The sequence below is a fragment of the Bufo gargarizans genome, chromosome 2, assembly GCF_014858855.1.
Source record: "Bufo gargarizans isolate SCDJY-AF-19 chromosome 2, ASM1485885v1, whole genome shotgun sequence".
Classification (NCBI taxonomy): domain Eukaryota; kingdom Metazoa; phylum Chordata; class Amphibia; order Anura; family Bufonidae; genus Bufo; species Bufo gargarizans.
Genome location: NC_058081.1, coordinates 210413934 through 210544998, shown reverse-complemented (window position 1 = coordinate 210544998; position 131065 = coordinate 210413934). Strand labels below are relative to the sequence as shown.

At 43.5% G+C, this 131065-nt stretch overlaps 1 protein-coding gene across 1 annotated transcript; it reads left to right on the top strand.

Annotated features, from left to right (window-relative positions):
* The first annotated feature begins 42062 nt into the window (after positions 1–42062).
* On the top strand, positions 42063–103221 carry LOC122927772. Its single transcript, XM_044279952.1, has 10 exons — positions 42063–42154; positions 47502–47573; positions 49502–49580; positions 56170–56517; positions 56958–57101; positions 63115–63144; positions 83155–84694; positions 87604–87690; positions 95107–95274; positions 102764–103221. The coding sequence occupies exons 2-10, from the start codon at positions 47520–47522 to the stop codon at positions 103077–103079; spliced, it is 2766 nt and encodes a 921-aa protein (XP_044135887.1). The 5' UTR covers positions 42063–42154; positions 47502–47519; the 3' UTR covers positions 103080–103221.
* Positions 103222–131065: the final 27844 nt, after the last annotated feature.

The window sequence follows — 131065 nt, the reverse complement described above, 5'->3', positions numbered from 1 at the left end:
ACTTTCTGCGGCAATGCCAAATTTATATAGTTTTTATTATTTTGCTTTACTTTTTTTTTTTTTATAATAACAACCGCTAAAGAAATATAAATTTACCTTGCATTACCATATTCTGACACCCATAACTTTTTTATATTTTCACCTACTGAGCTGTTTGAGGGCTTGTATTAGTACAAGCTGTGATTTATGTTGGCCTCATTGAGGATACATACCACTTTTTGACCACTTTTTATTTAGTTTTTATGGGTGGCAAAGGGACCAAACTAGCTCCATTACAGCAGTCGCTGTGCAGAATAAATATTTCATATTTTAATAGTTCAAATATATTTCAACCTGGTGATAACTATTATTTATTTATTTTTATTGTAAATGTAGATTAATTTATGTAAAACTGGTGATTTGAATTTTTTATAATGTTGTTGTCTTACGTGTATTTTTTTACTGTAATTTTAGTAACCATAGAAGACTTGAACAGGCAATCCTCTGATCACTTATAACACAGACTGCAATAACATACTATTGCAATCGATGGGATTACTCTGGATTTATTACGTTTTTTAGACAAATCAAAACAACTTGTACAAATAGTACCATGTCGAGCTACTGTAAAAATACAAGAAAGAGATAGAGGCAAGATAGAAAAAAGAAAGAGGGGGAGAAATGGGTGGGGGGTTAGAAGGGAGAAGGAACACGCTCTATATTCCCATCCTCAACTTTCAGGCATACACTAAACCAGCAACAGTAAACCCCAGAGTCTAGTGCAGATCTGAAGTCTGCTAAGCTGCAGATGTCTGATCTGAAAATTAGGGAGAGAGTAAAAAGGCAAGAAGAGATCCCCATCTAGCATCAAACCTATTACCTTGATTATGCGATGTGGCAATCAATTCTTCCATTCTAACCAAGAGTATAAGTTTTTTGGTCCATTCACAGAGAGAGGGAGCAGGATCCGATTTCCAATGCCTCGGAATAGTAATCCGAGCTGCCGTTAGGAAGAATCTTTACTTGGGACACAGAGCCAGATAGCAGTGAGAGAAGTGTAAGTTCGGGCAAGTTAGTAAGCACTTTCCCAGAAAACTGTCTAAAAAACCCTAGCACTTGATCTCAAAATCTTTTAATCTTTGGGCAGCCCCACCAAATATGAAGCATAGTGCCAACATCCGATCTTCATTTGCAGCAAATATTGGAAACACAGGGAAACATTTTGTGGAGGATTGATGGGCAGTAATACCATTGAGACAATATTATGAAATTCTTTTGATGAGCTTGAGCCGAGATCGAAAGCCCTTGAGAAAACGTATACATTTTATCAACCTCTTCTAGTAAAAAAAGGTAAGTTGAAGGTCTCATTTCTCAAAACAAGGCGCCAAATCATTGTTACTAAGTTTTAACAGAATTTTGTAAAGTTGTGAGAGCACCTTGAAATGCAGGCCCGGCTTTAGGAAGAGATTGTCAAAGTCAGTCATCTCTAGGCATGGGTGGTGTAAGAAGAGACCTCTAATAAATGACTTGAGCTGGGCATATTTGAACCAACTCCACCCCTGTCTCATACCAGAAGGCATTAATGAGTCTGTAGGAGTAAGTGTAGCATTGGTTAAGGTATCACAGACTCTGGGATAAGAATGGCGAAGCCAATGTAGGAATCTCAGAGCGTGATGGCCGGGGGGTGAAAGCCGGGTTGCCCATGAGAGGGGTCATGGGGCCAGGACACTGGGATAAACCAAAACTTTTGGTCCACTTATCCCAGTTAGAAAGAGTATGACGTGCCAAGAAGGGCCAATCCTCCAGTGGTGGTCTATCCTCATGAGGAACCCAAGGGGCTATTATAAAATCCATCAAGGTGCAAGGTCCTGTTCCATCTGAACCCACAACTTTGCACTAGAGCCTCTGGACCAGTTTATGATCCGCATGAGAACAACCACCGTATGATATAATTTCAGATCTGGCATACCCATACCCCCGCTTTTTTTAGGTTTGGACAGTATACGGGCGTTCAATCTAGGCTTACCCTTACCCCAGACAAATCGAGTTATTGCTTTATTAAGGGCCCCAAAAAACTTCCCTGGAATGCATATGGAATAAATATAAGGATCTCAGAAGAATATCCATTTTAATCACGTTTATCCTACCAAACCATGATATGGATTTCAAGGAATATTTTCCCAGGTCCGTTAGTGTCCTAGCTTGGAGAGGTATATAGTTAAGCAGGTATAGGAGATGGAAGTGAGCTGGGATCTGTAGCCCCAGGTATGTAATGCTCGTTGGCTGCCATATGAAAGTGAAGTTGGACTGTGTAAGTGTTGCTTCCTCAACAGGCAGTGAAATATTCAACAATTCACTCTTGTTCAGATTGATTTTGAAGTTACTAAGAACTCCAAAATGATGAAATTCTTTCAGGATGGATAGTAGGGTCATATGAGGGTTTGAAACATACATAAGTAGATCATCAGCGTATAATGCTAGCTTGTGGTGGTGATTGTTTAAGTCTAATCCTGCAATGTTGGGATTAGTACGCAAGGCCGTGGCAAGGTGTTCCGTTAATAGGACGTAGAGAAGAGGCAAGAGCGGACACCCTTGATGTGTTCCGTTACAAAATTGAAGGCGGAGGCTAAGATGCCGTTTACCTTCACTCTGGCGGAAGGGTGGGTGTATAGGGCATGGACCTTATCGACCAGGTTTCTGCAGTAAAAATCCCATCGAGGGGGGCGTGACCGGAAGTTGAGGAGAGAGGCCGCAAGTCCGCACCGCTCTAATTGGGACTGTCAGATCCAAAGACATCCACCCCGATCTTCTGCAGTACCCCAGGATATCTTACCTTACTCCACTGCAGGGGACTCCAAAGAGCATTTTGAGACCTCCCAGGCTCAGATACACGCACCTGGACGGGAACGGCGGGTGCGGCCTACCTCGTTCGGCGCTGGTGTACAACAGCTGTCCCTGCTCTACGGAGGGCTTCGGAGTAACATAGAAACATAGTAACATAGTACATAAGGCCGAAAAAAGACATTTGTCCATCCAGTTCGGCCTGTTATCCTGCAAGTTGATCCAGAGGAAGGCAAAAAAAAAAAAAAAACATGTGAGGTAGAAGCCAATTTTCTCCACTTTAGGGGAATATTAAATTCCATCCCGACTCCAATCAGGCAATCAAAATAACTCCCTGGATCAACGACCCCTCTCTAGTAGCTATAGCCTGTAATATTATTAAGCTCCAGAAATATGTCCAGGCCCCTCTTGAATTCCTTTATTGTACTCACCATCACCACCTCCTCAAGCAGAGAGTTCCATAGTCTCACTGCTCTTACCGTAAAGAATCCTTTTCTATGTTTGTGTACAAACCTTCTTTCCTCCAGACGCAGAGGATGTCCCCTCGTCACAGTCACAGTCCTGGGGATAAATAGCTGATGGGATAGATCTCTGTACTGACCCCTGATATATTTATACATATTAATTTATACATATTAATGTATCACGGACCTCCGTATCGAGGTGGTGACTAGGTGACAGTCTCCACACCGCAGTGAGTCTCCTCCCGATATATCCCTATATACCGTGAGGCCTACAGGTCTTCAGTCCTGAGGCATCAGCAGTCGGCTTACCGTGTGTCCCAGCGGCTGTACCCGCTTGTGAAAAAAGGTCCGTCCTGAGGGCAGCCGACCTCCGGTAGCCAGGTCCCTCATTCACCTGGTGTTTTGTCACACTTCCTACCACCCACCATGAGGGTCTGATTCCTTAGGGGAAGGGGTGCCTGCTGAGGGCAAAGAATCATCCACAACCTGTATCAGCGTGGTCCACATGGTGGGCACTAGGAAGAGCACCAGAATCAGCACACCTGCTGGTGGGAAAGCAAGAGCACAAAGAGGTCTACATAGTTACTTCAAGGTGGGTGATAGACAAAGTGACACCTTACTCAACATTGATGCACAGCCATTTGTTCCAAGTGTGCATCAACCCACAGGGTCCCTGCCAGCACCGGGGGATACCGCAGTCACTGCTCTGGCAGAATTACCATGAAACATAGTTGTTACACATTCTCGTATCCCAGCTACCGCTAGTATGGGCCCCAAGCCTAATCGCCAAAATGCGTACTCCTCACCCTCGTATTACCCGGAACCTGCTACACAATCGGGTGCTGCCTCATCCTCAAGTCGTAAAGGGGCTCTAAATGGTGATCCGGACAGGGAACAACGGGATTGGAAAGAACATGTGAAACTCCTTCCCACCAGACAGGAAATGGAGAAGTTTATGGAACGTCTGGAGAATTCTTAAAAACAGGAACTGTCGGTAATTGCTGCAAACATACAAGCCATAGAGGAAAGAGTGGAGGAGGTGGCGTCCATACATGACCGCACATCTGAGAAAGTGGAGGAATTGGTTTCACAAGGGACTATGAGAGATCGTCATATTTGCCAACTATACAAATTACATGATGATTTAGAAAATAGGAATCGAAGGGATAATATTAGAATAAGAGGCCTTCCTGAATCTACTAAAACTGAGGACTTGATCCCGACCTTACAAGGCCTATTCAGTTCCATCTTAGAAGTCCCTGTTTCAGACCGTCTGGAAATAGATAGGGCTCACAGAACTCTGGCTCCAATTAACCCAGACCCATCTAAGCCAAGAGACGTGATTTGTCGCCTTCATTTTTACTCGGTGAAGGAAGGAAGAAATAATGAAGAAAGCACGCAATTTAACTTCCATTGACTTTGACGGGGCTTCCCTGCTTCTATTGCAAGATCTCTCCCGTGCTGTGCTAACTCAGAGAAGAGCCCTCAAACCGTTGTTGGACCTCTTGAGAGCTCACGATATCCCCTATTCCTGGGGGTTTCCTTTCCAACTTGTGGTGCGCAGAAATGGCCGACACATTGAACTACGTGATCCTGAGGATTTGTATCCCTTCCTTAAAGCGCTTGACCTTCCTTCTCTTCGCCTGCCGGACTGGCACTGCACTCCTCCATTGTCGTCGGGTCCTCCTTCCAGACGAAACAGGATGGATTCGCTGAAACATCAAGACGACAATTATCTTACCTGAAAGCGTAACATGACTCTTTATTATAATGTTTCTTGAGTTTCTCTCTAAAGCCCTGGTTCAGTTTCCCCTTGAGGAGGTTTTCCATTGGGGGAGTTGTTTTAGGGCTCAGACCCCCCACACTAGGGGATTAATGTAATCTTTTTTTCAGAATCGTACGATTTTCTGTTTCACATTTGTACTATGCTAGCATATTATGTTTTCATAACTCCGTTAAACTTATGGTTATTTGGAACTTCTTCGTTGCCTACAAGTTAATGTAAGGTTGTGGTACGGTCCTGCCTGGGACTTGGCACCCCACCCTGACTGGGCAGATTGTACCTGTCGTACACACGGCCTTTCCTTAATTTGTCATACTGATTCCCGGATACTTCTGGGGTATACAATAATAGTATGTTTACATTCCACTTATTTTCTGGCTCTTTCTCGACCTTTTCCCTTGCTCCTTTTGTGTCTCTCTTTCTCCATTATCCCATCCAGTAAATCAGTGCGTACATCCTACTCCTCTTAAGAAGGTACATCATGTGCCTTCACCTTTATGGTAGCACACTTTGATATAACTATTCGCTGTCTGCAGCCACCATCAAAGTTCAAGGAGGCTGCTATGATGTTTCAGCCTAGTGTCAAACTCGCCTCACTCAATGTTAGAGGCTTAAAGGGAACCTGTCACCAGGATTTTGTGTATAGAGCTGAGGACATGGGTTGCTAGATGTCCGCTAGCACATCCGCAATACCCAGTCCTCATAGCTCTGTGTGCTTTTATTGTGTCAAAAAAACGATCCGATAAATATGCAAATTAACATAAAATAGTCATATCTTACTTGTGTGACCAGAGAAGAGTCATATTTTCAAGCTCTGACTCATCTCAGATTAATTTGCATATGTATCAAATCGGTTTTTATACACAATAAAAGCACACAGAGCTATGGGGACTGGGTATTGCGGATGTGCTAGCGGACATCTAGCAACCCATGTCCTCAGCTCTATACCCAAAATCCTGGTGACAGGTTCTCTTTAAACATCCCCAAGAAACGTTCCAGGATTTTATATGACATGCATAGAGAGAGGGTGCAGATCCTTTTACTCCAGGAAACGCATTTTAGATCGGGTCAAATTCCATTCCTATCAACCAAACATTTTTGCTATTGGGCTCATAGCACTAACCCTAAATCGAAATTGAAAGGTGTTTCCATCGCAATACATAAGTCTCTTTCTTATTCCCTTTTAGATCTCCAGACAGACCCTCAAAGGAGATTCCTGTTCCTGAAGCTGAGAATCTGTGAGAAAACGTACACTAGCGGTAACCTTTATCTTCCCAACATGGGACAGTGTAGATCCTTGGGGAGGATTTTGTCAAAGTTGGACAGGTTTGCAGAAGAGATTATACTACTGGGTGGTGATTTTAACCTGGTTTTGGAGCCTTCGTTGGACTCTTCTTCGGGGGGTTCGAGGTTCCGAAATAAGCAATTACTAAGATGCATCCTTCCCTTTTCTCAAGGCAGTTGGTGGATGTGTGGCACATTCTAAATCCTAAAGTTAGGGACTATACCTATTTTTCTCTGATACACCTATCTTACAGCAGATTAGATATGTTTTTTATATCTCACCATGCCCTAATGTTCAAACCATCTTCACATATAGGCACACTGATGTGATCCAACCATTCTCCAGTGTTCCTCACTCTGGAGCTACCTGGCCTCACAGCTAAATAATGGGTTTGGCGTCTGAATGATACCTTGCTCCGGGATAGCGTCTGCCGGGCTGATATATCATCCAGCATAAAGGAATTTTTAGATGTACACGCTTCAGATGCCTTTCCTCTCCCTGTACAGTGGGAGGCATTAAAGTGTGTATTGAGAGGGGTATTGATCAAAAACAGGTCCAGGCTCAAAAAAGAAAAAGCAGCTAAAATAAAGAGTCTTTGGTCTAAAATGGCCGATCTGGAAAGATCTCACAAACAAACGCTAAACCGCCAAACTCTTAATGACCTTACTACTCTTAGAGAACAACTTCAGGGTCTACTCAAAGAAGCGTCCCGTAGGCAGCATGAAAAGTTCAGGAACTTTCTCTTTGAAAACTCTAATAAACCGGGTAAAGCCCTAGCTCGCTACATTCACCCCCGCCAGCAGTTGAGTTACATTCCCTGCATAAAAGATTCGAACGGTTCATGGATTCATCTCCCCATCGGGATAGCGGATACCTTTAAACAGTATTTTGAATCCCTATACAACATTAATGAACAGTTGGATATTAGAGCAGCAACTGACCTAGATAGTCACATACACCAGTATGTAAATGACACGACCCTCCCCACTATATCCACGGAAGCAGCTGCTAACATTGAGGAAGATTTCAGAGAATCAGAACTTAGTGATCATATCCAATTTAAAGGGGGGGAAAAGCCCGGTCCAGATGGCTTTACGGCTCCCTTCTTTAAAACATTTGCTGATCTTATTGTGCCTTTCCTTACAAAAGTATTTAATAGCATCTCCCAAACGAATACCTTTCCGAAACAGGCTCTGGAGGCGCATATAGTCTTAATTCCAAAACCAAATAAAGATGCCTCATGCTGTAGCAATTATCCCTTATCAATAGTGATATTAATATGTACTCCAAATTGTTTTCCACCTGCCTTAACTCAATGCTCCCGGCGGTCATCCACAGGGATCAGGTGGGGTTTATACCGGGTAGGGAAGCTAGGTATAATACGATTAGAACCATTAACCTTATTGCGGCAGTAAAACGTCTCAAGAAGCCTTTATGCCTTTTATCAATAGATGCCGAAAAGGCTTTTGATCGGGTACGATGGAACTTTATGTGTAGTAGTTTCCTGTGGCAGGCCTCTGAGCCTTCAAAAGACCTCAGGATGCCATAGCAACTGACTGGAACCCCATAATTTCACTGCAAGGTCTTTGATTTGAGAACAGTGGAGCCCCTCTATCTGTCTAACCACCCAGATGCTGTAGTCACTAATGACAGCAGCATCTAATGTGTTAACTGACTGGGATTGGAGTTTTCATCCATCCCGGGCATTGCAGCTGGGTGTCAGCTGTATTGCACTGCCAGCAACTGTTACGTATGAAACAGGCTCAACTCAAGAACCAACCCCAAACATTCCTTACAATAAAATGACATACCTATACATCAAGTTAGTGTGTTGTCAGATTTCATAGTGATGCCTAGCCATTGATTTAAGTAAGAATAGTAATTACAAGCTAAAAGTTTTCATGTCTTTAAAAACATGACATATAGTGAGTACAGCAGCAATAAAGGGGTATTCTGGTTTCATGAAATTGATGACCCATCTGACCATTCGGCCAGACAAAAAACATTGTGTCCAGTTAATATCGTTAGTGTAAAACCTTTGGAGGCAGTTTCTTTTATTATTGCATTGTACTAATTTTGAGGTAATTTTTTTTTTTCTTCAATTCATCTTCATTAAACATTTTAAGACCTTTTCTCTGTACAGCCTTGAGGTTCTCTAGTAGCACACTTTGTATTTTTACTGTGTTCCATCAGGGAGCAGCTGATGGCTCCTTATGTCTGATCTCTGACCTCCTAGGCAGTCATTATAGCTCAATGCTTATCTTACCGACAAGTATATGGCTTAAATACCGCATTTTTCGCCCTATAAGGCGCAATTGCCCATAAGACGCCCCTAGGTTTTTGAGGAGGAAAATAAGAAAAAAAAAATGTTTTAACCAAAAGGTGTGCTTTTGGTGGGTTTTGAACTAATGTCTGTGGATGACACTATTATAGGGGATCTGTAGATGACACACTGATATGGATCTGTGGAGGACACACTGTTATGGGGGATCTGTGGACGGCACTGTTATGGGGGGATCTGTGGACAGCACTGTTATGGGGGGATCTGTGGACGGCATTGTTATGAAGGGGATCTGTGGATGGCACTGTTAAAGGGGATCTGTGGATGGCACTGTTAAAAGGGATCTGTGGATGGCACTGTTATGGGGCATCTGTGGATGGCACTGTTATGGGGCATCTGTGGATGGCACTGTTATGGGGCATCTGTGGATGACACTGTTATGGGGGCATCTGTGGATGACACTGTTATGGGGGCATCTGTGGATGACACTGTTATGGGGGCATCTGTGGATGACACTGTTATGGGGGCATCTGTGGATGACACTGTTATGGGGGCATCTGTGGATGATACAAATATAGCATCTTATGCTATATATGTGTCATCCACAGATATCCCCCATAACAGTGTCCCTGTGTACAGTAAATAGTGACCCTAATACAATTGGGGGCCGGCAACTGGTGTTAAAATCGCTGCGGGGCCCGGTGCAGTCACTGTACTCTAATACACCGGGCCCCGCACTCACCAGTATTCAGATGTAAACTGTAGGCAATTGATATGTTAACTGTAGGCAATCCATATTTAAACTACAAGGGAGCACAATCCACGTACCTTAGTACTCACTATTGAACGCCTGTACTTGCAGGCAGGCTGGCCGGTCACACACTTCCTCACAGCGCAGGCTCCGCCTGCTTCATTAATAAAGTGGGCGGAGCATGTGCCGTGAGGAACTGAGTGACTGTCCAGCCTGCCTGCAAGTATGGACGTTAAATAGTGAGTACTAAGGTATGCGGATTGCACTACCTTGTAGTTTAAATATGGATTGCCTACAGCTAACATCAATTGCCTACAGTTTACATCTGAATACTTGTGTGTGCGGGGCTCGGGCCCCGCCGCAAGTTGCCTCCAGTCCCTCCTCCCTCCCCGCTGATACATCGCAGCTTGCGATGTAAAAATGGCAGCATTCACCCTATAAGACGCACTGCCATTTCCCTCCAACTTTTGGGGGGAAAAAGTGCGTATTATAGGGCGAAAAATACAGTGTTTGTGGCCTTTTTGTAATTTAGAGATAAGGATTATCACATGACCACACAATGTGAAAGTATGATTCACGCAACTAGACAAACAGTTATCCCTTTGTCACAGAATGGCTGAATATTTTTTTATTAAAAATTAAAAAAGGATTTTTAGCCTCAAATGAATAAAGTGTGTTCATAAAAGGTGTATATAGCCTTTCATTTGTGACAAGTGTGATCATATAAATATCTAGCATGTTAAAAGCATTTGTCACATCTGTACGGTGTGTAGGAAGGCGCAAGGGGCCGTCATTGATGGAAGGTATGTGAGAGATTCCTGGCCTTGGTGAGGTAAGAGCCAGTAGTTTTAAGTGGCAGCTAGTGCTGACTGACACTGTTGTTAGAGTGGCTGTAAAGCCGATCCGGGCCGGCTCTTACTGGGAGTAGCCAAAGTGCTCGGTGGGTGGCTTGTGCCATGCTAAAGGGCTGGGAGACACCTGCTGGGAAACAGGCCCTAAAGCCTGCTGTGGGCTGCGGTTGGAAAAACTGCTGACTAGGTGAAGGCTTTTGTTCTGTGGACTATTTATGGTGTGAACAAACACCAAGACTGCAAACCGTTACTTTTTGTTTTTCACTATGTATGAATAAAACACTGAACTGTTTAAGTTAAAGTCTTTGTGATTGCCTCTGTACTGCGTCCGCTAGCCTGTCTACCAGAGCAAATCCCCACAGGTGTCAGTTCATCTTGACAGAATTAGTGGGAAAAAAATGACAACTTATAGATATGACATTTACACTCACCTAAAGAATTATTAGGAAATCCTGTTCTATTTCTCATTAATGCGATTATCTAGTCAACCAATCACATGGCAGTTGCTTCAATGCATGTAGGGTTGTGGTCCTGGTCAATACAATCTCCTGAACTCCAAACTGAATGTCAGAAGAGGAAAGAAAGGTGATTTAACCAATTTTGAGCGTGGGGTTTACAAAGAATGGTGTGAAAAGGGAAAAACATCCAGTATGCGGCAGTCCTGTGGGCGAAAATGCCTTGTTGATGCTAAAGGTCAGAGGAGAATGGGCCGACTGATTCAAGCTGATAATAACCACTCATTACAACTGAGATATGCAGCAAAGCATTTGTGAAGCCACAACACACACAACCTTGAGGCGGATGGGCTACAACAGCAGAAGACCCCACCGGGTACCACTCATCTCAACTACAAATACGAAAAAGAGGCTACAATTTGCACGAGCTCACCAAAATTGGACTGTTGAAGACTGGAAAAATGTTGCCTGGTCTGATGAGTCTCGATTTCTGTTGAGACATTCAAATGGTAGAGACCGAATTTGGCGTAAACAGAAAGAGAACATGTATCCATCACGCCTTGTTACCACTGTGGTGGTGGTGTAATGGTGTGGGAGATGTTTTCTGGGCACACTTTAGGCCCCTTAGTGCCAATTGGCCATCATTTAAATGCCACGGGCTACCTGAGCATTGTTTCTGACCATGTCCATCCCTTCATGACCACCATGTACCTATCTGATGGCTACTTCCAGCAGGATAATGCACTATGTCACAAAGCTCAAATAATTTCAAATTGGTTTCTTGAACATGACAATGAGTTCACTGTACTAAAATGGCCCCCACAGTCACCAGATCTTAACCCAATAGAGCATCTTTGGGATGTGGTGGAACGGGAGCTTCGTGCCCTGGATGTGCATCCCTCAAATCTCCATCAACTGCAAAATGCTATCCTATCAATATGGGCCAACATTTCCAAAGAATGCTATCAGCACCTTGTTGAATCAATGCCACGTAGAATTAAGGCAGTTCTGAAGGCAAAAGCGGGTCCAACACCGTATTAGTATGGTGTTTCCTAATAATTCTTTAGGTGAGTGTATATCCAAATGAGGAAAACGTAAGGCAGCTCTCACCTGCAGTAGTAAAATCACCAGAGGTGCACGGATGCCGCTCCTGGATGCGGTATATACAGTAAGAAAAAGAAGAAAATCCAGCTCTTTCCGGTGAAAAAATGAAAAACTTTAATCCAGCAAGTTTAAAATCCATACAGGTGTACAAATAGCAGTCAACGCGTTTCAGACCTCAGATAAATATGGGTCCTTCCTCAGTCATGACAAACGTGTATCCAAATGAGACAAGTAAGGAGCACAAGGGGCTGTTACCAACGTTTCAGGAGTCCAGCCACACCCACTGTGAAGGAGCCCAGCACCGTCCGCATCCTCCGAATCTCTTCCTTGCTCCCCCGACGTCGACGTCGAGTTGAAGCGCTGTAATCTTGCACATGCGCGAGTATGCCGCATGTGAGTGCTGGCATGGTGTTCCTTCCCTGTGCTGGCATCAGCTTTAGGAAATGAACTGCGCATGCGCTAGCTGGCATGCGTGAGATTACGGCGTTTCAACTATGTGACATCAAGGGAGCAAGGAGGAGATTCAGAACTTGCAGGGTGGAGCTGGGTTCCTTAGCAGTGGGTGTGGCTGGGCTCCTGAAACGTTGGTAACAGACCCTTTGTGTTCCTTACTTGCCTCATTTGCATATACATAAAATCGTTTTTTTTTTAATTGAATAAAAGCACTCAGAGCTATGGAAAATATATATTGTTAACATGCTAGTGGCGATCTAGCAGCACATGTCCTCAGCTCTATAGGCTCAAACTAGCTGACAGAATCCCTTTAACCTTCAGGACCGCCGCACGCAGGATTACGTCCTGGCGGCGGCCCTGTTATTCCTCGTAGACGCGCCGGCGCATCATCTCGCGAGAGTTGAGATTTCCGGTGAACGCGCGCACACAGGAGCGCGCATTCACAGGATCGCAAGGTAAACCAGTGGATCTACAGCCTGCCAGTGGCAATGATTCGCTGGCAGGCTGTAGATGCAATTTTTTTAACCCTTGAAAGGTATATCAGACCCTGTTTTGTTAACAGCGTCTGATATACCTGCTACCTGGTCCTCTAATGGTCCCTTTTGCTTGGATCGACCACCAGAGGACACAGGCAGCTCTGTAATAAGTAGCACCAAGCACCACACTACACTACACTAGACCCCCCCTGTCACTTATTAACCCCTGATCACCCCCCTGTAAGGCTCGATTCAGATGTCCGTATGTGTTTTGCAGATCCGCGGATCCGCAAAACACGGACACCGCGGATCTGCAAAACACAGACACCGGCAATGTGCTTTCCGCATTTTGAAGATCCGCACGTTGCCAGAACTATATAGAAAATGCCTTTTGCGGACAAGAATAGGACATGTTCTATAGGATCTACAAAAAACGCAGTGTTCGCCTGATCAGGCCTGATCTTGTGCGCACACTTGCGTTCAGTCCGCCCCACCGCAGTGACAGAATTTTTTTTTCTGATCACTGCAAAAACACCATAAAATCGCTGCGGCGCGATAAAAAGATCACTTTTGAGGGACTTGGCGAGTTCATAGAAAAAAAATTTTTTTGGGCACAAGTAAGCGGAAATGTTTTTTTTTTCTTACAAAGTCTCATATTCCACTAACTTGTGACAAAAAATAACATCTCACATGAACTCACTATACCCGTCACAGAATCCAAATGTGTAAAAATTTTTAGACATTTATATTCCAGACTTCTTCTCACGCTTTAGGGCCCCTAAAATGCCAGGGCAGTATAAATACCCCACAAGTGACCCCATTTTGGAAAGAAGACAACCCAAGGTATTCTGTGAGGGGTATGGTGAGTTCATGTAAAATGTTATTTTTTGTCACAAGTTAGTGGAATATGAAACTTTGTAAGGGAAAAAAAAATATTTCCGCTAACTTGTGACAAAAAATAAAAACTTCCATGAACTCACTATGCCCATCAGCGAATACCTTAGGATGTCTACTTTCCGAAATGGGGTCATTTGTGGGGTGTTTCTACTGTCTGGGCATTGTAGAACCTTAGGAAACATGATAGGTGCTCAGAAAGTCAAAGTGCGTAAATTCACATTTTTGCACCATAGTTTGTAAACGCTATAAGGTAACTTTTACCCAAACCAATAAATATACACTTAGTGCATTTTTTTTTTATCAAAGACATGAGACATGTAGAACAATAAATTTAGAGAAAAATTTATATAGAAATGTAGTTTTAATTGAAAAATTTTACAACAGAAAGTGAAAAATGTCATCTTTTTTGCAAAAATTTCGGTCAATTTTGATTAATATCAAAAAAAGTAAAAAATGTCAGCAGCAATGAAATACCACCAAATGAAAGCTCTATTAGTGAGAAGAAATGGAGGCAAAATTCATTTGGGTGGTAAGTTGTATGACCGAGCAATAAACCGTGAAAATAGTGTAGTGCAGAATTGTAAAAACTGGTCTGGTCATTAAGGGGGTTTAAGCTAGGGGGGCTGAAGTGGTTAATCATGTTAATTGAGCAGTTACCCTGCGGGGCCTATATTTATGCACTAAGCATGATTGTATTTTGTCACTGCTTGAGAAGAGTCCCAGTAAGAGAACTGAAACGTCGCTGTTTGGTGATTATAGAACACTACTTTTGATTTACTTCTCTGGGAGAACCGTGGAATTTTTTTATTTACTGATTGGATGTTGGATCGTCTCCGCAGCCGCAGGCACCCCGCCATCATTATATCTCTGTGCTGCTCACAACATCTGCCTAGGAAAAAGAAGCCATTTGGTGGGAGAGTTGCTGCAGTGGATAAATCTGCAAGTGACCCTCTGGCTTTTTTCATCTTCTGCAGTTTGTTAAAGTGGTGAATGACAACTAGAATTGGAAATAGTTGTGGCAAAACTTGCACAGTTTGACATGTGGGCTAGCATTTCCATCAAGCTGGTGTTCAACGTGGCATAGACTAATCATTATTAAGCCTTTCCCTAGGGCTCAAGTAAAGGTGGGTGGGGCTTGGTAAATGTTTTGGTTATTATTAATATTTATTATTAAAGCTCTATTCATTCCATGGCGCTGTACATATGATAAGAGGTGTACATACATAATACAGATAATTACACTAAGCATGAACAAGACGAGTTACAAACTAATACAGAAGGAGAGAGGGCCCTGCCCATGAGGGCTTGCAATCTACAAGTTCCCTCTTCAGCTATGTTTTAGTGAGAGGCTGCTCAGTTTTTTTTATAGAGGTTGTCTATAAACACGAATAGCAAACTAAAGGCCATAAACCTCACACCTACATCAATGTCAGACTTTTTGAGGGTCAACACAGGCACCTATGTCCTCCTTCAAGCCGACAGCCAGAAAAGCTATCATTTCAAAGATCTAAACAGAGATCTGCCTATGATCTATATCCAGGACTGTATTTATAACAAGGGGGTACTATGCCCAGCGTCCGACTAGCTAACTGGGGTACCAAAGGATCCATTGGTGGGTCCTGGCTTTGTCATAGCAACAAACCCCAATAATCAATTTGAAGACAACTCTATTTGGAGTTGACTTGGGAGCCATCCCTATGCCAAATTCTCAACCTAACATCTTCCCTCCTCTGATGTGCATATTCTCTTTCCTCATCTTCTCCTTTCCGACCAGACTACCATGATGATTTCTTTCAGCCATCTCTCGTCTCTGCAGAGATTGACAAGCATACTTCTTAGTTTTGTGCTTTTCCATCATCCTCCCACCTTCTGAACACCCCATCCTGCCACCCCCAGTATTGTGCCCGCCGTCCTCTCCAATACTATACTGTATAAACAGATAAACCCCCTGATAATACTAGTACCACACAGATAGTGCCCCTTCAACAATTATTGGCACACAGCACCCTAAAAAATAACTGCGCCCAGCAAATAGTGTAAACATAATGTCCCCCAAAAATAATTGTGCTAAGCTGATACTGCACCAGGTTACCCCACTGTAATAGTGCTCCCCAAATATTTCTCAGCCAGTGTGCACTGTAATAGTAATAGAGCTCCTACAGTGCCCCTAACAGTACTAATGTCCCCACTGTGCCCCAAAAGCAATAATGCTCCCTTGGTGCCCATACTATAGCAATCATGTTCCCCATAGACCCCCAGTAGTAATAAAGCTAAACATAATACCATCTGTTGTAATAATGCTCCTTATGATGTGTGCCAGTAGAAAATAATGCCCCCATAATGTGTGCCAGTACAAAATATGCTCCTGTTGTGTGCCAGTACAAAAAATACCTCCTCTGTGCCCCTAGTAGTACCAATGTCCCTATAATGTGTGCCAATGCCCCTACTGTGTGTCAGGACAAAAAATACCCCCTCTTAGTGGCCCCAGTGTACCCAATGTCCCCATAGTGACCCCTTGCGTGTGCCAGTACAAAAATCTCCCCTGTTAGTGGCCCCAGTAGAGCTAATGTCCCCATAGTGCCCCTACAATACTCCTATATAGTGCCCCCTGTAGATTACCCCATAGTTCCCTCTGTCACATACTGGAACCGACCTGTCATATGACCCAGGTGCGACTGCCAAGAGTCGATCTATTTCACACACTCAATCTCTCGCGCCACTACACACAAGCCTCAGATTGAACATCGATCACACCCCTACACAGCCTCTCCTGCACCCCAACACGCTGCCGCTATCTATGACATTTAAATTAATACACCAATTAATTAGAGGTTCATAGAAAACCCCACAGTGCCCCACTCGCAAAAACAGGCTCACAGTAGTACAGGCCACACTTCGGTAACGCAGTTAAACAATAAAAAACAGCCTCAAATGTACATTGCCTTAGGTGTGTCGCAAGTCCAAATCGTGAATTGGGTACAGTCCACACATGTACAGCCAGGTCCATAAATATTGGGACATCGACACAATTCTAAAATTTTGGGCTCTACACACCACCACAATAGATTTGAAATGAAACGAACAAGATGTGCTTTAACTGCAGACTGTCAGCTTAAAATTTGAGGGTATTTACATCCAAATCAGGTGAACGGTGTAGGAATTACAACAGTTTGCATATGTACCTCCCACTTGTTAAGGAACCAAAATAATTGGGACAAAATAATCATAAATCAAACTTTCACTTTTTAATGCAAATCCTTTGCAGTCAATTACAGCTTGAAGTCTGGAACGCATAGACATCACCAGACACTGGGTTTCATCCCTGGTGATGCTCTGCCAGGCCTCTACTGCAACTGTCTTTAGTTCCTGCTTGTTCTTGGGGCATTTTCCCTTCAGTTTTGTCTTCAGCAAGTGAAATGCATGCTCAATCGGATTCAGGTCAGGTGATTGACTTGGCCATTGCATAACAGTCCACTTTTTTCCTTAAAAAACTCTTTGGTTGCTTTTGCAGTATGCTTCGGGTCATTGTCCATCTGCACTGTGAAGCGCTGTCCAATGAGTTCTGAAGCATTTGGCTGAATATCAGCAGATAATATTGCCCGAAACACTTCAGAAATCATCCTGCTGCTTTTGTCAGCAGTCACATCATCAATAAATACAAGAGAACCAGTTCCATTGGCAGCCATACATGCCCACGCCATGACACTACCACCACTATGCTTCACTGATGAGGTGGTATGCTTAGGATCATGATCAGTTCCTTTCCTTATCCATACTCTTCTCTTCCCATCACACTGGTACAAGTTGATCTTGGTCTCATTTGTCCATAGGATGTTGTTCTAAAGGCTTTTTTAGATGTCGCTTGGCAAACTCTAATCTAGCCTTCCTGTTTTTGAGGCTCACCAACGGTTTACATCTTGTGCAGAACCCTCTGTATTCACTCTGGTGAAGTTTTCTCTTGATTGTTGACTTTGACACACATACACCTACCTCCTGGATAGTGTTCTTGATCTTGCCAACTGTTGTGAAGGGTGTTTTCTTCACCAGGGAAAGAGTTCTTCGGTCATCCACCACAGTTGTTTTCCATGGTCTTCCGGGTCTTTTGTTGTTCCTGAGCTCACCGGTGTGTTCCTTCCTTTTAAGAATGTTCCAAACAGTTGTTTTTGCCACGCCTAATGTTTTTGCTATCTCTCTGATGGGTTTGTTTTGTTGTGCCTTTTCATAGGTAAATGCATTGATATCCAATTCATTCTAGTCAAGATGAATGTGCATTGCCTTTAAGAGCCATGCTCGACTATATTTACAATTTTGTATGTCTTGAGTAGGCCAAAGTAAGGTCACACAAAGGTTTCTACTCTTCAGTGTTATTCTTCTCATGAATGTACCAGTCTGAGAAGAATCCTCCTTGTCTACTTTTAAATTTATGACGGGAGATAAAGATAAGCTCTATGCAGCTGGTGATAATTACTTATACAATTAGGTATTTATTAATGAAGCAAAATATATAATATGTATGTATTCATTTAATGAGCCTTAGTCCTTAGCATAAGACAATCAGTAGGACATTATATATATATATATATATATATATATATATATATATATATATATATATATATAATATATGTTGTGAAGACATGTATCCAGTATATTATATATATTTCTCATTAGGAGAATATTCATCTCTAAAAGAGTGTCTGTGAAGATGTGTGTTTTGTAACAATTATTCAAATCTTTGGTATAACAGGAGGTACTGATATCTCTGTGAGAAAACAAGGCCATTCAAGTTATTTACGATCCATAAATCAACAGTGTGAGAAACATTCAGAAAGACGCCTAGAGGTCTGTCTCTAATTGCTACAAGTGTCAGAATTAATCCCTATAGCTTTGAATTAAAGCTTTTAAGGTCAAATGTATAGAATACGTTTTATTCAGACTTACATAAGTTAACCCTTTATACTATGAAGCAAATAGCTTACACAGCAGTGCCACCTAGGTATGAGTAGGTGACATTACAACAGTAGCAAAAGTGCATTCTGGGTAAGGTTATAATGTCACATTTTTTTATCAATGGTCACGCCCATCCGACTAGGATTGGAAAGTACCAAACTAGGAAGGTGTGTCTAACTGATAAGTTTGTGATCATAAACCATACACAGGGGAGACAAGAGGACACACAAGAAAGGGAGGAGAAGGAGACAAGTAAAGCTCTCTAGAGGGGTCTATCAAGATGAAAGCCATGGTGAGATGTGCTATGATGGACCACCCAGCTTTCCTTGGGGCAGAAGTAATATTTCTACTAGGACTTGGTAAGAGACACAGAAAATTATATTTCATTTTATTAAGACTAATTTGATAGTGTGGGTGAAATTATACCATCTAGATTGGCGAATGAATAAATAAATAAATTAATTAATTGATCATCTCCATATTGAGATGTAGTCTTAGGATATTGTGAGACTTCATTCTACCTGCAGAAGAATCAAGACTCATAATCTAGCAAAGCATTAAATGATTTGCTTATATATATATATATATATATATATATATATGTATATATATATATATATATATTGATAGAACATTCTTCGCCAAGCTAAATTATGTATTCCCACAGGAAAGACTTGTTTCAAGTCTTTCCCATTTAAGATATGGTCTAGGAAAGATCCTAGATCCCTGTTATTTGTCTTAATAGTCTTACCAAAGTTATATGTGTGAAAATAGTCCAGGATGGGGCGAAAGGATACAGTTATCTTCTAAGTTATATCCTTGATTGGATTTGCCCATGCCTGAAGTCATGTGATGTGTAGTTGGTTAGAGGGGGGTGGAATGTATTTACCATTCCATATTGATGTCTAGGATTAGACATGCCCATCCTGATATCATGAGGTTTTCTCTGAACAGAAGTAATATATATAACTTATGTTCCTACTTTGGTATCCTAACATAATAATAGCTTGGTTATAAAGTGACAAGTTATTTCCACTCACATGTATTGTTAAGCTTGTAATGCTTTATATTAACGCTATATATATTCATTTGCATGTATCATTGTGTTTATTTACTTATATATGTTTATAACCTTGTAACCAATAAATCTGCATATTTTTACAATACCTGTGTATTATTGAATAATGCAGAAATACATGTTTTATCATTAACGTCATCTCATGTCAAAAATAACTTATTTATCTGAAGAAATAGTCGGACTCAGATGTGAATTGTATCAATTAGGTTGTCTACAATTCACCAGGTCATGATTTTAAGAATTTATGACAAATTTTATAAATTAATTTTTTTATGGTTAATTATTTTTATGACCATAATTAATAATTCTTAATTTAATTATTACCCCCCAACAGTTTTTTTTTTTAGCCTAATGATGGCTGGCTTCACTGATAGTGACAGCTCTTTGGATCTCATCTTGAGAGTTGACAGCAACAGATTCCAAATGCAAATAGCACACTTGAAATGAACTCTGGACCTTTTTATCTGCTCATTGTAATTGGGATAATGAGGGAATAACACACACCTGGCCATGGAACAGCTGAGATGCCAATTGTGCCATTACTTTTGGTTCCTTAACAAGTGGGAAGTGGAAGGCACATATGCAAACTGTTGTAATTCCTACACTATTCACCTGATTTTGATGTTAATAACCTCAAATTAAAGCTGAGAGTCTGCAGTTAAAGCACATCTTGTTCGTTTCATTTCAAATCCATTGTGGTGGTGTATAGAGCCAAAAATGTTAGAGTTGTGTCGATGTCCCAATATTTATGGACCTGACTGTAGATGCGTTTCTTTTGTTGGACCGCGCTGCCTCAGGATTAACAGAAATTCCACACTCAAAACCAGTCAGATAATCATGAACATGGGAAAGCATACACGCCAAACGAAGCCTTTCCTCCTCTCCCTTCCAGGCTTCTATGGAAAACCAAGGATGCAGCCAATAGTGAAATACCGTCACATGAATTGGAGTAAAACAGGGTTTATTATACTCACAATACACAGGTAAAAACAAGCAGTGTATAAAAGGATCAATCACCCGACCCGGGTTTCGCTCAGTCGAGCTTCATCAGGGGTATTCGTCCCGCCCTTTCCAAGGCAGGTCTTTCAAGGAACTAGGTCGGTCTGCACCCACCTCTCCAAGAACATGGACGTGCATAAATTTGTATGTAAATTGAATATCGCCAAGTATTGTTTAAGTAACCAGGCCCCTTGTAGAAGCCATGAGGGGGAAGGTAGCATTGTTCATACCCAGCTGAGGGAGAGATCTCAATTTTCCCCAAAAAAATTAAGAAAACGAGTGTATAGAGGCCTTTTAAAGGGGAGTTCTTAAGGAGATTGAGGAAATAGGCACTAAACCTAGGAGACAGAATTTAACATCTGAACAGAGGACAGCTTTAAAACAGCTTGAAAATAACAAGAGGATCGTGATTAAACCGGCAGATAAGGGGGAGGGGGGATGTTGAAATTAAGGATATTGATAAGTATGAGGTGGAGATGTCCAGGTTGTTGGCAGATGTGGAAACGCATCAAATACTTAACCCCTTAGGGACCCATGACGTACTGGTATGGCATGGTTCCTGAGTCCTTAAGGACCCATGACGTACTGGTACGCCATGTATAGTTCCGATCTCTGCTGCCCGGCGGGCAGTCTTCGGAACCAGGTGCCTGCTCAAATCATTGAGCAGGCACCTTGGCTAAATGTGCAGGGAGGTCCCGTGACCCCCCCGTGTCGGCGATCGCCGCAAACCGCAGGTCAATTCAGACCTGTGGTTTGCGGCCATTACCTGGTGCGGCGGCTGTGGTGCCATTGAGTCCCCATGGGGCTGTAGGGGGGACCCAATGGCATGGAAGGCAGCGTGATGCCTTCCTGAGGCATCACGCTGCCTTCCGGTGAAGAGCCTGTGAGATCCAGCCCCCTGGATCTCACAGGCCGGAAGCTGTATGAGTAATACACACAGTATTACTTATACAGCCAATGCATTCCAACACAGAAGAAGTTGGAGAGTTAATAACTAGAAATAGATTCATTGCTGATTGCCTAGTTCTTTGGAAGGGGGAGAAGGAGGGCTTGTTAGAGTTTATTAAAGAGTTGAATGACAATCAGTGGAATTTATCTTTTACCAGTAGAGTTAGTGACATCTCGATTCATTTTTTGGACCTTACACTTTTTGTTGAAAATAATCAACTTAAAACGAATATCTTTTTTAAATAAACAGATCTCAACGGATATATAGATACCTCCAGCTGTCATCACACTCTGTAGCTGAAGAATATCCCTAAAGGTCAAATAAAAAGTGAGATCATTAACGAGCGATTCATGGAAAAGGGATATCAGGCAGAGGAATTAGCCCAATGTAGTAAAATAGGTGAGGAGGAAAAAGAAAAAGGAGGAAAGGTGAAGATCGAGAAAGACTTTTGTTTTCAACCCATTTCAATACGCAAGTAGGCTTAATTAAGTATGTGATTAGGAAGAATTTGTCCATTTTGAAAAATGATCCAGTGTTAGGTAAAGATATTCCACAGCAACCTGTTGTGATTTTTAAAAAGGCTCCCTGTCTTCGTACTAAATTAGTGCATAGCTCCAATTACCAAGAGAAAGGAAAGAAAGGGAATACGTTTAGTTGGTGTGGGTTTTGCTTGCCATGTAGAAATCGGAAAAAGGATAATAGGAAAATATATAATCAATCTGTTCACTCGAATCAAAAAACATAGATGTTAAAATAAAAGGGCAGATCACCTGTGAGAGTGTAGGAGTTGTTTACCTGTTGTAGTGCCCGTGTGGCCTCCAATACGTGGGACGTACGCTAAGGAAGCTCAAAGTGAGAATTCAGGAGCATGTGAGAAATATCAGGAAGGGGCTTGAGACAAAGTGTCTCAATGCACTTTAAAACGGTGCATCAAAAAAATCCTAGTGGCTTATTTTTTGTGGTGGTTGAACAGGTTAAACCCTATTGGCATGGAGTAAATGCAGTCAAGCAGATAAACAAGCAGGAGGTTGAGTGGATATACAGAATGGAAACTGCAGCCAAGAGGCCTGAATGCGGAATTTGATTTGAAACCGTGTCTTACCCGATTGTGGAAATCCACTCTGTTGTTGTAGGACCTTTGATAGTGAAGGGTGTAATTGGCTGAATATCATCACGTGATGTGGGGAAGTTGCCGGTTTATGAATGAAGGGGGGCAGTCCAAGGAATGTGTAACTTGTGATTGGTCAGGATGAACATTAGAGAAAGAAAGTGGGATAGGAGGAATGCGATCATGTGAGGAGTGACGTAGAAGCATTATAATGAATGAAACCGGTTTTATTGTCATGTGTGTGGTCTAGGATTGGCTGAACAGTTTTTACATTTATATGTGGGAGATATGAAGTTGGTATGAAATGTGATTTGTTTTATGTACTTGATGTTTTTAATGTACTTGACATATTATTGAGTAATATGTGTTTATGTATTTTTTGATGTTTAACACGGTAACGCAAACTGCACTCATACACTTAATAATGGAGGTTACTGGGCTCATTCAGGGCACAAGGTAAAACCATTAAAGTTGTGCTTTAATGTACTTAAAAGGTAGAGTACTTAGTTAAAAATTACCAGAAATAAGAGACATACAAAACATGCACAAAACAGTTATAAAAATAAAAGGATAAAAACCAGAAAGGTTCTAACTCAACAAATTGTGTGGTCAGAGTCCATTCTGGTTTAAGAACCAGAGGAGGAGCGTGGAACACAACCCAATGTTGATCAGACCCCCAAATTGTGTCAATGAAATGTTCCCAATCGTTTATCTTTATCCCCATTCGGCAGAGGGTGGAGCTGAGAGGAGTCTCCCCATCATCGTTGGTTCAGCCTTCTTGGATGGTGTAACTGTCACGTACACACACACACACAGGGGGAAGGATAGTGACCACTGTGCTCCACCCTCACTCCTGTTCCTGCCTACTTGCCTCACGAGTCCTGATGACAGGGGACAACTGGACGGCAGTCCCTAACTTAGGATACATGCGGGAAGGACAGACAAGACAAATAACGGATAGTGAACGGACCGGGTCAAAACCAAGAGGACAACGCAGTACAGAGGGATAAGCAAAGAATGGTCAGGAGAAGCCTGGGTCATAAATCCCAGGAGAATCGAGAAGTACCAAAGGAGTCCGCAAAGAATAGTAAGGTGGAAGCCGAGGTCAAAATACCAGGAGGGATGCGCAGTACAGGAGGAGCAGGCAAAGGATCGTCAGGGAACAGGATCAGGTAAGTATACAGGTATCGCCAGGAACCTAAATTAACAGGCAACCTGTGGCCAGCAGGCTGCCTGTATTTATAGTGGGGAGTGAGGGTCATGTGACGTCGGCAGCGTCACATGACCGACAGACCGACCAGTCGAGCACCGAGTGATCAGCTCGGCGCTCAAGGCACCCCTGTGAGGCGGGAGCCTCCCAGCTAGCAAAGCCGCCCTGGGAACGAGGTCAAACACAGATCCTCGCTCCAGAAGCTAAGCAGCAGGTCTGCGGCTGATGGGACACCGAGTGCGCCTTCGGCACCCCATTACAGATGGCCTTTATTACCTGTGCGTTCTCCACCTTTCTTATCCAGCTGGCAGACATGAAATATTAATAAAACATGGCTTCCCGTCCACACATGGGCCCCATCGCAAGAATCTGAATTGGGCCCCCTAACTCCGCCCACTACTCAGCCCTGGCCCATCCCACCACCTGCCCTGACGCCTCCATCCAATGAGTGGCCCTTCATCTATTGCAACTACAAGACAGGGCATGCAAGTGTTTTGCAAGTTAGTTTTGCACCAGCTGGAGAGCCAGAGTTTGGACATCCCTGACTTAAAGAAGTTCAAGTATACTCAAACTTTTAAAAAAGTTTTGGGGGCGGGATGTTGGGCAGCCAATAGCAGGCCGTGATGGGAACGGGCCTCCCTAGCATTTATTGGTACCATTTTTGGGTACATATGATTTTTTGATCATTCAAAATTGCACTTTATGGGGCACAGTTTTGGCAATTTTTATTTATTTATTTTTACAGTGTTCACCTGTGGGGGTAGGTCACGTGATATTTTTATAGAGCAAGTCGTTATGGATGTGGCAATAGCTAATTTGTATAATTTTTCTTATTTATTTAAGTTTTACACAATAAAATCATTTTTGATGTTGTAGTGTCTCTAAATTTTTTTTATTTTTTGGGCTGATTGTCTTAGGTAGGATCTTATTTTTTGCAGGATGAGGTGACGATTGGATTGGTACTATTTTTGGGGGCATATGCCTTTTTGATCGCTTGGTGTTGGACTTTTTGTAATGTAAGATGACAAAAAAAAATATGGTTTTTTGGCACTGTTTTTATTTTTATTTTTACGGTGTTCATCTGAGGGGTTAGGTCATGTGATATTTTTATAGAGCTGGTTGATATGGATGCAGCGATACCTAATATGTCAACTTTTTTATTTATTTCACTTTAACACAATAATAGCATTTTTGAAACAAAAAAATTATGTTTTAGTGTCTCCATATTCTGAGAGCTATAATTAAAACCAATTTTTTGGGTGATTGTCTTATGTAGGGGCTCATTTTTGCAGGATGCGGTGACGGTTTGACTGGTACCATTTAGGGGGCATATGCCTTTTTGATCACTTGGTTGTTATGTAAGGGGACAAAAATGGCTTTTTTGGCAGTTTTTTTTATTTTACGGTATTTATCTGATGGGGTATATTATGTGATATATTTATAAAGCCGGTCGTTATGGACATGGCAATAACTAATATGTGTGTTTTTTCTTTTTCTTCTATTTTTTTATTATAAAATCAGGGGAAAGGGGCATTTTTTTCCCCTTAAAACTTTATTTCTACCCTTAAAACTTTATCTATTACACTTTTTTTTTATTTTTTTTTTATTTCTGTCCCACTCTGGGACTTCAACTTTTGGGGGTCTGATCCCCTCTGCCATGTATTACAGTACACTAACAGATCACCTAGGAGATCCAGCCTGTGGCTGAATCTGCTAGGCTTCCATAGAAAGCAGGTCCTGATGCCTCAGCAACGCATCGGGCTGCCTTCTCATCCATCGGGTCCCCGTCACTGCACAGCAGGGACTCGATGGGATCCCTCAATGACTGCAAACTCCTTCTATGCCGCGGTTAGCATAGATGGTAAGCACCTCTGCTAACGAAGGGGAATCGGCAGAAAAGCTGGTGGTGGCAACGTTCTGGTTTGCGGGATGTTTTAATGGCATTCTCTGGGACCTCTCATCCATGTGGAAGGCACTCTCAACCGATTTGGGTATGAATCCATCCTTGCAGTTCACATACAGCCATACAGATAAAATTGCAGATAAGACAGTCCAGGATTACTTGGTTACATCAGTTGTATGTTTGTCTTTAACCCTCCCCATGCCTCTCATATGGTGGATGAGGGGAAAGAATGATACTGGATTCTATGATCAAGGATTCAAATTTCTCGAGGCTTACTCATGCGACTTTGACCACCTTCTTAGCTGAGGTGTCTTCCATTGTCAACTAAATCTTGTTCCTGTATCCATGAATCCGGAATTCCCTGTTATTCTCTCTCCAGCAACTCTTCTCACTAATAAACTTGGAACTGTTCCTAGTGTACCCAAAGAAAGACTCTACATATGGTAAACTATATCAGAGACGGTGGAAACATGTTCAACATCTGGCTTACTGCTTCTAGAATAGATTAAAAAAAGAGAGTACCTTATTCTTCAAACACAGAAATTGCAGTACACCAAACTGAACATACAAGTAGGAGATCTTGTTCTCATGAAGGACCAGAAAGTGAAAGGAAATGTATAGCCCATGGGGCTTATCTCAAAGATCTTTCCTAGCGGTGGCAAGGTGACTCTAAATCTTTCAAGTTTGTCTTGCTCTTATCTGGGAAGTAAATCAGTGTCAAACAACCTTCTAAGAACTTCAACTCTATATTTATTTATTTAATGTACTTACGGTATATAGCACTACTATATTCCGCAGCGCTTTTTACAGTCATTAGCATCCAACTGTCCCCAATGGGGCTCACAATCTAAGAGTTTACAAAGATGTTATCTATTTGATTATGCCAAGAACAGTTGAACATCGAACAGACATTACTCCTTAATGGTACTGTATGGTATTATACTGTGGATTGTTGACATTAAAACCTGTGCCAAAAATCTGCACGTAATATGCACAATGTGCATGTGGTCTAACACCTGAATGGGATCAAGGACATATGTCCACATTAATTATCCATTCTCTACTCTCGATCTACCCTATGACATCCATCACTACATGAGCATTGGTATGTCACAATTATAGAGGGCACATGAGGTGAGCAAGGAAGCTTCTGAACCCACGCCTGCGTTCTAGGAACTTAGTGCATGTGCAACTGGGATGACAGGACGCTGAGAACAATATATTGTACTATATTACTGGACTCCCTGATGATTCTATTACTTGTAATGGAATGTGCAGAAGGCTTTGGTAGATTGCTATATGTGATTATGTGTTACACTCTTTGATGCACTTTTATTCATATGTGATGTCGTATCCTTTATGTGTGTCCTATGTATATTTTTAAATGTTTCTTTTCAGGTTAACATAATAAAGTAGCTTGTACAAAAAAAGAGCAAGGATTTAACAAGGTAAAAAATCCCATTTTATTTAATATAAATCACATGATCATTACAGGTGAGACTCAAAAGGGACAGAACATGGAGACTGGGCCACCCGGAAGTGCTGGAATCAGGTCGCATTTTAATGACCAGGGAGCACTGAAGGAGGCTGTCTCACAACATGAACACCCCTGGTACAGATGATAATTAATCCCTCCTCTTTAGCCTTTATATGCCAAAATTTGTCTTAGTGTGTTTGTACCTCCTGACGAAGCCTACGTGGCGAAACACGTGTCGAGGTTGAAGCAGTGGGGGAACCGTGTCACCATTTTTCAGCAGCAACATGGGTAGGTAACATGGTATCTGGATTAGGGTGGGACTAGTGGCTTGCAGTTATTGCTATATGCCATCTTTATGAGTAGTATTGCACAGTCCAATTATACCCTACAGCATCCATTGTTTGGACGCTGTGAATAAGATTCAGGTAGTTGTTCAATTCTAGGGAACAGCAATTGCACCCGCAACTACTCCAATATTCACAGCTTCTGTCAATTGTCTGTTACCTGCTGTATATGGTCACAATCCCCCATTGTGATTCTCCACATTGTAGAGCCCTTTGTGGCCCAGTCTCCATGTTCTGTTCCTTTTGAGTCTAACCTGTAATGATCATGTGATTTATATTGAATAAAATGGGATTTTTTTACCTTGTTAAATCCTTGCTCTTTTTTTGTACAGGTTGCAGTAGGTTGGGGAGTGAGGTTCGGTTTTTGGGTTATTGTAGGCTCTAACATAATAAAGTAGTACATACAGTGTTATATGATAAGTAGTACTTTATAGCATTTTTTTTAAGTAACATGTCATCGATAAAAGTCCCAACATAGACAATCATAGTAATGTATTGGAGCTACTACGTCAACCCTCCGACATCAGTTGGTTTTTCCATATAGGTGGAGAAGGGGAGTAAAGGGGAAGGGGAAATTATGGGTTATTGTCATATATGTATATATATTGTGGGGGGGGGGGGGGGGTTAGCTCTTCTCCGGGGGTCATTCACACAAATATATTTGCCAGACACCAAGTTTAAGGTCCAAACTTAACTTTTATTTGGCAGCTTAGCAAAGCAAATATAATACAAAACAAATACCTGCCCGGCTGGGCTCTAACTAAACATAGTGCAGAATCCCTGACTCATCTATAGAGTGCTGTTCAGACACGGTCCTAACATGCAGCTTTCTCAGCTAGCCCAGCAGCCTCCAGGCTGTAGCAACCGCAAGTCCCTTTGGGGGATTGTGGTCGAGCAGTCCTCCCGACTCTGACCTTGTGGCCTTTGTACCACAGGCGTCACTGCTTCCCCCAAATTCCAGGCTGTCACTTAGCCTCATGGTCCCTCAGCCTAGCCCAGGCCACACAGAGAGCGCCCAGGCCACACAGAGAGCCTCCAGGCCTCTGTCTACAGGCAACACACTCCCTCTTTTCTGACACTCTGGGAGGTGCCTTATGCCAGGCTGATTACCTCCAGCTTGTCTCATCTGTGGTGGAACAGGGGTGTGGACCGCACTATCCACCCCTTCCTTGCCTCCAACCTGCGTGAGACCTGTCACCGTCTCACAATATATATATATACACAGTTGCAAGAAAAAGTATGTGAACCCTTTGGAATGATATGGATTTCTGCACAAATTGGTCATAAAATGTGATCTGATCTTCATCTAAGTCACAACAATAGACAATCACAGTCTGCTTAGACTAATAACACACAAAGAATTAAATGTTACCATGTTTTTATTGAACACACCATGTAAACATTCACAGTGCAGGTGGAAATGTTCAACCAAACGTTTCCTGTAGTTGCAGATCAGACGTGCACAACGGTCAGGAGTAATTCTTGATCATTCCTTTTTACAGAACTGTTTCAGTTCAGCAATATTCTTGGGATGTCTGGTGTGAATCACTTTCTTGAGGTCATGCCACAGCATCTCAATCAGGTTGAGGTCAGGACTCTGACTGGGCCACTCCAGAAGGCGTATTTTCTTCTGTTTAGCCCTTTCTGTTGTTGATTTACCCATCTTCTGTTGAGCTTCAGCTGGTGGAGAGATGGCTTGCAAAATGTTCTCCTGCAAAATGTCTTGATAAACTTCGGAATTCATTTTTCCTTTGATGATAGCAATCCGTCCAGGCCCTGACTCAGCAAAGCAGCCCCAAACCATGATGCCCCCACCACCATACTTCACAGTTGGGATGAGGTTTTGATTTTGGTGTGCTGTGCCTCTTTTTCTCCACACATAGTGTTGTGTGTTTCTTCCAAACAACTCAACTTTGGTTTTATTTGTCCACAGAATAGTTTGCCATTACTGCTATGGAACATCCAGGTGCTCTTGTGCAAACTGTAAACGTGCAGCAATGTTTTTTTTGGACAGCAGTGGCTTCCTCTGTGGAATCCTCCCATGAAATCCATTATTGTTTAGTGTTTTACGTATCGTAGATTCGCTAACAGGGATGTTAGCATATGCCAGAGACTTTTGTAAGTCTTTAGCTGACACTCTAGGATTCTTCTTCACCTCATTGAGCAGTCTGCGCTGTGCTCTTGCAGTCATCTTTACAGGACGGCCACTCCTAGGGAGAGTAGCAGCAGTGCTGAACTTTCTCCATTTATAGACAATTTCTCTTACCGTGGACTGATGAACAGCAAGGCTTTTAGAGGTACTTTTATAACCCTTTCCAGCTCTATGCAAGTCAACAATTCTTAATCGTAGGTCTTCTTAGAGCTCTTTTGTGCTAGGCATCATTCACATCAGGCAATGCTTCTTGTGAAAAGCAAACCCAGAACTGGTGTGTGTTTTTTTTATAGGGCAGGGCAGCTGTAACCAACACCTCCAATCTCATCTCATTGATTGGACACCAGTTGGCTGACACCTCACTCCAATTAGCTCTTGGAGATGTCATTAGTCTAGCAGACTGTGATTGTCTATTGTTGTGACTTAGATGAAGATCAGATCACATTTTATGACCAATTTGTGCAGAAATCCATATCATTCCAAAGGGTTCACAGACTTTTTCTTGCAACTGTATATATATATATATATATATATATATATATATGCAGTACAGACCAAAAGTTTGGACACACCTTCTCATTCAAAGTGTTTTCTTTACACTGAAGGCATCAAAACTATGAATTAACACATGTGGAATTATATACATAACAAAAAAGTGTGAAACAACTGAAAATATGTCATATTCTAGGTTCTTCAAAGTAGCCACCCTTTTGCTTTGATTACTGCTTTGCACACTCTTGGCATTCTCTTGATGAGCTTCAAGAGGTAGTCACCTGAAATGGTTTTCACTTCACAGTTGTGCCATGTCAGGTTTAATAAGTGGGATTTCTTGCCTTATAAATGGGGTTGGGACCATCAGTTGCATTGTGGAGAAGTCAGGTGGATACACAGCTGATAGTCCTACTGAATAGACTGTTAGAATTAGTATTATGGCAAGAAAAAAGCAGCTAAGTAAAGAAAAACGAGTGGCCATCATTACTTTAAGAAATGAAGGTCAGTCAGTCTGAAAAATTGGGAAAACTTTGAAAGTCTCCCCAAGTGCAGTCACAAAAACCATCAAGCGCTACAAAGAAACTGGCTCACATGCGGACATCCCCAGGAAAGGAAGACCAAGAGTCACCTCTGCTGCGGAGGATATGTTCATCCGAGTCACCAGCCTCATAAAAATCGCAGGTTAACAGCAGCTCATATTAGAGACCAGGTCAATGCCACACAGAGTTCTAGCAGCCCACACATCTCTAGAACAACTGTTAAAGGGGTTGTCCAGGTTCAGAGCTGAACCTGGACATCCCTCCATTTTCACCCCGGCAGCCCCCCTGACATGAGCATCGGAGCAGTTCATGCTCCGATGCTCTCCTTTGCCCTGCGCTAAATCGCGCAGGGCAAAGGCATTTTTCTGAGTTCCGGTGACGTACCGGGGCTCTCTATGGGGCTGACAGGAACCCCGGTGACGTCACCGGCACTGATGGGCGGGATTTGGCTCTGCCCTAGCCAGTAAAACGGCTAGGGCAGAGCTAAAGCCCGCCCCTCAGAGCCGGTGACGTCACTGAACACACTGCTGGGCGGAAGTTACCGCCCGGCAGTGTGTTATTGTAAACACAAGAGCCTGTGCCCTGCGCGATCTAGCGCAGGGCACTGGAGCGCATCGGAGCATGAGATGCTCCGATGCCAGGCTCAGGAGGGCTGCCGGGGTGAAAATAAGGGTATGTCCGGGTTCAGCTCTGAACCCGGACAACCCCTTTAAGAGGAGACTGTGTGAATCAGGCCTTCATGCTAGAATATCTGCTAGGAAACCACTGCTAAGGACAGGCAACAAGCAGAAGAGACTTGTTTGGGCTAAAGAACACAAGGAATGGACATTAGACCAGTGGGAATCTGTGCTTTGGTCTGATGAGTCCAAATTTGAGATCTTTGGTTCCAACCACCGTGTCTTTGTGCGACGCAGAAAAGGTGAACGGATGGACTCTACATGCCTGGTTCCCACCGTGAAGCATGGAGGAGGAGGTGTGATGGTGCGGGGATGCTTTGCTGGTGACACTGTTGGGGATTTATTCAAAATTGAAGGCATACTGAACCAGCATGGCTACCACAGTATCTTGCAGCGGCATGCTATTCCATCCGGTTTGCGTTTAGTTGGACCATCATTTATTTTTCAACAGGACAATGACCCCAACACACCTCCAGGCTGTGTAAGGGCTATTTGACCATGAAGGAGAGTGATGGGGTGCTGCGCCAGATGACCTGGCCTCCACAGTCACCGGACCTGAACCCAATCAAGATGGTTTGGGGTGAGCTGGACCGCAGAGTAAAGGCAAAAGGGCCAACAAGTGCTAAGCATCTCTGGGAACTCCTTCGAGACTGTTAGAAGACCATTTCAGGTGACTACCTTTTGAAGCTCATCAAGAGAATGCCAAGAGTGTGCAAAGCAGTAATCAAAGCGAAAGATGGCTACTTTGAAGAACCTAGAATATGACATATTTTCAGTTGTTTCACACTTTTTTGTTATGTATATAATTCCACATGTGTTAATTCATAGTTTTGATGCCTTCAGTGTGAATCTACAATTTTCATAGTCATGAAAATAAAGAAAACTCTTTGAATGAGAAGGTGTGTCCAAACTTTTGGTCTGTACTGTATATATGTATATATATATATATATATATATATATATATAAACATTATCATAATGGGATACATAGGGCCCACTTGTAACATTAATTCTGTTCATTCTGTACAGCTACATGTAAGTATTACCCACCCCATTGTAAATTGCACCAACACATGTTTTTCAGTAGTAGCCTGCTGCCTGAGGTGGCTCAGACTCTTCATTTCCTGGAGACCTAGTCAGCTTCGTGCTGATGTGCTTTGGCCTTGGACCAGGGCTCTCATAGCTATTTGAGCCAGGAAACCAGACTAAAGTAGGCAGCAGCATACCTCCCAAGTGTCCATCTTTTGGACCCAAGTCCCTCTTTGATCCTTAAATGTCCCTTTTTTTGAACTGGGGAATTAGTGCATAAATGTGCATTCATTTACTAAATTGCTCCTTACTAAAATGTCTGTATGGTTTCTACCTGTATATTAGGTCATATAACTTCATTATTTGGTCCAATTTCTATCTTATAATATCTATTGTGGTCATGGCTACAGATACTGAACTTGACATGATGGGGATGAAATAGTTGAACTATCCACATCCTGCTGACTTAACTGAATGGCTTGGATTGTGCCCATAGTCATGAACGTGGGTAGGCCTATAAGGGGCAAAAGAAGCCAAGCAGGGTAGCTTAGGATTTTATTAAATACAAGCAATTTATAAGGCTAAATTACAGAAAGCTTCAGAAATTTCATTGTGTGGGTTAGGAATGTACGTGGTAAAGCAACGATTGCCAGCGACCCATTTTACGGATGGTATGGCAGGGCACATTGTGCTTGGAAGCCACGGAGGCGGCCCCGATGCAAAATGAGTGCCCTGATACGGTTTTGGGGTCAAAACCCAACCCAGTTGCTAAAATGCGGATGTGGGATATGAACCGTGCTGTCGTAAGGGGCTTGGTTTTGAAAGGCAGTAACGGGCTATCAGGGGAGGAATTACCCAAGGTTACTAACAACTTATTTAAAACTTGGACAGGGCACCATTTGTTGAAAGTTTGAAAATATTTAACTTTATAGGGGGGCCCTGTGTGTGATGTTTTATTTGACGGCAAATATAAAATGTAATGGTTTGTGATTCCATACTAGTTGGCTCCTAGTTAAACCTATGGATTTGGGAGAGGAACCGGTGAATTCCCCTGGTTGTAGAAACCTATAGAAACCTAGATACATTGCAGCCTTAATAACCGTGCTGGGTTGGAGCCCAAAAGGATTACCGTCTAGGGAGTTGGAGAGTTTCCTAAAAAGTTCCCCTGAAACTGGTTGTCTGCTTGGAGTGGTGTTTCTGCTGCTTTTTTGAATACCTCTAAGAGTTGCCTTGATTGCAGGGGAAGTGAAGATTGGCCTACTACCTGGATCTTTCAACAATGAATAATATTGCACCCCAGCCAAGTATAATTTAATTTAATTGTAAGCAAGTTTAAGGTGTTTATGACAATAAGTCAGAAAAGCCATTAAATAAGTGGTCTTATCTGTGTCGTTCCTTGGATCGAGAAGGGAAATTTTTTTGAAGATGTTTCAGCCAGTCTTGTAGTTTCTGGCCATGTTGGCAGATAGCGACCTTTGCACAAGGGATTTGGCTGTTGATATTAAGTGTCCTAATCCATGCGCATAGTATTGAAGCCTGGAGGGGATAATCCCGTTTGTTCTGATCTGGCATGATCTGGAAAAAATTATGGAAATGAAAGCGTGATAATGCATCAGCAGCTAAGTTCTGAATGCCTTGGATATGTCTGCATGACACTTGGAAGTTATAATGTAAGGAAAACCAGACTAATTTGTGAACGAAGGGCATGACATAAGAGGACTTTGACCTGCCCTTGGTAATGATCTCCACCACTGCCTGGTTGTCCGTGATGAATGCCACTGGAGAATTGGCCCATTGCCTACCCCAGACTTGAGCAGCAGCTACAATTGGATAGATCTCTAATAACGGGGAGGATCTGAGGTACTCATTGAGTGAATAGAATTCTGGGGGCCAATGGCCTGCGAACCACTGGTTTTTATATATGGCTGCGAAACCTCTGGAGGCGGCTGTGTCTGAGAAAACCGTAGGAGATGTGGGACTCCATTGGGGAATGAATAAGGAGATCCTGTTCCAGTTGGTGAGGAAGGTATTCCACATGGCCAAGTCGGCCATTGCTTGGGAATCCAGAAATACAGGGGAGTCCTGCTCTGTGGCTGCCGGAAGTAGATCCAATAATCTGGACATGAAGACCTTACCTTGGGGCATGATTCTAGTTGCAAATTTTAGCATGCCTAGCAGGGATTATAACTCCTGTTTCATGAGAATTCTGGAACCCACAAATTTGGAGATAATCTCCTTGATTTTGATAAGCTTCTCTTCTGGCAGTATTGCTTCCATTTTTCCTGTGTCTAGGACTATACCTAGGAAGGTAACTACCGTCGAGGGCCCTTCTATTTTGGATGGGGCGACCGGAATGTTAAGACTTGCGAATACTTGGAGGAGATTATTAAGTTTACAGGGTTTAATGCCGGGTTGTTCTATCAACAGAAAATCAACTAAATAATGAATGACCATTGGGCATTCGCTGTGGTTTACCAGAATACAATGTAGGGTCTGTGCAAACTGGTCAAATAGCCAAGGACTGCTCTTAGAACCGAATGTTAAGCGGTTTGCGAAGTAGTAGAGACCTTCCCATTTTATTCCATAAAATTTCCAAAGCTGTTGGTTGATAGGCAGCAGCTTGAAAGCATCCGCAATGTCTGCTTTGGACAATCATGCTCTTTTACCTGCCAAAAGGATAAGGAATATAGCCTTGTGAAGTGAGGAGGATTTCATGGAGAATTCTTTAGAGGGGACTAAAGAGTTGAGGCTAGGAATATCTGAACCATGAGGAGCTGAGAGATCGTAGATCAAACATTTTTTATTTGAGAATATTTTAGTAACAATGCCGATAGGATTGATTCTCCAATAATCAAAAGGAACCGTGGAGTAAGGACCAATAAGGAAACCTTTTTCCACTTCTGCCTGAATTAGGGAATTAATTGACATGGCATCATTGACTGCTGACATAAGGTTGTGACCTTCCCAGGTGGACTGAGGAAGGGTAATGAGACCAGTATGAAAACCCTCCGTGAAACAATCTAGCAAGAATTGTACATGGTGAGGTTTATGGTGGTCATGAAGGAGTATTAACAGCAGGTCTATGTTAACTCTGCCCAGTCATTTATTCCTGGAGGTTCTATGAGGGCAAACCGAAAGGGGGTGAGCTCTGAAGAAGGTGGAACAGACGTGGAGCGCTCTGCATTGGTTGTAATTACATGTTGCCATATTATAGTTATTGCAGACCTGGCTGCTACCTAAGAAGACTATGGGAGGACCCAATTTATTTGTGCCAGTGTTTTGCCATTGTTGGAACCCTGAGGGGCCTGCCGATGATCTACTTTGGGCCACCGAATGACTAAAATTCGGACACCATTCTGGAGAATTAAGAATCGACTGACATGAAGCGTGCGCTGGAGCTTTTAGCCCGGCGAAATGACGGCAGAAGAGTTCCATATTCGGGGATCCCCAATTGGTGACCCGATGGAACTGGGCGAGAGCTGCCACGGCTTTTACTGAAAAATAACGGTGGTAATCATAGAAGGCGTGTTCTTCATACTTATGCCCCAAGTCAGTGACCCTATCCAGGTATAGATCCAGGTCCTCCCATCTCTCGAGTGGGCTGAACAGATAATATCCCTGAATAGACTAAATGCCAATACAAACTCTGGGATAGATAATTTTTGTTCAGTCGGGCATCTCTGCATTTGAGAACTATGGAAATGTTTTCGCAAGCAATTGTTTTATTTTCTACTGTATCGTGGGTGGCTATTAGAATGGCAGGCTAGGTTTACATCTTTCCCTTCCAAGATATCTCTTTTGATGCTATCTGTCACAAAATGGGACAGAACTACTTCAGTCATGTTAAAGACCCTACCTGGGGATGTTGACTGGGACATGGAAGCGACTGGGAATCCTATGGATTCCACCAGCAGCAGCCTGTTCTGAATATCCGAGATTGACGAAGATAAGTTATTAATTGTGGCATGCAATTGTGTCAAAGACAATTGTATTGTTGACATTGACACTTGCTCCATTGATGAGGAAGATGATTTGGATATTAAGAGTCTGTATAACTCCACCTTCCGAGCAGAAGCTAGGTAATGGATCCCTCTTTTATTCAGTTTGGCAATTAGTTTGGGAACCGTCTAGCTCCTTAGTGACGTATTGCTGGCATGCTCGGATGCCGGGGCTTCTGGAACAGACGAGGCTTCCTCGATATCTGACAGATGTGACATACTGAAACTGAAATAGGTAACTGTTAGCAGCTGTAGTTAAAACGACAATCATCCCATTGATCGTGGGGAACCTTAAGCCTGTGTTTTGTGCCTAGAGGTTATTCTGTGGCAGGGTGTTTATGCCACCTGGTGAAAGGAGATGAAGCGGATATGGTGTGGTACACTGGGAATGGTGACCCGTGAATGTGGTAGACCCTAGTGGAGAGAGGTTAAATACCTGATATCCAAAACCTGGCGAGCAATACTTGGAATAACGACCCTGGTCCTGGATTGTATCGTGAAGGCAATACCGTGACCGAAGCTTAAATGAGATAAGCATTAGAATTTAGAGGGTGGCCTGGCGGAATAGACAGTTGATGGCGGGAGTGACCGACAAGCGAGACATGTGACCTTACAGACAACTTGAAGGAAACCATTGAGATGAGGAGACGTGGCCTGAATAACTTAGACAGGCGGTAGACAAGAGATGAGGAAACATGGCCTGAACAGCGTGAACAGGCGGGAGACATAGATATGACGAACCTGAACTGAATACCGAAAACAGGCTATAGACATTGAAAGAAAACACGGCCTCAATAACGTAAACAGGCGGTAGACGAGATAAGGAAAACATGAACTGAATGATGTAGACAGGCGTGAGACATAGATATGACGAAACGTGGCCTGAGTAACGTAAACAGGCTATAGACATTAAAAGAAAACACGGCCTGAATAACGTAAACAGGCGGTAGACAAGAGATAAGGAAAACCTGAAACTGAATGACGTAGACAGGCGTGAGACATAGATATGACGAAACGTGGTCTGAGTAACGTAAACAGGCTATAGACATTGAAAGACAACATGGCCTGCATAACGTAAACAGGCGGTAAACATGGATATGACAAAACGTAGCCTGAATAACATAAACAGGCTATGGACATTGAAAGAAAACACGGCCTGAATAACATAAACAGGCGGATGACATAGATACAGTCCTGATCAAAAGTTTAAGACCACTTGAAAAATGGCAAAAAATCATACTTAGCATGGCTGGATCTTAACAAGGTTCCAAGTAGAGCTTCAACATGCAACAAGAAGAAATGGGAGTGAGATAAAACATTGTTTGAGCATTTAATTTAATGAAAACAACGAATAAACTGAAACAGGCTGTTTTTCAGATGATCAAAAGTTTAGGACCACACCTCCCCAAAAAAAACTAAACACCCCAAAACTGAAATCCAACTTCTAAACATGAACATTAGTAATGAGTAGCTCCGCTGTTATTGTTTATCACTTCAAAAATTTGTTTTGGCATGCTTGATGCAAGTGTTTCCTTGAGGTGAGTGGGAACATTTCTCCAAGTGGTGAAGACGGTCGCATGAAGGCCATCTACTGTCTGGAACTGTTGTCCATTTTTGTAAACTTCCCTTGCCATCCATCCCAAAGGTTCTCAATTGGATTTAGATCAGGGGAACACACAGGATGGGCCAAAAGAGTGATGTTATTCTCCTGGAAGAAGTCCCTTGTCCTGCGGGCATTGTGTACTGTAGCGATGTCCTATTGAAAAACTCAGTTGTTACCACACAGACGAGGGCCCTCAGTCATGAGGAATGCTCTCTGCAACATCTGGACATAGCCAGCGGCCGTTTGACGCCCCTGCACTTCCTGAAGCTCCATTGTTCCACTGAAGGAAAAAGCACCCCCCTCCACTGTGGCGCATAGAAAACATCTCAGATGGGATCTGCTTGTCATGCCAGTAACGTTGGAAACCATTAGGACCATCAAGGTTACATTTTTTCTCATCAGAGAATAAAACTTTCTTCCACCTTTAGAATGTCCCATTTTTGGTGCTCTCTTGCAAAGTCCAAACGAGCAGTTCTGTGGCGTTCAAGGAGACGAGGTCTTTGAAGACGTTTTTTGTTTTTGAAGCCCTTCAGTCTCAGATGCCATCTGATGGTTATGGGGCTGCAGTCAGCACCAGTAAGGGCCTTAATTTGGGTTGAGGATTGTCCAGTGTCTTGACGGACAGCCAATTGGATCCTCCGGCTCAGTGCTGATGAATTTTTTTTGGGTCTTCCACTTGACTTTTTTGTTCCATAACCCTCAGGATCATTTAGGAAATTCCAAATGACTGTCTTACTGCGCCCCACCTCAGCAGCGATGGCGCGCTGTGAGAGACCCTGCTTATGCAGTTAAACAACCCGACCACGTTCAAAAAGGGAGAGTTTGCCTTTGCGATCATAACGTGTGACTACCTGACAGAAAATAACAATGAATCCACATCTTTGCACAGATTTGGCCTTTTAAAGGCATGTGGTCCTACAATTTGGGTTAGCTGAAAAACAGCCTGTTTCAGTTGAATCGTTATTTTCAATTAATTAAATGCTCAAAAAATGTTTTGTCACAATCTCATTTCTTCTTGTTGCATGTTGGAGCTCTACTTGGAACCTTGTTAAGATTTAACAATGTAAAATATGATTTTTCAAGTGGTCTTAAACTTTTGATCAGGACTGTATGAAGAAACGTGGCCTGATTAACGTAAACAGGCTATAGACATTGAATGAAAACGCGGCCTAAATAACGTAAACAGGCGGTAAACATGGATATGACAAAACGTAGCCTGAATAATGAAAACAGGTTATGGACATTGAAAGAAAACACCGCCTGAATAACTAAAACAGGCAGCAGACATTGGTAATAGAAAATTTGATTAGAATAACGTGAGCAGGCAACATATATCTATGAGAGAAGCGTGGCGTGATTGAGCGACAGATAGCGTAGATCGAGACGACAAGCGATAATCCATGTGCTAGATGATGTGAATGACATCTGAATGATAGATTACAAACCTTGGATGATGAAAAGTGGTCTATTCGGCGTGAGCAGGCGTGGTATTTCTGTTAAAACTTGGCCTGGGTAGGTGTCATGCACAACCGGAAGTAAACCGTAGATAAATAACAAACAAACAATATGTCTACAATTAAAAAAAAAATTGAATACATGAGAAGGTATGGCATGCAGGATTAACTGGTACAAGAACCCATCTTATAATGATAAATGTCCCGCACAAGCAGCAATATTATCCCCTAATAACAAAATGAGATACACTGTAAAGAATTTATTTTTTTTTATTTTTTTTATCCCCATTCAGAAAGCCGTAAAACAGGGCTGAATTATTTCTAAATCCGTGATCGTGCGGTACACGTGACCCACGCCAGGCAAAGAATGAAGCTGAGAGCGGTGTCTCACCAGCCTCGGGAGTGCCGTGAGCGTTGCACCAGCCGACCCCCCTCCTCCGACGTGGTTGCAACCGGATGCGTTGTCTAGACTGCACAAGAGGAGAAAATGAATCCCTCAGCACTGATGGGATGACCGCTCGGGTAGCGGTTGTTGAAGGGAAGGGGAGAAAACCGGAGGCTCCCTGAAGGAGAAGGGTGGGCAGCTGGAGTGCCGACAGCACAAAATTACCTAGCTGAAAGCCTGATTGTGACACGACTGTGACAGGACTGTGACGGAAGACGCCCGTGTGGAAGGATGAATGAGTAGAAATTTATAGAGCCTCCGCCCCTCCCACAATTACAGGCTGAAATCAGCCTTGACAATTAATCCCATGAATTACGTGCTAATATTTAAATGGATATTGAAGCGCAAGAGAAAAAATTGCCTTAAGGTCTCCACATGCTGTAAAAATATAAAGGATCGTATACTCACCTAGCCAATTCCCAGCTGCTGCAGTTGTGACAGTCAGTAATTCTTCTTTGTAGTCAAGAGTGGTCAGCACTTTCAACCTCGTGGGACGCCCACACGGAAAGGAAGAAATCCACAAAGTAGCAAGAAAATCCCAGCGGGCGCTTGATCTTTAATTCATGTATCCTTTATTTCATCTCTGTAACAATGTAACAATGGACGCGTTTCAGGCCCGTCCAGCCTTCGCTGACGAAGGCTGGACAGGCCAAAACGCATCCATTGTTACATTGTTACGGAGATAAATAAAGGATACATGAATTAAAGATCAAGCGCCCGCTGGGATTTTCTTGCTACAGTAATTCTTCTTTGGGCGGAGTTAGAGGCGTGGCCTAGTATGAAAAAAAGGGCAGTAATGCGCGCCGCACATATTGTCCCTCTGCCATTTTCAAAAGTTGGGAGGTATGCAGCAGCAAGATGCTGCAAGATGATCGATGATGGGGGCCGCTGCAGTGACATGAAGAAGCTGGGTTCTGGTGAAGGAGGATACTGGCTGGCGTGTTTCTGTGCCTAGAAATTACCTCAGCCACCTGATGTTTCTATAATAGACTTGGTCATTTGTTAAATCATCTACCCTGTTGGACATAGGCTAACTTTCTGTTTCAATAGATTTTATTGGTTTAGTATCAATCAAAGATAATAGAGGACAAAAAAAAAAGCAGTTCCACCTGCTAAACATTGCAGATGGAAGAAACTATATGTTTGTCTTTACAGCATGAGACAAACAGCAAAGTGGATAATATTATTATAGTAAAGACGCATTATCAAGATTATTAACAGTTTCCTCAAATATACCTTATTCCAGTCTATATGATTTGTTATGAATGAGGGATGATAAAATTCCCAAGAGAAAAATACAGTATGACAGCGAAAAAAGAAAATATATATAAAGATTTAAAAAAAAAGAAAAGAACAGGGTTATAGTTCCACCTATATTGATAAAAGTTGGAGTTTTAGTTTCTATATGCTTCGCCATTGCGCCATCTAGTGACAACATCAGGAAATGACACTTTGTTTACTTCACAGCAAACTGAAAGTAAAAGTAAGAGACTCCGAAAACACCTTCATAATGGTGAGTATCATTCTGCTTAGAAAATACATTATTCTAGTGTGCATGGTGTGAGTATGTATGAGGAGATGTAGTGAGATCTAATGCTAAAAGTCAGAATAAAGGAAGAAGTAGTTAGAATGCAAGTTGTGTTGCTCTGTGCACCCTCTGACCTCAACTGTGACTCACTCTTCCCCTGCAGGAGTCAGTTACTTGTGCGTCTTAGGCTACATTCACACAAAAGTATTTTGTTTCTGTGTCCGTTCTGTTTGTTTTGTGGATAGGATGCAGACCTATTTATTTCAATAGGTCCGCAAAAAATGCGGACAGCACATCGTCTGTATGTCCGTTCCTTAGCCCTGTTTTGCGGACAAGGTTGGGCATTGTTACAATGGATCCGCAAAAAAAAAAAAACGGATGCCATACAGAACGTCATCATTTTTTTTTTTTTGCAGATCCGTAATTTGCGGACCACAAAACACATACGGTCGTGTGAATGTAGCCTTACAAAACTGACTGTGTTTTTTTTTTTTTTCTTTAGTCAGAGATTTCCAGGGTTCTCTAAATATACCCATACCTCCCAACCATCGCGGATCCGGCGGGACAGTCCTTGCAGTGGCTATCCCGATACGGGGGAGGTATGTTCCACTTTCTGGCAGCTGTCTCTGCGTCCATATAGGGTTGCCACCTTCCCCAACTAAAAATATTGGCCAAGTTAAGCCACACCCAAAGGGGGTGGGGTTGTGGGGGCGTGGCTTAACACAGGGTGTTAAGTCGCTATTATACTGTGGCTCCCAATAATATTAATACCCCGATTACTGCCGCCCAGAAAATAATAATGCCCCCAGTAATAGTAATGCTCCCATTAGTGCCCCCCAGAATTAATACTGTCCACATTAGTGCCCCCAGTAATAGTAATGCCCCCATTAGTGAACCCCAGAATTAATTCCCCCGGTTAGTGCCCCCCCAGCGAACCAATGGAGGAGGTGAGTGATTATTTGTTTTTTTAATTAACAGGGGGGGGGGGGCGATAGGTAGGGGGCAGTAAAGGCTGTACTAATGAGCGCTCCACAGTGGACGCACAAGAAAATACCGTCAATTAACACAAAAAATTACCGGCAGGGTGCCAACCCTACGTCCATAGGAAGCAGAGACAGTTGCCATAATGAAGCAGAGAGCAGTCATCGGCTCCCTGCTTCATCATTCCTTCCCCCCTGCTGGCTCTCCACACCTCTGGTCTGTGTGGGGGGAGGAACAGACTAGAGCAGCCGATGTCCTGCTAGGAAGAAGGTAAGTATGTGGTGTTCTGGGAGGGGCACAATGTGGGCATATTACTGGGGGCACAATGTGCGCATATTACTTGGTGGCACAATGTCGGCATATTACTGGGTGGCACAATGTGGGCATATTACTTGGTGGCACAATGTGTGCTCTTACTGGGGGGCACCATGTGGGCATATAACTGGGTGGCACAATGTGGGCATATTACTGGGGGCACAGCTGGGCATAATTCTGTGAAGAATGCACACTGTGGGCATAAATACTGTGCGGTGGCATGAAGGGGGAATAATTACTATGTGGGGCATTAAGGGGACTGCGTGGGATTAGGTGTATAGTTTTGTATTGGGGCGGAGTTAGAGGCATGGCCTAGTGCAGAAAAAAAATTGTGCTCCACACAATGTGTCCCTCTTTCTTTGTTTACAAAGTTGAGATATATACAGACGTGGACAAAATTGTTGGTACCCTTTGGTCAATGAAAGAAAAAGTCACAATGGTCACAGAAATAACTTTAATCTGACAAAAGTAATAATAAATTAAAATTCTATAAATGTTAACCAATGAAAGTCAGACATTGTTTTTCAACCATGCTTCAACAGAATTATGTAAAAAAATAAACTCATGAAACAGGCATGGACAAAAATGATGGTACCCCTAACTTAATATTTTGTTGCGCAACCTTTTGAGGCAATCACTGCAATCAAACGCTTCCTGTAACTGTCAATGAGACATCTGCACCTCTCAGCAGGTATTTTGGCCCACTCCTCATGAGCAAACTGCTCCAGTTGTGTCCGGTTTGAAGGGTGCCTTTTCCAGACTGCATGTTTCAGCTCCTTCCAAAGATGCTCAATAGGATTGAGGTCAGGGCTCATAGAAGGCCACTTTAGAATAGTCCAATTTTTTCCTCTTAGCCATTCTTGGGTGTTTTTAGCGGTGTGTTTTGGGTCATTGTCCTGTTGCAAGACCCATGACCTGCGACTGAGACCAAGCTTTCTGACACTGGCTAGTACATTTCTCTCTAGAATTCCTTGATAGTCTTGAGATTTCATTGTACCCTGCACAGATTCAAGACACCCTGTGCCAGACGCAGCAAAGCAGCCCCAGAACATAACAGAGCCTCCTCCATGTTTCACAGTAGGGACAGTGTTCTTTTCTTGATATGCTTCATTTTTTCGTCTGTGAACATACAGCTGATGTGCCTTGGCAAAAACTTCGATTTTTGTCTCATCTGTCCACAGGACATTCTCCCAGAAGCTTTGTGGCTTGTCAACATGTAGTTTGGCATATTCCAGTCTTGCTTTTTTATGATTCGTTTTCAACAATGGTGTCCTCCTTGGTCGTCTCCCATGTAGTCCACTTTGGCTCAAACAACGACGGATGGTGCGATCTGACACTGATGTTCCTTGAGCATGAAGTTCACCTTGAATCTCTTTAGAAGTCTTTCTAGGCTCTTTTGTTACCATTCGGATTATCCGTCTCTTAGATTTGTCATCAATTTTCCTCCTGCGGCCACGTCCAGGGAGGTTGGCTACAGTCCCATGGATCTTAAACTTATGAATAATATGTGCAACTGTACTCACAGGAACATCTAGTTGCTTGGAGATGGTCTTATAGCCTTTACCTTTAACATGCTTGTCTATAATTTTCTTTCTGATCTCTTGAGACAGCTCTTTCCTTTGCTTCCTCTGGTCCATGTCGAGTGTGGTACACACCATATCACCAAACAACACAGTGATTACCTGGAGCCATATATATAGGCCCAATGGCTGATTACAAGGTTGTAGACACCTGTGATGCTAATTAGTGGACACACCTTGAATTAACATGTCCCTTTGGTCACATTATGTTCTGTGTTTTCTAGGGGTACCATCATTTTTGTCCATGCCTGTTTCATGAGTTTATTTTTTTACATAATTCTGTTGAAGCATGGTTGAAAAACAATGTCTGACTTTCATTGGTTAACATTTATAGAATTTTAATTTATTATTACTTTTGTCAGATTAAAGTTATTTCTGTGACCATTGTGACTTTTTCTTTCATTGACCAAAGGGTACCAACAATTTTGTCCACGTCTGTATATATATATATACCCTCTTAACCTTCTAATAGTCCTTTAAAATTGGAAAAACCCTCCCAAAAATGTAACTTTTTTATTGTAGATTTTTTATGTGTGTCTGCAGTGAATCTTGTTGGTACCGCACAACTCAGGGGACACTATTGCATTTTTAACCCCTTGGTGACATCATTAATTTTAGCCTTACGAACGTCATAACGTTTTAATTTTATCTTCTAAAATGTTTTTTTATTTTTGCAGGATTAATTGTAGGTTTTTTAGGAACCATTTTGGGGTATATATAGTGTATTAAATAACTTTTATTATTTTATTTTTAGGGAAAAAATTATTTTCTGTAATTTTTTGATGGTGTTCACTGTGTGGTATAACTAACATAATTTATTGTGTGGGTTACTACACTGATGATAATGCCACATTTATATATATATATATATATATATATATATATATATATAAATTTACAATTTTTCTCTCCTCCTGCAGCTGTGTGCTGCTCCCTCATTCTTCTCCAGACAGAATGGGAGGGGGGGACGGACGGACTGCTTTATCTGCTCATATCTCTGGTTACCAGCTAGAGATATGGTACTGTTTGAAAGCTGACATTCCAAGATTTCAGACAATACCAGAATGACAGCAATATATTCAGTACAGGGGAAGATATCACTGATAGAAATCGGGATGCAGTGAATGCTGCTGAAAGTGAAAGTAAAAGCAGGTTTTACCCACGATTACGCACAACTCGTTTTCTAACAGTGATTTCTCCTCTGTTGCCTTGGTCTTTTTGGTCTTATATGAAATGTCAGCTTTCAAACAAGACCAGCATGTTTCTAGCTGCTACCATTCAGGAGATATCAGCATCTAAAGCAGCCCTCCCCCCTTCACTTTCTGCCCAAGCCCAGGTGGAGCAGAACAGTTAGCTACTTTTTCCACAGCTAAGCGGAGCTCAGGCAAAACAGTTAGGTGGTTAAAGGGAGTCTGTCAGGTCATTTTTTACTAATATAACTAACAGCACTGCCCCACAGAAGGTTGTGAATGCAGTCTAAACATACCTATGTGTACTAAGTGTCTGTATTCCATGTCCAGGAAAAGCACTTTTATTCGGCTGGAGAACAGCTCCCAAGTGCCCAACGCAAACCAGACTGAAGTGGGGAGGGCTGCTTTAGTTGCTTTCTTGGGATTGGACGCAGCTAGAAATATGAACTTGACCTTGTTTGAAAGCTGGCATTCCGACCTTTCAAACTATACCAGAACCACAGCATTATATCAGAAGAGCTGTTTTTAATTTCACTTCCAGCTGGGCACCTGGCAGCCATTTTCCAGCAGAATAAAAGTGCTTTTCCTGGACATGAAATAAAGACACACAGTACACACAGGGAAGCTTGGAAAGCGTTTGCAATATTCTATGGGGCAGTGTTGTTAGTTATATTGGTGAAAATCAGGTGACAGACTCCCTTTAAAGATCAGACTAGTTTTGATTTTTGTATTTATGTTTTTCCTCCCCACTTTCTAAGAGCCATAACTTGTTAAACTTTCTGTTCACATACCCATAGAAGGTAAAAGGGGTGAAATTGAAAAAAAAAAACATTTTCCCCTTTTTTGGATTTTTTTTATGGTGTTCAATGTGCATTAAAAAGGAAATGCCAGGTCAGTATTTTTGTATTTTAACACCCAGCTATGTGAGGGCTCGTTTTTTGTGAGATAATCTGTAGTTTTTATCGGTACCATAATGGGCTACATATGACTTTTAATTTCTTTTATTAATTTATTTTTTAGGAGCATGGTGACCCCAAAAAATGGTTAATCGTACATTTTTGTATTTTTCCATTATGGAAAATGTTGGCTTATGGAAATGTATGCATATTTATACAAAGTTATTAGATCTCCCCAGGAATATATGTAGAACTGATCTCCAGGAGAGTGGATTCTACATAAACCTGCAAGGGACTAGGTTTGTCTAACAGTGCGTGGGTAGAGTTGTGCAAACTCTTCTATGCTTGTATTATTACACTCCAGAAATACATCCAGGCCCCTCTTGAACTCTTTTAGTGAACTCACCATCACCACCTCCTCAGGCAGAGAGTTCCATAGTCTCACTGCTCTTACCGTAAAGAATCCTCTTCTATGTTTGTGTACAAACCTTCTTTCCTCCAGATGCAGAGGATGTCCCCTCGTCACAGTCACAGTCCTGGGGATAAACAGATGATGGGAGAGATCTCTGTATTGACCCGATATATTCAATCACTCGTGTCGGAATCCATTATAGTCAATGGGCTCCAGCGGTGAACGGCGGTATCTGGCTAGATAGTAGCCTTAATTTGTTATAATTCTTGCTGCTAGGAGAGGAACCATTAGACCAGCAGTAACCTGTACCTGTAATGGTATGTATGAAAGTACTAGGCAGATGGTAAAAGCCCTTTAGTAATAACAAAAACTTCCAGAAATTACAGACAATTACAGCCCCTGAATATCATAATAATCTGTATTGTTAGCAATATTGGACACTATGAAAGGAATCTGACAATTATGGTGATAAGTGATTCCTAGTTTATCCACCATAACTTGACATTTCACAATCGCTGAGTGTATGCATTATGTAAAATTATTCAAACTCTGCATATTACTCATTTTCTTAGGAATTTTGGTTCTCAATCATGGATTCATGGAATGTCAGTGAGAGATCAGTTAGACCAGAATGTGCATCAATGGTGAGTAAACGATGAGGAGACATGACTCTTCATAGCCTACTTTCACATGTCAGTGTTTGATCAGTTGTTTGCATCAGTAAGTCTCCATTCACACGTCCGTAATAATGGGTCCGCATCCGTTCCGCAAATTGCGGAATGGGTGCGGACCCATTCATTCTCTATGGGGACGGAGTGGATGCGAAGAGCACACTATGTTCTCCGCATTTCCAGAGCACGCCGCCGATCTTCCGGTCCGCGGCTCCGGAAAAAATTAGAACATGTCCTATTCTTGTCCGCGGACAAGAATAGGCAATTCTATGGGGGTGACAGCCGGGTATATTGCGGAGCCACAATGCACTACGGACGTGTGAATGGACCCCTTATTGTGAGCCAAAACCAGGTGCGGGTTAAAAACACAGAAAAGGAGGAAATCTTTCCGTTATACCTTATCTCTGTTGGGAAGGAAGCGTCCTACCAGACAAGCGTCTGCTCATCAGTGAAGGAGACCACTACATTTACCCAGGGCTTTTTTTCTCAGAGAAAAGGTGGTGGAACTCACCCTCATCCCCTGGCGACACCCCTACCCACCCCTAGGACCGCCCCCTAAAGCGGGTGCAATGACAGGGAGCTGCAATAGCGCCGCCCCCGTCATTGTACCCCTCAGATGCTACGTTCATACATAATCACGGAATCTGACTGTAAAATGAACAATAACATTTTTTTTTTAATCAAACTTACTGCCTCCATTTGCTTGCGACGGGCCAGCCGCTGCCATCTTGCTGGAAGATCTCGCCCGAAATCCTGTACGGCACGAGATTACGTCATCACGCCGACTGGCGTGGTGACGTATGACGTCATCACGCTGGCCAGTGTGATGATGTAATCTCGCGCTGCACAGGATTTCGTCCGAGATCTTCAAGCAAGATGGAGCGAGCAAATGGAGGAGGTAAGTTTTAATTATTTTTTTTTATACTATTTCAGGTTAAAATGATTCGCTGAAACAAAGCACAAGGAAATTCGGCTTCTAGGCGAATCGAATTTAGCCTGAAATTTGGATCGAATTCCATTTTGTGGGATTCTATTCGCTCATCTCTAATGGTTACTCATAATAAAACACTGCTGCCATTTTATTCTATAAAGTAGTTGTGAGTTTTATTTATTTAGTGATAAGTGTTAGGGTTAATTTGGTGTCATTTGCCTCCATGCGCTGCTGCCTTCTCAAACAGCTGATCTGTAGGGGTCCTGGGTGTCAAACCCCTTAGGGTCCATTCACATGTCTGTGGTGTGTTGTGGACTTGCAAATTGCGGATCCTCAACACTGCCCGGCCGGCACCCCCTATAGAAATGCCTATTCTTGTTCGCAGCTGCGGACAAGAATAGGACATGTTCTATCTTTTGCGGAGCTGCGGACCGGAAGTTCGGGGCCGAAACCCGGAAGTTCGGGGCCGCGCTCCGCAAATGCGGAAGCGGAGAGCACATAGTGTAATCTCCGCTTCACATCCGGGCCCATAAAGAATGAATGGGTCCGCACCCGTTCCGCAAAATTGCGGAACGGGTACGGACCCTTTTGTGGACGTGTGAATGGACCCTAAATATTATTAGTACACACCGCTTCAGCGTCTATGTACAGTATATATTTCGTTTTGTATGCTCTTTGGGATTTGTTGGCTTGTCAGGGAAGGCCGGTATTGGCTTCTTACAAAAGTGTAGTTCTTCCTTGGTGAAACTATGAAGACACATGGATTACTGTCGTACCTGTACCTTCACTGAAGCCTTAATGTTTCTTTAATTTTGGACTTCAATATGTGCTTAATCAGAAGTGCCTCTGATCTGATTCTGAGAACTTTTTTGCCTTTGCTAATCATTCATTCATTTACCTACTGTATATACCATACTTACATTCATATGTATTGTATTGATATGCGGTTTATATTTACTTTTTTTGGCAGATTATCAGAAGACACCAGAAATTATTTGATCTTAAAAGTACATATATCTGTTTTATTGGTTCTCTCACATTCTTGCCAGGTAAGTGGTTTTCAGTATCGGTATTTAGTCCAATGTCCATGTGATTCATTTTGCAGAATAAAGAAGAAAAGTACAAAAAAAAAGACCCAAACAACATGCTAATCAAATTTTACCCAGCTCAGCTCCCCTAGCTTAAACCCCCTTAATGACCAGACCACTTTTTACAATTCTGCACTACACTACTTTCACGGTTTATTGCTCGGTCATACAACTTACCACCCAAATAAATTTTACCTCCTTTTCTTATCACTTATAGAGCTTTCATATGGTGGTATTTCATTGCTGCTGACATTTTTACTTTTTTGTTATTAATCGAAATTTACCGAAATTTTTTTGCAAAAAAAATGACATTTTTCACTCAGTTGCAATTTAAAAAAAAAAAACTAAATTTCTATATAAATTTTTTTCTAAATGTATTGTTCTACATGTTTTTGATAAAAAAAATGCAATAAGTGTATATTTATTGGTTTGCGCGAAAGTTATAGCGTTTACAAACTATGGTACAAAAATGTGAATTTCCGCATTTTGAAGCAGCTCTGACTTTCTGAGCACCTGTCATGTTTCCTGAGGTTCTAAAATGGCCAGACAATTGAAAACCCCCACAAATGACCCCATTTCGGAAAGTAGACACCCTAAGGTATTCGCTGATGGGCATAGTGAGTTCCTAGAAGTTTTTATTTTTTTGTCACAAGTTAGCGGAAAATTATGATTTTTTATATATATTTTTTTCTTACAAAGTCTCATATTCCACTAACTTAAATAAAAACTTAATAAAAACTTTCATGAACTCACTATGCCCATCACGAAATACCTTGGGGTGTCTTTTTTCCAAAATGGGGTCACTTGTGGGGTAGTTATACTGCCCTGGCATTTTAGGGGCCCTAATGCGTGAGAAGTAGTTTGAAATCCAAATGTTTAAAAAATGCCCTGTGAAATCCTAAAGGTGCTCTTTAGAATTTGGGCCCCTTTGCCCACCTAGGCTGCAAAAAAGTGGCACACATGTGGTATCGCCGTACTCAGGAGAAGTAGGGCAATGGGTTTTGGGGTGTATTTCTACATATACCCATGCTGGGTGAGAGAAATATCTCTCTAAAAGACAACTTTTGCCATTTTTTGTCATTTGACAGAGATATTTATCTCACCCAGCATGGGTATATGTAAAAAGACACCCCAAAACACATAGCCCTACTTCTCCTGAGTACAGCGATACCACGTGTGACACTTTTGTGCAGCCTAGGTGGGCAAAGGGGCCCAAATTCTGAAGAGCACCTTTAGGATTTCACAGGGCATTTTTAACACATTTCGATTTTAAACTAGTTCTCACGCATTAGGGCGCCTAAAATGCCAGGGCAGTATAAATACCGCACAAGTGACCCCATTTTGGAAAGAAGACACCCCAAGGTATTCCGTGAGGGGCATGGCGAGTTCATAGAAATATTTTTTTTTTTGGCGCAAGTTAGCGGAAAATGATGATTTTTTTCTTGCAAAGTCTCATATTCCACTAACTTGTGACAAAAAATAAAAACTTCCATGAACTCACTATGCCCATCACGAAATACCTTGGGGTGTCTTCTTTCCAAAATGGGGTCACTTGTGGGGTATTTATACTGCCCTGGCATTTTAGGAGACCTAAAGCGTGAGAAGTAGTTTGGAATCCAAATGCGTAAAAAATGCCTTGTGAAATCCTAAAGGTGCTTTTTAGAATTTGGGCCCCTTTGCCCACCTAGGCTGCAAATAAGTGTCACACGTGGTATCGCCGTACTCAGAAGAAGTAGGGCAATGTGTCATTTGACAGATATTTATCTCACCCAGCATGGGTATATGTAAAAAGACACCCCAAAACACATTGCCCTACTTCTCCTGAGTACGGCGATACCACATGTGTGACACTATTTTGCAGCCTAGGTGCGCAAAGGGGCCCAAATTCCTTTTAGGAGGGCATTTTTAGACATTTGGATTCCAGACTTCTTCTCACGCTTTAGGGCACCTAAAATGCCAGGGCAGTATAAATACCCCACATGTGACCCCATTTTGGAAAGAAGACACCCCAAGGTATTCCGTGAGGGGCATGGCGAGTTCATAGAATTTATTTATTTTTGGCACAAGTTAGCGGAAATTGATTTTTTTTTGTTTTTTCTCACAAAGTCTCCCTTTCCGCTAACTTGTGACAAAAAGTTCAATCTTTCATAGACTCAATATGCCCCTTAGCGAATACCTTGGGGTGTCTACTTTCCGAAATGGGGTCACATGTGCGGTATTTATACTGCCTTGGCAATTTAGAGGCCCTAAAGCGTGAGAAGAAGTCTGTAATATAAATGTCAAAGAAATTTGATGCATTTGGATTCTGTGAGGGGTATGGTAAGTTCATGTGAGATTTTATTTTTTGTCACAAGTTAGTGGAATATGAGACTTTGTAAGAAAGAACCAAAAAAAATAAAAAAAAATAAATAAAAAGATTTCAGCTAGAGTGCCAAAAAAAAGATAAATCTTCTATGAACTCGCCATGCCCCTCAAAAGTGATCTTTTTATAGCGCCGCAGCGATTTTACGGTGTTTTTGCAGTTATCAGAAAAAAATAATTTCTGTCACTGCGGTGGGGCGGACTCTACGCAAGTGTGCGCACAAGATCAGGCCTGATCGGACGAACACTGCGTTTTTTGTAGAGCCTATAGAACATGTCCTATTCTTGTCCGTAATTGCGGACAAGAAAAGGCATTTTCTATATAGTTCTGGCAATGTGCGGATCCGCAAAATGCGGAAAGCACATTGCCGGTGTCCGTGTTTTGCGGATCCGCGGATCCGCAAAACACATACGGACGTCTGAATGGAGCCTTACAGGGGGGTGATCAATGACAGGGGGGTGATCAGGGAGTCTATATGGGGGGATCAGGGGTTAATAAGGGGTTAATAAGTGACAAGGGGGGGGTGTAGTGTAGTGGTGTGTGGTGCTACTTTACAGAGCTGCCTGTGTCCTCTGGTGGTCGATCCAAGCAAAAGGGACCACCAGAGGACCAGGTAGCAGGTATATTAGACGCTGTTATCAAAACAGCGTCTAATATACCTCTTAGGGGTTAAAAAAATCGCATCTACAGCCTGCCAGCGAGCGATCGCCATTGGCAGGCTGTAGATCCACTCGTTTACCTGCCGATCCTGTGAACGCGCGCGCCTGTGTGCGCGCGTTCACAGGAAATCTCGCGTCTCGCGAGAGGACGCGCCGGCGCATCCAGGAGGAATTACAGGGCCGCCGCCAGGACGCGATCCTGCGTACGGCGGTCCTGTAGTGGTTAAGATAAACATACCTTAAAGTGTATGTCCACCTAGGTGTATCATTTACGTACTGTGTGATACATTACAATACATTCCTTATCTTGCATTGATTTGGAGTTTAATCTTGTTGTCATGACCTCATAGATGGAGAAGAGGATCTCTCATTCCTCTTGTCCTCCTCGGCCAGTCATCAGGGACCCCCTGGAAGGCTCCCCAACATTCTAAGGATAGCCCCCAATTAAAGGAGTTAGCCATTTGTCTCATATTGATGACCTCTCCTCAAAATAGGTGATCAATATCAGATCGGTGGGGATTCAACTCCCGGCACCGCTGCTGATTAGCCACTTGATGAGACCGCAGCACTCGTGCAAGTGCTATGTTCTCTTCACTGTTTACCGGCTCGCTGTTGACACTGCAGTGGCGAGCAGTATAATTACAACTCTGCCTTCCCATTCCCTTGAAGGGGACGATGTGTAAATACAACTGCTCCGCCCCATTCAAGTGACTGGGATGGAGATGTAATTACACTGCTCTGCCACTGCAGTGTCAACAGCAAGCAGGTAAACAGTGAAGAAAATACAACCATCTGATATTGATTACCTATCCTGAGGATAGGTCATTAATATGGGAAAACCAGATTACCCCTTTAAGTGATTCAATGTGGACCCCGCCCCCTAATGATTTTCAGGCTCAAATTAATGATTCTGTGGGCAAAATTTCCATCTCCACTAATTCCATGGTGCATGAGAAAAATAACAGCAATATAGAAAAAGGGTCCTAGCACTCTCAACTTGTAAACTTTATTCAAGTGTTGTATCACATACAATTTTTTGTAAGATGTGTTTTGGCCTGCCTCAACCTTTATACCTGTATACACACATAAGGCACTAGTATCACATATATAAGTATAAACAAACACGTTTTTCCAGCTCACAATATCTTTTCCCGTGCACGGAACAGACCGGACCAGTCCTCACTTGAAACACAAAGAAAAAGAAGTTCCAGCATTCAGGATAAAACCTAGATGTTTTCTTTATTCATAATGGTCACAATTCACATACATGGACAGCTTCTCCCTCCACCGTTAGGTTGACATGTTTCAGACTTATTAGTCCTTACTCGTCCTTACTTAGTCCTTATTAATGTACATAATAGAAGTACGGTAGGACTTTGCACTTATGCATTTGAGAAAGTAACATTGCCACCCAGAGGTGGCAACAGCAAACAGAAGGTTTTACTACGTGAAGCCTTCTGGATTCTGAGACTAAACACCCGTTATCCTATAGGATTAAATTTAAAAAAGAAATTAATGTATTTATATTAATGAGTAACTTTTAGGAAGGTGAGATTATCCCGCAAAAGGTGTTTTTTTTCCGTTTACGGGCCGTTTTTTGCGTCCCGTATATGGTCCGTATACGGAACCATTCACTTCAATGGTTCCGCAAAAAAAAGGAATGTACTACGTATGCATTTTGTTTCCGTATTTCCGTTGAAAGATAGAACATGTTCTATTATTGCCCGCAAATCACGTTCCGTGGCTCCATTCAAGTCAATGGGTTCACAAAAAAAGGAACACATACAGAAATGCATCCGTATGTCTTCCGTATCCTTTCTGTTTTTGCGGAACCATCTATTCAAAATGTTATGCCCAGCCCAATTTTTTCTATGTAATTACTGTATACTGTATATACCATACGGAAAAATGGAACGGAAAAACGGAACAGAAACACAACGGAAACAAAAAACTGAACAATGGATCCTTGAAAAACGGACTGCAAAACACCGAAAAAGCCATACGGTCGTGTGAAAGAGGCCTTATTTTGCAGGTCTGTAAACAGGTCTGTACTAAGGGTACTTTCACACTAGTGTAAAAGTTTTCCGGTATTGAGTTCCATCCTAGCGGCTTAATACTGGAAATCAAATGATCAATTTTGTCCTAATGCATTCTGAATGGAAAGCAATCTGTTCGGTATGCATCAGGATGTCTTCAGTTCAGTCACTTTTACGTTTTTTTGGGGGACGGAGAAATTACAGCAGCATTCTGCTGTATTTTCTCCGGCCAAAATTCCGGAACACTTGCCTGAATGCCGGATTCGGCATTCATTTCCATTGAAATATATTAATGCCGGATCCGGTATCAAGTGTTCCGGTAAAACAGATCCGGTTTCCAGAACCTTTAAAAATGTGAAAAATAATAAATAACGTATCCGTTTTTCCGGATGACACTGGAAAAAACTCCAGTATTGCAATGCATTTGTCAGACTGATCAGGATCCTGATCTGTCTGCAAATGACATGTGTTTGCATACAGTTTACATATTCTGACCACCATACCTTTTTTATATTCACTTCTAAAGAGCTGTGTGAGGGCTTATTTTTTGCAGGGTTATTTGTGTTTTTATTGATACCATCCGGGGCATGTAAGATTTTTTGGTCACTAATACATTACAAGATGTCAGTGCCATGACCCCTTTTAACAATTTCTGTAAAAGTTAGAAGCCTTCCAACGTCCTAAAAAATAAATTGATGCTTACAAAATGATTACAACATACAGTAGACATAAATGTTAGTTCTACCAAAATTTACCACTAACATAAAGTACAATGTGTCATGAAAACACCACCGGCAGGCTGTTCCGTTCGGTGAACAGCCTGTCTGATCCATCCTGCCGCTAGTGACCTTGTGCCCCCGGACTGCGGCTCCGTCCCCATTGACTATAATGGAGGCAGTGTGGAGTTCCGGGAAGGCGAGAGGCTGCCGGAATAAATGTCGGACATGTCCATCTACGTAGTTTTATTCCGGCAACCTCTCTCCGTGCGCTGCCGTGCCTCGCCAGAACTCCGCCCCCACCCCCATTATAGTCAATGGGGACGGAGCGGCAGTCCGGAGGCATATGGTCACTAGCGGCAGGACAGATTCGACAGGCTGTTCACCCGACGAAACAGCCTGCCAGAGGTCCGTGCCGCTAGTGTGAAAGTAGCCTTAGAGCCGCACCTGGTTTTGGCTCAAAATCACTGATGGAAATCACTGACCAAACACTGACGTATGAATGAGGCTTTAGGGTACATTATTGGTGCACCAAGGTGCATTTAGGCCACACTCTATTTCCTAATTTCTAAAGAAGCCACACACCTTTGTCAGATGAGGCGTAAAATGCTTACAAAAGAGTGTAAAATCTGCCCATCTGTGTTTTATATGTCCAGCACCCACCCTGGAAGATGATGGTGCTATAACATAATATCATATTGTATAGTAATATAATAATAATAATAATAATTGTTCTCAAATAGAAGTGTTGTAAACATGTCTGTTTTCTCCTGCCAGTGTGCCACTTTTCACCTTTAGATGTTACAGGACAGCTGCATAAGGATGTTCTCCTGCCATGTACAGTCACCTACAAGGAGCAGTTTGATTACAGTCACACTGTAATTCACTGGCAGCGATCAGAAAATGATGATGTGGTCCATAGTTTCTATGATGGCTCGAGCCAGTTTGCTTATCAAGCCGATTCCTATCGAGGTAGAACAGAGATGTTTTATGACTTATTGCCTTCGGGTAATTTGTCATTGCTTTTGAAGAACCTGCTAATGTCAGATGCTGGATCGTACGCTTGTCACAGCATACTAAAGTCTTCAGGATTCACCATGCAATATGTGATCCTTAGAGTTGAAGGTAATCTTTAATTAGTTACCCTTACAAATGCTAAAAGTAGAGAAGATACTTTATTAATCTCTGCAGCAGCTCCAATACATATACAAAGCAGTAACAGACCCCATAACAAATTACTCATAATGAAATAACAAATACATATAAAGTAATACATAATAACGTAGTAGAACATAACCTCACTCACCATGCTCATTATACACCCAAAATGACCTATTATAATACAAATACGGCTCACTTATTAAAGAGAAAGTATCGCCTATATTTCTTTGCTAGTAGCCAGATGCTGAAACATATTCATTTTTTCTAATCCATTTTCAGTTTCCAATTGTAGATTGCTTTTTGTGGCTGCTGTGAATTAACAGATTCATCTTTTGCTGGCAATGCTTCTTTGAAAATACCTTACTATGAAATATTTCATGACAATGTTTTTATTTCACTTTAAGAGAGAAGTGATGACCAGATTGAAGAATATAAGTTTCTATCCAAAGCAAGAATTGCCATTTGTCTCGTCAGTGTGGCTTTCATTTGGGGCTTTGGTCTCCTGCTATTTGTTAAACTAAGACAAACAAGAAATGAAAAAGATGAAGGTGAACAGAATACTTTACATCTTATACAATGGAAAAATAAAAAGCTGATTTTCTTAGTTATTGAGTTTCATTAAAGGGAATCTGTCAGCTCTAAAATACTTCCAAACTAGAGTTAGTGGTGTAAAGTGGAGAGGAGTCAGGTTATGTCATTTTTATCTTCATACTCTGTGCTCCCACAAACCAGCAGCCTCTGAGTACTCTCTATCATGTGCGTGAGCTCAGAAGTCCTCTCCATTATGTGCCTGAGCTCAGGAGTCCTCTCCATTATGTGTGTGAGCTCAGGAGTCCTCTCCATTATGTGCCTGAGCTCAGGAGTCCTCTCCGTTATGTGTGTGAGCTCAGGAGTCCTCTCCATTATGTGTGTGAGCTCAGGAGTCCTCTCCATTATGTGCCCGAGCTCAGGAGTCCTCTCCATTATGTATGTGAGCTCAGGAGTCCTCTCCATTATGTGTGTGAGCTCAGGAGTCCTCATCATCATGTGTGTGAGCTCAGGAGTCCTCTCCCTTATGTACCTGAGCTCAGGAGTCCTCTCCCTTATGTACCTGAGTTCAGGAGTCATCTCCATTATGTGTGAGAGCTCAGGAGTCCTCTCCATTATGTGTGTGAGCTCAGGAGTCCTCTCCATTATGTGCCTGAGCTCAGAAGTCCACTCCATTATGTGCCTGCGCTCAGGAGTCCTCTCCATTATGTGCCTGAGCTCAGGAGTCCTCTCCATTATGTGCCTGAGCTCAGGAGTCCTCTCCATTATGTGTGTGAGCTCAGGAGTCCTCTCCATTATGTGTGTGAGCTCAGGAGTCCTCTCCATTATGTGTGTGAGCTCAGGAGTCCTCTTCATTATGTGTGTGAGCTCAGGAGTCCTCTTCATTATGTGTGTGAGCTCAGGAGTCCTCTCCCTTATGTACCTGAGCTCAGGAGTCCTCTCCATTATGTGCCTGAGTTCAGGACTCCTCTCCATTATGTGCCTGAGCTCAGGAGTCCTCTCCATTATGTGCCTGAGCTCAGGAGTCCTCTCCATTATGTGCGTGAGCTCAGGAGTCCTCTCCATTATGTGTGTGAGCTCAGGAGTCCTCTCCATTATGTGTGTGAGCTCAGGAGTCCTCTTCATTATGTGTGTGAGCTCAGGAGTCCTCTTCATTATGTGTGTGAGCTCAGGAGTCCTCTCCCTTATGTACCTGAGCTCAGGAGTCCTCTCCATTATGTGCCTGAGTTCAGGAGTCCTCTCAATGTATTTTACTGCTGATTTGTGGGGAGCACAGGGCCAGAATGGAAGTGAGTATGTAGATAAAAAATACATAATCAGCATCACTTACACTATACAACACTCACTAGTTTAATTTGGGCTGAAAATGCAAAACTGGCATAGTGTTATTGATAATGACAATAAATGTAATTATTCATTGTGCAATCAGGGGCACACCATTCAGTGACAATATACTGATGAGGGGAATTTTAAAAATCAGGAATTCAGATCGTCTTACAGAGTAGCTATAGGTGGCACCAGAGGGACAAGTTTCAGTAATTTTTTATTGTAGAATTGTGTATAGTCATGAAACTAGAATTCATAGGGCCCCATAGCAAAATGAAATTGTCCTCCACCACTTTGTTAGGAAACTGATATGGCAGCACAGAAAGCAATAATAAGAGGTTTGGTAATAGCTTTAGTAAGGCTTTTGATACTGTCCCACATAGAAGGCTTATCATTAATAAATTGCAGTCTTTGGGCGTGGACTCCCATATTGTTGAATGGATTAGGCAGTGGCTGAGGGACAGGCAACAGAGGGTTGTAGTCAATGGAGTATATTCAGACCATGGTCTTGTTAGCAGTGGGGTACCTCAGGGATCTGTTCTGGGACCCATATTGCTTAATATCTTTATCAGCGAAATTGCAGAAGGCCTCGATGGTAAGGTGTGTCTTTTTGCCAATGACACAAAGATTTGTAACAGGGTTGATGTTCCTGGAGGGATACACCAAATGGAAAAGGATTTAGGAAAACTAGAGGAATGGTCAAAAATCTGGCAACTAAAATTTAATGTTGATAAGTGCAAGATAATGCACCTGGAGTGTAAAAACCCAAGGGCAGAATATAAAATCAGTGATACAGTCCTAACCTCAGTATCTGAGGAAAGGGATTTACGGGTCATTATTTCAGAAGACTTAAAGGTAGGCAGACAATGTCATAGAGCAGCAGGAAATGCTAGCAGAATGCTTGGTGTATAGAAACTATTAAATATATAAAGGGAATCAACAAGGTAAAAGAGGAGAGAATATTTAAAAGAAGAAAAACTGCTACAAGAGGACATAGTTTTAAATTAGAGGGGCAAAGGTTTAAAAGTAATATCAGGAAGTATTACTTTACTGAGAGAGTAGTGGATGCATGGAATAGCCTTCCTGCAGAAGTGGTAGCTGCATATACAGTGAAGGAGTTTAAGCATGCATGGGATAGGCATAAGGCCATCCTTCATATAAGATAGGGCCAGGGGCAATTCATAGTATTCACTATATTGGGCAGAGTAGATGGGCCAAATGGTTCTTATCTGCCGACACATTCTATGTTTCTATTATATATATATATATATATATACACTCACCTAAAGAATTATTAGGAACACCTGTTCTATTTCTCATTAATGCGATTATCTAGTCAACCAATCACATGGCAGTTGCTTCAATGCAAGTAGGGTGGTCCTGGTCAAGACAATCTCCTGAACTCCAAACTGAATGTCAGAATGGGAAAGAAAGGTGATTTAAGCAATTTTGAACGTGACATGGTTGTTGGTGCCAGACGGGCCGGTCTGAGTATTTCACAATCTGCTCAGTTACTGGGATTTTCACTCACAACCATTTCTAGGGTTTACAAAGAATGGTGTGAAAAGGGAAAAACATCCAGTATGCGGCAGTCCTGTGGGCGAAAATGCCTTGTTGATGCTAGAGGTCAGAGGAGAATGGGCCGACTGATTCAAGCTGATAGAAGAGCAACGTTGACTGAAATAACCACTCGTTACAACCGAGGTATGCAGCAAAGCATTTGTGAAGCCACAACACGCACAACCTCGAGGCGGATGGGCTACAACAGCAGAAGACCCCACCGGGTACCACTCATCTCCACTACAAATAGGAAAAAGAGGCTACAATTTGCACAAGCTCACCAAAATTGGACTGTTGAAGACTGGAAAAATGGCTTCTTGAACATGACAATGAGTTCACTGTACTAAAATGGCCCCCACAGTCACCAGATCTCAACCCAATGAAGCATCTTTGGGATGTGGTGGAACGGGAGCTTCATTCCCTGGATGTGCATCCCTCAAATCTCCATCAACTGCAAGATGTTATCCTATCAATATGGGCCAACATTTCTAAAAAAAATGCTATCAGCACCTTGTTGAATCAATGCCACGTAGAATTAAGGCAGTTCTGAAGGCAAAAGGGGGTCCAACACCGTATTAGTATGGTGTTCCTAATAATTCTTTAGGTGAGTGTATATATACAGTACAGACTGAAAATATGTCATATTCTAGGTTCTTCAAAGTAGCCACCTTTTGCTTTGATTACTGCTTTGCACACTCTTGGCATTCTCTTGATGAGCTTCAAGAGGTAGTCACCTGAAATGGTCTTCCAACAGTCTTGAAGGAGTTCCCAGAGATGCTTAACAGTTGTTGGCCCTTTTGCCTTCACTCTGCGGTCCAGCTCACCCCAATGTCGCAGTGTAGTTGTGGCCTATGTGTCGTGAGACATATTGTCAAGTAACACATGTCGTCATGTAGCCCTAGCCTAAAGCTGACCTACAGCAGTAAAGAAAAATGCCTGTGTTGTTATGGAAACCTGGAGTAAAACTGTGCGTATGTGTAGACTAAGAGGCTGATAAGGGACATATGACCGTGTGTATGGCAGTTGGGATTTGAAGAGAAAGACTTGCAGGGTTGTATTGGCTAATGCAGATCATTTTTTGGGAATATCTCTGGAACTGTACGTTCTAGAGAGCTGAGACCCAGTCTAAAAGCTTCCCGGACACCTGGTGTACCTATTCGCCAAATGTGGTGAAAATGGGTTCAGTTGTTTGGTCGCACATAAAGAACAGACAGACAGAAACAAATTTTTATATATATAAGATATATATATATATGTATATAAAAGAACCCACGTAGTGGTGCCAGAAAGCCACCAACTTGTTATTCTCTACAAAAAATGTTTTTGCAACTGAGAGGGCCCTCACAATCCCTGGACCCCAAAGCTGCTGCTATGGTTCTAGTTACACCAGTATGTGTCATGTGTGTTGGAGTTCTAGTGTGTTTCTACTGGGGTTTGGACAGCCATATGCCAGCAATTTATAAGATGGAAAGAACCAAAAAAGTGCAGCAGTAATTCTTACACATTGTCCAGGTAGAGAAGCCAGGTCCCCGCGGTTTCTGTGCTTCATGCCTTTGTTGCTTTAAGGATCTGTCACCTCTCCTGAAATGTCTGTTAACTACTTGCATCCTCCATTTAATAACCATTCTGGAAAACCCATTCTTATGACTGTGTTGTGTCATTCTTTTATTATTCCTGCTAGAAATGATGAATTTTAGATGTTAGAAGTTTGCAGTGATGGTCCAGCTGGGTGTTACTAGTTGGGGGCATGTCCCTGCACAGTCTGACACTGGCAGTACTGTTTGGATAGTGTCAGACTATGCAGGGATAACCTCCCCCAACTGGTAACACCAAGCTGGACCTTCATTGCAGAATGCTAGTCATTTATTCATAACTTCTAGCAGGAATAATAAAGGAATGCCACACCATGGAGTCATGAGTAGATGTTCCAGAATTGTTATTACATAGGGAATGCAAGTAACTATAAAAACAGACTTGTCAGGAGCGGTGACAGGTCCTCTTTAATATTTAGTACAAGACTTCCAGTTGGTGCTGTTAGGCATATAGCCATGTAGTGTATAGAAAACCAAAGGAGGCAGAGCCGGAGCTGTGGAAAGATTTAGCATACTGAACAGATTTATTAAGGACTTACATCTGATAATGGGGCAATGGGAATATTTATATTTTATCTAGGTTACTTTTATATAAATTGCACCAACATATTCTGTAGCTCGGAACATATATTGTCATTTTACTCATAACACATATTAAATTCTTTATATCTCATACACACTTTTTATTTTATGCACTTATATAGCGCTGCTATATTCCGCAGCTCTTTACAGACATTATCATCACATTGTCCCCAATGGGGCTCACTATCTAAGTTCCCTATCAGTATGTCTTTGGAGTGAGGGAGGAAACTGGATGAAATCCACACAAACAAGGGGAGGACATAAAAACTCCATGCAGGTGTCCTTGGTCAGATTCAAAGCCAGGACCCCAGCGCTGCAAGGTACCAGTTCTAACCACTGAGCCACCGTGCTGCCCACACTAGGGTATATTAACCTATCATTATGCTTTTGGAGTTGTGGGAAAAAATCGACTACCCACAGTTTACTTATAAACAATACCCCCTGCTGCTTGTAAATGGTAATGATAATGGGAAGTATACTGTATGTTGGGGAATGGATTCTAAAGCCTGTATTACATTGGCAGATTTTCTGCCAGATGATCATTAACAATCGTTCATAGTAGCGCTCGTTAGTGATGATCTGGCAGTGTAATACTGCCGCCGGTTAACCGATGAATGAGCAAACACTCGTTCATCAAGCAATTCCAAATCTTTTGACAGGTTTAAAAATCACGTTTGCAGGGGGCAAATTGTGGTGTCTAATCACGATCTGCCGGCAAACAATGATTCAGTATAGGGAAGAGCGATGGCATAGCGGTCATTCCTCCCCATACTGAGGAGGAAATCACTGCATGTAATACCAGTGGTCTCCTCCACTAGCGAGCAGGCGATTGCCGGAAAGGAACGCTTCCCTCCTGACAATCTCTGGCAGAATCAGCCTGTGTAATACAGTCTTAAGACTGGTATTGCAGTGTTGTAATTGTATACAGAATAAATCAATGTCAGTAACAGTATGTATATCTCTTTTCTTGCAGAAACTATGTCCCTCATAAACAACCCATCAGGTAACATACTGTAAGCTGTAGATACTGTATTTCAGTTCAAAGGACAATAAGATTCATATAAGCTGTACTGTACATAACTCATGTGACTTTTCTGTTAAAGGGGTTGTCTGATCATGACAACCCCTTTTAGGTATTAACCTTGTCCACTAACTGAGGCAACCAGCAACCAGCTGTTATTAAAAGAGAAAGTTGTGGCCAGCGATCCATTTATCCAGGAGGGACTATTTAAGTGAATGGCCATGCAATTAATACAGGGATTGGCCTCGGCCATCAGAGCAGGAACGGCTAATAATTAGCAGCTGCACTGGCTCATAGAGGAAGGTCCGGACTGGCATATGGAAGTGGGTGGTCTTGGTGATACTCCCTCTTTAACATAGAACTTCTTTTGACTGGGAAATTCCCACCACAAATATGTTTAGTATAACCCATCAATGTCATTCATTAGTTAAGTATTCTACTTCTTTTTTGAGCTGTACCCTGAGATGTAATTCCAGGGATAAAATATGGAAATTCAGCTTTTGGTCCCAGATCTTGGGCTCCCTCATACCCTTAATGGGAATGTGTCATCAGGAAATGACCTCTTGTTTAAATCATGTTTTTATTTAAAGGATATTTTTTAACATTTTTGGCAATTTTAATTTTCTATGTCACTATATTTTAAAAATGTCCTAAAATTGTGCAGTTTTTGGCAGGGCTGTGGAGTCGGAGTCGAGGAGTCGGAGGCACTTTTGGGTACCTGGAGTCGGAGTTGGCAAAAATGAACCGACTCCGACGACTCCTAAATTTAAATTGGAATAAAAAAAAAAAGCAAGTTTAAATGTCCCAATTCACAAAAAGTTATAATTAAGTACTTCTCTACTGTAGGCCAATGCATGCAGTGTGTCACGTTACCGCAAAACGAACACTATATGCTTCACTATATGGCACGCAACGCACAGTTAAGGAGCGGCAATACTTACTTAGTCCTTACTTTTTCGATTCCTTAGTCCTTAATCCTGCAGGATAGTTTGGTCTATAGTTTGGTTCCTTTAATCCGCCAGACGCGTTTCGAGGTGTCCTCACCTCTTCCTCAGTGGCATTAAGAATTAAATTAATGATTCTTAATGCCACTGAGGAAGAGGTGAGGACACCTCGAAACGCGTCTGGCGGATTAAAGGAACCAAACTATAGACCAAACCATCCTGCAGGATTAAGGACTAAGGAATCGAAAAAGTAAGGACTATACAAGATTTCCAACAACTTCAACTTTCTTCCATTTGATACCAAGAGATACTGACAGCTGAATGAAACCAATATATCGCAGAGACAAGTGCTCTAGACTTGGGTGAGTCAGCATAACTGTGAGAGGGACGCCTACACAGCAAGCATAATCAAATTTTATAACAAGATTATCTACACTAAATTATTTATTCGAAAACCAGCCATTGATGAATTATAACTGCACTATTCTATTGCGAATATCAGATCTCTATTTGGTACAACTCAAGGAAATATATGGAGGAATCATTGATTGAAAATAGAGCAACTATAATATAATATAGTACGAACATTTATTTTCAATTGATTCAATATTTGGAACATGTTGGACTATCTATACGAATAAGACAACAAGTACTCTTAGCGAATCTTTAAATATATATTCATATAATATCTGGAAAGTACACAAGAAATATTCCAAAGACATTTCATCTGCTATCTAACATCCGAATTTTTTATCCGATTATTCAAGTGATTTTTTATTGTATTATAAATTGACTCTACCACATTTATCTATTTTATATATATTAATATATGGTTATTAACATTCTATATTGTGTGCATAATTCATATATATTGTCATCTACCCTTTTTTTCATTTTAAATTTATTGTTTTATCATTTTAAAATATTTTTTAAATACTAATAAATGTGTTATACATGTGTGAAATACAGATGGTGAAGTGCCTGCTGATTATTTTATATTTACATACCTGTTAAGAGATTGGGTGAATCACTTGCAGCAGAGCACCATTACCGTGGTGTCAAATAGAGTGAGCCACTATAATCTATAATTTGAAATTGGAAAGAAACAAAATGTTGACCTACAAAAGTAGTAACCAGGGCAGGCTGTTAGCGGTACTAGGAGGCACGAAGGATAAAAAGGTTTTAACTAACTGAAAGTTTTGAACTACTGTAACTGCAACAATTAAATATATCTACTAATTATGTTGATTTGCTCCAACTGGTCCTCATGTACTGACTAGTGATGAGCGGCAGGGGCAATATTCTAATTTGCAATATTTCGTGAATATTTGGGCGAATATTAGTCATAAATTATAAATGATATTCTTGATTGCAAAAATCGGCCATGTAATCCGCGCGCAATACAGGCGTGGGTCACTGTTGCTACATTTTTCAAGCTGCTAGAAGTTTCCTGAGACTGGAGAAAAGGGTTGGCACGGCAGAACATTACAATAGCTTTATATGCAGATATATTCAATATATTTGTGATTGTGAAAATCGGCAATTAATGATAGGCATATTTTGGCGCAATACGTGCAACTTTGCATTTTAGCAGGTCTGACTACATACAGCCAGGTCCATAAATATTGGGACATCAACACAATTCTAACATTTTTGGCTGAATACACCACCACAATGGATTTGAAATAAAACTAACAAGATGTGCTTTAACTGCAGACTGTCAACTTTAATTTGAGGGTATTTACATTCAAATCAGGTGAACGGTGTAGGAATTACAACAGTTTGCATATGTGCCTCCCACTTATTAAGGGACCAAAAGTAATGCGACAGTTGGCGTCTCAGCTGTTCCATGGCCAGGTGTGTGTTATTCCCTCATTATCCCAATTACAATGAGCAGATAAAAGGTCCAGAGTTCATTTCAAGTGTGCTATTTGCATTTCGAATCTGTTGCTGTCAACTCTCAAGATGAGATCCAAAGAGCTGTCACTATCAGTGAAGCAAGCTGAAAAAAATAAAAATAATAATCCATCAGAGAGATAGCAAAAACATTAGGCGTGGCCAAAACAACTGTTAGGACCATCCTTAAAAAGAAGGAACACACCGGTGAGCTCAGCAACACCAAAAACCCCAGAAGACCACGGAAAACAACTGTGGTGGATGACCGAAGAATTCTTTACCTGGTGAAGAAAACACCCTTCACAACAGAAATGGGAGTGAGACAAAACATTTTTTGAGCATTCAATTTAATGAAAACAACGAATAAACTGAAACAGGCTGTTTTTCAGCTGATCAAATGTTTAGGACCACACCTCCAAAAGAAAAATGAAATCCCCCCAAAACAGAAATCCAACTTAGAAACATGAACTCAGTAATGAGTAGCTCCGCCGTTATTGTTTATCACTTCAAAAATTCTTTCGGCAAGCTTGATGCAAGCGTTTCCATTAGGTGAGTGGGAACATTTCTCCAAGTAGTGAACACGGCCGCACGAAGGCCATCTACTGTCTGGAACAGTTGTCCATTTTTGTAAACTTCCCCTGCCATCCATCCCCAAAGGTTCTCAATTGGATTTAGATCAGGGGAACACGCAGGATGGGCCAAAAGAGTGATGTTATTCTCCTGGAAGAGGTCCCTTGTCCTGCAGGCATTGTGTACTGTAGCGTTGTCCTGTTGAAAAACCCAGTCGTTACCACACAGACGAAGGCCCTCAGTCATGAGGAATGCTCTCTGCAACATCTGGACATAGCCAGTGGCTGTTTGACGCCCCTGCACTTCCTGAAGCTCCATTGTTCCACTGAAGGAAAAAGCACCCCAGACCATTATGGCGCCCCCTCCCATATGGCGAGTAGAAAACATCTCAGGTGCGATCTGCTTGTCATGCCAGTAAAGTTGGAAACCATCAGGACCACCAAGGTAAAAAAAATTCTCATCAGAGAATAAAACTTTCTTCCACCTTTGAATGTCCCATGTTTGGTGCTCTCTTGCAAAGTCTGTGGCGTTCAAGGAGACAAGGTCTTTGAAGAGGTTTTTTGTTTTTGAAGCCCTTCAGTCTCAGATGCCGTCTGATGGTTATGGGGCTTCAGTCAGCACCAGTAAGGACCTTAATTTGGGTCGTGAATCGTCCAGTGTCTTGACGGATAGCCAATTGGATCCTCCGGCTCAGTGCTGATGACATTTTTTTGGGTCTTCCACCTGACTTTTTTGTTCCATAACCCTCAGGATCATTTAGGAAATTCCAAATGACTGTCTTACTGCGTCCCACCTCAGCAGCGATGGCGCGCTGTGAGAGACCCTGCTTATGCAGTTCAACAACCCGACCACGTTCAAAAAGGGAGTGTTTTTGCTTTTGCCATCACAACGTGTGACTACCTGACAGAGAATGACAATGAATCCACATCTTTGCACAGATTTGGCCTTTTAAAGGCATGTGGTCCTAAAATTTTGATCAGCTGAAAAACAGCCTGTTTCAATTTAATCGTTATTTTCAATTAATTGAATGCTCAAAAAATGTTTTGTAACATAGTAACATAGTAACATAGTACATAAGGCCGAAAAAAGACATTTGTCCATCCAGTTCGTCCTGTTATCCTGCAAGTTGATCCAGAGGAAGGCAAAAAACCCCTGTGAGGTAGAAGCCAATTTTCCTCACTTTAGGGGAATAAAAATTCCTTCCCGACTCCAATCAGGCAATCAGAATAAATCCCTGGATCACTTGTCTCACTCTTATTTCTTCTTGTTGCATGTTGAAGCTCTACTTGGAACCTTGTTAAGATCCAACAATGTAAAATATGATTTTTTGCTATTTTTCAAGTGGTCTTAAACTTTTGATCAGGACTGTATTTATACACTGCCCGTCCAAAAAAAAAAGTCGCCACAAAAATATTTTGTTGGACCGCCTTTAGCTTTGATTACGGCATGCATTCACTGTGGCATTGTTTCGATAAGCTTCTGCAATGTCACAAGATTTATTTCCATCCAGTGTTGCATACATTTTTCACCAAGATCTTGCATTGATGATGGTAGAGTCTGACTGCTGCGCAGAGTTTTCTCCAGCACATCCGAATGATTCTCAATGAGGTTAAGGTCTGGACACTGTGGTGGACAATCCATGTGTGAAAATGATGTCTCATGCTCCCTGAATCACTCATTAACAATTTGAGCCTGATGAATCCTGGCATTGTCATCTTGGAATATGCCTGTGCCATCAGGGAAGAAAAAATCCATTCATGAATAACTGTCAAGGAACCATGAACCAGACGTACAACAAGAGATACGTGGAAATAAGAAGGCTTTATTGCAAATCAAGCTGTAAGCAAAAGTCCAAACGGATGGCTAAACCGGAGCAGGGTCTTGCGAAGCCAGAGGACAGGAACCAGAAGGGTAGTCAGACGAAGCCAGGATCAGGAACCAGAAGGGTAGTCAGACGAAGCCAGGATCAGGAACCAGCGGGGTAGTCAGACGAGGCCAGGATCAGGAACCAGAAGCAGCAGCAGTCTTAGAAGCATGTGCACACAGGAGGACCAAGCAAGGAACTGAAGCCACAGACCTCCTATATATATGAGCTAGGCATCCAGCTCCTCCCAGTGGGAAGGAGAAGCCGCAGGGTGGGAGGCTACAAGAAACCCAGAAACCAAGATGGCCGCCAGCACATGTCAAACGAAGGAGAACAGCAAGAAGGTAAGACCATGACAGTACCTCCCCCTCAAGGGCCCCTCCTCCGCGGGGTAAGGAACGGTTTCTGAGGGAAGCGTGCGTGGAAGGCTCGGAGCAAGGCAGGAGCATGGACATCTGCGGAGGGAACCCAGGAACGCTCCTCTGGACCATAACCACGCCAATGGACCAAAAACTGCAACCGACCGCGGACCAGGCGTGAGTCCAGGATATTGCTCACCTCATACTCCTCACGATTGCCCACTTGGACCGGACGAGGCCGAGGAACCGAGGAAGTGAAACGATTACACACCAATGGCTTCAACAGGGAGACATGAAACACGTTGGAGATCCGCATGCCAGGAGGAAGCGCAAGGGCATAGGCTACCGGGTTTACCCTGCGAAGCACTCGGAAGGGACCAACAAAGCGAGGCGCCAGCTTGGGAGTGGGCACTCGAAGGTTGAGGTTGCGGGTGGACAACCATACACGGTCTCCGACCTGGTAGGAAGGAGCGGGCGCTCGTCTGCGATCAGCCTGGAGTCTCTGGCGCTGCGCAGAGACCTCAAGGGACCTCTGGATCTGTACCCAAGAAGCACGTAGGACTGGAAAGGTGATCCTCCACAGCCGGAATATCCTGGGGAGAGAATACCTCCGGTAACACGGCAGGTTGGAACCCATAATTGGCCATGAAGGGAGACGTCCCAGAGGAAGAGTTCACCGCCGTGTTCCTGGCAAACTCAGCCCAAGGCAGGAGGTCAACCCAATTGTCTTGGTGATCGGAGACATAGCAACGAAGGAATTGCTCCAAGGCCTGATTGGATCGTTCAGCGGCCCCATTGGACTGAGGGTGGTAGGCCGAGGAGAAAGAGAGATGAATCCCCAACTGGGAGCAAAAGGCGCGCCAGAACCTGGACACAAACTGACTCCCCCGATCCGACACAATCTCCTTGGGCAAACCGTGCAACCGGAAGACCTCTCTGGCGAAAATCGTGGCCAACTCTTGTGCAAAGGGTAACTTCTTGAGAGGAACACAGTGGTACATTTTGGAAAACCGATCCACAATCATGAGAATGACCGTATGGCCTCGGGATGCAGGGAGGTCCACAATGAAATCCATCCCCAGGTGTGACCATGGGCGCTCCCCGGTGGCTATGGGTTGCAAAAGGCCCAACGGAAGGTGCCGAGGGGACTTACTCTGGGCACAAACGGAGCATGCCGCTACATATGCGGCGATGTCGGAACGTAGAGAAGGCCACCAGAACAGACGTGAAACAGCCCAGGACAGCTGATTCTTTCCAGGATGCCCCGCGGCCTTGGAGTTATGGTAGGTTCGCAACAACCGAGTGCGCAACTCCTCAGGCACAAAACATCTGCCGTTGGGTCTCCCAGAGGGAGCACCAGATTGAGCCGCCAAAATCTGCTCACCCAGGGGAGAGGTCAGGCTGGTGCGAATGGCGGCCAGGATCTGATTCGGAGGTATGACCGAAGTCGGAATCGACTCCTCCCCGGACAGCTCGGAGTACTGCCGTGATAAGGCATCCGCTCTGATGTTCTTGGAACCGGGTAGGTAGGAGACCACGTAATTAAAACGTGACAAGAACAGAGCCCATCTGGCCTGACGTGGTGTCAATCTCTTGGCCTCAGAAAGGTAGGTCAGATTCTTGTGGTCCGTCAGGATGAGAACCGGAACCACCGAACCCTCGAGCAAGTGCCTCCATTCTTTAAGGGCCTGCACGATGGCCAATAACTCCCTGTCACCAATCTGATAGTTGCACTCCGCGGAAGACAGTTTCCGGGAGTAAAACCCACAAGGAAGCAGAGGACCCTCTGGTGTTCTACGCTGAGACAGAAGGGCGCCTACTCCCGTCTCAGACGCGTCCACCTCGAGGACAAAGGGCAACCCAGGGTTGGGATGCGACAGAATCGGAGCCGACACAAAGGCGGACTTTAGAGCCTCAAAAGCTCGGATGGCCTCGAGCGGCCAGACCTGGAAATTACTGCCCTTCCTGGTCAGATCCGTGAGAGGCTTGGCTAGCATAGAAAAGTCCCTGATGAACTTCCGATAATAATTGGCGAAGCCCAAAAAGCGCTGCAGGGCACGAAGACCACTGGGCTGGGGCCACTGTAAGACAGCCGAAACCTTCTCAGGATCCATGGAGAACCCCTCAGCGGAAATGATGTAACCTAAGAAGGTTACCTGGGATCGGTGAAATTCGCATTTCTCAAGCTTACCGAACAGCCTGTTCTCTCGTAACCGTTGCAACACTCGTCTGACATCCATAATGTGGGCCTCCATGGATTCAGAATATACCAAGATGTCATCCAAATAGACCACCACACACTGCTGCAACAGGTCACGGAAAACATCGTTGATGAATTCCTGGAAGACTGCGGGCGCATTGCACAACCCAAAGGGCATAACCAAGGATTCATAATGACCGGTCCTGGTGTTAAACGCGGTCTTCCACTCATCGCCCGCCTTGATCCTTACCAGGTTATATGCCGCCCTCAGGTCGAGTTTGGTAAAGACCGTGGCCCCTTTGAGGCGATCGAACAGCTCGGAAATCAAGGGTATCGGGTAAGCGTTCTTGATCGTGATGCGATTGAGACCCCTGTAATCGATGCAAGGCCTCAACTCACCGCCCTTCTTTTTCACAAAGAAAAATCCAGCCCCTGCCGGGGACGAGGATTTGCGGATGTGTCCGCGTGAAAGCGCCTCCCTCACGTACTCCTCCATGGCCTCATTCTCCGCTACCGACAGTGGATAGACCTTGCCACGAGGAGGAACGGCACCAGATTGTAACTCTATGGCACAATCGTATGGGCGGTGCGGAGGTAGGGCAACCGCGCGCACCTTATCGAATACATCCCGGTACTCTTCGTATTCAGGAGGCAACAGAGAGTCCGAGGAAGTACACAGCAACTTGACAGGCCCATGGATGCAACTAGCCCCACACTGCGGTGACCACGAGAGGATCTCGGCCGATCTCCAATCGAAAGTCGGATTATGCTTCTGGAGCCAGGGGTACCCCAAGACCACCGAGTAGTGTGGAGACGAAATAACCTGGAGACAGACCGACTCTCTGTGAACGGCACCAATGGCTATCCCCACTGGAAGGGTCTCATGAGTCACGTGTGGCGGCAGAAGGGGTCTGCCGTCTATCGCCTCAAGAGCCAGTGGGGAACCTCGAGGCTGCAGAGGAATGGAATTGGCGGCAGCGAACACACTATCAATGAACAAACCACCAGCACCAGAGTCCACCAACGCCTGGGTCGTCACCGAGCCCCCGACCCAGGAGAGGACAACAGTGATCAGTGGTTTGTCAACACGGGAAACCGGGGACGAGGAGACTCCACCCAAGATCTGCCCCCGACAGGATCTCAGGTGCGAGCGTTTCCCGGACGGTTCGGACATGCCAACCGAAAATGCCCACCGAGACCACAGTACATGCATCGGCCCTCGCGTCTCCGGAGTACCCTCTCCCCCTCGGACAGGCGAGCAAACCCCAGCTGCATGGGTTCACCCCCAGACAAGTCATCCCCAGGAGGCGTGGGAGGAGAGGGAGGCACGGGTGGGACAGCAAACGTAGGCGCCAATCTGTTAGAAGACCTCCGCAGGCTCTCCTTAAAGGAAGGTCTCTCCCTGAGTCTGGTGTCAATCAAAATCAGGAAAGAAATAAGAGACTCGAGCTCCACTGGTAGGTCCTTAGCTGCAACCTCATCCTTCAAGGCATCCGAGAGACCATGAGAGAAAGCAGCGACCAGAGCCTCATTATTCCAGCCCACCTCTGCTGCCAGGGTACGAAACTCAATGGCGTATTCAGCTACGGATCGTGAACCCTGTCTGATGGACATAAGGAGCTTCGCAGCAGAGGCAGCACGAGCCGGCACATCGAATACCTTCCGAAGAGAAGCAACAAAACCGGAAAACTCGGCAACCACCGGATTGTTGTTCTCCCATAAAGGGCTGGCCCAGGCCAAGGCCTTGTCCGAGAGCAGCGAGATCAAGAAGCCCACCTTTGATCTCTCAGTAGGAAAGGCATGTGGCAGCAACTCGAAATAAATGCCCACCTGGTTAAGGAAACCTCGGCACTGAGTTGGCTCTCCCCCAAAGCGCTGTGGAAGGGGGGCAGAACCGGTCATACCCCGAGACACCGCAGGCGCAGCAACAGGTGTCGGGGTAGACTCTGGCGCAACAACCGGAGCGGCAGTAGGAGCGGGCCCAGGAGCGACAACCGACCCATCGGCAACGGAAGCGAAATGAGCCGTGCGTTCAAGCAGGGTTTGCAACGCCACAGCGAACCGACCCAACAGGTGATCCTGCTGATCAAGTCTGGCAACCAGCGTAGGTAGCGAGGATGGCCCTGTACCGTCAGAATTCATGGCTTGGTCCTAATGTCAAGGAACCATGAACCAGACGTACAACAAGAGATACGTGGAAATAAGAAGGCTTTATTGCAAATCAAGCTGTAAGCAAAAGTCCAAACGGATGGCTAAACCGGAGCAGGGTCTTGCGAAGCCAGAGGTCAGGAACCAGAAGGGTAGTCAGACGAAGCCAGGATCAGGAACCAGAAGGGTAGTCAGACGAAGCCAGGATCAGGAACCAGCGGGGTAGTCAGACGAGGCCAGGATCAGGAACCAGAAGCAGCAGCAGTCTTAGAAGCATGTGCACACAGGAGGACCAAGCAAGGAACTGAAGCCACAGACCTCCTATATATATGAGCTAGGCATCCAGCTCCTCCCAGTGGGAAGGAGAAGCCGCAGGGTGGGAGGCTACAAGAAACCCAGAAACCAAGATGGCCGCCAGCACATGTCAAACGAAGGAGAACAGCAAGAAGGTAAGACCATGACAATAACCTGGTCATTCAGTATGTTCAGGTAGTCAGCTGACCTCATTCTTGGAGCACATACTGTTGCTAGACCTGACCAACTGCAGCAACCCCAGATCATAACACTGCCCCCACAGGCTTGTACAGTAGGCACTAGGCATGATGGGTGCATCACTTCATCTGCCTCTCTTCTTACCCTGATGTGCCCATCACTCTGGAACAGGGTAAATCTTGATTAATCAGACCACATGACCTTCTTCCATTGCTCCCGAGTCCAATCTTTATGCTCCCTAGCAAATTTAAGACTTTTTTTCTGGTTTGCCTAACTGATTAGTGGTTTTCTTATGGCTATAAAGCTGTTCACTTCCGGTTCCGGCGCGCCGATGTGAAGACGGAGGCAGCTGAAGCTCCGTGCCCTTAATGTAAAACCGAGGGGACTTCGCCGTCTAATCGGAGCAACAAAGCTCTAGAATTATAGCCCGTGGTCGGGAGGTCACGGATGGAGAAATATCTGTTGAGAAACGGCTCCCCAGCACTTAACACGTCGCTCCCACAGCGTGACAAGGATTCAGCACGGCTGGAGCCAAATATGGCGGACGCAAAGAGGAGACCCACTCGCTCCTCATCACAGCCTCCTGCTTTACCAGCAAATGAGGTATCTACAATCCCCCTCCCTCAGACCCTTCCTCACTCACAGACCGCGGAAATCTCCTGCAAGGCATTAGCCATAGAGGTTGCGACACTTTTGGCGCCGGATATAAAGGCCTCCCTAGAAGCCACGGTCGCATCGTGTCTGAAGCAGATCCAAAGTGAGGTGGCCCAGCATACCCTCCAAATACAAGAGGTCGAACAAAGAGTGGGATTAATAGAAGATGAGCTGGAACGTGCACAGTCTTTACTGAAAGAATCCCTTCAATCAAATCAATCCCTGAGGAACAAGTTAGATGACTTGGAGAATCGTTCCAGACGGAACAACCTCAGGATAGTGGGCCTCCCTGAGGAGATCCCCACGAGCCAACTTGCACAGATATGTGCGGTAGATCTCCCACAAGCCCTTGGTCTGCCGGGCCCCATGACGGTGGAAAGAGCCCACCGAATTGGTCCATCTAGAGGGTCAACAGGGTCGGATCCCAAGCAGAGGCCGAGAGCGACGATTGCCAGATTCTTAAATTATGCAGAGAAGGAATCTCTCATAGCTAAATACAGAAAAGTGGGACATGCTGCAAAAATCCGGGGACATAAAATCCTTCTGTTTAGTGATTATTCTGCTGACGTAGCGAAAAAAAGAAGAGCGTTCTCTGAGATTTGCTCCCATTTAGCCCAAGAGAAGATCAAATTTGCTCTGATATATCCAGCGATTTTAAGAATCTTCAGACAAGATGGAACCATCGACACCTACCTCACACCGTCGGACGCCAGGGAAGCGTTGGAAGACAGCGGAGCGGAACGCAGAACATCCCAGAGAAGCAGTCGTCATCAAGACCTGGTGAGATCTAACCCACCGAGCCCAGTGTCCCGTACTCCACGACGGAGCCCGAGCCAAGCTTCGAGTCCTACTTGGGACTGATGACTCTTATTAAACAAGTATAGTAATGTTGACTGACCTAGTGAGCAGACAGACCACTGTTTAGTTCGGTATGCAAGATGGTTCCTGAGTATGGTGCGTGCCAGCTAAAAAAGGAGGGGGGGGGAGAGACATATCATGAACGGTTTCAGGTACCGGTATGTCTGTGACGCTCGTGGCGAGTAATGAAACTTGCCTGTATCTCTTGCTATAATACTGAGGAGCGATATATTAGCTAAAAAGCAAGGGCCATATGGAGCTTTAGCATAGTAAATGTATTTAAAAAGGAAAAAAATAAAAATAAAAATGTGTTACTCTGATATTCTAGATGTCAGCCAGTCTAGACAGAGTTGGGCGAAAAAAGTGAAGTCCAGAAAAAATGTTGGCTGGTGTTGTTTTACTCCTACTAGGAGTACGTTGGGGGGGGATTGGGGGGAAAGATTGTTGTTTTTATATTGTTATGTTTTGCTCCGCAGGCATGGTGTCCAATCAATAGGAAACCTGATAAACCATAGTTCACCTCCTCCAGGTGGGTCCACTGTCTGGTCCTTGTTGAGTCCGTATGATTTTGTAAAATGCTGAAAATAGTGACATGGAATGTTAAGGGGTTGAGAGCCCCTCAAAAACGGATTTCCATACTGAGGCATCTTAAGCGATTGGATGTGGATATCGCTCTCTTGCAGGAGACCCACCTGGAGGAATCAGATTTTTGGCGTATGAGACGTATGTGGGTAGGACAGGTCTTAGGGTCCTCTTCTGTAGGAAGAAAAGCGGGGGTTCTAACCCTTATACACAGAAGGGTACGTCACAATATTATTGAGAGTCACAGTGATGACTCTGGACGTCTAGTGTCTGTCACATTAGAACTAGATGTGGGGGAGCTAAAAATTATTAATGTATATGGTCCTAACGCAGCTCACGCAACATACTTTAAAGAACTAACATCAAAGGTACTACAGGAAGGAGATGGTCAATTGCTAATTGCTGGAGATTTAAATGCAGTTAGGGATGCTAGAGAAGATCGTAGGCAAATACAGGACTCACAATCGTCTATTACAAGAGGCGGCTTCTCGATTGACCCATTTCTACAGGCTACGGACCTAGTAGATGTATGGAGATTCTTCAACCCTATTGAGAGAGAATTCACGCATTTCTCTTATGCACAGAATTCCTGGTCTAGAATCGATTACATACTAGCCTCACAGCAATTAATTGCGCAGGGTGGAAAAAGCTGAGATCTTAGACATGGTCATATCTGATCATTCCCCAGTGATGATTGATATAGCAAATATCACCCCCAGAGGTCAGGATATCACATGGCGACTTCCTAGCCACTTATTCACTGATGAAGACTTCCTAGATAGACTGAAAGGATGGTGGTGGGAGTTTTCGGAAGATAATAAAGCTCATGTAGAGGAGCATGTCCTTTTCTGGGAAACGGCTAAATCAGTGCTGAGAGGCCGCATCATTTCACACGTTTCCGCCAAAAGGAAGAAGATAGGAGAGCATTATAAGCGAGCATCAGAATGTGTTAGAAGAGCCTACACGCTTTTTACGGAGGACCCCTCAGACCAAAACAGAACAGCTTGGGTGACAGCCAAACACACATATGATCATTATGTAGAGGCGCAATCCAAATTATTTCTAAACCAAAAAGCTGCCACCTTTTATAAATTTGGCAATAAGGCTGGTAAGTTGTTGGCAACCTTGGCTAAGACGCATAGAGGCACAATGTGTTTGACCAATATCTTAGATGAGTCAGGAGGGAAATTGCAAGATATGAAAAGTATAACTGATCGCTTTGCACGATTTTATGCCAAATTATACTCACAAAGCCCATGGGATAGTAGTAGAGCTAAAGAGTTATTATCTAAACTTAGACTCCCACAGATCTCAGAGGAAGCCCTAGCTAATATTAATGCTCAGATCACGGAAGATGAAATAAAAAGAACAATTAAAACATTGTCAAACGGGAAAGCGCCAGGACCGGATGGCTTTCCGGGCGAATTTTATAAGATGCTGACCTCGGAGATAATCTTACCCCTTAAATCAATTTTCAACTTGATAATGCAGGGAGGGGAAATCATGCCTACGGGAAATACGGCCCATATTAAGGTCATTTTAAAACCAGGCAAAGACCCCAGTCTGGTAGGCTCTTATAGGCCGATTTCGTTGATCAATCAAGATCTAAAAATCTTTTCGAAGATTTTAGCTAATAGATTAGCTGATTATATGCCAGATCTGATAGGACGTCATCAGGTGGGTTTTACCAAGGGGAGAGCAGCAGTTATGAACATTCGGACGGTTCTCGCTGTCCAAGACTATCTTGGCCAGAGTGGTGCCTCCAGAGACCAGCCGGCCCTTCTGTCATTGGATGCAGAAAAGGCTTTCGACAATGTCAATTGGCAGTGGCTGCGCTGGTCTCTGGATGCATTTGGTTTTAAAGGCCAGATTCGATCTGCACTGGAGGGTCTGCACCGAAGACCACAGGCAAGAGTCAGCTTCCCGGGTTTTCTGTCTGAGACTTTCCAGCTTATGAGAGGTACCAGGCAAGGCTGCCCTCTCTCCCCACTCCTCTTTAATCTAGCTTTGGAGCCATTGGTCCGTTATTTAATGCAGACTGATATTTTTAAAGGTATTAAAGTAGGAAAGCAAGAGGTAAAGTTAATTTGCTTTGCCGATGATATATTGATTTTTCTTGACTCCCCAGGAGATCATTTAAACAAGGTGTTGGACACCTTCCTCTATTTTGAGGAGGCCACTGGCTATAAAATAAATGTGAGCAAAAGCCAGCTCCTATATTTACAAGGGCATACTCCGCGATCGGACCTCAGTCCTAGGGTGGAGATTGTTTCAAACTATCTAACATATTTAGGGATTAAAATAGGGAGGTATCCAACTTCTCTATATTCTCTGAATTATGACCCTTTGATTAGAAAGATAGGAGAGGAGCTGGAAAAATGGTCTAATCTTCCACTATCCCTATTTGGAAGGGCGCATCTTTTGAAGATGGTTAGTTTTGCCAGACTTTTGTATCCGATACAAACCATACCCCTACTTATAAGACATCAAGATATAGACAAAATCAGAAGTGCCTTTATAAAGTTTCTGTGGAAAAAAAAGAAGCGCCCCAGAATAAGCTATGAAAAACTTTGTCTGACTAAATGGGAGGGTGGGATCCATCTACCAGATGTTAGACGATATAATTTGGCAGCCCTGACAAGACATATTAAAGATTGGATATGGCACACTTCCTACTTTTCTAATAGGGTTCTAGAGGCAGAGTTGGTAGCCCCGGAAGACTTAGTGGCACTTTTACACTCTAGGATTAGAGACATGCCCCAAATGATAAAGAGATATACCCTGATAAGAGACACAACAGCTGCTTGGAGAGCAGTCAGGAAATTGTATAAATTGCCTATGTACATCACCCCATATATGCCCTTGTGGACGCTCCCTGCTTTCCAGGCTGGGAGACAATCCTCGTTATTTCACAAATGGAGGGAGAAGGGAATCCACACTCTGAAACACATCCTAACCTCCACGGGACATAAGTTGATTCCATGGACACAACTTCAGACTCAGCATCAGCTACCATCATCACATTTCCTAGCATATGCCCAGGTTAAGTCCTATTGCATGGATCAGGCAAAAGTTTTGGGAGACTCGGATAGGCTTGCTTGGTTTGAGGGCTTGATAGGTCGGGACAAATCAGCTGGTACATTGTCTGATTTGTATGGTAGACTCCAAAGTACCCATTCTATAGGGCTGGGCAATAAGGTATTTAGTCACTGGGAAAGGGAACTTAAGGACGATTCATTGACAGCAAAGTTGAGGGCGGGGCTAGAGAGAGTGAGACAGGCTGTGACCTGTGAAGATTGGAGAGAGATGCAGTTCAAGATCCTTCATAAGGCAACCTATGCTTTTGATCTATCTTATAAGGATGCTCCGGCACATTATCTCAGAGCATGTCCAAAATGTCAGCTACCTAAGGCTAATCTTCTCCATGGCCTTTGGGAGTGTCCGTCCTTATCCCAACTATGGAATGAAGTAGTAAATCAGATCAAAGAGGTTTGGAGTGTTGGATTGGGTCTCTCTCCTCAACAATGTATCTTTCATTATATTCCGGTGGATCCAGATGGGAATTCCTCGCAGGTGATTGGAATCAAGGGGGTACATGTAATGTTATTGTCCGTAAAGAAAAGCATTTTGAGGCATTGGCTGTATCCTTCGGTGCCCACGTTGGAGGAAGTGTTGGGTATAGCAAAACAGATAATGTACATGGAAAGGCTAGACACAGAACAATATAAAGTTAGAGCCACAAAGAATTTCTTCAACAAATGGAGAAGCTTCATCGTTAAGATACTCCCCCAAGACGAGATAAAGGAGTTGGTAGCCCCGTTCCTGGGCACTCAGTGGTATCTTTTAGAAAAAACAAAGGGTACGCTTGGAAGGCTAGACAGTGAGTGGCAAGAAGGAGGAGATAGGTAGTGAGTTATGGAATTCAGGTTTAGGCAACAGGGGACTCACACGATGTGCCATAAGGAGCTAATTTTGTTAGTTGGGGATATAGTTTTATTTTGATTTTGGGGGGAGGGGCGTGTTTCAGCGCATAAAAATAATAAAAAATGGAGAAAATGATTGTCTATTATTGCTAATGTCTTATCTATCGAACAATTTGTGAAAATGGAACTGTAATGATGAGACATGTCAACTCATGTACGATATTGTCATTTTCTGCCAATAAAAATTTGTTTAAAAAAAAAAAAGCTGTTCAGTCCCATCCCTTGAGTTCCCTTCGCATTGTGCGTGTGGAAATGCTTTTAGTTTCACTATTAAACATAGCCCTGAGTTTTACTGTTGTTTTTCTTCGATTTAATTTCACCAAATGTTTAAGTGATCGCGATCATTAAGTATTTTTTCCCGCCACATCTCTTCCTCGAATACAATGGGTCCCCACCATCCTTCCCGTTTTTTAATAATGAGTTGGACAGTTCTTAACCCAATTTTAGTAGTTTCTGCAATCTCCTTAGATGTTTTCTCTGCTTGATGCATGCCAATGATTTGACCCTTCTCAAACAGACTAACATCTTTTCCACGACCATGAGATGTGTCTTTCGACATGGTTGTTTAAGAAGTCAGAAGCAACTCATTGCACCAGTTGGGGTTAAATAACTTGTTGTTAGCTGAAAGATAATCACAGATGCAGTAATTATCCAATAGGAGGCTCATAACTATTTGCTTAGTTAAATCCAGGTGTTGGCTTTTTTTGGGGACATGCAGTGTATAAGCTAACTAACTAACTATCTAATATAATTACACAGCAAAGCACAGAGCACAGCAATAACACTGCTGTCTCTTTCAGTACTGCAAAAAAACTGCTAGGGAGTTTATTATATAGTAAGGGGTAGGCAACTTTGCTATTGGTTGCTAGGGGTGTTGCTAAGCTCAGACAAAGACATTGCTGCCTTCTCATTGGTCCACAAGGAAGAAGCAGGGAGGGAATATATAGCACTATATTCTAAATCTTCGCAAATTATCAAAGTGGCGATATTCGTGATTCAAATTTGCGATTAAAATATTCGCGCCCAACACTAGTACTGACTCTCACTGAGAAAATCTGTACAATCCATATACAGTGCCTTGCAAAAGTATTCACTTTTTTCGTATTTTGGTGTGTCACAACCTGGAATTAACATGGATTGTTTGAGTATTTGCATCATTTAATTTACAGAACTTGCCGACAACTTTGAAGATGTTTTTTTTTTTATTGTGAAGCAAACAACAAATAGGACAAAATGACAGAAAGAGTCAATGTGCATAACTATTCACCCCCCTAAAGTGGTGTGTTTGGGGTCATTGTCGTGCTGGAAGGTGAACCTCCGTCCTAGCCTCAAATCACGCAGAGTTGTACAGGTTTTGCTCAAGAATATCCCTATATTTAGCACCACCTTTCCCTCAACGCTGAGCAGTTTCCTAGTCCTGGCTGCTGATAAACATCCCCATAGCATGATGCTGCCACCACCATGTTTCACTGTGGGGATTGTGTTATTTGGGTCATGTGATGTGTTGGGTTTGCGTCAGACATAGCGTTTTCTTTGATGTCTGAAAAGTTACATTTTATTCTCATTAGACTATAGCACCTTCCTCCATACATCTTGGGAGTCTCCCACATGCCTTTTTGCAAACTCACAACATGCCTTTTTGTTTTTAGCTGAGAGTAATGGCTTTCTTCTGGCCACTCTGCCATAAAGCCCAACTCTATCGAGCATATTCTCATCCTGTGTACAGATGCTCCAGTCTCTGCTGTGGAACTCTGCAGGTCCTCCAGGGTTACCTTTAGGTCTCTGTGATGCCTCTCTGATTAATGCCCTCTTTGCCCGGTCCGTGAGTTTTGGTGGACGGCCATCTCTTGGCAGGTTTGCTGTTGTGCCATTTGGTTATGATAGATTTGATGGTGCTCCTGGGGATCATCAAGGATTTGGATATTTTTTTAAAACCTAACCCTGACTTGTACTTCTCAACAACATTGTCCCTTACTTGTTTGGAGAGTTCCTTGGTCTTCATGGCAGTGTTTGATTAGTGATGCCTCTTGCTTAGGTGTTGCAGCCTCTGAGGCCTTTCAAAAAAGGTGTGTATATGTAATGACAGATCATGTGACAATTACATTGCACATAGGTGGACATCATTTCACTAATTATGTGACTTCTGAAGGTAATTAGTTGCACCAGAGCTTTTTATGGGCTTCCTAACAAAGGGGATGAATACATACGCACGTGTCAATTTTCTGTTTTATTTTTCTAAACAATAGTTTTATTTATATATTCTTCTAATTTCACTTCACCAACTTAGACTATTGTGTTCTGATCAATCACATAAAATTCAGATTAACAAAACATTGAATTTAAGGCTGTGATGTAACAAAAAGCGAAAAAAGTCAAGGGGGGGTTTCGGAGTATGAGCCCTCCTACCATCTGGGTTGGCTCATACAGTTAGGAGTCAAAGTCAGAATTAGGGACGCTGTAGGAGGTGACCTACACCCTTATTCCTCCTCCTGGCCTTGTTGATTCCCTGTTGCCTCCTCGTTGTATGGTGGGGAGTTTCCCCCACACCCCACCGTGACAGAATGATCTTGTTGTGATACTTGTTGAGCCCCCCTCCCAGGAAGAGTTGGAGCCGGAGTGGTTCAGTAAGGTATTACTTCCGTTTGTTATTTTATAATATTCTAAGCTGTTTTATCAATATTTTTTCCTGGCTGGACAAGCCCTGTATTGGCCAACAGATAGTTAAAAATGTAGCCTTCTCTCTGATTGGGCAGTGAAGGTCAGGATCTAATAGATGTTTTTAGAGTAATTGCTTTACATCTGTTGTAAACGTGCAAGAATTCCTCCACAGATTTCAGCAAAATAATAGAGTACATGGTATGTGCCAAATGTAAAGTACATGTTTTAGACAGATTTAACATTGACTTGGAAAAGATCTAAAAAAAAAAAGGGATAAAATGTATTTTTAGCGTAATATATTGATGCATATGTTTACATGTGTCCTTCCTTACCTTTCCTTTTGGCTCAGCATATTCCATGATGTATGGTATGAGATGACCAGCTTTGAAAAAAAAACAAAAACATGATTTTGCGATATTCTGTCACAAGATGTCTATATGTGTATAGCCACCCAGTAGTTGTGATGACTGCTGTGGTCTGTGAAGTGCTTTGCTAACAGGTTTTGATATTCTGTTGAATTTGTTTTGTGAAAAATTTGAGTGCTTAGCCAAACTCAAGTAAAGGTAAGGGTGGACACATCTGTAGTTCAGGTATGAGGCAGCATAACAATGAGAAAAGTGTCTGACATATCAAATGAGTTTGACATCATTTGTGCCATTTTCACTGAAATTTTAATATGTGCATCCCAAGACACTGAATAGGTGAGAAAACTGCCTCATGTTAAGCACTTCCATTTTCTGAGAATATTATATTTATAAGATCTGCTATTTTCTTTTTTTCATAGGATATATATTACAAGAGTATAAAAAACATTTGACCTCCATTTTACGTAAAGATTATTCTGATCAAAACAGAAGATTATTTGTGAAAATACATAGTTTCCTTGAGTGTTCTGGAACAAAGAACATATATATAGGAGACAAGTCAGAGGCTATAAATGCAGAAGACCTTTTTACACCAGGAAATCGGAGGGTTTTATCCAGAAGAATGGTTCTAGTGGGGGATGCAGGGACAGGAAAGAGCTACTTCTGCAAATGGCTACAAAATAAATGGATACAAGAACACATTAAGATGTATAAATGTATTTTGCGTATATCCTGCAAAAAAATAAAAAGTAATATGAGTCTGAAGGAAATATGTGACAAAATATATAACGGCCTTTCTTCAATTCTCACGATGGATGGTGTACTTCTTATTTTTGATGAACTTGATGACCTTGTGCATGGAAATGAGGACCCAAGCTCAAATCAGGAGTATGACATGAATACCCCTTTAAACATATACACCTTGTTGGAAAAAATCATGACAAAACAACTTGTCCCTAATACAGATGTTTTAATGGTTTGTCGCTTTGACTCTTTGATTGACTTACAGGAGAAATGCAACTCTGAATTTATTCTTCTGGACTTTACTGAAGAAGAGACTAAAAATATCTATGATAGAAATACCACAAAAGACCAAAAGTTGGGTAATAAAGAGGAAAGAATATCACGTATCACTTACACTCCTGCTTTTGTTGTACTGATGAGTTATTTCAAGGCTGAAAGCAATCTGATAATAAATGGAGATTCCAGTCCATATCAACTTCTAACTGAGATTATGTTAAAGTGGATTACTAACTCCATAGGAAAAAGCAGAGAGATGAAAAATATGTTTATAAGTATGGCAAATGATTCCTATGAAAACCTTATTAAAGGAAAACCAAACCACATCAAGCCTTGGAAAAAATTTCTGAATTTATACAATTGCCAAACACAATACAAGTACCAGTGCAATATGCTGAGAGACATGTTAGCAGCTGCACACTGTGTATGGGAAACACACCGTACAGGAGACTTAACAGAGTGCCTTGATTTCTGGGTGTTTGGAAACAATACAATACCCAGTACCAATGCATTGCTACAATCCATTGCAGATGAGCACAATGCAAAATTTTATCATTTTATAAGATTCTTTATGAGACTTCTGAAATATCCAAACTGTGATAGTCTATGTGATAATACCCACACGATGAACGATAAAACACAAGAGTTACTGTCAGACTGGCTCAAGAAAAGTTTTCAGAATTATAAGAAACCTTCTGAAAAGCTGAAAATCATCCACTGTATTTTTGAACTACATGATGAGAAAGTCACAAAAGAAGTTATGGCTAATATGAAAAAGTTTGAGCTCTTCAACACTCCTCTAAATGTCAAAGACATCCAGGCCTTGGAGTACTGCTTCAAAGGAATTGCATTGGAAAATTTGGACTTGAGGCTTTGTGCTCTTGAAGACAAAGACGTTCGCCAACTCAGAAGCATGATTAAGAAGACCAAAAATGTCATGTAAGCTAATATGTCTGTTGATCTGTTTGGTATGGTGGTAACAGAATTGTGAAGTAATCCTGGTAAAGAGGTACAAGGACATCACTTTTCAGAAGTTATTGTATGCCTTTACTTGCCACAAACTGGATAGTATTGCTGACAGATACACCACCATGGCAGTCCAGATGGTACAGGTTTCAGGGGCCCAGGCAAATAAGGGGACACCACTTTCCTCTGGACTACCACCAACTATCCAACAGTGACTGTATGGGATCTATGAGGTGTTGAGGTGTCACTTCCAAAGTGAATGAAGCATATATAATGGGTAAAGAGTAGAGATGAGCAAATTTCTCAAAAATGCGATTCTGCGGGTTTGCCGAATTTTTTGAAAAAATTCAGTACGATACAAATTTATTGGCGGCGAATCGCGTTAAAAAATTGCTATTTCTTAGCTGCAGAGAGCCTTTATAGTAACACACATAGGGAGTCTGCTGTGGTAGTGAAACAATACTGTGAGTCAGTATGACATGCAGATGGCAGGCGTTGCTCTTAGAATCACTGCACACTTCGCTTATTTGGGCAGTTACAGGGCCAAAACTGACCAAATAACTCAAGTGTGAACTCAACCTTACAGGTCAATGTTAGCGTCAAGAAGAAGTGCACTCCTTTTACACCGTCGGCAGCTGATTCCACATAGATGTCTACAGAACCTGTTCTATTAAACGCTTACACAAGTAGAGCTGCCCCAACAGAGTGGAGAGGGTGTCAGCAGTAAGTTTGTGTTGACGTCACAGATTATTTTGCCCTTCCTCTGATCCGTCAGAACAATAACCCCAAAAAAACGGATCTTGTCTGTGGAGCATATGCCCTCACTCGGTCAGCATTTGGCCAATAATCCAGGAGTGGATCCAAAACAGAGATGACACATGAATGGAATATTTGCATGTCTTCTGTGTTTTGTACCCACTCCTACTTTAGGCTACCAAATGATAAGCCAATTCTGATGCAAAATAGGGACCATGTCATGCAGGCCTTACAGCTGTTACATAGACAGGATCCGGTGTGCGTCTCATTTTTCCTTCCTTCTGACAGATCAGAAGAAGGGTCAAATAAATGATGATGTCAGCCAGACGAAAGGCAAAATAGTGACTCAGTCATGAAGTGGGGAGGGTGAGAACAGAGTGATAAGTCCACAGAGTCTGTAGGTGGCAGCAGCATCAGGATGAGGCCACAGAGTGGCACAATGACAGTGCAGAGGTGGCAGCAGCAGCAGCATCAGAAGGAGGCCACAGGGTGGCACAATGACAGAGTGTGGAGGTGGCAGCATCATCATCAGGAGGCCACAGAATGGCAAGGTGACATAGTGTTGAGGTAGCAGCAGCATCAGGAGACCACAGAGTGGCAAGGTGACATAGTATGGAGGTGGCAGCAGCCTCAGGAGACCACAGAGTAACAAGGTGACATAGTCTGGAGGTGGCAGCAGCATCAGGAGACCACAGAGTGGCAAGGTGACATAGTGTGGAGGTGGCAGCAGCATCAAGAGACCAAAGAGTGACCTGGTGACAGAGTGGGGAGGTGGGTGGCAATACCAGTACCAGCTGAAGATGGTGGGTGAAAGAAGGAGCACTTGGTATCAGATGTGTGGCATCAGGTGGGTGGCAGCATCAGAATAGTAGCTGAGGCAGGTAGCCAGAAGAAACTGGTCTCTTTTGTGAAAGTGTTGGTGTGGCACCATGGATGATCTAGTCTGATGCATCAGGCATTGGTGGGTGGAAATCCTGGCTGATCCACGCCTGATTCATCTTGACAAAGGTCAGTCTCTCCTCATTTTGGGTGGACAGGCAAGTTCTTCTGGGGGTAACTATGGCCCCTGCCGCACTAAACACCGCTCCGATGCCACACTACTGGCCGGGCAGGACAGCTTTTCCAGGGTGCACTCGGCCAGTTGCGGCCAAAAATCCAGTTTGGCTGCCCAGTAGTCCAGCAGATCTTCAATGTGGGGTGGCAGGGTGCTGTCCAAGTAGATGCCACCAGGAGATGTTCCTGAACTGAAAGCAGCAGGTGGTGGTAAGGGTTTAGATGTGTGGATTGAAGGACATGGCAGAATCAAATCTTATCCCCAGGCAGCGGACCTGTAATTGATAAGTGTAGTAGGAGGGTTGAGTGACATGGTGGAAAGATAATAAATTCTGTTATCTCCAGGTTGAGTTTTAAGAAGCAGATGGAGAAGAATAAAGCTATAGCTGATAGAAAAACCAGGGTTCTAGATAGAAGTGAAGTGATATCTGGGCTAGCGAGGTAGATTTGAGTACCATCAGCATAGAGGTGGTATTGGAAGCCATGGGACTCTGAGCTGTCACAGGCTGAATGTACAAATGGAGAAAAATAGGGTACCCAGGACAGAGCCTTGAGGGACACCAACAGAAGTACATGAAATAAAATGTATTGGCTCAGAAAAAGGCTGTATTAAGATGGCTGCCGCATTTGTGGCACGCACCACAAACATTATCAAATTCCGGGTTCAGAATGCAACGCTACGGCACATGCACGAGACTCATAACAACAGTGTCCATCTTAATAAAGCCTCACTGGAGCCCATACATTTTACCGCATGTACGGAGATAGAGATTCTAATGAAATTCAGTGATAGGAATGAGAGAATCGGGTTTGTCCAAAGCAGGACTAACCCCACTCACTCATTACTAATCCTGATGCTAAGTCATCAGTCTTAAACATTCATGAAACACCTGTAAAATCTAATCCCAAATGTATATAGGTTTATGAATATGGGCACAATCGCATTAGATATTAATAGTCATGTATTCATCACTATAAATGGACATTATAAAATATATCCTTTCATATATCATTTAACATACTGCTCATACCATCCTACTATAACAAGTAATGAGTGATACTACTTATTTTAGGCTTTCCTCCAACCATTTGACCAAGGAAACAGGAAAATGTTTAAAAGAAATTCTTCAAGAGCCTGGCTGCATTATTGAGAAGCTTTGGTAAGTATAGCTTTTTATTCAACGAATAAAAGATCGTTTTGGGCCCTACTCATGGAGCTCAACTGTATCGTGAGTAACCACGAATGTGGTAAAAGTATTAATACCTACTTTTGTTGGATTAGTCCTAAGTCTTTATATAGTATCTGGATTTATTGTTTGTTTGTTTATTGTGGGATTTTAAATAATACATTTAAAGGTTATTTTTTAAGGGGTAGTTTGCTATTTTAGTGACATACATATCAGGGTGGATTTGATTTAAATCAAACCGATTTAAATCACAATTTAAATCATGATTTAAATCACTAGTCAGTAAAGCTTGATTTAAATCATAGATTTTTACATAAAGATTCATATTTGGACAATTTTTCTGTTGTACTTAGGAAGGAGAAAAATAATCATTACCTTAATAATAACAATTTAAATAGGATTTATTCAACTGAAACAATAACATTACAGCATGTTATTTGCTTAAACATCCATGCTTGTTGCAGTGTTTGCATTTTGCACGCATACCTGCCTTACCGATAAGTAAAGGAACTTCATTAAAATATTGCCAAACTGGGTCTCTTTTACGGCCTGCTGCCATTATAGTCTTTTTCCTCCAAGGAAAGAATGTGATAAACCTCAGGTCATACACACAAAAAGATCCAAAGACTTGTCTGTCTGTGGCTGTGCAGTACTGTGCTCAGAAAGTTTCACTTTCATTTGTAGTAGTACTCCTTGTCTGCTTGCCTTTTCCTCCTTACACTTAGTTTCACTTTCTTCTTGTGCAGATCTATTCCACTCCAAACAATCAGAAAAATATTGTTTATATTCTATTCACTGAACTTTAAACTTAGAACTGAAGGGGTTGATTCTGTATTTATAGGTTTGTAGAAGTTGGGATTAAGATCTTTTTCTCAACTCTTTTCATGTTATAAATTCAGTTTTGAGAACTCCAAAATTAAACCAAGCATCTGTGATAATATCTTGTAGGCAGAGAAACTACCCAGTAATCTTACAAAAACCTCTGGAAGAGCATGGCATTGTGAATGGATTAATGGAATTTAACAAAAAAAATAAACATATACAGCCTTATTCTACATAATTAAAAAAGTAATCTTTATTTTATAATGAAATAACCTTTGGATGGTAATATATTTTCCTCAAAAAGCATTTTATATAAAAAAAATCGGATTTCAATAAAAAAAATCCGATTTAAATAAAAAAAATCTGATTTTTTTGATTTAAAAAAACAAATAATTGATTTTTATCCACCCTGATACATATACAATCCCCTCCTAGATATCTTAAGGTCTCAGTGATATTGTAAGTATAGCTGTTTGCAACAAGATGAAGAGACGACCGCAGTACTCAATGTCTTCCATGTTACTTCAGTGTTTATTCACCAATCGTGTGACGTTCCAACTCATGTTAGTATTTTTCAAGCATTGTGAAATACATCAGTGTGTGACATATATATATATATATATATATATATATATATATATATAAAAAAGGAAAGCAATGGCGGCACCCGAATGCAAAAAGGGTGCTATTTCCAGGGATGTAGCAGCTTACCCCATCAATAGGAAACGAAAAAAGGACAGCACTCCAAGTAAAAGTGATGATGATTTAATCACCCATGTGCAGGCAACGTTTCAGCTCATACAAGAGCCTTTATCAAGCGCTTGATAAAGGCTCTTGTATGAGCTGAAACGTTGCCTGCACATGGGTGATTAAATCATCATCACTTTTACTTGGAGTGCTGTCCTTTTTTCGTTTCCTATATATATATATATATGAAGACGAAAATCGGACAGCACTACAGATAAAAAAGCAAATGGTGTTTATTCACCATGTGGAAGGCAACGTTTCAGCTCATACAAACAGCCTTTCTCAAGCAATGAACACAGTGCATCATGGGGTATATATAGTCCAACCCCTAATATTTCACCTATTAAAAAATGGCCGCTAGAGTGGCCAAGCATTGGTGCGCATGCTCCCGTAACGGCACGTGGGGACGTCATGCCGTGGGTCTTTGACGCAACTTGGCGCCTGCGCAGTGCCCACATCTGAACGCCTGATTCGGCGGCTACTGGCGTGTGCGACATAGGGGATCGTGTGGAGTATGTCACCACTCCCTCTTTGTATTACAGCATTACATCTCTCCTCCCACATTGATAATGATGCACACATGTATTTGTTGATTGTCATTCGGACTTTATGGTATATTATGTATGCCTCTTACTATACACAGGATCTAATGTTTATGTGGGTTCACCGCACATGAGCTGTGCACATCTTGTATGTATTTATGAATTGTTTATGCACTTTTTGCACTTTAGTTTAGCATAATATGCTGATTGATATTTATTGTGATGTAATAGGGATTGGACTATATATACCCCATGATGCACTCTCTCATTGCTTGAGAAAGGCTCTTTGTATGAACTGAAACATTGCCTTCCACATGGTGAATAAACACCATTTGCTTTTTTATCTGGAGTGCTGTCCGATTTTCGTCTTTATCTACATGGGGTAAGCAGCTATATCCCTGGACCTAGCACCCGCTAGTATTTGTCTTCCAGTGCCGCCATCACGTTCCTTTTTTATATATATATATAAGTACACACCAAAATTTTGGACACACCTTCTCATTCAAAGAGTTTTCTTTATTTTCATGACTATGAAAATTGTAGATTCACACTGAAGGCATCAAAACTGAATTAACACATGTGGAATTATATACATAACAAAAAAGTGTGAAACAACTGAAAATATGTCATATTCTAGATTCTTCAAAGTAGCCACCTTTTGCTTTGATTACTGCTTTGCACACTCTTGGCATTCTCTTGATGAGCTTCAAGAGGTAGTCACCTGAAATGGTTTTCACTTCACAGGTGTGTCCATGTCAGGTTTAATAAGTGAGATTTCTTGCCTTATAAATGCAGTTGGGACCATCAGTTGCGTTGTGGAGAAGTCAGGTGGATACACAGCTGATAGTCCTACTGAATAGACTGTTAGAATTTGTATTATGGCAAGAAAAAAGCAGCTAAGTAAAGAAAAACGAGTGGCCATCATTACTTTAAGAAATGAAGGTCAGTCAGTCCGAAAAATTGGGAAAACTTTAAAAGTGTCCCCAAGTGCAGTCACAAAAACCATCACCGGATGACATATACCTTATAATAAAACTGATCCACATTTAATGGACCACTCACATTGCAGGCTTGGTCAGTAAATATCAGTTATCTTTTATACCTCATATGAGAGGATTCCAACCCTCATGTATCGGTGAGATCTTAATGACAACAATTTCTACCTTACTTGGATGTTTTGGAGTCTTTGGGGTTCTCACCGATACTTGCCTACCACTAACACATCCGGCCTAGGATAAACCAGAACACAATCTCCCTATAGTGTATGGGCGCGAGGGAGGGCGACATGCGCAGTACACACTAGCTGCTTGGCGGGAGTACCGCTCTGAGTGCTTCCGGAAGGGTTGCATGTGCAGCGCATCCACACAGATGCCACATGCCAGACCTATAGAACCGATCCTCCTAATGTATTCTCCAGCAGCATGATTAAGGTACGTTTGGTGCACTGTATCTTTTCCATGATAATTCCCACTGAGTCACAATTGTATATATGAATTTTATTATCTTCTGTGTATAATATTAACTACACTTGGATGTCACATGATGCATTGTTGGAGGCGGAGTTGACCCCTTAGTGCTGGACCCTGACCCTCATGACTTGATGAATTTTATGTATAGATATGTCACACACTGATGTATTTCACAATGATTGAAAAAGACTCGCATGAGTCAAAACGTTGCACGATTGCTGAATAAACACTGAAGTAACATTGAAGACATTGAGTGCTGCGGTCATCTCTTCATCTTGTTGGTTACCTGAGGCCCAACACTGCCGGGTCCGCCACCGTCTGGACTAACTAAGAAGTCTTAGTGAGTAGTGCTGTCTATCTAAAACTACATATAATTATTAAAAAGAACTTAACACTACCGTAGCTCATATTGAAAAAAAAGATGGTCCCTTCAAGTTCAGAGGTTTGCTGCAATTTGTTTAAATTATCATTTTGTAAGGCTTTGTTCACATCTGCTAACATCGTTAAGGGGCTTCCATCACATATTCTGTTAAAGCGGCTCTGTTACCAGATAATCTCTATTAAACTAGGCACATATACTGGTAGGGGTGATCCTGTAGTTTAAAATAATACCTGTCGGCGCCACGGTTGTTGATAAAATTATACTTTTATTCCTTTGCTGGCAGGTAATTTCGAGCATCGGGAGGTGGGCTTTTTCACTACGAGCACCACTATGTGACGTCCCTCTCCCCTTTGATTGACAGCGTTAGAGTAGGACTTTGACTTGGTCTAGCGCTGTCAATTAAAGTGAGGGGGGGGGGGTGTTCAGACTTCAGGCATCACATAGAGGTGCCCGTAGTGAAAAAGTCCGCCTCCTGGTGCTCAAAATTGCCTGCCAGCAAAGGAATAAAAGTATGATTTTATCGACACCCGTGGCACCGACAGTGAGGAGAAATGTATTATTTTAAACTGAAGGAACACCCCTACCAAGCTATGTTCCTGGTTTATTAGGGGTGACCTGGTCACAGAGCCATTTTAAATAAGCAGGACAACTTAATGCAGCGTACTGCCTTATATAGTCCAGTAAAATGCTGGGTTCCCTGACTGGATAGACCCCATTACGATGAATAGGGTCCATTGGGTGCTGTTGGTGTTCATCAAGATTTTTCTGTTTGTAGACCTGAAAAATGACACAGATATGAATGCAGCCTAAGGATGGGTTCACGTATAAAGGCCTGAGCTGAATGCCTTATGCACACGATTGTATTATTTTCGCATGTGATCCGCATTTTTTGTTTACTAGATGTAGACCCATTTATTTTAATGAGGCCACAAAAAATGCGGACAGGAATCCATCCCGGAAATAAGTAGAACATGTTCTAATTTTGTCCATTTTGACAATGGGGCCAGTCAAAATTGCAGGATGCACACAGTATCTGTATTTTTCCAATCAGTGGCTTGTGGACCGCAAAATACATACGATCGTGTGCATTAGGGCGAACACAACTGATGACTAACTGAACTTTTGGGAGCTATAGGATCGGTTTTGTCATCAATTTTCCTCCAGTGGTTTTACAGTATATAAAAGAAAAAAAACTCAAATGCTAAATATATGTGAAGGAAGCCTTATGATACGGATATGACAAGTATCAAATATCACTGATGTTATACCAACTGTTGGGTGGCGTGAATAACAGGGGGGATTTTTACAACTAACGCAAATATTGTGATACTGCAACATTGCAGTAAAGGGGGTTTCCAGGAGTTTAATATTGTGGGCTTATCCTTAGGATAGGTCATCAATATCTCATCAGTGGAGGCCTACTCCCGGCATCCCCACTAATCAGCTGTTTGAAGAGACCCCAGCACTCTGTTGAGCACTGTAGCCTCTTCCTACGCAGTGACGCCATGTTCATTGGTCACATGGCCTAGGGACAGCTCAGTCACATTCGAATGAATGGGCCTGGGCTGCAATACAAAGCACGGCCACTATCCAATGTACAGCACTTTGTTTGGTAAACTGTGAGGAACCTGAAGCACAGACCAGAGCACTGCAGCTTCTTCAATCAGCTGATCAGCACGGGAAACGGGTGTTGGACCCCCATCCTTCAGATATTAATGACCTATCATTAGGAAAGGCCTTAAAGGCTATGCACACCTTTGGTGGCCATTTTTTATTATTATTGTATTGTACTAATTTTGATCTAAAAATCATTTTTCAATAGGTTTTTATTAATACAAAATGTATGCCTGTTTATCAACTACTTGTAATCGGCTGCTATTCATTATCATCCTTTATACAAATTGATATCCTCTTATGATTATGTATCTGGTACATATAAGGCTACTTTCACACTAGCGTTCGGCTGTCCGCTTGTGAGCTCCGTTTGAAGGGGCTCACAAGCGGACCCGAACGCTTCCGTCCAGCCCTAATGCATTCTGAGTGGACGCGGATCCGCTCAGAATGCATCAGTCTGGCGGCGTTCAGCCTCCGCTCCGCTCAGCAGGCGGACACCTGAACGCTGCTTGCAGCGTTCGGTGTCCGCCTGGCCCTGTGGAGGCGTGCGGATCCGTCCAGACTTACAATGTAAGTCAATGGGGACGGATCCGTTTGAATATGACACACTATGGCTCAAACGGATCCGTCCACCATTGACTTGCAATGTAAAAGTCTAGACGGATCCGCTCAGGCTACTTTCACACTTAGAAAATTTTATACAATATAATGCAGACGGATCCGTTCTGAACTGAGCCACCGTCTGCATTATATGAGCGGATCCGCTCTGAACGCTAGTGTGAAAGTAGCCTTACACCACTGTTGGTGTCATGTTTACCTTGTCTTTTTTCTGAAAATGAAAATAAAATATTTAAAAGTTTAAAAAATAAAAATAAAATGATGAGCCTTTTTTCCTGCTGAGTTTCTCTACTAGCAGGATCTGTTACATAGTTAATACGGTAAAAAAAAGAAAGACATAAGTCCATCAAGTTCAACCAAGGGATAGGTGGTGACGCGAATCCCAGAAGGAAGTGAGACTCAGATTTCTACACATTTTTATAAGCATTATTGTCCTTTACTTTTAAGAATTCATTTAAACCCACTGTTCCTGCTGTGACCACGTCACAGTTCTTACAGCAAAGAAGTTTTGACGCTTCTGGAGACTGAACTTTTTCTTCTCCAGTCGGTATGACGCTTCTGTATTTTCTCTCTTCTCTGTCAGGCAGGGAGCTGACGGGCTCCTGATCTCTGACCTTATAAACACTCATTAAAGCTCAGTTCTTATCTTACTGATAAGAATGTGGCTTTAAGAAGTGTTTAGACCTTTTAGTAATTTAGAAAAGGGTTATTAGATGACGACAGAAAGTGAAAGTACCATCTGCACAGCTAGAAAAACAGATAACTGTTTGTGCCAGAACGGCTCAATATTTTTAATAAAGACCAATTGAAAAAAATATTTTTACCACAAAATGAGTAAAATACAATCATAAAAAATTTGTCCCTGAAGGTGTACATAGCCTTTATTTCACAGACTCCTGAAAAATCCAGACATCAATTCTCTCATGCTTTTAATAAATATTCAATATTTTTAATGGATCATTATTAGTAATTTGTAAAATCACCATTCATTCATTTCATCTAAAAGGGGTGTGTGCATGCATAATATAAAACAATAAAGGTGCCTGTGTGCATGAACTTAGTAACAGACTGGTACAGAGGGGGAGAGGACCCTGCCCTGTATATTTGCTATGAATTAGCCCACACCCCTAATATAACAGCTGTCATTTTACTTATGTTCTTGTTGCATACTTTAAATAACATTTTATTGCCACAGGTTGGGAACCAATCAGCTGGGTGCCCATGGTACTCAGGATCTTTGGAGAGCTCTAGAAATCAACAAGACTCTAATCGGTCTATATCTATATGATAACAATGTCACAGATGAAGGCACACATGAGATGGTCGAATACCTACAGAAAAATACTTCACTTGAGGAACTACAGTAAGCCAGTTTATTATGGTTTCCTTTCACTTCTTTTTAACTATATTTATATAGTATATATATACAAAGTGCCTTGAAAAAGTATTCATACCCCTTGAACATTTCCACATTTTTTCATGTTACACCCACAAACTTAAATGTATGTTTTGGGGATTGTATGTGATAGACCAAAAGAAAGTAGCAAACGTGTGAAATTAAAAGACAATGATACATGGTTTTCAAAATGTAATAAACAAAAATCCAGAAAGTTAGGCATACATTTGTACCATTCCTTTGTAGCTCTGGCTGTATGTTTAGGGTCGTTGTCCTGCTGGAAGGTAAACCTCAGCCCCAGTCTGAACACTTTTGCAGCCTCTTCCAGGTTTGCCCTGTATTTAGTTCCATCCATCTTCCTATCAACTCTGACCAGCTTCCCTGTCCCTTAGGAAAAAAATGGTGTGTTCAGGGTGATGTGCGGTGTTAGATTTCCGGCAAACATTGCGTTTTTCATTTAGGCAAAATAGTTTAACTTTGGTCTCATCTGACCATAGCACCTTCTTCCACATGTTTTATGAGTTCCCTACATGGCTTGTGACAAACTGCAAATAGGAATTCTTATGACTTGGACAGATTCTCCCACCTAATCTGTGGATCTCTGAAGCTCCTCCAGAGTGACCATGGGCCTCTTGGATGCTTCTCTAAATAGTGCTATCAGTTTAGGTGGCCATGTCTTGGTACAGTAGGTTTGCAGTTGTGCTATACTCCTATTTTCAGATGATGGATTGAACAGAGCTCTGTGAGATGTTCAGAGCTTGGGATATTTTATTTATAACCTAACCCTGCTTTACACTTCTCTGCAACTTTATCCCTGACCTGTTTTTTTTGGTTTTCATGATGCTATTTAATCACTAATGTTCACTAACAAACCTCTGAGGCTTTCACAGAACAGCTGTAGTTACACTGAGAATACATTATACACAGGTGGACTCTGTTTACTAATTAGGTGAGTTCTGAAGGCAATTGGTGACACTGGATTTTATTTAGGGGTAGTGTAGTTTTCAGACTTTTATTTATTAAAAAATGTCAAAAACCATGCATCATTTTCTTTTCACTTCACACATACTTGGGGTATGAATACTTTTTCAAGGCACTGTACTATATACTATTTGCAATAGATTACCTTATTTTCCGGCGTATAAGACGACTTTATAACACTAGAAATTATATTTAAAAGTCGGGGGTCGTCTTATATGCCGGGTATACTCAAATCTAATGGTATATTCTAACCCCCAGGCGTTCCCATGGTGACGGGGACGCTTTCCTGGGGGTTAGAATATACAGGGCCCCGCCACTCACAGGAGTACATTTATAAACTGTTATCCGTAACTTTAACTTTAATCAGTGCTCATCTCTTTACTAGGGTACCTTACGCTCAGCTCCGGTAACAGGCACTGCGGGCGGTGCTCACTCACTGACCTCACGTGCCTGCTCCTCCCACTTGGTGGGGCAGACGTGTGACATCAGTGAGTGAGCGCCACTCGCACTGCCTGTTACCGGAGCTGAGAGTAAGGTACCTAGTAAAGAGATGAGCACTGATTAAAGTTACGGATTACAGTTTATAAATGTATACTCCTTTGAGCGTCGGGGAGGGGGATCTGTGGATGGGACTGTTATGGGGAGGGGGATCTATGGATGGCACTGTTATGGGGAGGGGGATCTGTGGATGGCACTGTTATGGGGAGGGGGATCTGTGGATGGCACTGTTTAGGAGAGATCTGTGGATGGCACTGTTATGGGGAGGGGGATCTGTGAATGACACTGTTGTGGGGAGGGGGATCTGTGGATGACACTGTTATAGGGAGGGGGATCTGTGTATGACACTGTTATAGGGAGGGGGATCTGTGGATGACACTGTCATGGGGTGGATCTGTGGATGACACATATGGCATAAGATGCTATATACAGGGTGGGCCATTTATATGGATACACCTTAATAAAATGGGAATGGTTAGTGATATTAACTTCCTGTTTGTGGCACATTAGTATATGTGAGGGGGGAAACTGTTCAAGATGGGTGGTGACCATGGTGGCCATTTTGATGTCGGACATTTTGAATCCAACTTTTGTTTTTTCAATAGGAAGAGGGTCATGTGACACATCAAACTTATTGGGAATTTCACAAGAAAAACAATGGTGTGCTTGGTTTTAACGTAACTTTATTCTTTCATGAGTTATTTACAAGTTTCTGACCACTTATAAAATGTGTTCAATGTGCTGCCCATTGTGTTGGATTGTCAATGCAACCCTCTTCTCCCACTCTTCACACACTGATAGCAACACCGCAGGAGAAATGCTGGCATAGGCTTCCAGTATCCGTAGTTTCAGGTGCTGCACATCTCGTATCTTCACAGCATAGACAATTGCCTTCAGATGACCCCCAAAGATAAAAGTCTAAGGGGGTCAGATCGGGAGACCTTGGGGGCCATTTAACTGGCCCACGACGACCAATCCACTATCCAGGAAACTGTTCATCTAGGAATGCTCGGACCTGACACCCATAATGTGGTGGTGCACCATCTTGCTGGAAAAACTCAGGGAACGTTTGAAGGGGTTAATGGAAACACCTTGGCATTAGGTATGTATAAAGTTATTGGTTTGGAGGGGTTAATGGAAGCACCTTGGCATGTATAAAGTTATTGGTTTGGAGGGGTTAATGGAAGCACCTTGGCATTAGGCATGTATAAAGTTATTGGTTTGAAGGGGTTAATAACTTTATACATGCCTAATGCCAAGGTGCTTCCATTAACCCCTCCAAACCAATAACTTTATACATGCCCATTGGGTTTGGAGGGGTTAATGGAAGCACCTTGGCATTAGGCATGTATAAAGTTATTGGTTTGAAGGGGTTAATAATTTTATACATGCCTAATGCCAAAGTGCTTCCATTAACCCCTCCAAACCAATAACTTTATACATGCCCATTGGGTTTGGAGGGGTTAATGGAAGCACCTTGGCATTAGGCATGTATAAAGTTATTGGTTTGAAGGGGTTAATAACTTTATACATGCCTAATGCCAAGGTGCTTCCATTAACCCCTCCAAACCAATAACTTTATACATGCCCATTGGGTTTGGAGGGGTTAATGGAAGCACCTTGGCATTAGGCATGTATAAAGTTATTAACCCCTTCAAACCAATAACTTTATACATGCCTAATGCCAAGGTGCTTCCATTAACCCCTCCAAACCCAATGGGCATGTATAAAGTTATTGGTTTGAAGAGGTTAATGAAAGCACCTTGGAGGTGCCTTCATTAACCCCTCTCTAAACCAATAACTTTATACATGCCAAGGTGGTGCCTGCAGCCTCCATTAACCACTCTCTCTCCATCTGCCTGCCCCCAGCCTCTGATCTGCCTGCCCCCAGCCTCTGATCTGCCTGCCCCCAGCCTCTGATCTGCCTGCCCCCAGCCTCTGATCTGCCTGCCCCCTCTGGTAACGCAAACCCCCCCCCCCTCCCTCCCTCCCCAGTATTAATCATTGGTGGCAGTGGCCACAGGGTCCCCCTCCTCCCCCCCATTATTGGTGGCAGTTTGCAGTTCCGATCGGAGGTCTGTGCGGCGCATTTCTAATGCTGTAAGCATTAGCAATCCGCCGCACAGACAGAAGAAGGAGCGACCGGCAGCCACAGCGCACGTGAGTATAATGCGCTGCTCTCTGCTCACTAACATACCATGGCAGCCAGGACTTCAGTAGCGTGACTCCTGGCTGCCATGGTAACCGATCGGAGCCCCAGCATTACACTGCTGGGGCTCCGATCGGAACTGCAAACTGCCACCAATGATGGGGGGGAGGAGGGGGACCCTGTGGGATATGGCCGGCACATTCATTGGTGGCGCAGTGGCCACAGTCCCTCCCCTCCTCCTCCTACTCTGTCCTCATTGGTGTTCAGCGGCAGCCGCAAACAGTGGGGAGGGAGAGACTCCGTCCTCCCCCATCCTCCCTCCGCTGTGCCGGCCGGCTCAGATCTGCCTCTCTAGCCTCCGGAGGACACGGAAGCGGTGAGTGAGACGCTTAATTTCACTCCCGCTCCGTGATCATGTGATGTAAACGATTACTCGATGCAGGGAAACTGCATCGATGAATTTTTTGACTCGATTTAATAGAGTTATTCGAATAATCGTTTCAGCCCTACCAGACATCAACACAATTTCTATCCGCTCTGCACGTGTTAACCTCGGCGACATGTCAATGGCTGTAAACAAAGAGAAACTTGTAAATAACTCATGAAAGAATAAAGTTACGTTAAAACCAAGCACACCATTGTTTTTCTTGTGAAATTCCCAATAAGTTTGATGTGTCACATGACCCTCTTCGTATTGAAAAAACTAAAGTTGGATTCAAAATGACCGACTTCAAAATGACCGCCATGGTCACCACCCATCTTGAAAAGTTTCCCCCCTCACCTATACTAATGTGCCACAAACAGGAAGTTAATATCACCAACCATTCCCATTTTAAAGTATATCCGTATAAATGGCCCACCCTGTAGTGTCATCCACTGATCCCCTCCATAGCAGTGCCATTCACAGATCCCCCCTCCTCATAACAGTGCCATCCACAGATCCCAGTCAGTTCTCTAGACTAGAGAAGATCGTCTTGAAGACAGGGAGGGCTGGGCATTCAGGGGTAGTCTTATACGGCGAGTATAGCCCAAACCCTATATTTTAAATGGAAAAGTCTGGGGTCGTCTTATACGCCGGAAAATACGGTACATGAGAAGTGATTAAGGATAAAAGCAACTTATGGTATATTAGTTACATTTAAGTAATGTTATGGTAGTTGCCAGACAAATGCATTTAAAAAAGTTATCCTAGGATCTTTAGACTTTTTAGAAAACATAGAAGGAGGCTTATTAATGGCTACAGTATATGTCACAAAACAGTCATTCATTGTGAGAAGTGTAGAGAAGATATAGGAATCAAGATAATGATGAAAGGATAGAAAAAAAAATTATGTATGTGTGTCAGTGTAGAAAGAAAAAAAAAGAGTGGAAAACAGATGGGGGGGTGGAAGAAGGACCCTATTGCCATATACTACCTGAGAAAGTGGGCGCAATTTACCGGAACTAAAAGAAAGAGAAAAGGTAAAAATTAATCACATGATTAGAAAGGCAATGATGCAAATCAACACATAATGTTATATTTGCGGTTAAGTCCCCGTGGGGTTAAGGTGTCCAAAGTATGGATCCAATAGGCTTTGCGTTTTTTAAGAAGTTCGATTTGATTCCCACCCCATCGTGGACGGGCTAGACGTTCGATAACCTGGTATCGAAGTTGAGAGTTGTGGTGTTCAATTTTTATTTTTTTTATGATCCGGTATTGGGGGCCAAAGTTTTTCGCACTGCATGGTGGATTTATGGCTAGAAATGCGATCCCGAATGGGTTGGGTTTTCTTGCCGATGTACAACAGACCACATGGGCACTTTATCAAGTATACAACGAATGAAGTATCACAGGTGTAAAAATCCTTAATGGAAAATGTCTTACCAGTATGAGGATAATAGAATGTATTCCCCTTGATGACATTTGTACAACTAGCACAGTGTAAACAGGGAAATGTGCCCTTTTTCCTAGTACTAAGAAACTGTTGTCTAGCCAAAGTCTGCTCTAATTAGATAGTCCCTAATGTTCCTGGATTTTTTAAGGCACATCAGAATTCGTTCTCTGAATTTCTTGATCTCCGGGTAGGCTCTATGGAGGAGAGGCCAATATTTCCTGATGGATTGTTGTAACATGTGTCCTATTGGGTGGTAGGTATGAATGAAATCGATGCAATTAGTTTGTGTGGGTCGGTCACTGTGGCTACTGGGATTTGAGATTCTTGAGAGTTCCTTTGAAAGTAGTGTGGGTGGATATCCCCTTACACTAAATTTTGCACTCATCTTGTGCAGTGATGGCCAGTTCGCAGTGTTCGCCAGCCTCCAGGGGCTGTTCTCGGAACTGCCTGCTCCCGGAGACCGCATTTCATTTCAGACCGGCTGGCGCACAGGTAATGACTTACCTGTACCTCGCCGGACATGTCAGTTAAGATGGCGGATCGCATGTGTTCGCTGGTGAACACTGCGAACTGGCCATCTCTAATCTTGTGAAGTTTGGATGCTGGATCGGTGACTATACGATCAATGCGAGTAAATTGGGATCTGGGTTAGGAATTTTAGTTTTAAGTAGGGTAGCAACTTGTGTAGTGTAGTAGGCAATTCTTATCAGTGGGTTTGGTGTAGAGGTCAGTGGATAGAAAGCCTATTTTGTCTTCCTTAACAATAGTGTCAAGGAAGCTGACTGACTCACTTTGGGAGTGCCTGTCCAAATGCAAAAGATGTAATCTATGTAGCGATGCCAACATATGGCATATGCAAAAAAAAGGGGATTAGTATAGATTAAGTCCTTTTCATACACCGCCAGCTTAGGGGTTTATTAGGAATGGTGTCTAAAACACCGATCTTAATAAATGTGCCTCTTAATATTATTATTTTTTTCACTTTTATTCAATTTATTTTTTACTTGATAACTTTTAGCCCCCTCTTGCTCTCTTGTGCCATTCACCACAATAGAGATCTATTATGGTGAATGAGATTCTGACATGCTGCCTCCTGAGCTGTGCCTCATGCACAGCTTAGCAGGCAGCTTACCATAGCAGGCCTGTAAACCTTTAGCAGGCCGGAGACTGTCATGGTAACTGATCAGGGTTTCCGACTGGAAGGCAGAGGGAGCTGCATCCTCCTGCCTAACCTGACAGATGCTGTGATCGGCCTCTGAGGGGTTAAATAACTGGTTTCAGAGTCATTGCTCATCCTGGTCATTGTAGACAGGTGCCTGCTGTATTATACCGACGACATCTGCCACATATGGAGCGGGCTTAGCGCAGCAGCTCGCTTGATACAATTCAATGTGCATAATGCCGTAAATGTATGGCATTATGTGTTAAGGGGTTAAAGAGCCAGTTGCAAATGTGAGGCTGGCTTACCTATTTTTCTTGTTATGCTATGTAAGTATGTTTAAAAGGCTGAATAATGACTGGAAGGCTATGATGTAGGAAACACCTTTTGGAGAGAAATCTGCAGTTAAAAAAGGAAATGTTAACATGTCAGGATTGGAAATATAATGTATACTCAATGCTTTGATTTTGGAAGTTCCTTAAGGTAAACTGGCCTGCATTGTCTTGAAGATGTGAGCGAAAAATAAAAAAGTTATGGCTCCGGGGTCAGCAAAGGGTTACATACACAGATTCGGCTGAACGAGTATTTGTATGAGGGAGCCAGGAGGGAGTCGTGAGACATAGCTGTCGGATGAATGATCATTCTGCCGACAGCTATTGAATTCGTATTGCTGAGCTAAGATTGAAACCTCTATATTTACAACACTGTTCACGGATTTATTTTATCTCACATAGGATATAAATGTAATAATTTATATATTAACATATGTTTTTATCTCTAAACAATGTCTTTCAGTTTGTGTGGAAATACTTTTGGGGATGAAGGTCTCAGAAACATACAGAAGCTGAAACAAAACAAGAAAGAGCTAGAAGTTGTCCTGCGGATTGTAGAGAATTTGGAGCTGTTTCAGTTTGTGGAGGAAAAAATTCTTGAACTGAAATGGACACGAAAAAACTATCACCAAGAATATCTTAACAGCCTGCTTGACGCTGTCCTGAAGGATCTGGAGATGAAGGACTGCAATAAACGTCCCGAAATCACAGAGAAGAGCATTAACACACTGATTCAAATTATTAAAGAAGAACTTAAGCATGAAAGACAGGAGGAGTAAGAATAATAACTTCCCAGAGCCATAAGTTTTTATTTTTCTATTCACATATGTGGGCTTGTTTTTTGTGGGACAATTTGTACTTACTAATGACACCATTTACTGTTGCATACTATTTTATTTGAATTTGATTGATTTGATTTGCATTTTTAGATATTTTCATATATATTTTATATTATTTTACCATTTTTTTATGTCATGTCAAGGGTTAATATGACATCATTGTGTTATTAGCATGCGAATACACCCACCTTACCTGATTGGAAATCCCTAATCTAGAAGGGGATGATTCTTAGATAAGGTGGGGAATAATTACTAGTGTGCAGAGGATTAATTCAATCAAGACCAAAAGAAAAACTCAAAAAGAAAACAATACCAGAAGAAACTTGGATTATTTTTTTGGGACTACTAGGAAAGTTCTTGAGAACTGGTCCCATCTGAACTCTGTCTACCTTTGACCCGGTAACGTATATTGTGTTTACTGCTCGTGATATTAACAAGATATTTCTCTTGGTATATAGCCAAGAGTCCCCATACTGTGGGAATATATAGTGTTAGGTGTCTCCATAATGCTGATTATTCTCTTAGCAAAGATGCATATTGTTAATGGAAGATATGACATTATTTGCAAAGAGGACTAAATCCTTGGAAAGGTATTTTTCATAGTCTGATTGCCGAGCTGAATATTTTATCATATTAATATCATATATTTTTGATTGGTCATAGGAAAACAGAGTCAAGGGATAACAGTTATTTTCCTTTATAATCCGTGTTTTATTGTTTTAGCCTGTTTGATAAACAGAAGATACTAAGTTTCTCTTGGTATATAAATTATTGGTCTGTTTGTTAAAGGTATGACAATAGTTGTTAAAAGTAACTTAGGGTACTTTCACGCTTGCGGCAGGACGGATCCAACAGGCTGTTCACCATGTCGGATCCATCCTGCGGCTATTTCGCCGTGCCGCCGCTCCGTCCCCATTGACTATAATGGGGACAGGGGTGGAGCTCCGGCGCAGCACGTCGAAAGCCGCCGGACTAAAAAGTCGGACATGCAGGACTTTTTATTCCGGCGGCTTTCGCCGTGCTGCGCCGGAGCTCTGCCGCCCTCAACCTTTATAGTCAATGGGGACGGTCCGGCTGATAGACCGACGGAGCGGCGGTCCAGCGAAATAGCCGCAGGACGGATCCGACATGGTGAACAGCCTGTCTGATCCGTCCTGCCGCAAGTGTGAAAGTACCCTAAATTGAACTGTGCTGGTGAGATAGGGGTGTGTTAGCACCACCGTGTGGCATATTTTGGGTATTTTACTACTTCGTTTGTTTTGCAATTGTATTGATTTTATATTCTTTGTTTTATAATAAACGACATATATATTTTGCATATACAATTGTCCCTTTGTTTCACTGCTTGCACAAATCAAATTAAGATACTCGATAAAAGAACTTAGAGGCGTTTATGTCCACTTGAAGGATCATATACATTATTTTTTATATATATATATTTTTTTGATCCTCTCTTTTTATATGAAGATTTAATTTTTATAGAAGATATATGACACAGGTGTTGTACCCCAATCGATTTGTTACTGATGACCCACCCGGCAGATAGGTAACAATATCTTAAACCTGGACAGTCTTTTAACCACCATATATATATATATATTCAAAAGATGAGGCAGCACTCCAGTAGATAAGGTGAAAAACGGTGGACCCTTTATTGACCCCTCTGCAACGTTTCAACCGCTTAATGCAGTCTTTATCAAGACTTGCATTGAGCGGTTGAAATGTTGCAGAGGGGTCAATAAAGGGTCCACCGTTTTTCACCTTATCTACTGGAGTGCTGCCTCATCTTTTGAATATATATCATCTTATTAGCTGTTGAGCCTGCGGTTTTGAGGATTTTGCACCTGTGGTCTATTGGACTAGTGCTAGATATATATATACACTCACCTAAAGAATTATTAGGAACACCTGTTCTATTTCTCATTAATGCGATTACCTAGTGAACCAATCACATGGCAGTTGCTTCAATGCATGTAGGGTTGTAGTCCTGGTCAAGACAATCTCCTGAACTCCAAACTGAATGTCAGAATGGGAAAGAAAGGTGATTTAAGCAATTTTGAGCGTGGCATGGTTGTTGGTGCCAGACGGGCCAGTCTGAGTATTTCACAATCTGCTCAGTTACTGGGATTTTCAGGCACAACCATTTCTAGGGTTTACAAAGAATGGTGTGAAAAGGGAAAAACATCCAGTATGCGGCAGTCCTGTGGGCGAAAATGCCTTGTTGATGCTAGAGGTCAGAGGAGAATGGGCCGACTGATTCAAGCTGATAGAAGAGCAACGTTGACTGAAATAACCACTCGTTACAACCGAGGTATGCAGCAAAGCATTTGTGAAGCCACAACACGCACAACCTTGAGGCGGATGGGCTACAACAGCAGAAGACCCCACCGGGTACCACTCATCTCCACTACAAATAGGAAAAAGAGGCTACAATTTGCACGAGCTCACCAAAATTGGACTGTTGAAGACTGGAAAAATGTTGCCTGGTCTGATGAGTCTCGATTTCTGTTGAGACATTCGGTAGAGTCTGAATTTGGCGTAAACAGAATGAGAACATGTATCCATCATGCCTTGTTACCACTGTGCAGGCTGGTGGTGGTGGTGTAATGGTGTGGGGGATGTTTTCTGGGCACACTTTAGGCCCCTTAGTGTCAATTGGCCATTGTTTAAATGCCACGGGCTACCTGAGCATTGTTTCTGACCATGTCCATCCCTTCATGACCACCATGTACCCATCCTCTGATGGCTACTTCCAGCAGGATAATGCACCATGTCACAAAGTTCGAATCATTTCAAATTGGTTTCTTGAACACGACAATGAGTTCACTGTACTAAAATGGCCCCCACAGTCACCAGATATCAACCCAATAGAGCATCTTTGGGATGTGGAGGAACGGGAGCTTTGTGCCCTGGATGTGCATCCCTCAAATCTCGATCAACTGCAAGATGCTATCCTATCAATATGGGTGTCACGGACGGTGTACAGGAAACAAGGCAAAGCAACATGCATAAATGACTCGCTGGATCCAAGAGCTAAGGAACCAAAGGGAGACCCCTGCAGAGGACCTGGCACTTTCCCTGGCTGCTCAGCCTATGCAAAGATCCGAATGGTGGAAGTTTGCGTATCCACGTACCTTGACTATATAACCCCTGAGCACCCTACAATAGTGAGGGGAGACGACCACCGGCTCCCTACACAAGATACGGAGGGAGTCAGGGTCACCTGGGATCCAGCAAACAGAAAATAACAGATAAATGTTCAAACATTAACTTTGTACCAGACAGGAGAACAAGATCAGCATGCACACACACTCCAGGAAGAAGTATAAGCCGCCCAGAAAAGCATTCTGGGGAGGAATTTAAAGGGAAGCAATTAGTCCAACACATGACAGCTGAGAGAGGCTAACGAGATGAGGAACTGAATACCACAACATAGAAACTCAAGGGGGAGGTTCTGAAAGGCCTCTGTCAGAGCTTCTCAGCTGTCTGGTTGTGACAGTACCCCTCCCTCTACGAGTGGACTCCGGACACTCAGAACCCACCTTCTCAGGATGGGACCTATGGAAAGCCCTGATGAGACGAGAGGTCTTAATGTCCGTCACTGGGACCCACATCCTCTCCTCAGGACCATACCCCTCCCAATGAACAAGGTACTGAAGAGAACCGCGGACAAGACGAGAATCCACAATCCTAGAGACCTGAAATTCAAGATTCCCATCAACCATAATCGGAGGAGGAGGCAAAGGCGAGGGTACAATGGGTTGAACATAAGGTTTCAATAAGGACTTATGAAAAACATTATGGATCTTCCAAGTCTGAGGAAGATCAAGACGGTATGCAACAGGATTGATGACAGACAGGATTTTGTAAGGCCCAATAAACCTAGGACCCAACTTCCAGGAGGGAACCTTCAATTTGATATTCTTGGTAGACAACCACACCAGATCACCAACATTCAGGTCCGGACCAAGCACACGTCTCTTATCTGCCACACGCTTATATCTCTCACTCATGCTCTTTAGATTATCTTGAATCTTTTGCCAAATAGATGACAAAGACGAGGAGAATCTGTCCTCATCAGGTAAACCAGAAGACCCCTCTCCCGAGAAAGTCCCAAACTGCGGATGAAACCCATATGCACCAAAAAATGGTGACTTATCAGAGGACTCCTGACGACGGTTATTTAAAGCAAACTCAGCAAGGGACAAAAAAGAACACCAATCCTCTTGATTCTCCGCCACAAAACAGCGCAGATATGTCTCCAGATTCTGATTGACGCGCTCTGTCTGGCCATTCGACTGCGGGTGGAAAGCAGAAGAGAATGACAACCGAACCCCCAAGCGAGAACAGAAAGCCTTCCAGAATCTGGAAACAAACTGCGTGCCCCTATCAGAGACTATGTCTGAAGGAATACCGTGCAATTTGACAATGTGATCAATAAATGCCTGCGCCAGCGTCTTAGCATTGGGCAAACCAGGAAAAGGGATGAAATGCACCATTTTGCTAAAACGGTCCACCACCACCAGAATCACAGTCTTCCCCGAGGAACAAGGCAGGTCTGTTATGAAGTCCATGGACAGATGTGTCCAAGGACGGGAAGGAATGGGTAAGGGAAGGAGAGGACCTGATGGCCGTGAATGAGGGACTTTGGCATGAGCGCAAGTCTCGCAGGCAGCCACAAAACCCTCAACCGACTTACGAAGCGCAGGCCACCAGAATCTCCGAGCGATGAGATCCAGTGTGGCTCTTACCCCCGGGTGCCCAGCAAGGACCGTATCGTGGTGCTCTTTAAAAATCTTGTGTCTTAAAGCGAGAGGCACAAACAACCTCCCAGGAGGACAAAGATCAGGAGTCTCTGACTGGGCTGCCTGCACCTCTGCCTCCAATTCAGGAAAAAGAGCAGAGACCACCACACCTTCAGCCAAAATGGGACCCGGGTCTTCAAAATTCCCGCCTCCCGGAAAACAACGTGACAGGGCATCTGCCTTCACATTCTTAACTCCAGGGCGGAACGTGACAACAAAATTAAACCTAGAAAAGAACAAAGACCATCTGGCCTGTCTCGGGTTCAGACGCTTGGCTGACTCCAAGTAGGCCAGATTTTTATGGTCAGTAAATACGGTAATAGGGTGTCTGGCTCCCTCTAGCCAATGGCGCCATTCCTCAAAAGCCAACTTGATGGCCAACAATTCCCTATCTCCCACATCGTAATTTCTCTCTGCGGAGGAGAGTTTTCTTGAGAAAAAGGCACACGGTCGCCAATTGGCAGGAGAGGAACCCTGAGACAAGACCGCCCCCACACCCACCTCAGAAGCATCAACCTCAACTATGAAGGGTAAAGAAACATCAGGTTGCACCAAGATGGGAGCGGAAGCAAAACTCTCCTTGATATCAGAAAAAGCCTTACGCGCCTCTACTGACCAAGAAGAAAAATCTACCCCCTTTCTGGTCATATCAGTGAGTGGTTTAACAATAGAAGAATAATTCAAAATGAACTTCCTGTAATAATTGGCAAAGCCCAAAAAACGCATCAGCGCCTTCTGATTCTCAGGAAGCTCCCACTCAAGCACAGCGCGGACCTTCTCGGGGTCCATGCGAAAACCAGAAGCGGAGAGAAGAAACCCCAGAAATTGAATTTCTGGAACCGCAAACACACATTTTTCCAGTTTCGCATATAATTTATTCTCCCGCAGGATGAGCAAGACCTGACGTAAATGTTCCTTATGAGTTTTGAAATCGGGAGAAAAAATCAAAATGTCATCCAAATACACCAATACAAATTTTCTCATCAAATGATAAAAAATGCTGTTCACGAAATGCTGAAAAACGGCTGGGGCATTCATCAAACCAAAAGGCATAACCAAATTTTCAAAATGGCCCTCAGGTGTATTGAAGGCCGTCTTCCATTCGTCCCCTTCTCTGACCCTGACCAGGTTGTATGCCCCTCTTAGATCTAATTTGGAAAAGACTTTAGCCCCAACAACCTGGTTAAACAGGTCCGGGATCAGAGGAAGCGGATAAGGGTCACGAATTGTGATACTGTTCAGCTCCCTGAAATCCAGACAAGGTCTTAAAGAACCATCTTTTTTCTTAACAAAGAAAAAACCAGCGGCAACAGGTGACTTCGAGGGTCGTATGTGTCCTTTTCTCAGACTCTCAGAGATATAAGCACGCATAGCGATCCTCTCAGGTTGGGAAAGATTGTATAAACGAGATTTAGGCAGCTTGGCGTCTGGGATGAGATTAATAGGGCAATCGTACTCCCTGTGCGGGGGCAAATCCTGAACTCCACTCTCAGAGAAGACATCCGAAAATTCAGAGAGAAAAGATGGTACAGTCTTAGTAGCAACCTCAGAAATAGATGTCATGAGGCAATTCTCTCTGCAAAAGTCACTCCAACCATTTATTTGCCTCGCTTGCCAATCAATGGTGGGGTTATGTTTAGTGAGCCAGGGTAGCCCCAACACTAGAGGGGTAGGCAAACCGCTAAGGACGAAACATGACACATCCTCAACATGAGCATCACTCACAATTAAACGGATATTGTGAACTATGCCCTTTAATGATTTCTGAGAAAGTGGAGCGGAATCAATCGCAAAAACCGGAATATCCTTTCCCAAAGTGCACACCTGGAAACCATGAGCTATTGCAAATTGACTATCAATGAGATTGACCGCTGCTCCACTATCCACAAAAATCTCACAAAAAATGCTCTTGCTCTCTAGCGCCACCCTAGCAGGCAGGACAAAACGGGAACTACAAGCAAACGGAAAACCTTCAATTTCCGCCTCAACCCTGCCAATAGTAACAGACGGAACATTTTTAAAAGATTTTTTCCTCTTTGTTTCTTTATTATTCCCAGAGAACTGCCTGAATCTCCTAGAGGGACAAATATTTGCCAAATTATTAATACCTCCACAACAAAAACAAACCCTCCCATGCGGGCTGAATCTTCTATTGTCAGAAGCAATCAACCCCAGCTGCATAGGTTCCTGCTCAGAAGGGGCTGACAGCGACTGAGACCCCTGCGCACAGAATGGGACCGCTGCACAGTCCTGGGACAGAGTATGACAGGAAGGAGAGATCTCTCCTCTCTCTCTAAGACGCCTGTCAATACGAACGGCCTGAGACATAGCAGAGTCCAAAGAAATAGGCCTTTCATGAAAGGCAAATACATCTTTCAATCCCTCTGAAAGACCATGGCAAAATTGACTTCGGAGTGCAGCATCATTCCAACCAGTATCAGCTGCCCATCTCCGAAATTCTGAGCAGTATATTTCTGCGGATTGTTTACCCTGGCATAATAGACGTAGTCTAGACTCCGCCAGAGCAATACGATCCGGATCATCATATATCTGACCCAGGGCTAAAAAGAATTCATCCACTGAACGGAGGGGCCGTGCCCCCTCCGGCAGCGAAAAGGCCCAGGACTGAGCGTTACCCCTGAGCAGCGATATAATGATCCCCACCCTCCGTTCCTCATCACCAGAGGAATGGGGAAGAAGGCGAAAATGGAGTTTGCAAGCCTCTCTAAAACGCACAAAATTCTCACTACCCCCGGAAAACGTATCCGGGAGCGAGATCTTAGGCTCAGAACAAACTCCATGAACGCAAGCTGAACCGGTCACTTGAAGCTGAGAAAAAGTCTTACGGAGATCAGCTACCTCCAATGAAAGACCCTGGAAGCGTTCAGCCAAAAGTGAAACCGGATCCATGCTTGAGACGGTTCTGGCGGCTTATAATGTCACGGACGGTGTACAGGAAACAAGGCAAAGCAACATGCATAAATGACTCGCTGGATCCAAGAGCTAAGGAACCAAAGGGAGACCCCTGCAGAGGACCTGGCACTTTCCCTGGCTGCTCAGCCTATGCAAAGATCCGAATGGTGGAAGTTTGCATATCCACGTACCTTGACTATATAACCCCTGAGCACCCTACAATAGTGAGGGGACACGACCACCGGCTCCCTACACAAGATACGGAGGGAGTCAGGGTCACCTGGGATCCAGCAAACAGAAAATAACAGATAAATGTTCAAACCTTAACTTTGTACCAGACAGGAGAACAAGATCAGCATGCACACACACTCCAGGAAGAAGTATAAGCCGCCCAGAAAAGCATTCTGGGGAGGAATTTAAAGGGAAGCAATTAGTCCAACACATGACAGCTGAGAGAGGCTAACGAGATGAGGAACTGAATACCACAACATAGAAACTCAAGGGGGAGGTTCTGAAAGGCCTCTGTCAGAGCTTCTCAGCTGTCTGGTTGTGACAATGGGCCAACATTTCTAAAGAATGCTATCAGCACCTTGTTGAATCAATGCCACGTAGAATTAAGGCAGTTCTGAAGGCAAAAGGGGGTCCAACACCGTATTAGTATGGTGTTCCTAATAATTCTTTAGGTGAGTGTGTATATATATATATATATATATATATATATATAGTACAGACCATAAGTTTGGACACACCTTCTCATTCAAAGAGTTTTCTTTATTTTCATGACTATGAAAATTGTAGATTCACACTGAAGGCATCAAAACTATGAATTAACACATGTGGAATTATATACATAACAAACAAGTGTGAAACAACTGAAAATATGTCATATTCTAGGTTCTTCAAAGTAGCCACCTTTTGCTTTGATTACTGCTTTGCACACTCTTGGCATTCTCTTGATGAGCTTCAAGAGGCAGTCACCTGAAATGGTCTTCCAACAGTCTTGAAGGAGTTCCCAGAGATGCTTAGCACTTGTTGGCCCTTTTGAATTCACTCTGCGTTCCAGCTCACCCCAATCCATCTCGATTGGGTTCAGGTCCGGTGACTGTGGAGGCCAGGTCATCTGGCGCAGCACCCCATCACTCTCCTTCATGGTCAAATAGCCCTTACACAGCCTGAAGGTGTGTTTGGGGTCATTGTCCTGTTGAAAAATAAATGATGGTCCAACTAAACACAAACCGGATGGAATAGCATGCCGCTGCAAGATGCTGTGGTAGCCATGCTGGTTCAGTATGCCTTCCATTTTGAATAAATCCTCAACAGTGTCACCAGCAAAGCACCCCCACACCACCACACCTCCTCCTCCATGCTTCATGGTGGGAACCAGGCATGTAGAGTCCATCCGATCACCTTTTCTGCGTCGCACAAAGACACGGTGGTTGGAACCAAAGATCTCAAATTTGGACTCATCAGACCAAAGCACAGATTTCCACTGGTCTAATGTCCATTCCTTGTGTTCTTTAGCCCAAACAAGTCTCTTCTGCTTGTTGCCTGTCCTTAGCAGTGGTTTCCTAGCAGATATTCTACCATGAAGGCCTGATTTACACAGTCTCCTCTTAACAGTTGTTCTAGAGATGTTTATAGATCTTACCATATTTATAGAAAATGGCTCACTCAAAACTAAGACTTATCATAAACCCACGGACACAAATAGTTTCATTCCGTTAACCAGTTGTCATCTAGCTACCTGGCTCACGAAAATTCCCTATAGCCAGTATATACGAGCACGAAGAAATTGCTCAAATGAGGTGGATTTCGTAAAAGAGATAGACCAGCTGAACAATAAATTCCAAGAAAAAGGCTACAAACTAACGGATTTACAACCTACAATAGATAAGGTAAAACAACTAAACCGTAATCTACTAAAAGAGAACAAACACAGAACAGATTTGATAACAACAAATATAAAGGAAGAGGACTTTAATATTCCTCTTATTACTAGATACAGTACAGGAGCAGGGAATTTTAGGAAAATCATTAGGCGTTATTGGGACATCCTAAAATAGGATAGTCTTATGGGTGACAAAATTCTATCAAAAACTAAATTCATTTTTAGGAAAGCCCCAAATTTAAATATCCTTATCGCTCCATCTATCAAGTCTAATAGTTTAACCAATAGGACCAATCACAATAGAATGGGTTTCTTCCCCTGCAAAACATGCCGGAATTGTAAAATTACCAGAGACCATACAAAAAAACCCCATAAAAGCTTTAAATACCTTTCAAATAAAACACTACATTACTTGCAATACGAGAGGAGTGATTTATTTAATTAAATGTCCCTGTGACAAATTGTATATAGGTAGAACCAAACGGTTACTAAAAACCAGGATAAGCGAGCATGTTACAAATATAATTAAAAAATTTGATGGAGGGGGGCATGGCCAGCCATGGAAGAGTGAAGATGCGCTCATTGAGAGCTCCACCGCACTCCTACAGTAATCTGCAGCCATCCTGATGGGGAAATCGATCAAAAAGGGTAGAGCCCGTCCATCGGCTCCCCTGGCCTCATCCCAAGGCGACTTACCTCTCCTCTTTGCCAGACACTCGGCCGCTTCGTCTCCAGCCTGCCAGGAACGCCGCACGGGCCTACAAGATGGCGCAGATGCGCCGCTCCTTCACTCACCACCTGCGCGCCCGGACACTCGGGAGAGCCCGACCCAGGTCCTCTTGCCGTCAGCGATCCTCCTCAGTGCCTCCACTCCCTCTCTCCTCGCCGGCGACAGGTAACGGCGGGTCCCGGGGATCGTCTCCCCGCCCGCTCATGATACCTCAGGCGTCCTCTCCTCCCTCCGCCCGAGCTCTTGGAACGGGGCCCCCTGCTGGAAGCTCAGAGCACAATGGGCCGACACAAGAACTGCCTACCACTCCTCTCACCTTGGAGGTTACTCATCAGGGGGTCCTAGACCCATTTTGCCTCCCTTCTCGTTCTCCAGCTAATTCCTTAGCTGCCTCACCCCACTGGTCTTCTGGATCATGATGGGACAGTCTGCGCCATCAGCATTTGGGGGAGCAGGTGACCACAACCAGTCCCTCGGCCGGTGCTCGGCCTGCTTTACATGCTGCACCCCCCTCTTCTCTGGGCGTGCAACCATCAGCTTCAGCGATCCTACATAGTGAGGACACCAGACCTCCATCGCTGGCGGACTTGCGTACTCTTATTAGCACATTACCCTCTAAAGAGGACCTATCGGCTTTTGCTACTAATATACTGCAAGAATGCCGTCAGGAATTTTCTCAGATCCGCTCTGACATGAAAGTACTGGATTCTAGAATTGATTCAACGGTTCATGAGCACGAGGCCCTGTCAGCTACAGTTTCTTCTCTCCAAGATGCGGTTCAGTCCCACAGCGAACAACTCAACGCACTTCACTACCACCTAGATGATATTGAAAACCGCAACCGACGCAACAATGTGTGGATCCGTGGCCTCTCTGAATCTGTTGCGACACCTGATCTCATGCCCACTGTTGTTGGACTGTTCAACAAAATCTTGGGACGGCCGCCAGGCACCCACATTGAAATTGACCGAGTACACAGAGCTCTCAGACCTCCCAATCCAGATAGCTCCAGGCCAAGAGATGTTATCTGCAGAATTCACTTCTATGCTCTTAAGGAACGGATCCTGAACAATGCACGTCAGTCATCGCCTCTGTCCTATGAGGGTTCCTCCCTACAATTGCTACAGGACCTATCTCGTCATACTCTTGCACAGAGGGCCGCGCTCCGACCCTTACTGGATCTCCTTAGAGAACGCGAAACCCCCTACAGATGGGGCTATCCATTCGCCCTTTTTGCTGGGCCCAGGAAACAAGCAGTGGTACTGCACAGCCCGGAGGACTTGCCGGAATTTCTGCATGCTCTGGACTTGCCGCCTGTCAATCTTGGCCCTTGGCCCACCATATTAAATCCCAAGCCCGCTCAACTGGGTCGTCCCCGTTCACCTGAGCCCAACCAATCTGGACTGCCTACAGCCCCCACACTGCCTCCATTTGGGCAGAGGAGACGACGTCCTATAAATCGTCGCCGAAGATCCTCAGCTGACTGGGACACTTGAACGCCACCGTGGAGCCCCGTGCTTGCTTCTCATTGGCACCAATAATGTTTAACCTTGTTTCCTTCTACTGTTTTAGGAATTGTGGTTAGTTTGTTTTGCAGGTGGGCCGTCATTGAAGACATTATACTGGCCGGGTCGTTTGACTACCTCCAGGCTGCTTTTGTTGCTTTTATGGACCTGGACGCTTATATCTTGCATTTAGCCATGTTCGCCCCTCTCTCCTGGACCCCGTCTGGATGGCGGGACTTATAATTGGTTCATTGTTCTTTTGTCAGGAATTGTGGTTGATTTGCTCTTCCTAAGCTGTCACCTTTCCCACGTAGTTTGAGGCACCCCCTGGGGAATCTCAGCTCCCTAGTGATTGCCTCCTTTGGTCTTTCTGACCCTGATAGTTGTCTCTCTTTTCCTTTCCTCCTACTGTTTGTCAGTTCTTCTTCCCCTCTTCGTCCTTATCTCTAGTGTTCTTTCCTTGTGTTCTCCCCTCCCTCCTGTTACAGGCATGACGTCACTCAAATTGGCATCGTTCAGTGTGAAGGGCTTCAACTCCCCAGAAAAGAGATCCCAGGTGCTCTACCATTTCCACCGACAAAGAGCCCAGATTGTCTGTTTCCAAGAGACTCACTTCAAAGCACGGTAAGGCTCCTGCCATTCGTAATAAATATTACACCTCCTGGCACTTTGCGGATAATCCAGATACTAAGTCAAAAGGTGTTGCCATAGCGATACATAAATCACTCCCACACCAGGTGCTGGGCTGTGTAATTGACCCCGGGGCTCGTTATATTATTCTCACACTTCTGATAGGAGGCCTGGAATTTACTATTATTAACGCCTATGCCCCGAACCAAAACCAGGTTTCTTTCCTGATTGATTTAGTTGACAAGGCCTTGCCTCTAATCCGCGGAACGGCCATTTTTAGCGGGGATTTTAATCTTACTTTTGACCCCACGCTCGATAACTCCTCGGGACGGGCAACCCTCTCCTATACAGCCATCAAAAAGTGAAAAGAGCACTGTTGCAGCTACAATTACTTGACCCGTGGCGCTTGCATCATCCTTCGGATAAAGACTACACATTTTTCTCGGCCCCGCACTCTTCCTATAGTAGGATAGATTACATCTTAGTCCAGCAATCTGCCCTGTCATGGTTAGACTCCACTTCTATTGGCAGCATTTTGTGGTCTGACGATGCCCCGGTGTATTGCTCCCTCACGCTCCCGTTCTTAACTAAAAGTGAATGGACTTGGCGTTTGAACGAGTCCCTCCTCCTTGACACTGTATGCGCACAGGACCTTACTGGCACTGTCGCTAATTTCGTGTCTGATCACGCCTCGGATCCCACGCCCCTTCCTATGCAATGGGAAGCCCTCAAATGTGTTCTCAGGGGGATCTTCATTTAAACATGGCTCTCACCTTAAAAAAGAAAAAGCTGCCTCTCTCAGGGCTGCTTTGCAGAAAGTGGCCTCCTTGGAACTGGCCCACAAACGAGCCCTCTCTTTGCCGGTGCTACGAGATCTCCATAATGCACGAATGGACGCGCGCCTGCTATTGGACTCTTCCTATAAACGGATAGTTCAAAGCATGTCGCAGCAAGTTCTACGAATACGGCAATGAGTGTGGCCGCTTGTTGGCTAGGGCACTCAGGGGTCATATCGCTGCTTCTCATATCCCAGCAGTCGAAATCTCCTGAGGTCAATTGCTGCACACGACGGAGGAGATTACCTCGTCCTTTCAGTCCTTTTACGCTGACTTGTACAATCTTCCCGACCTCTCTAGCAGAGAAACCGACGAGTCTCCCTACCCGCTGAGCGACTGCCCTAAGTTGTCTACCGAACAAGCTGCCAGCTTGGAGTCGCCTTTTTCGGAAGGGGAGCTGAAGGAAGTGATCAAATCCCTCCCGGGTGGTAAGAGCCCGGGCCCTGATGGGTTCACCGCTGGCTTCTTTAAATCTTTTTCCACCATCCTTGCTCCCTTTCTGGTGAAGGTCTTCAACGCGGTATCTCCTCAATACCCCTTCCCCTCCCAATCCACTATGGCCCACATCGCGGTTATTCCTAAGCCCGACAAAGATCCCCATTCGTGTGCAAGCTACCGTCCCATTTCCTTGTTAAACGTAGATTTAAAAATATACGCTAAAATATTAGCCAATAGACTGAACACTTTCCTGCCTTCCCTAATACACAACGACCAGGTGGGTTTTGTCCCGAGGAGGGAGGCTCGCGACAATACCGGTCCGGACCTTGGATATTATGCATCACGCAAAAGTCTCCAATACCCCTCTTATGATTTTGTCCCTAGACGCGGAGAAAGCCTTCGATCGCATATCTTGGCACTCTCTCTGCTCTGTTCTTTCTAAATTGGGTATGGGCCAAATCTTTCTTGGGAAAATACTTAGTCTTTACCACCAGCCTTCGGCCAGAATTAAAACTAATAGTACCCTTTCTCCGCCCTTTTTCATCCGCAATTGCACGCGCCAGGGATGTCCCTTGTCTCCTCTTTTGTACGTTTTGGTAATGGAACATCTCCTCTCCGCGATCCGTGCCAACCCGGACATATCTGGGGTCACGATTGGCTCTGTGGAACATAAATGCGCAGCCTTTGCGGATGACCTTTTGCTGTATATCACTAACCCCCACGTCGCCCTCCCGTCCCTATTACGCGAGATTGCACTCTTCGGTAAATGGACGAACTTTAAAATCAATATGACCAAATCTGAGGCACTGAATGTATCCCTACCTCAGACATTAGTCTCGTCGCTTAAATCTACGTTCCCATTCAAGTGGCCATCGGCGGGGATTAAATACCTGGGTGTTAAAATCTCAGCGGAGTTACCCGCCCTTTTTAAGTTGAATTTTGCCCCACTTTTGCGAAGTTTCCAGAAAGACTTGGATACTTGGCACCGTCGAGACTTTTCTTGGTTCGGCAGGGTCAGTATTTTGAAAATGAATCTACTACCTAAGCTGCTTTACCTCTTGCAAACCATACCCATTCGACTACCGCTCACTTTTTGGCCACAAATCTGGCGCTGTTTCACGCCGCGGAGAAAATGGGAGGTTCTGACTCGGTCTAAGGAGCTTGGTGGTGTTGGTTTGCCAGATTGCAAGTTATATTACTATTCTGCGGTATACGCCAGGCTTCTAGATATGTTGCGATCAGATTCTAGCAAATTGTGGGTCCATATTGCACGCAACTCCTCTTCACACGCGCTCGCGGTCCTTCCTTGGATTTTAAGGTCTCGCTCCTTAAGTATATGTTACAGGCTGCAAAAACGGTCATCCCTCACCACTGGAAATCACCTACGCCTCCCTCCCCGGAGGAATGGTTTGAAGAAATTGCTCTACATCAGCGGATGGAGGATCTCATCTGCGTCTCCCCTCAGGACACCTCTCGCTTCGTTCAAACCTGGGGCCCTTGGGAAACTTTCCGGGGGTCAGATGAGTTTCGTAGTGCCCGTCTTTATCCCCGTACTCCCCCACTCTCCGGTTCCCCTGTACCTTCCTTTCCTGTCATTGGTCTATCGTTAAGTGTTCCCCTTTCCTGTTGTGTGTATGTCTTACTAGGGTTAGACCCCTATAGCCTTCTCTGTCCCACTTGAACAATATGCTCCTCTTACTCATATATTGGCACATGTTCTTAATGCCCTTCCGTATAGGAAATTACACCTTACTGCCTCCTATTTCTGGAGACTGCTCTATGCTGTACATGGCATTGTATGACATTGTAATATGTTGTCTTTATGTATTACATCTACTTATTTGAAAAACTCAATAAAAACCTTGAATAAGAAAAAATTGGATGGGCATCCCTTATCTAGACATTATCAACAACACCATGCGGCAAAATTTCGGGGCTCTATTTTTGGAGGCTTGGAAAAAGTGATAGAAGACAAAAGGGACGGCAACTTTATAAAAAAAATGTCCAGAGCGGAAAGCAGCTGGATATTTAAACTAAAATGCCTAGCCCCCAATGGACTCAATCATGAAATCGAAATTTTTGCCTTCCAGTGAATTTACATAATCTGCATATTGGAGCCACCTTGGAACTATCCTTTGGGTTCTTTTTCTCTCCCTGTGTGTAATAAGAGCAGGTGTTGCTCTGGCAACCAGGACATCTACATAACTCCCAGACTTGAAGGGTTAGACCATCCCTGATGAAGGAGCCTGATGGCTCAGAAACGCGTCGGATGAACTTTGATCTCTGGGAGCACCAGTAGTACTTCGCAGTGACGTCACACGCACAGAAGATCCTGGACGCCGAATCTGCAGTCTGCTCCCTCGCACCACACAGCTACCGGCCGGAGCAGTTTGAATGCTGGTAGGTGAGCAGTGAAGATTTGTTTTCTCCACACTTCCCTGCACACAGGAACGGGAACTGTGTAAGCATCCAAAGGACCTAGATCGTTTCTCCAGCTCACATCTAAAGAAAAGGTAACTACCACCGCGGTGATTATTTAATCGCATCGTCAATTGATACTTATTCTCTATTATAGCCGAACATTTATCTAGCCACTGTACTCAATCTGTTATATTTCTACCTACCAGCGCCAGTGTAAGTTTATACCGTAAGGTAACTACATTCTATAAATTTTGTATCCTGGGCGGCAGCAGCAAAGCCCATTATATACACTGTGCAGCGAACCTCTAACTGGAGGTTAGTGGATTTTTTGTATGGGAGCGCGGGAGTGCTCTTGATTCTCTCTGTTCTAGAGATGTGTCTGCTGCTAGAACACTGTGTGGCATTGATCTGGTCTCTAATATGAGCTGCTGTTAACCTGCGATTTCTGAGGCTGGTGACTCGGATGAACTTATCCTCCGCAGCAGAGGTGACTCTTGGTCTTCCTTTCCTGGGGCGGTCCGCATGTGAGCCAGTTTCTTTGTAGCGCTTGATGGTTTTTGTGACTGCACTTGGGGACACTTTCAAAGTTTTCCCAATTTATCGGACTGACTGACCTTCATTTCTTAAAGTAATGATGGCCACTCGTTTTTCTTTACTTAGCTGCTTTTTTCTTGCCATAATACAAATTCTAACAGTCTATTCAGTAGGACTATCAGCTGTGTATCCACCTGACTTCTCCACAGCGCAACTGATTGTCCCAACCCCATTTATAAGGCAAGAAATCCCACTTATTAAACCTGACAGGGCACACCTGTGAAGTGAAAACAATTTCAGGTGACTACCTCTTGAAGCTCATCAAGAGAATGCCAAGAGTGTGCAAAGCAGTAATCAAGGCAAAAGGTGGCTACTTTGAAGAACCTAGAATATGACATATTTTCTGTCGTTTCAAACTTTTTTGTTATGTATATAATTCCACATGTGTTAATTCATAGTTTTGATGCCTTCAGTGTGAATCTACAATTTTCATAGTCATGAAAATAAAGAAAACTCTTTGAATGAGAAGGTGTGCCCAAACTTTTGGTCTGTACAGTATGTGTTCTGATACATTCCCTATGCTGCCATATGGTTACTATTATTTGTTACCCCTTTTTTGTTACTTTGTATGCACCACCTCTTCCAGGTGTCTGACGTCATGGGGAGGTTCCTTATCCTCATGAATCATCAGGTGTATATAAATCTGTGCTTTGTAATGGATACTAACCTGTTGAAAAAGGCTACCTTAGCCGAAACGCGTCCTAGAATATGGGACATATTGTTACCTTGCAATAAAACTCCTATGAGCATCAAGTCACGTCTGCTGGGATCCTTTACTTCATTGAACATGGAACTGGTCCCGTGCAGCGTGCATCTAAGTGAGTGCTGGCCGATTTATCTCTATACCTTAGTTTGAGAAAGGCCGTGAAAGGCCGAAACGTCACGCTCTAGCCGCATATTGAATAAAAATCACCAAGCAAGAACCTCTATTGGTGTACTGGAGCTTATTTTACACACTCCACGGACTCCTATACACCGACCCCAGGTGTGCCCCCATTTCTCAACCCTCTATTTCTCACATTTGCTTTGGCAATACTAATGTATAATTTAGACCTGCCAATAAAGCTTTTTTGATTGATTTGATATGAGATAGATAGATAGATAAGAGATAGATATATAGGAGATAGATATTAGATATATAGATATGAGATATATAGATAAGAGATAGATAGATAAGAGATAGATAGATAGATAGATAGATAGATAGATAGATAAGAGATAGATATATAGGAGATAGATATTAGATATATAGATATGAGATATATAGATAAGAGATAGATAGATAGATAGATAGATAGATAAGAGATAGATATATAGGAGATAGATATTAGATATATAGATATGAGTCTCTTCCCTCCATACTTTCTGGGGGAAGAGGAGAACACAGCGGCCATAGCAGCACAATATAATACTGCCTGCCATAGACTGAGAGGAGCCTGATATACCATGGACTCCTATACCCCCACCCTGGACCTGTCCCCACCCCCAACCCTACCCAATTATTTCCCACTTGCTTTGGCAATGCTAAAATGTATTTAGTCCTGCCAATAAAGCTGATTTGATTTGATTATATAGATAAGAGATAGATAGATAGATAGATAGATAGATAAGAGATAGATATATAGGAGATAGATATTAGATATTGTAGGAGAGTACCTGGGGTGGTAATAGACGGCAGGTACGTGCCACCGGGGGTCCTGGCACCGGTGGAGTAAGAGCCAGAAAAGTGCATATTGCAGCGGTTATGCTGTTAACACAGCGGATCCGGGCCGGCTCTTATTGGGAGCAGGCAGATATGCGGGCGGGTGCCTGTCTCCCCACGGTCCAGGCCAGGTTTTGCAGGGAAGGGTTAAAACCTGACCAGCAACAAGGGTGTGGTGTGCAATGTGAAGCTTCTGTGTTCTCTGGCTGTGAGAGTGAGAAGTGGAGGTGAGCTGGGCTGTGTGCTGAGGCCTGTGGAGGACTGTGCAGGATCCTGCAGCTGAAACCAGGAGGGATCCATGTCCTGTGGCTAGAAGCAAGACCCAGGGACTTACTTCACCAAGGAGAAAAAGGTGACATTACTCCTGGCAGGGCCGTTTCTAGGGGCGGGCGGGACGGGCGGCCGCCCGGGGCGCTGTCAGCAGCAGGGGGCGCCCGTTGAGGTAAAAAAAAAAAAAAAAAAATTCGTTATGAAGGTAATGGATCGGGCGGCCGGCCGGCGGCGCCCCTCATGCTGAGCCTCCTGAGCGGCCGGCTCAGTGCTGCGCAGCCTGCCTGCGCTGCAGACTGCTGAGTTGTTAGTGTAGCGTGGCCGAGCTCTGTTCGGTCCGGCCCGGGGTACAGGAGCATTTGTTTCTTGTACCCGGCCGGACTGAAAGGAAGTGCACACTAAGTGAGCACTTCCTGTCAGCCGGGTACAGGAAACAAAAGCTCCTGTACCACGGAGCGAACAGAGCTCGGCCACGCTACATTAGAGGTGACATTGACAAGGGGGAGGAAATGAGAGTGAGGGGGGGGGGGGGGAGTAGTAGAATGAGAGTGACAAGAGGGGGGGGGGAGTAGTAGAATGAGAGTGACAAGAGGGGGGGGGGAGTAGTAGAATGAGAGTGACAAGAGGGGGGGGAGTAGTAGAATGAGAGTGACAAGGGAGGGGGGGGGGAGTAGTAGAATGAGAGTGACAAGGGGGGTGGGGGGAGTAGAATGAGAGTGACAAGGGGGGTGGGGGGAGTAGAATGAGAGTGACAAGGGGGGAGAAGAGAGTGACAAGGGAGGGGGGGGAGAAGAGAGTGACAAGGGAGGGGGGGGAGAAGAGAGTGACAAGGGAGGGGGGGGAGAAGAGAGTGACAAGGGAGGGGGGGGAGAAGAGAGTGACAAGGGAGGGGGGGGAGAAGAGAGTGACAAGGGAGGGGGGGGGAGAAGAGAGTGACAAGGGAGGGGGGGAGAAGAGAGTGACAAGGGAGGGGGGGGGAGAAGAGAGTGACAAGGGAGGGGGGGGGAGAAGAGAGTGACAAGGGAGGGGGGGGGGAGAAGAGTGACAAGGGAGGGGGGGGAGAAGAGAGTGACAAGGGAGTCCGCAGAGCCAGACTGCAGCCAGAGACCAGATCATCTAATTGTCCTGGTGGTAAGTAGACAATGCAATATGTGTATTATTTAATTGTTTAGTTATTAATACTACATTTTGCGGACCGCACATTGCCGGCACTAAGAGAATATGCCTATTCTTGTCCGTTATTGGGGACAAGAATAGGACATGTACTATTTTTTTTCAGGTTCGGAATTGCGGATCCGGGTCCGCAATTCCGGATCTGATAAGGGGGGGGGGGGGGGGCGGGGGTGCCAATTTTTATATTGCCTAGGGCGGCAAAAATCCTTGCACCGGCCCTGGTCAGACTTACTGACGTCACGCGCCTGATCCTCCCACTAGGCGGCGCAGGCGCGTGACATACAGTGACTGAGTGAGCGCCGCACTGCCTGCCTGTTACCGCCCGCCCTGAGCCCCTGAGCAGTGCTGATGCCTGCTGTGAGGCGAGTGATGATCTGGGGGGGGCATTAATTACAATGGGGGGGGGGCATTAATTACAATGGGGGGGAATTAATTACAATGGGGGGAATTAATTACAATGGGGGGGCCACTGTGGGAGACATGAAAATGGGGGCCACTGTCACTGTGGGGGACATTAAGTTTAATAAGGATCACTATGGACATTATTTAGAATGGAGGCTGCTGTTGGTGTCATTACTCATTATAACTGTATAATGTCTGACAGGCCTAGTCCTGAGTTATATTACCCTGCCCTGTATAATAATGTACCCATCCCTGATACCCCTTAGTTATATTACCCCGCTGGAGTAATATAACTAAGGGGTATCAGGGTACATTATTATACAGGGCAGGGTAATATAACTCAGGACTAGGCCTGTCAGACATTATACAGTTATAATGACATCCACAGCAGCCTCCATTCTAAATAATGTCCATAGTGATCCTTATTAAAAATAATGTCCCCCCACAGGCAGGCAGTGTGGGCGGTCAGCACCGCCGCCCGCACTGCCTGCCTGTCTGTTACCGGGGGGGGGGGGGGGGAGTTTTTTTGACACTCGCCCTGAGAGAAATTTTACCTAGAAACTGCACTGACTCCTGGCTTTAAATAGACTTTGCTTTATGTGACTGAAACAGGCCTCAAGTAGCCTGCAGCAGGGACTTGCTGTGTTTGAACTATTATTTTGCTGTTGTGTGTGACCACCCTCCCTATGAACTGCACTGTCTTTCACAAATATGCACCGTGTGAATAAACAAAGCATCGTGTTTTACACCAAGACCGGTCTGTGTTGCCTCTATACTGCACTCGCTACCACTGCCTACCAGAGCGGATCCCCACAATTGGTGGCTTCAGCGGGCAAACGGCAGTGAGGCTGAAAATTGTGCTGTTTGGACTGTATGTCATATATTAAGCCAGCAAGTTTTGTGGCTCCAGATAAAATGGAGGAGGCTATTAGACACTTGGTGCAAAGTAATGAGGAGGCTACTCGGAGACATGAGGAAGCCCTGAGAGACCAGCGGCAGTTGAATAGTCTACTGGCCCAGCAACTGGCGACTATGCAGGAGTCCATGCAGGTGTTACAACAACAAGCCGTCCCGGGGGGGACCGCAATCCTACCTGCTGCCCGGGATAAGGTGCGCTCAGCGTTAAGAAAGATGGGCCCCGAGGATGATATCGAGGCGTTCCTGATGGTCTTCGAACGCACTGCGGAACAGGAAAGGTTACCGGCAGAACAGTGGGCCGAAGTAGTGGCGCCATTTTTAGTGGGTGACGCACAAAAGGCCTACTTCGACCTCAGTCAGGAGGAAGCCAAGAGCTATGAGAGGCTGAAGGGGGAGGTGTTGGCTCGACTTGGGGTTAATACCTATGTGCGTGCATATCGAGTCTACCAGTGGGCTTTCTCAGAGTCCCGGCCTGCTCGGTCCCAGGCCTATGACCTGTTACACCTCGTAAAAAAATGGCTGCAGCCTGAGACATTGAGCCCCTCGCAGATGGTGGAACGTGTGGTGGTGGATCGTTTGGTGCGTACCCTCCCAAGAGCAATACAGCGCTGGGTGGGACAAGGTGATCCAGGCACCCTGGATCAGTTAGTAAGCCTTGTCGAGAGGTATGTGGCAACCCAGGACTTGGTGCGGGACTCAACGCAGGTGCAGGAATCCCGTCGGGCTCCCTCTCAGGCTAGGGATCCGGAAAAAGGGTCCCAACCACAAAGGGGGGGGAAGGCTAGTCCTACTCCAGGGAAGAGAGACCGGGGAGGGACCACGGGGATTCAATGTTGGCACTGCCACGGCCTGGGACATAGGGCAGCGAACTGTCCTCAAACACCTGAACCCATGGACTGCGGGTTCGCTCGCCGGTCCTCTTTCTTTGCCCGGCCTGTATGTACCGCGGATGCCAGGCCGACCACCGATATGCCACCTCTGTGCCAAGTCTTGGTCGATGGGCATCCGATTAATGCTTTGCTGGACTCTGGGAGCCTGGTGACCCTAGTGCATGAGTCCTTAGTGTCTGAGACACTCCCAGAGAAGCAAACCCTGTCCATTGTCTGTATCCATGGGGACCGCCGGGAGTACCCCACTGCCAGGGTTACCATGTCCGTGTTGGGCAAAGAGGTGCAGCATGTCGTCGGAGTGGGACGCCAAATCCCTTATGCCGCCATACTGGGAAGGGATTTTCCTTTGTTCTGGACTCTATGGAAGAGCAATATGCCTTCCCTTAGGGACAGACGACAATCGGGCCCAGTGCCCGAGGATCCCGATGCAGGGATACCAGCTGTAGGGGTCACCACATCACCTGTAGAGTGTCATCCCGATAGGTTCCCCTAGAGGTGTTGGCAGGCGAATCCGTGGAAACCCCGTCCATCCCGGACCTGGAGGTATCCCGTGACACGTTCGGGACCGCCCAGCTCCAGGATCCGACATTATTACGGGCGAGGGAAGGGGTGACAGTGGTAAATGGGGTGGCTCAGCACCCAGGGGCCGACTCGGTGTTTCCCCATCTGGCTTTTAACCAGGACCTGCTGTATAGGGTGGACAAAGTGCAGCACGAGGTAGTGGAGCAGCTGGTGGTACCCCAGCCATACCGCCGTGTGGTACTGGACTTGGCCCACTCCCACGTGCTGGGAGGACATTTGGGCGTAAAAAAAAAACAAGAGCGGATTCTGCAAAGGTTCTATTGGCCCGGGGTTTATGAGGAGGTCAAAAGGTTTTGCCAATCCTGTCCAGTGTGTCAGATGACGAGCCCCCAGCCCCACTATCGCAGTCCCCTAGTACCCATGCCCATCATCGAGGTCCCCTTCGAAAGAATAGGGATGGATCTGGTAGGCCCCATAAACAAGTCGGCCAGAGGGCACCAGCATATCTTGGTGGTCTTAGACTATGCCACCAGATATCCTGAAGCGATCCCACTACGTCATACTTCTGCTAAGCTCATAGCTAAAGAACTCATGGGTATGTTCGCAAGGGTGGGGATTCCAAAAGAGATCCTGACCGACCAGGGGACGCCCTTCATGTCTAAGGTGACGAGGGAGCTCTGCAAGCTTTTAGGGGTTAAACGGTTGCACACGTCCGTATACCATCCTCAGACCGACGGACTAGTGGAACGCTTTAACAAAACCCTAAAAACTATGCTTAAAAGAACCGTAGCCAAAGACGGAAAGGATTGGGACCTGTTGCTGCCGTACGTATTGTTCACAGTGCGAGAAGTGCCCCAGGCATCTACGGGATTCTCGCCCTTCGAGCTATTATACGGTCGACGGCCAAGAGGGTTGCTGGACATCGCTAAAGAGGCGTGGGAGCAACAGCCCACCCCCCACAAGAGTATTATAGAGCATATAGAAAAGATGCAGGACCGTATAGAGACAGTCCTACCAATCGTCCGGGAACACATGGAAGCCGCCCAACTGGCACAGAGCCGGGTATACAACCGGAGTGCCCAGGTCCGGACATTTAACCCGGGTGACCGGGTACTGGTGCTAGTCCCCACCATTGACAGTAAGTTTTTGGCACGGTGGCAAGGTCCCTACGAGGTGAAAGAGAAGGTAGGGTCAGTGAATTACAAGATATCCCAGCCAGGCCGGCGGAAGCCAGAACAGGTATATCATGTAAATTTACTGAAATCGTGGAGAGATAGGGAGTGTCTCATTGGGGACAGCCCAAGCACTGTCTTGTCTGCGGGGAAGATCCCAGCTCCACCCGAGGTCCCAGAGGGCACCTCCGCGGTAAAGATAGCAGGTGGTCTGTCGACTAAACAAGCTCAGGAAGCCAAAGAGTTAGTGAGTCGAAATAGGGACGTATTCTCTGAGCTTCCTGGTCGAACTTCGGTAGTCCGACATGACATCGTCACCGAGCCCCACGTCAGGGTACGGTTAAAGCCGTATCGTGTACCGGAGGCCCGGCGACAGGCCATTTCAGAAGAAGTAAGGTCCATGTTGAGGTTAGGGGTGATTGAGGAGTCAAGGAGCGAGTGGGCCAGCCCCATAGTCCTCATCCCAAAACCTGACGGTACTCTGCGCTTCTGCAATGACTTTAGAAAGCTCAACGAAGTGTCGAAATTCGATGCCTACCCCATGCCCCGGGTAGACGAGCTCATAGAACGGCTAGGGAAAGCTCGCTATTTCTCGGTCCTCGACCTCACAAAAGGATATTGGCAGGTGCCTCTCACGGAGGCGGCAAAGGAGAAGACTGCCTTTGTCACCCCCGAGGGGTTATTTCAGTACCAAGTTTTGCCCTTTGGCCTACATGGCGCTCCAGCCACCTTCCAGCGATTGATGGACGTCATCCTACGGCCCCATCGTCCATATGCTTCGGCATATCTGGACGACATCATCGTGTTTAGCCAGGACTGGGAGAGTCACCTGCCCAAGGTACAGGCCGTAGTCGATTCACTTAGAAAAGCTGGACTGACGGCCAACCCAAAAAAGTGTTCGCTCGGGTTCGAGGAGGTCCGGTACCTGGGATACGTGGATTGGGCGGGGAGTTGTCAAACCCCAGGTAGACAAGGTTGAGGCGATCAAGAGCTGGCCCAGACCTCTTACCACCAAGCAAGTACGTTCGTTCCTAGGGATGATAGGATATTACATGCGCTTTATCCCCAACTTTGCCACAGTAGCGGCCCCATTGACAAGACTTTTAAAGGGGAGGAAGACGGTGATGGTCCGCTGGGATGAGCAGGCGGAGGAGGCATTCTCCCTGTTTGAAGTCGGCTCTGTGTGGGTCCCCGGTTTTGGTGACACCCGACTTCACACGGGAATTTGTCGTTCAGACGGACGCCTCTGGAGTGGGCCTAGGGGCAGTACTCTCTCAGGAAATCAGTGGGGAGGAACACCCTGTTGTCTTCCTGAGTCGCAAACTCACCCCAGCGGAAACCAGGTACAGCGTGGTAGAGAGAGAATGCCTGGCCATTAAGTGGGCCCTCGAGTCCCTTAGGTACTATCTGTTAGGGAGAAGGTTCCGTCTGGTGACCGACCATTCCCCTCTCCAGTGGATGAGCCGGGCCAAGGAGGGGAGTGCCCGGGTCACCAGATGGTTCTTGTCCCTCCAGAATTTTAAGTTCAGTGTCGAACACAGGGCAGGCCGCTTACAGGGGAATGCCGATGCCCTTTCCCGGGTACACTGTTGTACATGTGTCCAACCCCTCAGGATTGAACAGGGTGTGCAACCCTTCAGGGTTGAACAAAGGGGGGGGATATGTAGGAGAGTACCTGGGGTGGTAATAGACGGCAGGTACGTGCCACCGGGGGTCCTGGCACCGGTGGAGTAAGAGCCAGAAAAGTGCATATTGCAGCGGTTATGCTGTTAACACAGCGGATCCGGGCCGGCTCTTATTGGGAGCAGGCAGATATGCGGGCGGGTGCCTGTCTCCCCACGGTCCAGGCCAGGTTTTGCAGGGAAGGGTTAAAACCTGACCAGCAACAAGGGTGTGGTGTGCAATGTGAAGCTTCTGTGTTCTCTGGCTGTGAGAGTGAGAAGTGGAGGTGAGCTGGGCTGTGTGCTGAGGCCTGTGGAGGACTGTGCAGGATCCTGCAGCTGAAACCAGGAGGGATCCGTGTCCTGTGGCTAGAAGCAAGACCCAGGGACTTACTTCACCAAGGAGAAAAAGGTGACATTACTCCTGGCTTTAAATAGACTTTGCTTTATGTGACTGAAACAGGCCTCAAGTAGCCTGCAGCAGGGACTTGCTGTGTTTGAACTATTATTTTGCTGTTGTGTGTGACCACCCTCCCTATGAACTGCACCGTCTTTCACAAATATGCACCGTGTGAATAAACAAAGCAACGTGTTTTACACCAAGACCGGTCTGTGTTGCCTCTATACTGCACTCGCTACCACTGCCTACCAGAGCGGATCCCCACAATATATATATATATGAGATATATGGATAAGAGATAGATAGATAGGAGATATATAGATAAGAGATAGATAGATAGATAGATAGATAGATAGATAGATAGATAGATAGATAGGAGATAGATATTAGATATATAGATATGAGATATATAGATAAGAGATAAATAAATAGATAGCTATGTGATAGATAGGAGATAGATAGATATTAGATAGATAGATAGAGAGCTAGATAGATATTAGATAGATATTAGATAGATAGATAGATAGATAGATATTAGCTAGATAGATAGAGATTAGATAGATAGATATTAGATAGATAGATAGATAGATAGATAATAGATAGATAGATAGATATTAGATAGATCGATATTAGATATATAGATAAGAGATAGATATATAGGAGATAGATATTAGATATATAGATATGAGATATATAGATAAGAGATAGATAGATAGATAGATAAGAGATAGATAGATTAGATAGGTGATATATAGATATGAGATAGATAGATAGATAGATATTAGATAGATAATAGATAGATAGATATTAGATAGATCAATATTAGATATATAGATATGAGATATACAGATAAGAGATAGATATATAGGAGATAGATATTAGATATATAGATATGAGATATACAGATAAGAGATAGATATATAGGAGATAGATATTAGATATATAGATATGAGATATATAGATAAGAGATAGATAGATTAGATAGGTGATATATAGATAAGAGATAGATAGATAGATATGAGATAGATAGATATTAGATAGAGAGATAGATAGATATTAGATAGATAGATATTAGATAGATAGATAGATATTAGATAGATAGATAGATAGATAGATAGATGGATAAATAGATAGATATGAGACAGATATATGATAGATATAAGAGATAGATAGATATTAGATAGATAGATATTAGATAGATAGATAGAGAGATAGATAGATAGATATTAGATAGATAGAGAGATATAAGAGATAGATAGATATTAGATAGATAGATATAAGAGATAGATAGATAGATAGAGAGATATTAGATAGATAGAGAGATATAAGATAGATAGATATTAGATAGATAGATAGAGAGATAGATAGATATTAGATAGATAGAGAGATAGATAGATATTAGATAGATAGAGAGATATAAGATAGATAGATATTAGATAGATAGATAGAGAGATAGATAGATATTAGATAGATAGAGAGATAGATAGATATTAGATAGATAGATATTAGATAGATAGACAGATATTAGACAGATAGATAGATAGATAGATAGATAGATAGATATTAGATAGATAGATAGATGGATAAATAGATAGATATGAGACAGATATATGATAGATATAAGAGATAGATAGATATTAGATAGATAGATATTAGATAGATAGATAGAGAGATAGATAGATAGATAGATAGATAGATATTAGATAGATAGAGAGATATAAGAGATAGATAGATATTAGATAGATAGATAGATATAAGAGATAGATAGATATTAGATAGATAGATATAAGAGATAGATAGATAGAGAGATATTAGATAGATAGAGAGATATAAGAGATAGATAGATAGATATTAGATAGATAGATAGAGAGATAGATAGATATTAGATAGATAGAGAGATAGATAGATATTAGATAGATAGAGAGATAGATAGATAGATATTAGATAGATAGATATTAGATAGATAGACAGATAGATAGATAGATAGATAGATAGATATTAGATAGATGATATATAGATAGATAGATAAATAGATATATATGAGACAGATATATGA

Excerpts from the sequence above, each read along its gene's own strand:
- LOC122927772 (XM_044279952.1), top strand. The coding sequence starts at position 47,520 with ATGGATTCATGGAATGTCAGTGAGAGATCAGTTAGACCAGAATGTGCA. Across the intron at positions 56,518-56,957 it reads TGTGATCCTTAGAGTTGAAG|AGAGAAGTGATGACCAGATT; the intron begins GTAATCTTTAAT and ends TTTCACTTTAAG. Across the intron at positions 63,145-83,154 it reads CCTCATAAACAACCCATCAG|GATATATATTACAAGAGTAT; the intron begins GTAACATACTGT and ends TTTTTTTCATAG.